The 132043-nt window shown below is 46.0% G+C and overlaps 5 protein-coding genes across 5 annotated transcripts; 3 read left to right on the top strand and 2 right to left on the bottom strand.

Moving 5' to 3' along the window:
- The first annotated feature begins 34535 nt into the window (after positions 1-34535).
- On the top strand, positions 34536-37107 carry LOC134011900 (uncharacterized). The gene is made up of 3 exons (XM_062451431.1): positions 34536-34667; positions 35556-36155; positions 36262-37107. Exons 1-3 carry the CDS (start codon positions 34544-34546, stop codon positions 36795-36797), a joined length of 1260 nt encoding a protein of 419 aa, XP_062307415.1. The 5' UTR covers positions 34536-34543; the 3' UTR covers positions 36798-37107.
- Positions 37108-38616: 1509 nt separating this feature from the next.
- On the top strand, positions 38617-57308 carry rasgef1ba (RasGEF domain family, member 1Ba). The gene is made up of 14 exons (XM_062451630.1): positions 38617-38902; positions 43420-43602; positions 43747-43869; positions 44069-44206; positions 48443-48655; positions 49074-49148; positions 50094-50189; positions 50427-50529; positions 51716-51795; positions 52727-52822; positions 54382-54477; positions 54841-54964; positions 55074-55146; positions 55846-57308. Exons 2-14 carry the CDS (start codon positions 43426-43428, stop codon positions 55868-55870), a joined length of 1419 nt encoding a protein of 472 aa, XP_062307614.1. The 5' UTR covers positions 38617-38902; positions 43420-43425; the 3' UTR covers positions 55871-57308.
- Positions 57309-58074: 766 nt separating this feature from the next.
- On the top strand, positions 58075-71769 carry prkg2 (protein kinase cGMP-dependent 2). The gene is made up of 19 exons (XM_062451345.1): positions 58075-58176; positions 59399-59910; positions 61290-61456; positions 61728-61841; positions 62752-62857; positions 63386-63449; positions 65544-65621; positions 66457-66551; positions 66657-66725; positions 67029-67127; positions 67518-67668; positions 67981-68117; positions 68660-68749; positions 68974-69115; positions 69241-69404; positions 69598-69720; positions 69827-69889; positions 70453-70519; positions 70633-71769. The coding sequence occupies exons 1-19, from the start codon at positions 58114-58116 to the stop codon at positions 70726-70728; spliced, it is 2400 nt and encodes a 799-aa protein (XP_062307329.1). The 5' UTR covers positions 58075-58113; the 3' UTR covers positions 70729-71769.
- Positions 71770-72108: 339 nt separating this feature from the next.
- bmp3 (bone morphogenetic protein 3) lies at positions 72109-78105 on the bottom strand. The gene is made up of 3 exons (XM_062451346.1): positions 77416-78105; positions 75861-76783; positions 72109-74592 (listed from the first exon to the last, which is right to left on the bottom strand). The coding sequence occupies exons 1-3, from the start codon at positions 77696-77698 to the stop codon at positions 74401-74403; spliced, it is 1398 nt and encodes a 465-aa protein (XP_062307330.1). The 5' UTR covers positions 77699-78105; the 3' UTR covers positions 72109-74400.
- A 1536-nt stretch (positions 78106-79641) lies between these two features.
- On the bottom strand, positions 79642-121509 carry cfap299 (cilia and flagella associated protein 299). The gene is made up of 4 exons (XM_062451347.1): positions 121421-121509; positions 91151-91293; positions 82069-82198; positions 79642-80815 (listed from the first exon to the last, which is right to left on the bottom strand). Exons 1-4 carry the CDS (start codon positions 121424-121426, stop codon positions 80720-80722), a joined length of 375 nt encoding a protein of 124 aa, XP_062307331.1. The 5' UTR covers positions 121427-121509; the 3' UTR covers positions 79642-80719.
- Between the last annotated feature and the right edge of the window lie 10534 nt (positions 121510-132043).

Consider the following 132043-nt stretch of genomic DNA (forward strand, 5'->3'; position numbering starts at 1 on the left):
TCAGTGCATTTTCAAACTTAATGTTCTGTAAACGTTTTAGAGTTCTGCACGCTACAAGTCTTTCTATGTTATTTACAATAAAAACCAAACGTTTTATTGTAAATAATCCTACACACACTATTCACCACTCAATCAAAACAAACCATCGGACAATCAACTCACTCATCGCACCCTCCTCTCCCTAGGAATTAACTATTTATTGGAAAGCCAGGGAGTTGGTGGAGACAATAATCTCTAAATCCCAAACCCCCCCGGAATCTGGATTACAGCCCCTTCCCCCTCCCTCTATGTAAACGGGATTAGCGATGACTATACCTTCACTAGGCGTCTCTTCTGATGGACAGACCCAGGGAGGTGGGCACTGGTTGCTGTGTGAAGTCATACAGGAAACAACCTGGGTCGGAATTGAACCGGGGACCCATGAACTGAGGCCGTAGCCCCCTGGACTGAGGCCTTAGCCCCGTGCTCATACCCAGTGAGCCACTGGGGCGATACAAAAATGACAAAATGTTTTAGACTGAAACGTTTTGTTTCATCCCCTATCCCCCCCATCATATCATGTAGCCTACAGTCTCTGTCAAAAGTACCCGTGTTTGGATTAGAATCGTGGCTGTTTAACATGGAATAACAAGAGAATACCAACTGCTATTAATGTATAACCACTGGTACATTTAAGATGTGTTTTCAAATAAAGCTAGTGGCTTGTTGGATTATAAATACTGGACTGTCATGGGCTGACTGGCACTTTGCTGACAACAGGGTTTTTTTGTGGAGACTTTGAAACAGCCCAGATTGCTCAAATGGACACAGAACAAATAAAAAGACCATTTAAAAATACAGAGGTAAAAAGACAGTGTAAAAAGAGTGCTTCATTCTCAGACATTTGCACACATTGCACTTTCTCCACGTGAATGAGAGAGAGAGAAAGAGAGAGCAGGTTTTCAAGGATGGATTTTCAGAGGTGTCAGAGGTGCCCACCCCCACCCCCAGCCACCGTCCCGCCCTCCCCAGTCCCTCCATCCACCGTGGTAACGATGGTACCTTTCAGCGCGAGAGCTTTGAAGCCTATGAGCAAGCGTGAAGCAAGCTCGTGACTGCGAAGCCTCACTTATCATAACCTGCTTGGCGCGTGGACCGGCCACGAGCTACAGCATCTCAGAGCTCCTTCATGTCTGGATGTGGAACAAACTCAACACTGCCGTCATTACTCTGACGATTATTATAATTTGTGTATGGTCAAGGAATGCTGAACAAATTGTTCAAGGCGTTAAAGAAGTTATCACAAGGATACGCCGCCGTTGACAGCAGCGGAACTTGGCGTTTGTTGGCGTGTTTTCAGTTTTAGGTGGCGGTGTATTATAATTTTTTCGTCCTATCCAGGGATAAAACCCTACTTTAACATTTTTTATGGCAAAGTTTCTCGCTGAACTGCTAGGATGCACACTTCCAGACAAGGGCACTTCGCCGATGTTCGAGGTAAGACTAAACGGTCTGTCATAAATAGCCTTTTTTTTTGCTGTTCATATTTGCGGGCAAGATAGTCTGTACTGTCTAAATGAATCATGGAATTTGTACCGAAGAACTCCCGTTAGATGGAGCAACCTGTCAGTGTCACACATCACTGGGTTCTCTATGGCAACCGGAGAAAAGTCTTTGTTCATCAATATGATTGACAGTTACTATGCTGTTGCAGTTCATACAATCATTCATAATCCTAGCTGACGCCATGATGTGAAGTTGTAGATATATATAGATATGGTAGTTCAGACTGTAAGTCTATAAGTGAAGTGAAAAAAAAATGCCGTGGCACTTTTTCTTCGTTTTATTTTTATTTGATCAGACGTTTGTTTCTTTTGCGTTTGAATCAGAATGAACCACCTCAATTCTGTGTCAGCCGTGTGCGCTGTATGTATAAAGCTTGTGATATGTGACTTTATCGCTGTAGCCTTGGCCGAGTTTTTTGTACAGTAGATTGTGCCACATGTGAGGTGCCAGCTGGCTAGCGCTGTCTTGCGAGTACTGGCTGATATGTGAAGTGCGTGTATGTGGGTCAGTGTGTCAGAAGGCACATACAGACTGCACCTGTATAAGGATAATGGACACCTAGGTTGTCAACTCCACAGGTTCTTGAGACAGACAGTCAGTGAATCTAGGCTACACCCCTGCGCGCGTGTGTGCGTGGATGTGTGTGTGCGCATTAGTTAATTTATCATGGCACAACTATGCATGTGTTCAGCAGTCTGAACTCACAATTAAAAAAATGTAAAAGCTAAAATTCATGGTATGTTCTCCTGAGTTCACCGTGGGAAAGGCAGGCTGAGCTACGGGTCTGTACAGAAGGTTAACTTTAACAGCAGTTGCTCACGAACACTTAAGACGTCAAACCTAGAGCCTGGCCGGGTCTTTCTCCTGGGAGGGAGGGGATGTCCTGGGCTGGACACAGGCCGTCACCTGTGGCCGTCACCTGTGGCCGTCACCTGTGGCCGTCACCTGTGGCCGTCACCTGTGGCCGTCACCTGTGGCCGTCACCTGTGGCCGTCACCTGGGGCCGTCACCCGTGGCCGTCACCCGTGGCCGTCACCCGTGGCCGTCACCCGTGGCCGTCACCCGTGGTCGTCACCCGTGGTCGTCACCTGTGGTCGTCACCCGTGGCCGTCACCCGTGGCCCTCACCTGTGGCCCTCACCTCTAATCCCAGCTGACACGAGCTCTCCATGGAAACGTATTAAAATCATCATCACAGAGATGTGACAGCGAAGGGTCGTAATCTGCCAGTAATGGCTGCTCCGCAGGGGTGAAATTATTTGCGGGAGCTCTGCGGCTTAAGAGGGAGAGAGAGAGGGTGAGAGAGGGTGAGAGACTGAGAGTGTGTGGTGAAAGAGAGAGGGGTGGATAGGAAAGGAGATAGAGGGAGAGGAAGTGTGTGTGTGAGAGTAGAGAGAGAAACAAAAAAGGGAGAGAGAGAGTGTGCGAGAGAGAGAGAGAAAGAGAGACAGACACAGAGAGAGAGAGAGAGAGAGAGAGAGAGAGAGAGAGAGAGAGAGAGAGAGAGAGAGAGAGAGAGAGAGGCGGGGATTAGTCGTTACATAAGAACAGAGAGCAGGCGGAGGGGTCTTTGTAAGGCCATCAGATCAGCTAGTTGGGTAATCCTGCGATGCATCACATACACACAGCGTAGTTACCTTCTGAGCCCTTGTTGATGTGTCGCTTCTCAGGTGTGTTGCCGTGGTTACTCCCCAGAGCAGACAGGAGTGCATGTGTGTCTCTACCTGGCTGCTGTGCTCATGTCCACCAGGTGGTCTTCACTTCACAGTGGGGTTGGTGTCCCAGCCTTCTCTTGATTCGCCTCACCTCTTCACTGATTGTGGATGTGGATATTCCGACATGCAGACAGACAGACAGAAAGGTAGACAGACAGACAGGCGCAGACAGACTTATTGCCAAGCCAATTAACAAATTAACTAGTGTGTGTGTGTGTGTGTGAGAGAGAAAGAGAGAGACAGCGTCTGCGAGTGTGTCTGCATGTCTGTCTGCCCCCGACACCCTCTCAGTTTTGACCCTTCACACCCCTTTTATCTTTCTATAATTCTCATCTCTCTCCATCTCTCCTTCTCTTCTCATCTCTCTTTCTGTTCATCTCTTCTCATCTCTCTCTCTCTCTCTCTCTCTCTCTATCTCTCTCTCTCTCTCTCTCTCTCTCTCTCTCTCTTCATCTCTTCTCATCTCTCTCATCTCTCTCTCTCTTTCTCTCTCTCTCCCTCTCTCTCTCTTGTCATGACTCTATCAGCTGACTGTCTGCTCCCCTGTGAACAGACTTTCTGGAAACCGGGAAATTAGTACAGGTTACAAATGGAGATGTAATCAAACAACTATAAAGGGGAGATGATGCTACTTACATCCCACAGTTTATTTCTTTTATGGTGGATGTGTGATGTGATCAAAGTTGAGAAAATTTAAGAAATTGGTGTTTGGATTCTTTGCAAGAACAGGATTTATTGAGAGGCTGTGAGGGTGTTTGCCTGTGTGTGTGTGTGTGTGTGTGTTTGACTGTGTGTGTGTGTGCCTGTGTGTGTATGTTCGGCTGTGTTTGTGTAGTTGGGGCTTGCAGTGAACATGTTGCATTAATCCTAGCCAAACCCTGATTTAACTTGGCTGTTCATTTCACACTGGACTTGGTTTAACTGTAACAGTCTGCAGATAGTAATTCTGACCACTTGCGTACTGTATAACTGCACACAAACTCTGCACTCACACACACTCCCTCAAAATATAATTTAGAGTGTGTGTCTATCATCATAAACACATCGTTAAAAATGGTTAAATCGTTAAAAACTTTTATTGTATACCAAGGATCATTAGTTGCATAACTGTTTGTCTAGGACACAAAAAAGCCTTTTTGGTTTGAAAGAATCACAGATTATGTGTCTTAAGGGGGATCAGCTAGACTGTGTCCCTGCTGAGGAAAGCGAAAGTCTTTACAGTTTTTCTCGATTGGTTACACACATTTTCTGAATGCATACCTCATACTCTCAGAACTCTACACACAAATCAAAAAAACACACACACAATGGGCAAAACCCCTCACTTCTCCTGCAAAATTAAACTTAACATTCAAAACAATGTTATTTAATCTCAAAATGGTATTTTGTTTTCAAATGACAAACACAAACCATCATATGAATAGACATTTATAAGAACCATTTGAACACTGATGTGCTCAATGTAAAACACTATGATGAATGGAAAACACTTCTTCTTCATTCATCATAGTGAGTTAGGCCTTTTTTTGTTCAGTGTTACATTTACTACAGACAGTACATACATAAGTGTGTTGTAAAATATTTGAGAATATTGTTTTTATACTCAGAACACAGAAATACACGGTAACAAATATATTTTACATATATGTACACAGTGTACATCCCAACCAACACAAAATTGCACATACAGTGGTTTACATACAAAACAACAGAATAATTTACTGTATAGTGTATACAGTTACATTATTATTTTTTTTCTTTGTATTTGCCGTAATGTTATGGCGTTATTTTCTAGGACCATGTTCGTGATTTCAGTTTCCTGTTCAGGAGACAAAAGACGTTCCCGACCACCTTGTGTTGGTAATCTTTCAGTTCTGCCAAACTTATAGTAAAATACTGTAAATACTGTGTAGGAATACAAAGTAGGAATACATTTTCCAAATACTTGAAACATACTTTATTTTTACAGTCCTACAGAACAGTCCACAGGCAATACTTTACTACTGTACTCATTGAGTACTGTATTGATATGCAGTAGGCCTACTGCAATTTTGTAGTGAGAGTAGATTTCTTACCTATTCTCATTTCGGAAAGTCCCGATGATGGATGCTACAGTGTACCTGCTCAAATTTGGCTGTACTCTTTGCCCAGCCTCCCTCATTGTTAGACCATGGTTGACTACATGGTCAACCAAAGCGGCTCGGATCTCATCAGAGATTATGGTCCTTGGCCTTCCTCATCCTCGTCCTCCCTGTCCTCCTCCTCTTACTCTCACTCCTCTGCCTCTGTTTCCAATGTTGGCATCCATTGCTCAAAAACAGAAAAGGTCACCTGTTGCCCTTTTATTCTAAAGCTCTGATTGCTAATTGTAAAACTGTGTGAAAGGTGTTTGTCCATGCGATGAGTCAGTGTGCGTATTTGAATGGCAGTGTGTTCTTTGTGAAAACCAAAGATTTTCTTCATGAAAATTGTGCCAAATGCAGAGCATTGTGTGTAGTGTTTTGAAAAAAGTGTGTGTTAGAACTGCAATTTGAGTGTAAAGCAGGAATTGTGCTTGTAGTTTAGCACAATTGGTTCATGGGGTTGGTGCATGAGTTACATGTTGTGGTCATTGTGTCTCAAGTACCAGTATTTGTGTGTAAACAATTGAGAAAAACTGTAATATTCGCAGCTTTTTTTAGAAATGTTTTGTTGACCATGAGGAATTGTCTCATTTAATGGGTTTGCATGCAAATGATAACCTTATTTTAAGTAATGGAGATACACTGAACAGTAAGATTCAGGATTTAAACTGTCAACTCTCTCGTTCTGAGCATCACAGTCCTACTGGTAGTTGTGGAGTTTAAACTTTTAATGCTCGAATCAGAAATCTTGTGTCAGGTGTTTTAAAGGTATAACGTACCCTCGTAAATTTCTTCTGGTAAATAAATCACCTGGTGAGCTTGGAATGAGGACATATCACATTTTACTGTGCAGAGGATGGGAACAGGAAGTGTTCTTAGACATGATACTACCAACTGGTCATTGGAAGTAAACTGAGTGTGTGTGTGTGAGAGAGAGAGAGAGAGAGAGAGAGAGAGAGAGAGAGAGAGAGAGAGAGAGAGAGAGAGAGAGAGAGAAGGCTGAATGCTCCATGTCTGTCTCTAGTGAGAATGCTTTTAAAACCACGCAGGGCTGTGCAGCTGTTACCATGTCTAAGAGGATTTGACAAGGTGTGCAGGGTCCGTCGCTAAGGATATCCCCTCGTGTATATGATCAGACGAGAACATGTAAAAAGAGGATCCATCCCACACACACACACATCAAAGCCCTTGTGCGTAGTGACATAGCTCTAGTCTTTCTGTCCTACTTTTTGATCTCTCTTTTAAAAAACAAGTCGTGTTTGCCGACACCGCTGCTTTGGCTAAACATGGACACATCCATGGAATTCAGAATCCCGCAACATTAAATATGGAAGCCACTGCGTTAATTAGCAAGAAACGAGTGCCCTAGTGCAACACCTCCTTTATGGAAGTGCTGTTGTAAGCTAAAAAAATTACTCGCTTTGGGTCGTCTAGTTGACCCATGAAAGAAAGCGTAAAAAAAGGATTCCGGTTTAAGAAGCTGTAACGTGTGATTTAATGTGAGGTGATTTCAAAAGCCTCACAGATGAACACGTTTGGAATGCTAAAAACTCCAGGATGAGTTAGCATAGTTAGCTTAGCACACAGAGAGGGGATAGTTTAGTATTAAGCCTATAACATACCCACAGCACCTTCATGATGATGATGACGACGATTATGAGGAAGAAGGAAGACAGGGGAGGAAGAACAAAATAAGGTGGCTCTTTTGGTGGTTTATTACATGCTTAATCACAATAAATTACAGCTACTTTTTTAAGGTTAGCATGACAAGTTTCCTGGCGGCAGAACAGTTAGTTTTCCTGCTTCTTAGCTGGAGCCTGGAGGCAGTGGACCCTGGATACCAAACTGCACAGAAGCTTGAGCTTATCACTTAGCAAGTATAATGATAGTGTGGCAACTGGCAAACCAGCCTAAAGTCAAAGAAATGATTATCACAATTGGAAAGGTTGGACCCTTCAGAAATGATTTGCCACTTTGGACTGTTCATTGTAGCACAGTTAATCTAAGAATAACCTTGAGAACTTACTCACTCGTATCAAAATCCTTCTTTCCTGACTGTGTTGACATCACACTTTGTAACTTGGCAACAGTGTTGTTCTCCATTTCCTGCCCTCATCACCATAGTGACTGGCTCATGCTGAATGGTAGGCGATTAGCCTGGCTAATCTTCTCTTTTATACTCATTAGAGTTGTTAATTGGCCTGCTCGTTTTCCTTTATCAGTTAACACTACAGGCACTGTTCCGGAGGCATGCCAAAAAGTTACTTTCTGACAAAAACTAGATTTCCGTCTGTATATGAACATTTGTTGTCTAGCCCTTCAATCAGTCAGAAAAACATTTTGATGATTTCAATATTTGTGGCCACCGTGTTTCCAAAGCCATGCACTCCAGAAGTCGTCTTGACCAAACACGAATGTGAACCATCTTGGAGAATACATTTATGATAAGTGATGTTACACACTTTGCGAGCTAGAACAGTCAACTATCATTCACAGTGATCAATTCTACTTACTCTGTTACCCTGTAAAGTTCATGGATTGGGTATGACCGACTGCAAGCTCAAAGGCACGATTACATTGAGGACAGCGCCTGTTTTCACCCATCAAATCACTGTTTGATTAGCCTAGCTCAGGAGCGGAGGATTTGGAGGAGAACAGGGGCCAATCTCGATCTCTCCTTTTACATTGTCAAGGTTACTCAAGCCCAGAACTTTCCAGAATTTATGTCTCGTCTGTCTGGACGTCACCGGATACTTCAGATTTATTATCCGGGAAATACATACATGTTTGCAGTGTGTACACAGTGTGTGTGTACATGAACATATGTGTGTATTTGCACAGTGTGTGTGTGTGTGTGTACATGCGTGTGGCTCGTTAATCAGGAACAAAGACTCTGGGCCTTGGATGCCGTGCAGAGAAGGAGATAATCAGACAATGTTCTTGCAGAGCTGGGCGGCTCCGTCTCCTAACAAGCTCATCAGAGAGAATTCTGGGTGGAGGACAAGTTAGTGGAGTTGCCCAGCAGAGGGGTTTGTTAGTGAAATTGAGGTTTTTAACACACACACACACATTCACACACTCAGAAACTTAAACTCAAGTGCATGCAAATAATCTTCACCCCTATGACACACACACACACACAGATCACGTATACCCATCCAACCATACCCATCTGTTCTGCGCTTTAACATGTAAAGTATGGCAGAGCGTCTGATAAATGACTAAATGTAATGACAGATAACCTGCACTGTCTGACCCAACACAATCACATGAATTGTATTCAATTCACTATTATCGCTTCAAATATTTAAAGCTGTTTCTAGACCGAACTGAAGACAACTGGAGTTCTTGATGAAAGAATAAGTTGGTGTATTTTGTGTCACATGGTCAGATGGCTGAGCGGTTAGGGAATCGGGCTATTAATCGGAAGGTTGCCGGTGCGATTACTGGCTGTGCAAAGTGACGTTATGTCCTTGGGCAAGGCACTTCACCCTACTTACGTCGGGGGAATGTCCCTGTACTTACTGTAAGTCGCTCTGGATAAGATTGTCTGCTAAATGACTAAATGTAAAATTTAATGTCAAATGTAATGTAAAGTGCCCTGGCTGTGATATTTATCAAGCCACTAGGGGGCGCTCTTAAACACATTACCAGTTTCTCGTCCTGGTAACATTGTATGACCCTCTACACCAGCTCTACTACATGCCCTCCTGCCCTGCATGTTGTAGATGTTTCCCAGATCCAAATGAATGGGTGGTTATCATGCTTCTGCTGACCTTGATAATGACCCATTCATTTGAATCAGGTGTGTCCAGTCTCTGTGTTTAGTTAAAGCACAGAGACTGGTGAGGAGAGATGGGGCCGCTGTTACTGGTCGCCACTGGACAGAGATTGTCCCAGCTGATATCTGTACTGGCAGGCATCCAGTGGCGGTTCTAGACAAATTTTACTGGGGGGGCCAAGGGGGGGGGGGGCAGTGTTTAATCAGAGGGGCACATTTAAAAAACTGAAACAAATGATATTTAAACATTAAATACTTTAATTTAGCTTTACATTAAAATCATACAAACGGCTCTGGCTCTCCCTCTTCCAGCTCCTCAGCTCTCTCAATACCTTGATATGTTTCTCTAACTTTTTTATTTACTGGGGCAAAAAAGTCTGCAATGTCCCTTCCTCGTTTCATGATGACTACTAGAAGAAGAAAAACGTGTAAAACAGGGGCCCCCGTGTAGAAACGCCCCTGCAGGCATCCATCTATAAAACAATGGCTGCCTTCCGTCCTAAAGAGTTACTACTGCTTCCTGGAGACAGTTTCACTTCCCACAAACCCTCCATGTTGTCCCAGAGAGAGTGTTCTGAGACAGAGCTTCTGAAGCCCTCAGCGGGACCAGCTCCTGAGCAGGTCCTGCCAGTCTGAGTTAGAGGACGGTGTGTGTGTGTTTGTAGATGTTTGTGTGTGTTTTCGTAGCTGTGTGTTTGTTCAAAGATATGCGTGTGTTTTCTTAGCTGTGTGTGTTTGAGTTTGTAGGGTGTGTGTTTCTTTGTGTGGGCGACATTAGCATTCTGACTGTCTTTGTGCAAATGAGACTCGGGGGGGATCTGTGCGTTTTGAGCCTTTTAGCATTAATTAGACTTCCTTGTTCTTCCATTCCCTCCAGTTAGCCTGCCAGCCTCATATACTCAGTCATTACCAGCACTAATAGCTCCACTGGTTTCATCTTGACACTAGGCCCAGGGGGATCTGAACCTGCTGCTTCCACCTGAAGCATCCGCTCTCTGGACTCGGTGTGTGCTACTGTACGTCAGAGAAAAAAAAAAAACCTTTCCCATTTTTTTGCAAATGTTTTCAACCTTTCAAAATTATTTTTTTGAACCTTTTCAAAATAAATAGTTTTTTCAACCTTTCCCAACTTTTACAGAACTAAAAAAATATATATAATTTTTAAACCTTTCAGAGGAAAATCTCTGCTGTACGTTTATGAATATCAGTGATGATCTCAACCATTTTCCCACTTCTCCCACTCTCTCTCTCTCTCTCTCTCTCTCTCTCTCTCTCTCTCTCTCTCTCTCTCTCTCTCTCTCTCTCTCTCTCTCTCTCTCTCTCTCTCTCTCTCTCTCTCTCTCTCTCTCTCTCTCTCTCTCTCTCTCTCTCTCCTCTCTCTCTCTCTCTCTCTCTCTCTCTCTCTCTCTCTCCTCTCTCTCTCTCTCTCTCTCTCTCTCTCTCTCTCTCTCTCTCTCTCTCTCTCTCTCTCTCTCTCTCTCTCTCTCTCTCTCTCTCTCTCTCTCTCTCTCTCTCATCCTCATCACAGTCCAGGAGCCAGAGTCATCTTGTCTTGAGGCCAGCTTGCAGACAGCAGGTGAGTTCCTCTCCTGACCTAAACTCTCTTACAGTATACATATAACAAGTAAACACAGTGATTGCTGACATCCTGTGAGTCTGTAGGAGGATAAGGCATCTCTACACACCCCAAGTGAAAAAATATAACACTTAAGGTATACTTACAAAGTATAAGAACTTAGATACATTTAATACATTTAAATTAGATTCAAGCATTCTCTTTTTCTGCTAGGGAACCTCCAGGCAAGTTAGAAAAACAAACTCCACAACAGCAGTGTGTCTCTCCTCCTCTGACAACTGGCTCCCCCTGTCCCTCTACAGGGTGCTATGGGTGGTGTTGCAGAGGTTTTTACAGTTTTTCTGAATTGCTAAAACACTAAAACCCATTGGCTGAACAAAGTTCTCAGTTGCCTGAACTCATGTAGCTCATTGTGCAGTCTGTTGTCAATACCTTAAACCATTTCACATGGTAAAACACAATTTGCTGATCTCACATAGACTCAGATAAACTCTAAACACATTCTCATTCTCAAAACATATTCTGCACTCTAATGCACATGTCATCCATACTGGTAAACACAAATGGCAACAATCAAATACAAATAGAGAAAACATGTCATTGACAAAACACAACCACTCAAAATTGATTTCACTTGTTTCAAATGATGTGACACAACCAATATAAGCCAGTTCAGAGAGCAAACAGGTTGTTGAAGGTGGGAAAATATTGCTTGTGATGTCGACAAAGTGCTCTGGCCTGACCCAGCCCAAAGACAAGAAGAAGCACATTGATCACATGTTTACTCCTTAGATTGTTGTCCCTTTTACTGTAGTATTGTATACTGTAGTACAGTGCATTGTAGGCTGTATACTGTACAATGAACAAATTGTATGGCCCTGAACATTGTGCTTTCCATTTGTTACAGTAACAGTACTGACTGCTCAATAGATTTTGACTGGTTGCAGGTTCATATCAACAAAGAACAAGAGTGAGTTGTGAGTAGTGAGATGCAGGGTACAGTACTGTATAGGGGTACAAGGAGGAGAAAGAACAAAACAATTGCAAAGAGCAAAGCAGAGTAGTAATTTCTGATCAATTTTGAGCTACTATGATAGAACATGTTTTTGTTCATCAAAAGACAATGACGGATAAATATGAAATTTGTTTTGAGGTTACGTAAAAATGATCTTCTCCTTGAGAACTATATGTTTTGAACAATTTGTTTTCAATTTTTTTGTGTATTGTTTACTGACTGCTTGATAGTGTATATCATTTTGATCACTTTGTTTATGATTTGAGAGCAGTGTTTGATTTTGAGCACAGGTAAATCTGTTTTGAGGCGAAAGCTTGATTTTGAGCACAGGTAAAACTGTTTTGAGGCGAAAGTTTCATTTTGCAAGAGGATTCAGAGGTTTTGTAAATAGTGCTTGAAGATGAGGTTTTGTGTTTACAGTTTTGAGAAAATGGGTGACTGTTTCAAGAATGTGTTTTAGCAATTGTGAAAAACTGTAATAGGGATGGTGCCTCTATGGTGGCAGCGGCCTACAAGGTTTCTGTATATCTAGAGGCATGCCTTTGATCCCTGCATACAGTATGCATGCACACACAGGCACAGACACACACACACACACATCTCTAGGCATTTGTTTAATCCTGGAACACAGTATGCACTCCCTCACACACACACCCACACACACTCACTCACCATATAGGCAGGCAGCTGTCTGCGAAAGTAGCAGAATGCTTGAACACATCTTTCATCCCTCTCTACTCCCGATTCTCTTTATCCCTCAGACAGTACTTTATACATATAAAAGAGGTCCTGTACTTAAATTATGCTCAGCTAGGGTTCAATCCTCTGTCAACTGTTCATATTTTCCTTTTGTAGTGTAAATAGCTTATTGAAGAGTTATTCACTTCTGGTTTATACCTCGCAAACCCTAAAAGATCTTTCTAGTAGAAAGTCAGTTAGTGTGAAACACCAGAGCAAATCATAAGTGTAACGAGGAAAAACTTGGCTCTCGGTGTCTGTGTTTTTTGTCCTTTAGAATGATTCTAAACTGAGAGAAAGAGAGAGAGTGAAAGAGAGAGAGAAAAAGAGAGAGAAAGAAAGAGACAGAGAGTGAGAGAGTGAGATGAGGCGTGTTACGATAAAACCGGGGCGCTCCTCACTTGTCCGAAGGGCAGCTTAGCGGCGTGAGGGCAGCTTAGCAGCGTGAGGGCAGCTGCACTCGGTCCACGCTGAGGGCGCCGCTTTGAGAAACACAACACCACGAGAGCTGCCAGCTTCGTACCGGTTCGGTCATACTTACACCGATGTTCCGTTACAAAAGTAAAAAGTGGGGATTTTTTTGTCTTTTTTCTTTTCCAGATTAGTTTGAGGCACTTTCAGGCTTTATTAGGGTGATTTTTTTCAGGGGAAGGGTGACAGGAAGGAGAGAGAGAGACGGAAGGAAAGACAGGCAGCAAAGGGCCCAGGACAGATTTGAACCCAGGTCCATGTAGAAAGTTCCATTGTAGATATACATCAAGCCTTGTTAATACTAGTGGTATAGCTAGGTAAGTACTTTATGAATCCAGAGGGGGAATTGCAGTATCATTAGTGATGATGGGCTTTGGATCTGGGACAGCTTAGACCATCGTTCTATAACAAAGTCTGGGCAGAATGAGAGGTCTTCCAGACGCCTGTCTAAAAACACAGACAGATCTCTGCTTTGTGTCTTCTTTGGACGCTACTGTGGAGGAAAAATACAGACAGTTGCATATTCTTTCCACCACATTACGCAACACCCACCCAGGAGCACTGCAGGAACTGTTTCAAAGGATCAGTTTCAAAGTTCAAGAACATTTACACTCTGGATGGCTAAATGTCGGCCCCTTGTATAATGACTGTTGTGAAACCATTGGGATGTTTTATGATGATTAATCATGTTCACAAAGGCACATGGAGTGGGGTTCCTGTCCACTTACTGATAGAGGGTGAAGGTAACCTTTTAGGTTAATCACCGTAGGTCAAGAACTGTAAACGGTGAAAGGGCAAAGGTGACCGAAAAGATTTGAGAGGTGATTCTTTTTTGAGACGTGGCAGTGTACAAATATTATAATCAGGCTAATGTTTCCTCAGTGTGAAAACACCAGACTTGACTGAAATGCCGACCATCAATGGAAACTTTTATTTTACTGCTTGTGACCCATGACCCCGGATGTCAAAGGTTACCAATAGCAGTACAAGTCTGAGGGTGAAATCCCCAAAGTAATCCTCTTATATGTGATCCTATAGTGGACATAAACCACTGAAATCTAATAATGCTGCTGGTCTTTGGACAGGGAAAATAAATCAAACTGTTTTCAAATTTTTCAAGCACACAGCATAGCTGTATGAACCTATATCCAAATTGTCATAGATGGATAGATATGTCACAATGGTTGTCCATTTCTTTCTACACTTCACAACAAACAGAGCAGTTCATGATTAATGCAGCCATAATTAAACTAACTGTTTTGGACAGTCCTCCCAGTTCGGTTTTGCTTGTCATCGAGATATAATTAGAGCAAATGAACATTGACAAACTAAAACATATTTGCGCCTCATCCATGTTAAATTAAACTTGGCCACAGTTCAGCATAGTAAAACCTAGTACAGCTAACCCTAAGTACTGCCCACTCCTCCAGTGGAGCAACTGTACTGAAGAGGGTCAGGGATGGACACAACATGGATGCCAAGAGACATGGCAGAGATATAGAGTGTATATATATATATATACGTGTGTGTGCGTGTGTGTGTGTTGACATGGGGGGGGGGGGTGTATTTGTGTGAGGGATTTCAGTGTGAGTGTGGTCATGTGAGTGTTTGCAGCTGTGAGTAAATGTGGGTCAAAAGTGAATATGATAAATATTTCTAGGTGATGGAGATGAGTGAGGTGTCCAAACTCTGCCTTGGATCTCAACCGGAAATGACCGGTCGACAAGACCAACTGTCTTAATGCACAGGCAATCCTCTTACACAACGAAAAGAGGGATTTGATCAACGAAATCCTGGAGATTGCGAACAGTGTATTGTGTATGTATTATATTATAAAGTTATATTATCTAGACAGAGGATGAAAAGATCAAGTAATATGCTACGTTGTCGATTGGGAGCGTGTTTGTCCTGATTCAGTTAGTGATTAAGCACTTTCATTTTGTGTACATGGATCATTGCATACTACAACTGGGTCTGTCTGCACTGACAGGCTGCTTGCGGTTGGTTGTCATTTTGAAATCTCTCCTCTGAGAAAAACAAGAGATTCTGGGATTGTGGCGTTAGTTAATGTCCCTCTCCTCTGTAGTTTTATATCTTTGAAAGGGGACCTTGTCCGAACCATTATCTTTTTGACCTGGTGGAGATACTGTACTGGACTGTTGGTTACTTTCTGACAACGTCTCTGCCATTTCACTCAAATGAGTTATCAATACTGTGAGCTTGGAGATCTACAAAACATGCATGAGTAGTTTATAGCTGAATCTTGACGATCCAAAAATATTCAGAATCAGAATCCGGTTCATTGCTAAGAAAGTTGTGACACAGGCTGAGACATGAGTGAGTTGACTCACTGAGCGAGGCCTACATCGAAGTCTTCACCTGCTGTTGTCAAGTAGTTGTCAGACAATAAAGGGATTTAGAGTCAGGGCTCCTGTTGGCAGGTATGCTTTACGCTGCCTGAACAGAAGGATGACAAGACAGGAATATTCTGTGAGTTCTATTGTATTGGTATGATTCACACATCCAACTAGTTGCTCTGTCGGTGTGAAACTTCCCGTTTGTGTTTGTTGAAATGTAACTTAAGGTCATGTGAACTCAGGTATCTTTCACTGAAAAGTTCTAAAATTCCCGAGCAGCAGTGCGGGAAAACACACATGTATGTCCTGTATAAGTCATGAAAACAGTGATTAAAACATTTCACTGACTCTAATCACAACAGCATTTAATACGGTAAACAAACTGTACAATAACCCGTCCTGTTCCAAAAAATAAATAAATAATTGCTTGTTGTCTATCAACTCATTGCTATTCCAGTCTCCACTAAAACAAACAGAGTTAATCATATGCTTGGTTAGGTGTGCTTGGCTTATCTAAATCCGGGTGGTTATCCACATGATGGGACTATCTGACGTGGTGGAGTAACAGCAGAAGAATCGGCTGCTGTTCGCCGGCTTTGTTTCGAATTAGTACGCCTTCGGTCTCGCAAGGGAAAGCACTTTATTCAGCTCTGTCTGCACTTTCTGTGTTTTAAACCCAGGCTTTAATGAGCCTATAAGCCTGGCATTTTCAGGTCTCCATTAAACACAGATGACAACCGAAGCTCTGGTTTGAGGCACCTGTCCTGGTGTAATTAATTTGGCTTGTTTACGAGCGCCGTTATTCCTCTGTTGGATCGGTCGGTTAAAAATCACGGTGGTTCCACCATTCAGGGCCTAGACTGCAGAGACCGCTCCTGATGCTGCCTGTAATACTGCACGCAGTCAGCAGGCAAGTGTTGCCTGTTAGTCACTGTTAATCACTGAGAACTTACCTAACTGCCAGATCCAATCAATCTTAAACATGGGTGGTTATAAATGGTTATGAAAAATGATTTTTAAAATGTCTTTAATTTCCTTTTCAGCCCACCATCTTTGGAGGCCTGGCAGACAAACCGTTGTGTGACATCAGAATGGTAAGTGACGCCATCTTGAGTTTCCTTATCTTAAGTTGTCAATAAACATTGCCTATATGAGGTGGGACTTTGTCAAATAGTGAATATTTATGGTTGTCTTCTTCCAGTTGGTGTATTTGACATATTACCTCCTGACAGGCCCATGTAAATCAATAAGATCTGTTCACCTGTCTGTTCAATAAACACTTAATGGATATCCACCAGGTAATGATTATAGTTGACATCTTTGATTGTGATGTGACTGGCACTTAACATCCATGCAGACATGTGGTTGTGTGAATCTGACAGATGGTGCATATTTGTTGGTGAGACCTCTTGTTTTTTTATCAAACAAAATGTCTGTTGCAGCCTCTCTGCATCTCAGTTGTGATAAAATGCAAACGACAACAGCAAGTGCCACACAAAAAGCCAATTAACAGCAGACAAAGGAAATAACGTAGCCAGCTGTAAGCGTGGGCAGCGTATAGAGTACAGTGGAGATAGTGGGCATCTGAGCTTGCCAACTGGCAGACGACTTATTTAATCACTTAGCCTTGAGGCCCTGGATGAAGCCGGCATTGATTTATAGACAAGGCCATTCTTCATTGATTAGAAAACAATAAAAGGCACTCTCTCTTTATGTTCCATCTGGGCATGTGGCCAATTAAGCAGCTTCTCTTTTGCTTCAGATTGCTGTGTGCTGGTTTTAAAGGGTGTGATGGACCACAGCTGGTGTCTGTGCTGAAAACTTCACAAATGTTTCATGAATTGACATGAAGACCTACAAAGAGAATGTTACTTGTTGTTTGAATATGTTTCTCTCCCTTCGAGTACATGTCCTCTAACCTTTTAAGGAGTGAGTTATTTTTCCAAAACGGAAGCTAGCTAGTTTTAGTTAGCTTCCGTTACCTAGCAACCTAGCATAATACTCGTAGCAATGCTACTACCTGCTAGTGTTACTTGTTAGCCTCCTAATTGTAAATTTTGAAGCCATACTATAGCATTTGTCATATAGTTTTTGTCTATCGGAAAATAGTCGGTTGGAATGTTCAGAATCACATATGTGTGACGGTACTCCTAAAAAAAAAACTGCAGGACAGGTTAGATTGAATAAGAACCTTCATTTGAAGAGCCAGTCATATGGGCCAGGTCTTCCTCCTGAATGCAGACAGTGCCAGCATGACAGACACTTCTGGGTCCTCACGTGAAATCTCGTCCACAATTTGTTGTGTTTTCAGAAGGGTGAAGTCACAGGTGGAACAGGGATGACGAGCTAGCCTGGGATTATGCTAACGTCTGCTCGTCAAACAATGGTGCTCTCCTTGGGACAACTTGCCAAATGGATGCCGTGATATCACGGCAGAAAGGCTTAACACCAATGAGCTGGGGCTTTGAGGGATTAATCCAGTCACAAAGAGAACCCAAATCCTAATTGATTTTCTTGGGGTGTTCCCAACAGACATTGTTCTCGTCATCGTACAGTGGGTTAATCCGCCGAACACCTGTGTCTTGTCACACGCACACGTCAATGAACTTGGACGGCAGGTTCATTTGAAGTGAAGCTCCGTTTTAATCCATTAAACACGTTTAACATATTCTCATCTGGATTATTTGAAATGGGGTGTTAATGCATTAGCAATTACATCTGCCTAGACAAAGGCAGTTGTGGGTCTTTGGCCTCCTTGGTTTGGCCTCGTCCTGTTCATGTGCTCTGCTGAATGTTGAACACTCCCCACACTGCAGGGAAGTCCACTATTTTAAGAATGCTGCGTGCGTTTTGGATGCTAAATATCTTTAAAAGCAGTCCTTGTCTTAGTATTTTCTTTGAGCCTGCATTGAGTGTCTCTCAGTGTGATTGCTGTGTCCACTTCTTAAATTCACATCAGATAATTACTGCAGTCGTTTGTCGCTAGCTGTGCGTCTCTTTTGATTCTTAATTGACTAGGAGTCTTTGTGCTTTAACAGAGAGAAGTATCACCTAGGCAACCAGAGATGTGTGTCTGCAGAGAGAGACAGGGGGGAGATTTTAATGATAGTTTATTCTTAGGAGAGAGACTGAGATCTTTCCATGTAATGCCAATTATTTAAATTAAAAAAACGTTTATTTCTCCTTCGCTGGTCTAGGTGGTGTTCTGGACTGCCACTTCAAAGAAGGATTGTCTGGTGCAGTCGTTTTGGCAAATACGTTTGAAAATGCAAATACGTGGTAGCAGCACTGTGTCATTGCAGCTGATTATGAAAGCAGAGCGAGTTCTGCGCTGCAGAAGTGTTAGTGTGCTCAGCTTTCGTGTGTGAATTTCACTTAACATGTTTGGCCCGTAAGACGGCTTAACATTCACATCCAAGTCTCATTGCTTCAGAGATAAACAACTCGGATCGCTATTTATCTTGCAATCAAAGGAATGCTGAGAATGGAATTTGTAGCATTTAGCACTTGGTTTGGTTACGCAAACTCTGCTTACCATGTTTGAAGGCACTTACAGAAGTTATTTCTTGAAGGAACTGGACACCCAGGGATGACCTCTGACTGTTCCAGCAGGGTGTCAACTTTCCAGCGCCGAGCCCCTCCGCCCTGCTCAACCGTAACCGAGGGCGGGGAGGGGAGAGGGGGGAGGCGTGAGGGGGGAGGCGTGAGGGGGGAGAGCTTTGACCCCATCTTGTTTTGTTTTGACTGTATCTAAGTGGGCTGTATGTGCTGGTTAAACCCATGAAACCTCAAGATGAACAACGATCCAGAGAGCAAACAGACCAGCCAACCACAGTGCTTCCAGACGGATACACGCAGGATGAAACCAAAACTGAATTTGAGTTCAGTTTTGTTTACATTCATGGAGTTACGGGAATTGAGTTGGATATTCGTAGCAGGAAACCTGTCCTCATAAAGAGGTTTTTCCCTTGTTCACATGCAAATATTTGTATCATCTCAGTTTGTAGTTTGCTATGCCGATGTTCATCTGTAACATTTGATGACCATTATATTACCCAACCCTTGGCCAGAGTTCGGTGACTGAAAAAGGAAAAAAAGGAAAATTACGTAATTGACTCGGTTTACAGTGCCCTAAACTGAAAAGACAAAAGACAATGTATAAAGAGAAAACATCTTCAAAACAAGGTTACAAGATGATTACTTCCTAAGAAATTAGATACTATATTTTTACGTGTTTTGTCATTCCGTATTATCTTTTCGGGAGATCTGATTTTAATAAGCACTCTTTGACATAGCCTGCCGCATGTGGCCGATTGGTCCATTTCAAACCTCAATTGGCAACGGCTGCATCTAAACCCTAAAGTGGGGCATATTTCAAATCAGCGTGGCTTTACTCAAGTTTACTGTCCAGGCTGATGTGCAAAACAAACATGGAGTCTGTGTTTGGTAATCTGACCCCAGACACAGCTATGTTAGACCATCAGTCTTTCTGGGGCAACTGTTGAGTGGTTATGCAACCAGACCCTTTTCTCCTCGCAGCTGGGAGCCCAGCCATGGTTAGAAGCTGCTGGGGCAGATCTGAGGCCCTGGTCACTGATTTAGTCTTCGCCACTGGGATTATGCAACATCCTGCTGTTGTGACTGACCAGTATCCTCTTCAAACAACCTTAAAGACACTGCAGTCGAAAGTGGTGTGTTCTGCTATACTTGTGTGTAACTTTTGTGTCTGCGTGTGGTCTTTTGTACTGTGTGAATGTTTCTGTTTTGCTGTAACAGCATGATTTAACTGTTCTGTCTCTGAGGTAATTATTGAATATTGTTCACAGAGAACTTTTGAAAACGCAGATGAAGATAAACATTCTGAACGCATGCTGAGTGTTGTCTAAGCAAGAGCTGCTGTGTGTGCAGGTGTGTGTCTGTGTGTGTAAGTGTACAGTCATGTTTCTGTGTGTATGTGTGGTGGGTGGGGGGGGGGGGTTGTTGAATGACGCAGGATTTGTCCTTGTCCGGTTCATATCTTATTAGAAACCAGGTTTGAAATTAATTGTAAGCCAGTGGTATCTGAATGGATTCTGTGCCTTTTCAGCCGTGGAACATTTCTTATCAACCTTTTTCCTTGAGCTGTTCAGACCCACTGATGTCAGAGCGGCTTCTCTGCACTCACGTAAAATACGCATGTATTTTTGTGTTAAGTGTAATGCGTATCCTAGCCTGCAAATGTATTTTTTAAATAAGTTGCCAATTTTATTGTGATGGTTATCCTTCCTGGTTCCACCCACTCAGTATCTAACTGATCGCAGACTACGCAAAACTCACACGAGACGTCATCAAAAAATATGTAACGACAGGAGCGTCAGCTTGTTGAAGGCTGCAGGAGCGGGGAGAACTAGGAGGATGGAGCCAGGAGAGAAGACAGTGAAAACACTCTTAAAACTCTGAATTTGGTTATTTTGTTCGGCTCTCCAATGAGTCTGTCAGACTGTTCTGTTAATGAGGTCATGTTAAACACATTTTTGATTAATAAAAAACAAAAAAACAATAACCGATCAAAATCAGCCATTGCCAATTTGCTCTTCAGCCAACATTACCTCAAACTCATCTGCATAGAGAATTATGGGTAGGTTATTAATGTCTGCCATCGCAAATTTGCCTCTACCTCTCTCACCACTCTCTCCTACAGTATTGACAGAGCAGCTCTGATGAAAGAGAGTTCTTCCTCGGTAGACGAACCTTTCCTCACGTTCACATCCTCAACTGGGTTGTGGCTCGTCGATTCCGTTCCTGTCACGTTGACCTTCCGCTGGTTTGCAAGTGGGTCCAAATAGCTTTTTGGTCATGTTTATTTATTTGCATATGCCATTCCTCCTTCAAAACCCTGTAATCCTGAGGAAATGAAATTGGCTTAGTGACTTAAAGACTTGTCTAAGAGGCAACACCCTAAGACGGGGAATGAACAGTTTAAGCTGATTAACCCCAACAGAGGCTGTCCTATTAAAGCAAGACTCATGTGTAGATCCGCTCTACATTTGTGGTATAGGTGGGGGTATAGAGACATTTCAGATGAAGAAACGTAGCTAGAATTGTATTATTTTGAGTTGTTTTGTGCTTACGTGAATGTGTTCTCAAACTACTTCCAGCAGTACTCAACATCACAAGTTCGAAATTGAATCTGAGAAATTACTCTTAAATCGTTGTTACCAAATTCAAATCTGCCTTTTTGAAACAACATTTAACAAGATGTGGTTTATGTGAGTTGAGAGGCACCTTTGGACTGTTGTAATATTGAGGAATCCGATTGGCAAGTCGATGGAGTTAGCGAAATTACCTTACGCAGCGAACCAGAACCTTTCAGCAAAGTCATTAGATGTGATGTGGTGTGAAGCGTCACCCCTTGTTGCAGTCGCTCGCAGTGGAAAACCAAAAACAAACCTTCAAAACAAACCTTCAGTGGGCCTGTTTGAAGACTTACCTATGTGTTCACTGTTGATCTAATTCTCTGTCTCTCCAATTGATTTCATCCAACGGGGTAAAATGCCCTCCGACACTCAAGACAACACAGCTAGAACAAGTGAAACAGCATTCTGTTGCATCCAAGACCTTCTCAAACAACAACCCACTCCAGAAACATACGATCCACACTTGGCAAACATGCTGGCTCAAAAGGACTGAAGATACCGGAGGCAGTCGATGCATATATTCATTCCGATTAAGTAGATCAGGATTCCTTTTAACGTTGTGAGATAATGCGGTTGGTATTGTTGCTGAAGCGTGTAGATTTGGTAGCCACAAGGAGTAGGGATTTGCTTTCTGCATGTTAAGAGAGCGATCACGTCGAGGTAATGTTTTATTCATGAAATAACCAGGGCTAGATTTTTTCCACCCTTAAGAAAGATTACATTTGTTAAATCCTTTGTTAAATTGTACTACAGGATAAGACTGTGTAAATTTGCATGCGTTGTCTAGTGCGAATGGTTTGCTGTTTACTCACCTCCTCTAAGGTGGAGATAAAGAAGGGATCAGGTTTGCAAATATTGAACCTTCATTGGTTTTTATCTTGGTGGAATTCTAGGACTTCCAGTAATTGGTATGCCGAAATGTCTATCAACGGTTTATTTGTGGTTGTTGGTGGAGGTGTAAGGTACTCACATATGTCAGTTTTCACATTATGTCAGGGTTTAAGGCAACTTGTTCTAGTCAAACTTGATAGATTGGCTTCTTTGCATTGCTGTGTATTAAAACCAACCATGGGACTCAGCAAGAACTTTAAACATATTAACCTCATTATTCATAGTCAATCTCTTTTTTAACCATATGTTATTTTTCTATTCGTTGCACAACATACCAAGCATATAATTTTCTAGGTCAGTTGGCGTGATTGCTGTATTTGGGTAATTGCTTCCCTGTGAGTTTACAGAGGGGGGATTTTTTCCCATCCAGGATCGTCTCTTGTTTTGGCAGCACAGCAAAATGTCATTCTGTTATTGATTCAGAAGGTCAACGTTGCGATTGTTATGGTCGCATAATCAGAGGTTTTGTTTGAATTCTTGGAATCAATGATTCAGGATTGAGGAGCTGCCGTTAAAAGAATGACCTGACGATTATTAGTTTGGGTGTTTATTTAGTTGTATTTCTTTCTCTTTTCTTGCAGAAATTACTAGACACTTTTCAGAATGGCCATGTTTATATGACACGTTTTCATTCTCACGGTATCTATATTATCAAAGGCGTAGTTTACCATTTAAAAATGATAATTGTCCTTGTTGTTAGATAAATCGTAGATTATCAGATAGACTATCAATGTCTGACAGACAGACCACGCTGTATCAGTGTGTGACTGATAATACTGCTGCTGGAAAATGTCAACACAACCCTTTGTGGTGCAAGCTAATTTTAGTGTTCCCAAACAATATCCTCCACACCAAAACTTCTGTGTCCTTGATCATTTCAAAACAAAACATGTAATAGATTTGAAATCTATTTACAGAAAATTATATCACGTCATCAGTTTAATTTCCCTAGGGTAAATGATCAAGTACTACTACTTTTTTTTTAAATGTATAATCTTCACAATATCATATTTAAAATACATGCAACAGGATACATGCTCTCTGATCTAATATGGATCATGTCTTTCTCAGACTATCGATAAATGATGATTAGACTGTATCGATAACGGATGATTAGTGATGTGTGATACAGCTTCAGATGAACGGTTCTTTGGCCTGACCACACAGTCAGTACAAACCCAGCTCCCACGACAACTTCAAAACATTCAAGGTTGAGAACTCAGGAAAAGCTCCAAGCTCCTCCACAGAACCCAGAGGTTCCGAGCCTCCCTCCCTCTCTCTCTCTGAACCCACTTCAAACAGTGAGTCAGCCCTCGTCTGTTCAGAGCAGCATTGTGTTTATGGTAATACAGAGCTGAGCTTTCCTGCTTGTGTGTCAGCGCTGATGGACACAGTCTGAAAGCCACGGTCAGGGTCTCCTTTGATCTATCCTGCCCTGAAGTGCAGCCTTGAATACTCTGACTGAGACTGATTCTTCATTATTTATAGTTTCATTTATTTACATTTAGTCATTTAGCAGACGCTCTTATTATGTATCTTTCTTTTCTCTTTATATGAATCTTCTTCTGTAATCTTCTTTATATATATCTCGTTAGACCCTCCACGAGTGGGCTTGTTGGCTTGTCCAGAAATAAAAAATTAAAAAATTCACACCAATATTTTCTTGATTTCAATTGGTTGTGGCTGGCAGGTCAGTTATTATGAGAATACATTTTAATGACAAAGCATGAAGAGGAACATGTTTACATGTATTTTTTTGTTGTCATTTAGCAGACGCTCTTATCCAGAGCAACTTACAGTAAGTACAGGGACATTTCCCAGAGACAAGTAGGGTGAAGTGCCTTTCCCAAGGACACAATATCATTTTGCACAGCCGGGAATCAAACTAGCAACCTTCTGATTAATAGTCTGATTCCCTAACCGCTCAGCCATCTGACCCCATGAATTATGAATGTATAAAGAAATGTTCCTCTATACTAGTTCTTTCACTAGAATGTATTTGCCCACATCTCTCAAAGCTCTTGGATGCATCCAGCCTGATGGTGTTCAGCCCCAGGTCTGCACCTCTCTGTGTCACCAACTGGATCTGGAGGAGGGGAGCCCTCACTGAACTGTTCCTCCCAAGATTTCTTCATTTTTTCTCAAGTTTTCCCTTGTCATTCTTGGAGGTTTAGTTTGGTTGAGGGGCCATTGTACTGGCGTATGTGAAGCCCTCTGTGACATTACTTGTAAACCGCCTAACAGCCAACCATGTAACAGCCCCAACACACGAAAGCTACAGTGCACCGTTTACATAAGGCAGTCCTATAAATAACTTTGAGTTTGCTTGTACTTGTGGCACAGGCATCTTCAAAGCCTCGAAGCATGGCAGAGTGTGTAAGAGAATCTGGAATGTTGTTGTTAAGTCTGAAATGCTTCAGACTCCAGAGCAGGCCGTCGGAGCAACTGAACAAACACGGGGCTTTATCTTCAAAGGCTAGTCCTCATCATACTCATTACAACTAAAGATACTTCTTTTCCACTTTGCTTTTTTTGGGGGGGACGTAATATCATGCTCGGCACGCCAGACGAACTTCCCTCGTTCGATTAGCTTATCCACCTCACGGAGCTGTGCAAACATGCCCACGGCTGTGTGCTACGACCCTGGATGTGGGTTACATAAACAAGAAGCGCTGTGCCGTAGTAGGCCTACGCGATGCGGTATCAAAAGGCCGGTTATGTAACAGACGTGTCAAGCCGTCCACGGTCGACTGGCGTCCGCTGGTATATGATCCTCAGGCCACAGAACATCCTTGCGTTGTCTTTGAAGCTGGAGATTTACGAAAGGATGTCACAAAAGTCAGATCGCTTTTCCCCCTCTGATAGAGAGTGATTACGCAACACAGGAAGTGTGCTGCGGTTTCTGGGAGAGCGAAGAGGGTAGGGGTGAGAAGGGCAAACAAAACATAAACGTTTCTTCTGGCCGAATAGTGATTACTGAACGACTGAACGACATCCAACGCTAACATTGAACAATACTAAAGGTGCAGTGAGTTAATGAAAAAGGAATCATTGGCACACATTCCTTCCATGGAGTCTGGATGTTTTCGCATCCTGATGGTTACAGAAAAGCTGAAATATCCGTTTGTTTGACTGTTGACAGTATCAGTTTATGACAGATAATACTGTAAAGCATCTTTCATGGAAGCATCTTTCCTACATGCATGTTTAAAGCTCTTGTCCCTCTGTCTTATTGGACGATAAAGATACACAGCTCACGTTCTGGCATCCATCTCTTTTCTGTATCCGTATTCATAAGCTATGAAGACTGCATTTGGTATTAGCGTCACACATTGTCGTATAACCAGAAAATATCATGCTCACTTTCCACGGTTCAGTATCTGCTTCCCCTCAGGCAAACGAAGCGTTTGATCTGCGAAAGGCCACGCTCCAGCCCCCGCTGTCCGAGCGCTACCGTTTGAGGGGTGCTGCTTTTGAAGACCCCCACAGCTGCTGCCGGAATAGAGATTTGTATTTTTGTAATTTTTTAGATCTAGCCTACTGTACTGTCTTTTCACTGGTGTGGTGGGCTGGGAATGGGCCCAGGAGATTTGCATCTGCTTGCATGGCTTGTTGCCAAGTGGACCATTAGAAGACCCTTGTAGTGAATAGGATTCCCCAGGAATGTAGTTGTTGTTTTGGTGAGAGGCAAGCTGCTATATAAACGAGATGTGTTACCATAGCTGCAACGTCTGCATGTACGTGTTTTATGTCGGATATACAGTGTGTATGAAATGTGGATTGCATTCAGGCTGTATGTTTTGATGGTGTGTTTTATCCGCTTCTAATATCATAAACAGACTGGACTTACACAGAATTCCCTTCAGTTACATTTCTTTCCTTTTTTCATATTTCTTTTTTGCATTTTTTCTTCTTTATTGGACAGCGTTTAAGTGAAGTGTGACAGGAGAGGAGAGGCAGAGAGAGAGAGAGAGGCATAGAGAGAGGCATAGAGAGAGAGAGAGAGAGAGAGAGAGAGAGAGAGAGAGAGAGAGAGAGAGAGAGAGAGAGAGAGAGAGAGAGAGAGAGAGAGAGAGAGAGAGAGAGAGAAGAAGACATGCAGCGAAGGGCCCAGGCCGGATTCAAACCCAGGCCGCTGAGGCCTCAGCCTACATGGTACGCACACTTATCCGTGATAAGTGAACTACCGGGGCGTTACGTTTCTGACTGAACGTCCGTTACGTATCGTAGACCCCCAACTAGGCCGCAGCAGCTGGCGAAGGAGAGCAAACTCACTTCTTGTGGGATTTTAAATATGTAAAACCAATTACAGGCAGCACCGGTTTGGGCAAACACAAATTAGGAAAACCTTTTCTGGGCTGTGAGTGGAGGGGGGGGGGGGGGGGGGGCACAGAACACCCTCCGGGCTACAGAGGAAAGTTCTCTCCCATCCGTGTGCACGCTAGCCGGCCACAGGCACTCCGAGCCGTGACGTTTCTCTGCAGAGATATTTTGGTTTTGGAGTAAACAGAAGCGCAGAAGTTTCCCATTCTGGTCCCATAACCTCATTCTGTCCATCTCGGCAGCAGAGTTACTCGTTTGACTTTTCCTACATCAGTAGTAAATGTGTTTGTGCCTCTGCAAACAAAGCAACAAAACCTGCAATTTTACACCAATGTCACAACAGCAGTTGCTTGATTTGCCGATCTCTCCAATGATGTGAACATTTCAAAAACCCGCATAACAGGAACTGACTTTGAATGAGATGTGTGTGATGTCAGTGATCAGCCCTTCTCTCCCAGGGAACAGTGTGAAGCCCCTTCATGCTTTAAGTACTTGATGAGGGAGGGTTCTTAATGTGAAGCGTTGGCTCGTCAGCCTATTCTCATGAAGCAAAGGGCGTCTGGAAGAGTGATTGCTGAGACTGGATCACATTAAAGTTCAAGTTCACCTTTTGACCTTAGCGGTATTTTCGAGGGTATAGATATTGAGGAATGCAGATGTTCCTCACAGAAACTAAAAAAATATCCATTATATCTCTGCAGCACTCGTATTACATTTACCTCCCAAAAACCATAATATCCTCCCATTTCACACTGCCATCAACCTATGTGGGTCATGGGTTCAGATCTAGATCGTGGTATGTGGAACGTTTCCTTAAGGAGTACGATTACACAAGTATCTCTACCTACCTCATAGTAGACTCTTTGTAGAAATGGTCCGCTTCCACAAAACAATTTCCTGATAGGATTTTCCCCCCACTTCCCATTCCAAACAAACTCACCTGAGGTCAATTCTATACAGCATCATAAAATAAAGATTGAGTCGACGGAAAATAACAGAAAAGCACAGAAGCAAAGAAAACCATAACTGTTTAAATGAAACAACTAGCAGCAGTTTACACCAAGTCGCTGTTTTCTTGACAGATGGATTGTTTGGGGTCCTGTTGCTGATTGGATCCAAAATGGCCGACAGCTGTGTTTACACCGGTGCCAGTCGCTCCATGCCCATCCGGTTATTTTTAGAAACCCTAAATTTAAACCAAGTGTTTACGGAAGCTTCTGAAGGAGGCTTTTAGAGGGGAAGGGCCCTGCTCATAATCCCTTTTAACAGTAGCGTGGTTGAAGCCAAAACAGAACTAACTCACAGACTGGAGCTGTTAACTAGGCACTCCAAACCCTCTTCTCTCCAGCTTCCTGTCTGCATGGCGGCCTTGTTGTTCCCCAGTGTTGTCACCAGGCAGAGCCTCTGACTGGTCCCAGCCGGTACCAGGCGGTTTACGTCTTGTCTCGTGGCTGGGGAAAGACCTAATATGTTAGTTGAAACTGATTGGAAAAGGGTTTGTGGCTGCAAGGTTGTTGTCTTTCTTTTCCCTCTCTCTCTCTCTCTCTCTCTCTCTCTCTCTCTCTCTCTCTCTCTCTCTCTCTCTCTCTCTCTCTCTCTCTCTCTCTCTCTCTCTCTCTCCCTCTCCCTCCCTCCCTCCCTCCCTCCCTCCCTCCCCCTCTCTCTCTCCGTCCCTCTCCCTCTCTCTCTCTCTCTCTCCCTCTGTCGTCTCTGGAAAGGCTGTGTTCTAGGGGCCAGAGACCCAGGTCTCTGTCCATCTGGACAGGCCTCGGCCCCCTGAACACGGCACCCTGCCACCATCTGGCCCCTCTCTGTACCAGCACCGCTGCAGGGCACCACCATGGCTGCAGGGAGGAAGAGAGAGAGACAGAGAGGGAGTGAGAGTGAGAGAGACAACTCTGTTCCTATTCAGTGACTTGGGGCCGTTACATAAAACCTCCAGATTACATAACGGGCTGCTATCTTGGACATCTTGTGCAATTGCACTTCTTTCTCTTGCATATCTCTCTTGCTCTCTCTCTCCTGCTCTCTCTCTCTCTTGCTCCATCTCTCTGTGAATGCCGGTTAGGACCAGTGGATGAAGAGGTGGAGGAGAGCGAGAGCGGTGTGGAGAGAGAGGTAGAGAGAGAGTGGTGGTGGAAGGAAAGAGAGAGTGGTTGGTGGTCTATGAAGTAACCCAGCAGATTATCAGTGCGTGATCATTCCCAGAGCAGTACTCTGAGAGCATGGCTCCTCCAATCAGCAGCTCTGTGGTAGAGAGCCAGACAGAACCTGTTACCTCAGCTGTGTTCCCTAACTGCTCGTCTGTCGTCTTACAAAAGCCCCCCCTAGGCCCAGGAGCAGCAGGACATGGTGTGGTGCTCTCAATCAAAGGGCCACCTTTTAAAAATGTTCCTCACAGTTTAAGAGTATTGAAGAGAAATGATTGCGAGCCAGCAGAATGTATCAGTGAGGTCTTTGAAGCTTGAAAACAGAATTGCCCCCGCACCTTCTGTGAGGTCACTGTGGGGTCAAATGAAACCTTTGGAGCAGAAACGCTGAAGAGAGCTTGTCTCGTCCCTTCCTTATCCTTGATCCTCTGGTGTTCCCACCCCCCTCCCCCCAACTCCTCCCCCCTCTCCCCTCTGTATTTGTTGTCACAAGGGTTGGACGTCATCCCGTCCTGTGTAGCAGTGGGGGAGGAGGGGGAGGGAAGGAAGGGGGGAGGGAGGGCTTGTCAAGAAGCTAGTCTGGTTGTTGTCCTCACATTGCTTCCTTGACTTCCCCCAGCCCTCCTCCTCTTCCTACACACACACACACACACACACACACACACAGTCATGCTTTTACCCAAGACTGATTACGTGTGATCCCAGATAAGTGACATCAGTGTTCTTGTTATTTCTCACGTGTCTCTTGTTTCTGGGCTGTAGTTAATGGTGTTTTTCTTTAGAAACACCTGTGGGCTCATTGTTCATTCTGCACCTGTGGTCGATCATATCGACGGGTTGAGATTCTCAGCCGCATCAACAGAGGTAAACACAGAACAAATAGGTGCCTAGGTGGAATGGAGAAACAGACTGATTTTCAAAGGGTCGGGTACAAGCAGAACAGATTAACTGAAAGACACGATGGATCACAACATTTGATGTATTGTAATATGATGACAAAATGTTTTCTCTGTACTGGTCGGTGTGACTCGTCCCTCTCTCCTCTCCCCTGCGTGAGTCTCTGTCGTTGTATCCTTCGATAAACAATGAGAGTCAGTGTCTAGACTGTAGAGTCACAGACAGACCTTATTAACTTAGCTGAATGCTGCTCCCACACTGTGTGTGCGTGTGTGTGTGTTTGTGTGTGTGTAGTCAGCGTGGCTAAGATAAATCTTGTTTACAGGTTAAAAGAACTGTGTAAAAGTGTTTGCCCTATCTAGACACAACCCCCTACACACCCACACACACACTCTCAAGACAAACACACACATTCATCGTTAAAAGCACTGTTTTTTCTCTCTCATGAGACATAATGTTAGTATCCCAGCATTCAACCTGATCCTGGTTGTTCTCTACAGACACCTGCTGAGAAGTTCTGCTGCTCTGGGATCAACTACTGATTCTGGTGCCTGGTCATTTTATATTCACATCAAAATAACGTACCTCTTTATGATGCAGATAAAGACTAGTTATTGCGTTGTAAAGATTATGGGATGAACCTCTGATGGATTTTCTTCAGATGTCTTTGTTTTGAAAAGGTTGTAAACGTTTTCCAGTGTTTTTATTCTTATTTCTTGTATCTCTGCAAGTTTTCTGAATGCCAAGGGACAGCTGAGTTTCTTCACTGAGGAAGTGTTGGATGGACATGAAAGGCACTTTGTTTTAACTCGTTTTTGATGTTGTTTATAGAGAAACGCAATACTCACTTGAATTCATCCTGCTGTGGGTGTTTCTGTCTGAAATACTCTGCAGATCTCTCAATTTCCAACACAATCTCTGAGGATCTAAGGGATGGGCAGGAACTGGGGAGCACAGAGGTCGAAAACATCTTCCCCCTTTTTATTTTATTCGGACAAATCAAAACGCATCACTTATTTCTCTGCATCAGGCTTCTGTGAGCAGGACTTGTCTGGTTTGTTTATGTCGGTGAATCTCTTTTTGGAATATCTGGGTTTCCTGGTCTCTTTGAATGTCACGTTCAGTTAAGGGTCAGTTATTCCTTTCCAGAGAAGAAATTCAAGTCACTATAGACATTGAGTGGATTTAGAAAAAGCCGAATAAATTCAAACTGGTCGACAGGGTTAGTAGACAAGACGAGAGCGAGAATTCTGATTCCGTTCAAATTCATGGCAAAGGATCCGCTGTGACATCACATCCTGCATCCAGCGCTTCATAAGACTCAGTAAAGCCTTAAATCCACACCAATCTACGCAGGTATACACACTGTATACTTATATAGGTCTAGAACATTCCAGAGCTTGTGAAAAGGCGTTTTTCCACATGCTTTCGATTGGTCATGTTGTTGTGATTGACGATGATTGACACATCAGGAGGGAGGGGTCTAGCCAGGGTTTCCTCCTGTGTGGTCAGGATCATCTTACCGGGAGTAACGTGAGAGCCCTTCAGAGGTCAACACACCCTCGGCACCCAGGATGGGTTGCCATGGTGAATTAGGTGGGCCGAATTCCTTCGCATTCCACAGACGCGGAGCCGAAGGCTGGGGGGGGGGGGAGAGGCGGGGTGGACGTTTGGGTTTGGGGGGGGGGGGGTACTCACAAAAGGAAATCTGGAATGATTTACAGGGGTGGGAGGTGAGGGGGGGACAGTTAAAGTGGAGCACCATTTGAAAGAGGGATGGAGAAGCAAATGGAACACAGTGTCCCATCCTAAGAAGAAGAAAAACAACTCTGTTCTCTGCTCATTCACAAAGAACCAAATGTGAAAGTCACTGACCCAGTCAGCTAGTGTCTCTGTCTCTGCAACCGCCATGGTGTTCTTTGTAAACGAAGGGCCCAGAATCAGTCAGACGTACCATTCATTCATTCCATCCATCCTGACTTTCAAGGCATGGTGTCACTGGCCTCATGATGTAACTGTCTGTTATACCTCCGGGGCTTACGAATGGCTCCATTCCTCAGCAGACCATACTGACCTGTTTTAAACCCACAGATGTAAACAATAGTTGGTGCTTATGCAGTACACCCTAGAAAATAGACTTGACTAAGGAATGTGGTGTTTGACATGTTTTTTTAACTACAAACAAATCTTTATTTGTAGCAACAAAGAGGTACAGCTAGTGTGAGGCCCTCCTGGAGTCGTCCATGCCTTTTGTTCTGGTTTTAGATTTAGTTCCTGTTGTGAGAACTACCACTCAAACAAAAGGAAAGGAATTTCAAGGTGGAAATACCCAAATACTAACATAGATCATCTGACATATGTGACTCAGATGGATTGTGTGAAAGAAATGTTGGCAATATTGGGAAGTCAGGTGGCTGAGCGGTTAGGGAGTCGGGCTAGTAATCTGAAGGTTACCGGTTTGATTCCCGGCTGTGCAAATGACGTTGTGTCCTTGGGCAAGGCACTTCACCCTACTTGCCACAGGGGGAATTTCCCTGTACTTACTGTAAGTCGCTCTGGATAAGAGCGTCTGCTAAATGACTAAATGTAAATGCAATGTGACTTACTGCATTACATATTTTTTATAAGCTTTTTGTAAAAAAGAACAAAAAAATACATTCACACCAACAGGAGTGGAGTGTAAGAGAAGAATCTTGTTTCCATTATTTCTCTGCATTTTTCAGAGGCTCAGCTGTCATCAGTGATTGAAAAGAACAGCATGTGTTCATGTGTATCAAAACTGCGTGGTTTCACAAAAACCTTGATTTATAGACAAACCGATATAGACTCATTTTGAAGTGGGTTTTTCCCAGCACATATGGCACAGGGGTTTTTGAAAATGTTTGAATGTATGGAATCGTTTTCGCACACGTGCATCTGAACTCTGAAGAAGCTGCATTATTCAGAGCGAGTGTTTCTCACTGGGTTTCTACATCGGTCCAAACGAAGAACCGCAAATGAGTGGATCGTAGCAAAGGGAGCGGGAATGAAAGGACACGACCAAGTATTCTGTAATTGGCGTTTTAAACCAGCTTTTTGAAAACGGTTCTGAAGGCCGCTCGTTCCTGGTTGATAGCCTAAAAAAGACTCGCGGGGGCAATGCTACGTGTGTTTTTATATTCTGCGGTTTGGAACCCGCCCTGATCAATAATACACATGAGGGGAAGCTGGATAACAGCTATAGGGTGAGCGATTTCGGTACAACACCGGTTCTCCTCGTCTCCTGTTCACTGACCTGGTTTCCTGCACCACACCTGCGAGAGATCTACAGCCTGTCGTTCCTCTCAGGGTAGAGGATGCACTGCCGGCTCAATCTGAGGCGGTGTAACAGATCTTGGGGGGTTATGTATTGAGGTAATATATTACAGACGGAGGCCTCCTCTTGGGAACGAATGCGTTTTTTAATGGAGGTGAACCGTTCTTCTGCTGCAACGTTTCAGAAAGGGGAAGTCTGTTTTCCGGTTTCTATGTCTATTTGAGAGTCCTGGATTATTGTTTTACAGAACTTAATATACACATAAGTCATGTGCCTGTCTGTGTGCTAGGGTTGCGTAGTTGTAAAAAAAGAGAAAAAAAAGAAGAAGAAGAAGAAAGTACCATGCAAGCCTGTGTGTGTGATGTTCAACTGTGACCCAGAACAGCCCAGAGGTGTATTCTGTCCAGTGGAGTGTGTGTGTGTGTGTGTGTGTGTGTGTGTGGGGGGGGGGGGTACCACTCCTACCCCTGTAATTACCCTCCCTGCAGTAGCCTCCTGATGCTGTGGGCTATCAGGACCGAGTGCCGAGCAGAATACCCAAGCTCTCCCACATTCAGCAGCACGCTGTGATGCAATACAGCTTCTTATTTATCAGCTGGGAGAATTGAAGCTGTCCTGGCGGGAGACAGAGATAGAGGCTGTTAGCCTTTTCGCATGATTGAACACGTTCCACTATCACACATGGTGTTTGATGTCATGTTTAGGTGACCTAAACATGAACTCATGTTTAATGTCAGTTGTAGCATTCATAACTGTTTTGTTTTTAACGAAAAAGAAAAAAGACTGTATTATTACAGTCTACTGTGATTGTGGACAATATGAACCTTTTAAGACAAATGCAAGGTAATGAAAGGGTAACGAAAAAACACCAATACTTAAGATTTTAAACTTCCAACCCAATTTCTTTACCTAACCAGAAGTCTAACGCTATTCAGACGTTAATCAGTGGCTGACTGCATATCGCTGGATTAGAGTAGCAGCTAAAACAACAAATGCGCAGCATTTAAGGCTCCTCTAATTACGGCGTTTGTGGATGAAAGGCAGGAGCGACAGTGAAATTGAGAGGCGACATCGTGTCTTAATGCTCCTACCAGCCTAGGCAGGAATGTGCAAACGACCCAGCGCCGAACTCTGCTATACTACCACTCCAGCCATGTTCCTTTCTTCAGTTTTATTTCAGAGAAAGAAAAGTATTCAAGATTCTCTAAAACGTCATTACTTCGTTAATATTTTACCTAATTTGAATATTAAGTAGGCCTAATGTCAAATTGTGCCAAATGATCTAAATCCAAATTAATTGAACATTTCGTAGACCCTGGTTGGCAGAATTTATTGTAATTCACAGTTGTTTATTGTAATGTGTATTAGAATGTCAGAGGTTATAACTAATGTGTCAGTAATACTGATAGAGAGAAACATTTTTGCAGCATGTTTTAGGGGGTAAATGTGTCCTGTCCATCCATCACGCTACCGTATACTCAGAATCCAGCTATGACGTCACGCAAAACTCCCAAACCGGAAGAAAGAGAATCGCACCGCTGTGGTTGTTTACTCAAAACAATCATGAATTTCTTGGTGATTAACTCTCCAAACTCTGTTTCAACCTCCACAAAAAGTAAGTTTATGGCATACATTCTTATTTTATACCATTACTTGTAGCATTAGCTAGTGTGCTTAATCGACCCTGCAGTAAGCAGTTAGCTAACGGTAGCAGACAGCCATAAAGTTATTCGGCTAGCTAGATAGCCGAGGTGCTACACTCAGATTGTTCATGTCTTGGCGTGACTTAAAGCTGCGTCTTTGCTGCTTGGTATGTGGATGTCACCTTGGATATGCAGCTAACTAGCTAGTTTTATCGACGTACTTGAAAGGCTAGCTAGACTGCAGAGGCTATCAATACTAGGAAGCTATTAGTTGGCTAGCAATGTTCCCAATGCCAAAATAAGTGACAGCCAGACAGCTTTGATGTCAGATGTGTATTTAAAATAGCGTGCTGGCTGCAGAAAAGTATTAGCATTTAGCACGCTTTCTTCTGCTTTCGCAAAGGCTAGCTCTTTTGCCGATAGTTTTCTACCCATTAATGACTTTTCAGTTCTTTGGAGGAATTTCAACCCATTCAAACAGTATTGGCCAAAGATTTGCATAGATTTTAAAGGGACAGCTTTGTTTAAATGTGATACCAAGTGCCTGTTGGCGTTTATTGGCGACAGTTATCTTTGAAAACATTATAAACCCAACAACCTACAGCAGAATGTTTGGTATTTGTTGGACGTTGTTGGGGCCGTGTGACTTTATCAAACTTTATTTAGATAGCACCTTTCTATGGATGCAAATCAGTGACATCATGTTTTGAATTTTAAAAGACATTGAATACTTATTATTGAAATTGAAATATCAATTTATTTAAATGTAAAAAAAAATCAAAAACAACCTGACGAATGTACACTGAGACTAATGCACACTTTAAGAAGACATCTTACCTCATGTCTGTGCGCCTGTGCAGGGAAGCGGGAAGCCGAGCGCTCCTTGAACTGGACGGTGGAAGAGACGCAAGTTCTGCTGTGCGCGTGGAGCGACGAGCGCGTGCAGAAGAGCCTGGCGGAGAACCTGAGGAACCGTCACGTGTTCAAACACCTGTCGGTCCGCATGAGCGACATGGGCTTCTCCCGGAGCCCGCACCAGTGTCGGCTACGCGTCAAAACCCTCAAGGCCAACTACGTGAGAGCCAAGCTGCTGAGGAGCGTGGACAGCTCCCAGGCCGGGGGCTTCAGGTACTACGCTGAGATGGACGCTGTTCTGGGGAGGAAGGCCCTGGCGGGGGGCGGTGGAAGCAGTTTGGACTCCGTCGCTGGATCGGGAGGGCGTCACCTGGGCTTTTTTGGCGAGAGGGAAGGGATCCAGGTCGACTCTGTGCAGGGGGGCTTGGACGGAGGCGTGGGCGCACGGCCGTTGAGGCAGTTGGTCGCAGAGGTTAAAGTGGAGGAGGACAGAGAGGTCAGCACGGATGGGTTTGAATTCCATAACGCCGGATTCACGTCTACTATGGCGCACACACAGCGTTCAGTCAACCTCCAGGAGTCTTTACTGCACTCCAGAGCCTTCAGTAAGTGCCGTGTTACAGTTACTAGCTGTCGTGAACCCATCGATGGCCATTACCTTCACCTGTCATCAGTATAACACGATTAACTATCTGTGTTTGTTTGTCACAGGCGCGCCAACAGAGGATGACCTGAGCTCCGAACCACCCTCCGAACCTCCCAACCTCCTGCCTCCCCCACCCCTCCACCACCCAGCCTCTCCCCTCCCTCCCCTCCCTCCCCTCCCGGAACCCACCCCCACACACAGCGCAGGCCCGGCCCCCACCGACCCCCGTCTCCCCCTCTCCCTGGAGCCGGCCCTCAAGCACCTGTCCGACTGCTTCCAGAGCCTGGTGTCGGAGTCTCGGGGCCTGCTGGAGCGTCTGGAGGTCCAGAGGCGCGAGCAGGGCCGCTGGCAGCAGGAACTGCTGTCCGAGTGGCTGAAGAGGGAGGACCGCAGGCAGAAGGAGGCGGCAGACAGGGAGGAGCGCAGGGAGAGGGCCCGCATGGAGCACGAGATCAGGGTGCTCCAGCTGCTCACTGGCCTGGCTCGGCAGAGGTCGCAGCCCCGTTGCAGGTGCGGCCGGGCGGACACAGGGGAGGAGGCCTCGGCCTGTAGGAGGCTCGCGGCCGAGAACGGGGATGGGACGGATACGGGTGACTTGTAGTCTAGATGTCGGTTGAGGGAGTCGATTCGTTTTTATTTATTGTATTTGCAGTTTTCAACAGACAGTTACACACTGAATTACTGGTCTTAGTTCAGTCTTCAAGAAAATATATATTTTTTTGTTGTTCTGTTTTGGTGAAGATGTTTGACTTTTGTTAGCTTAGGTCAACATGGATGGAATACCTTAATTTTTTTTTTGTTCATGATTGAGAAAAGAACAGTTGAGGCAAAGTATAATCACAGACAGCAACATATATGGCTTTTATCAGCTCCTGTTGTACCATTAAAAGGTGTTTGTATTATAATTCTTACATGACTATTGTCTTTTAATTTCAGTAGACTTGTAATCAGTCTAGCAGTTTTTTGTTTCTCCTTGTCCATCTTTTCCAAACAGGAGACTCATTCGTTAAAGGGACACAAGGTAACAAAAAGCACCACACAATTCTTGTCTTAACTTCCACAGTTTCCTCCAGCTCGAGTTTGACTGACAGTGGTTTCACAAAATAAGACAAGCAGGAAAGCAGTAGTTATTCTCACTTGGTTTGAGCATGATGTGGGAACATTGCTTCATGCCGGGGAATCAGTGGACCAGATAGGCGCATTTTTTTGAAAACATGCATTTTAGCCTGTGACTGAAACCACCGACTTTTGTGTATTTGTCTTTCGGCATAGTCTGCGGTTGAGGTACTTTGCTGCAGACATGATGTTAATGAAGCTCTCCACACTGTGGAAGCACTCAGGAAGTCTTCCCAGGGTCACCTCCTATGTCATGCTAAACTGAGACGCTGATGCCTTGCTGAATAGGCAGACTGGATAGTTCAGTTAGGTGTTCAGAAAAGGATACATGACATTTACATTTTATTCATTTAGCAAATGCTTTGTATCCTAATGGATGTACAAATAGGGCTTGGACAAAGTACAGCAGAAAATCAAGGATCAGTAGTGTGGGGTTCTAACAGTGTTTTGTTATTCAGAGTCCAGGAACGCCTGGTATTTAATAGCCACAAACATATTATCTAGTATATCAAATGGATAATCCTTGGTTCTGGATTTCTAATATTCTGTTAACCTACCAAACACAGTAAAAGTACATCGTAATACTGTTAAGATGGTTTACACTGACATTTTTTAATCCCAAGTCAGCCTCACAAAATATTCAACAACCTAAATACTTCCAAGGAGGCCATTTGCAAGCAGCAGGAAAACTGGATTATCTTATATACTGATTCTGGGGTTTGGAGGGTTTTCCAGTTCAGATGAGCAGAGGACATTTATGTAATGGTTTCCATGCATCTTGAAGTGTCCATAGATTTCAAAGTTATCTCCTGTTCTTCTCAAATTTGCTACAACAATTTGGCTAAAATGTTTTTGTGTGTACCGTGTTTACATTAAATTCCAGGACATTATGTGTTTTTTAGGCTAAAGGTATTTTACTAAACTGAAGCCAAACATATATTATGGTTACAAAAGTGTCTCCATTTCATGTGTTCATCCATTGCAATTCAGATTTTTTTTTGGATGATTGGCCAATTAAACAATTGCCACCCTGTATGAATTCGTGTACGAATTGATTTGATAGTAAGAAAAATAATAATAATACCCTTAACAGATAATTATGCGTTTTGATTGGATTTCCGTGGTTATCAGAAGCGTAAAATTGCTAAGAAGCATTTCTAAACGTCAAAGATGAACACGAAGTAGAGAACGCCCATTTGCTGATTCTCGTCTCTGATTGGCTGCCAGCTCCGCGGTAGAGTAAAGTCATAACTAGGCTTTCCCGGTTCTCGAGCTCATACTAGTCTGAACCCTCGTGTGTTACGAATCGCCGCTCGTCACAACTGTCGCTGCATATTCACGTGGATATCTCGTTCAACCAAAGTTCCAGCAAAACGAAACGGGCAACGCACGCTCCTGAGGGTGATTTACAAGTGAATGTGCTGCATTGATAGACAAGCCTTTCACTCCTGCGGCAGAATATCTGGTTTAAAACTCGGGTTTTGCTGCTCATCGCTTCACTTCGCTCACATGCAGGAGAGACCTGACAAGTGCTTGCGTCGTCTGAATTGAGGATTTAACAGAATTACTTGTGGGGTTACAAAGTTTGAGGTGAGATTATTTTCTTGTGTACATCTTTTTTTTATGTTACTTTTTTCTTTCATTGTTGACGCGAGTGCTTATCATTTGGATGTGCTTAGGAAATTATTGTATTCACCATCTTGTAAATATAATCTGACATCTTTACAGCGCGTGCATAATTGATCGTTCGATTTGTAAAATTTGTGCCTGGTTAATAAGTATCATACTGGCACAGTATCGACATGAAGGCTTCTTTCTCCCTGTTTCACGCTGATTCAAATGATGTCTACTCTCTCATAATCCTAAATAGCAAAAGAATGTACTTCTTTAATGAGATTGCAGTGTCCTGATAGACTATTTTTAACCTCTACACCCTGTGGTTAAACGGATTCTCCATCTCCACTCAAGACATTGAGGGATCAACCCATGTTAATTTAACACTCCGCCCTCCAACTCTACAGGCTAGCTCATTTACATTCAACAAGGTTAGATGCTGTTGCTGTTTTAAAGAGCCTACAGTTTTTGACGTGCTGACGGGTTAAATCCTTTTCGTTGTTGATCTGGCCGGACTTTGACCAGTAAAGACTTTCTCTAAGCTTCAATAGGCCAACACATGGTGCTTTTTGCAGTGACAGGGATAAATAAGCCCAGCTAACGCAAATGTGTGGTACTCTCCTCTTAAGACGATTCCCCTAAAGCTCTCGGTAGGGTTGAGGCGTTTCACTGTAGCTGTTGCACACAAATATGTTCCTGATGGAGTATCACTGCTGTTGAGATACGTGTAGTCAATCGCTGAGATGTATGGGTATGGCAAGAATGCTAAATAGGACAAGGGAGGTATCCTAGGTTTTCACAGCTGTTTGGTATCATCTGAACTCAGAACATGCCAACACTGCTTGTTTGTGAGAGCTAGGTAGGCCTACTAGTTCTAGCAGGTGGTTGGGTTTATACCTTAATACCAGCGGGGGTTTTGAGGTACTGTGTAGCTCCGTGATAGAGCCTTTAACTGCAGATTAAGAGGTCTCAGGTTCGAATCCCCCTTCTGGTATGCTGCTTTGGATAAAAAATGAACACATTAAAGTAGCAGTGAGAGATGATGTAGCGTTAGATGATAAACAGTCACGGTTGATCTCTAGCTTTCATGTTCTCATGCTGTGAGAGAGTGAGAATCCTCCTACAGTTTACCCAAAGAAGACAGACGGAGAGGGGGGGGGTTGTGTTTGTTTTCCTCCCTGGCTACACCCAGAAAGTGTGGGAAAGATTTCCTGTTTTAAGAGTTTTTACGGCCCTAGCAACTCCCAGGATGGGGCTCTTATGAGGCATCGTTAGCACCTTATAGGCCGAGAGTTTTTCTCTCTCTCTGTGTGTGTGTGTGTGTGAGAGAGAGCACCCTTGAGGAGTGTACTGCTCTATACTCCCTCATAGGGTGTGTTTTACATAGAAGAAGAAAATTTCCACAGTCAGTGATGGCTTTGTAGTCATTCGGTCTATTATAAGGCAAGTTTAAGCATTTTTATTGTTTTACTCCCCCTGTGAAGTTAGCTGCTTGCTAAGTACCGACCACCCATTTTTCTGTCAGAACCCTTTGAAAGCCTTTTAGGGCAATGGCTTTGTTGCCCCTTATCTAGTTGTGTTTGAGCTGTGGTGATGGGAAATGGGTTCAGCTCCCCAGGGTGTGTTAGCAGAGCCGGTCTCATGAGGGAGCGTCCTCAGCAGTCCTCGAGACGGGCACAAGACGTCGTGACAAATGAGGAACTGCTCCACGTGATCGTTCCTGGTTTAACCCAGCTCCAATACATCTACTGGCTTCAGCTCTTGTTGTGCCTTTCCCCTGAAAAGTACAGAATATTACGTGAAAGAATACGTCCTTAAAAGAGCCTAAATGATATCCTAAAGTTGATCTGAATCGTAAAACGACAGTGAAGTATTCCTGCTTCGTATCAGGAGGGTTTTGACAAACACCCAGCAGGAGACTGGTTCGCACACACACAGCCATCAAGGCTATAATTAGAACCACCCATGATAATAAAAGGACAATCCCTGCCCCCTACCCCAGTGCGGGAGTAGCAGTGACTCTGTTTATTTACCCTGCCACCCACCCACCCGGCAGTCTGAACCAGCAGACGTTAGCGGTGGGCTTTGTCGGTCTCGAGTAGCAGACGTGAGGTTGTGCACCCCACACCTGGACCCCCACCAGTACATCAGCTCCCCTCGTCTCTGATCGCCTCTCACTTTGTTTACTCTTTTATAGGATTATGTTGGTGGAGAAGGGGGGGCGGGGGGTGCAGCTGGTATCTATACAGCCAAAAAGCCAAAGAATGGATCTTGGCTTTTGGGGTGGGGTGGGGGGGGGGGGGGTGATGGTGTTAACTCCACCCTTCACTGCTTATTTGCATTCTGGGTTGCTGATACCAGAGTGAGTGACCCTAATCTTTTTTTTCTTTCCCTGCTGTGGTTTGTATGGAGACACACACACACAGATGCTCAGAGCATGCTAAATTTGTCACGGGTTAGGGGGTGGGGGTGGAGGGGGGTGGGGTGGACACGAGGGACTAAGAGACCGTGGGGAGGTCAGGAAGGAGGGCAGGAGAGTTTGAGGGGAATGTCTGAAGCCATCCCGATTTGGACATATAATCTCTTTTATAGTGCTCAAAACTCAAAATCGAGTGTGTGTGTGTGTGTGCAGGACTGCGCCGGGTCATTAGCATCAGTATTCCTCCACACCTCTATCTGGTGGTCCGTCACCGTGGTGATCTGTCACCGTGGTGATCTGTCACCATGAGCCACATGGTGCAGCAGATGCCCTGGCTGCTGGCATGACTTCACTACCCATTCTCATGGAAATAGCCGTGGTCGTACGACATAAAAGCAACAGTGTGTGTGTGTGTTTGTGTGCACATGCAAAGGCCAGTGTAATGGGGGAGAGGGAGGGAGAATGATGTAGTGTGTGTGTGGTAGGGGAGGGGGCTAGAGAGGGAGATTGTTATAGGGTGTGTGTGTTTGGGGGGGTGGATAAAGGGAGAGGAGAGTGATGTAGAAGGGCGTGTGTGTAGGGATGGGAGAGAGGGAGGTGGGGGGTAACAATCTACGGCTTTTGGCCACCCCCCCTCCCGTGACACCCCTCTCTGTCCCTGATCCCCGTGCAGTGGAACGGCCCCTGAAAGCTTCCTGAATAGGCAGGCGGCGTTGGGGCGGCCCAACGTCGGTGAGAGGAGGGGGGGGGGCTGCGCCCCGTGCCGACCCAGACAGTGAAAGACTCTATTGTGTGGACGCCCATCAGCCCAAAGGAGACGGCTGTTTGGTGAGACAGGAGTCTCCTAGTGTCTGCCTGGCCTTAGAGTCAGTGTACCAGTCTGCATTAGAGTCAGTGTACCAGTCTGCTTTAGAGTCAGTGTACCAGTCTGCATTAGAGTCATGATACCAGTCTACAGTGGAGTCAGAATGTGAGAATGAGTAAGATCTCGTTGGCATGACACTGGGTCACAGCCAGTCAGGTGGTTGTAGAACATGTGCTTTTGAATAGACACACACATTAGAATCTACAAATGAAGTGTTGTCTTTGAGTACAAGCCAAGTAGAAGGGTGTGAAGGCATTGTGTGTGTTTGGGGGGGCAGTAGGGTGAGAGCATGTGTTTGGAGGGGCAGTAGGGTGAGAGCATGTGTTTGGGGGGGCAGTAGGGTGAGAGCATGTGTTTGGGGGGGCAGTAGGGTGAGAGCATGTGTTTGGAGGGGCAGTAGGGTGAGAGCATGTGTTTGGAGGGGCAGTAGGGTGAGAGCATGTGTTTGGGGGGGCAGTAGGGTGAGAGCATGTGTTTGGGGGGGCAGTAGGGTGAGAGCATGTGTTTGGAGGGCGGCAGGATGGATAGCAGTACACAGGGACTCTGCCCTGTGGACCACAGAGGGCTCCCCTCAGACTCCCAAGGTCTGGCAGGTTTTCACCATCTGTTTCTGTGTGTGTGACAGAGAGAGGGTAGTGTGGGGAAGGGGTTAAAGTAAGGATCTCTTTTCATAAGTCCATTATTAAAATGTCATCCTGTTTGGTGATTATCTTTGATGAATGGATGTACTGTACTGTGTGTGTTTATCCGTGTAATCGAGGATGTTAAGGGCACCAAAAGAGGGCTGAGATGCAAAACTCTCAGTTCTCAGTTCAGAAGGCTTATTGTTTTGGGTCAACATGCTCCGACTAGGATCTCTTCCACGATGCAGGACCAGTGCTCTAGTCTCCTCGTGAGCCTTAAAGCTGGTTGTCAGAATGGTTGAGTTCTTAAGCCAACATACACAGGCACCTGTGTTATGGTGGAGGGGGAAGGAAGTCTAACTGTGTAATCTGTCACCAATGTCTCCTGTTGCGATTGAGTACAAGTAATTAATTATCTCCCGTTTGTGATTAAATACGAATAATTGTAGGCAGTTTGGAAGGGGAAAAAAATAATAAAGGTGCTTTAACGTTATAGGCCTCATCATGGCCAAGTGCTTGGTCAAGGCTGGTGTTCTAACCCACTTTTGTTCTGGTTCTTCTGGTTCTGTCTCTCTCCGTATTCTAGGACAACATGCCTCAAACTCCACCTTTCACGGGAATGTTCGGCAGCAATGGTTACAACAAGAACCTGTTCCAGACCAAGGAGGAGGGCTGCGGGGGGCTATATTACCATGACAACACCCTGGTGTCGGGGTCACTAGACGCCCTCATCAACCACCTGGTCCCCACCCTGGACTACTATCCGGATGTGAGTGTTCTCTTCCACTCTGCTTCCTGTCAGGGTTAGATTCATGAGGGTGCCATGTTTTGACTCCTCTCTCCCATCCCTCTCTCCTCTCCTCCCCTCTCTCCCATCCCTCTCTCCTCTCCTCCCCTCTCTCCCTCCTCACAGAGGACGTACATCTTCACCTTCCTGTTGAGCTCTCGTCTCTTCATCCACCCCTACGAGCTCATGTCCAAGGTGTGTCACCTGTGTGTGGAGCACCAGCGCCTGAGCGACCCGCAGGCAGACAAGGTAGGCATCAGGCATGCGGAGATCAGCCCTCTGGCACTCCACTTCAGGATGACCTCTTCAGAAATGGATGTTTGTGTCTTACAGCCTTCGTTCGTGTGGGTGCAGTCGTGCATGGCAGCTTGGTTTGACGGGGGGTTAGGTGGTGTTGTGGTGCTGTTGGTCTTTGCTACGTGGTCTTCATCTCCGTCTCTGCTCTCAGATGAGGACCAGGAAGATCGCCCCCAAGATCCTCCAGCTGCTAACTGAATGGACGGACACCTTCGCCTACGACTTCCGGGACGAGAGGATGATGAGGAGCCTGAAGGAGCTCACCCACCGTCTAGCCAGTGGAGACGAGGTCAGTCCCTACTCTCGCCTCCTTTCTCGTCTCTCATTTCCCTTCTTCTCACCTCCCTCTTTTCTCCGTGCCCTCCTCTCTTTTCTCTCTCCTCTCCTCCTTTCCTCTCTCTCCCTTCCTCTCTTCTACTCTTCTCTCCTCACCTTCCTTTCCTCTCCTCTATTCTTCCCATCTCTCTTCCTTCCTCTCCTGTCCCTCTCTCACCTTTTCTGTCTTCTTCCTTGTGTTGAAATAAGGCTACTGAAATGAAGCCGCCACGCTTCATTGCAGCACCCTCCCTCCAGCCCCCGTAAAGTCCACTCTTAAAAAGGAAAAACATCCTGAAAGGGTCTCATTTCCCTCGACCGACAGCAGCCGACGAGACGAGACGTGGGACGAGACGAGAGCTCAGTTTGGATTTGCTCTCGTGTTTTGTTTTTGCCTGGTCAGTGCAAAAGAACAGGCCTGTTGTCCCGGCGTGGGAGCTTTGTGTCTGCGCTGGCCATCTTCCCTAGGCAGCAATTGAATTGTTCCCCTTCTGCTGAGTTGAATGTCACTGGCTTAGTAGAGGCTTTCCCAACGTTAAAGGGGGTTGGTGGGTCGGGGGGTACGGGACATTTTGTCAAGTTCCAAGTACTTTCTTTTCTATCTGTGTAAGAACCACTTTTGATATTCACATCTTAAAGTAACAGAGGTACTCAAGATGAGTTGACCCAGAGTGTTGACAAGAGAGGGTTAGCGTTAGCAGAGTGTTGCTCTTAAGTGATCTCTAGATCTATTTTCTGCCTCGTCAGTGGTCACGGTCCTTAAGGGACTAAAGTCTTTATGACCTCCCACTGTCCAAACAGTCTCTCCTCTCCCGCAGCAATTGGGTTAATGTGGCCTGATCCTCAATGTTCTCAATTTGGTCAATGTTCCCTCAGGTAACTGATTTTTTCCCCCTTCTCCTTCCTGTTCCTACAGTTGGAACATGTAATTGTGTTAGTCGGTATGAATCAGACTCGTTCATGATCAACTGTAGCCTAGCTGGTTGTCTCACATGGTGCCGTGTGTATGCGCAGTTAGTCAGACAACGAATGAGGGCATGGTCATCCGTCGGGTGAAAATGATATTCCTCCTCCACCGCACTCCATCTTCCAACCCCAAACCTCAACAACCTTCTGTCAAGTTTTTATTATTTAGTGCCTGCACAAATACGAATCTAAGATTTTATATAGAATCTGGATATCTGACCCGGTGTTTTGACGGGGTAGGCTACAAACAAGCCCAGATTGTTCTCTAGGTCGCTAACGTCAGCTCCAAAGACCTCACACAGCTAATGCGATAGCTGTTTCCAGCAATTGTAGACTGTCGTGTTTGGTACATCATGACCCCGTTTGTCGGGATCTGAATGGGTGCTTGGCAGGGTTTTTGTACAGCAGGTTTCTGATCTACGAGCGACCGCAAAAGGGAAGGGTGGGGGCAGTCCCAGTACTCTTTGCCAGTGGGCCCCATGGACAATAACCGCCATTTATCATCGAGCATGAGACTGCTTGAGGAAAACATTGTCTGATGTGCGTGTTCTTTGCAGAAAACTAGGACAGTTCTGTGAAAGTCTCTGTGTTTGGATGACACGGTCTGGCGGTCTGTCTGATCACAGACTACACCGTAGTTTCTGATGCTGCATGCGGCATCACAGAGCCAGTTCAGCCTGGTTATTTGGTGTTGGCCTAGTACTGGGCACTAGTGCTGTTTGGTAGTTTTCATTTGATGACAGTACCAATAGCCTATAGGCCTATATAACTGACGCATAGATCGCATACTGTTCAAAACCAATTTGAAAACAACTGTGATTTCATGAAACCAGAGGCAATTGTAAACCATAAATCACTTTTTAAACATGAATGTAGAATTAGCCCAATCCACAGAGATCCTTATTCTCTAGGGTACTGACCACAATATTCCAGGAAATAGCTGCTCGTGGTGCAACTTCAAAATAGATGTTCTCCTCCTAACATCTGCTCAACATGGACTCCCAACCGCACGTCAACAGACCAGGTCCTTGATCTCCTCAGAGTATCATTATGGATCTGGTGTTGGATATATAGAGGCAGGAATCTGTCCATAAACAACAGCTCTGATCTCAACCTGACCTCCATTTGGGCTGCGTTCAAGCAAACCGACATATATAGACTATACACTATATAAACATCAGTTACCAGAGTTATGTAACCGTATGTGTGCACAAAACAAAGACAGAGTTGTGTGTGTGTGTGACACCGAGGGAGGAAACATACCCGAAGCGTAAGGCTGTAAGAAGGATGCGCCAGGGGAGAGATGTGAAGCTGATTAGTTTCCGACCCTCAGCAAACACGTTCTGAGTCGCCTCTCCCTTAGAGAAGCCTGGTTTACATAACTCACAAAGCGCCTTCTGGCGCGCGTCATGTGGTCCTGGGCATGAAATGATGCCACCCAGCCAGGAAAACGAAAAATGGAATCGCCAAAGGCATGAGGCACGATCGTACTGGGCACGCCTTGAAGGGGGGGATCCCAGGGCGAGCCCGTCTGTCACCGGGGCGAGAGCGCCTCGGACCTAGCTACGATACCGCACCATTTGTCACGACTGGCTAGCTCCACTCCTGCCGCTTGGAAATGTCAGACTTGTTATCTCCAAGAATGGGGATCTATATTTAGCGAGAGCCCCCCTCTATTTGCGGAGGCGACAGGAGCCTGAGCAGATGGCGGACTTTGAAGAGGCGACTGGGGGTGATTGTCAGTAGAGCTACTAGCGGCTCCACATCCACTCACGCTACTGACTGTAACGGTATGAGCCAGGGAGCCGTTTGAAATGCCGTCCTTGGCAACACAAGGATATTGAGGGCAAGACCTTTCTTCAATCTGATTTTACACGCAATTTCGCAGATTTATTATTACATTTCTGTCCATTTTCTCTTTTCATGACCCATAGTAGGACCATGGTAATAACACTTTTAGTGAATGTTGAGCACGATTCTAGACTATAGTAATCAAAATCACAACGTGCTGGATTAATCCTGTGGCAACCGATGTTTAATCTACTACCACAAAGGTGGGATTAAAGCGCAGAGAAGATTATTTTCTAGATTAGTAGTTTGCCCAGTACAAACAGTACTCAAACACCAGGCCATCATTAACCTTTGCTGTAACAGAAGTCTAACAGAGTCTTGTCTAGCTAACGGTTCCCACACTACTGAACTCTAGACTTGTTTGCAGAACCTAGTTTTTCGTGGTGGAAATTGGCAGCCGGTGATGGGATGTGGTCTCTGAATAAACCCAAGGCCTCTTTCTCCCTCCCAACCCTTCCCTCTCCCTCCCCCTCTCTCTCTCCTTCACCCTTTTCACCCTCTCTCTCTCTCTCGCTCTCTCTCGCTCGCTCTCTCTCTCTCGCTCTCCTTTTTTGCCCTCATACCGGCGGTATGGAAAGAGGCCATGACCGGGTCTCTGTGTACACACACACACACACACATTTTACACACGTTATGCAACCACTGCTCCAAAGTGTGTCGGCTGTCGCATCAGCAAGGGACCAGTTATCTAATAGCACCGCTGGATAGACTTAGCGAGAGGGAGGGTGTTTTCCAGCCAGAGGACGGCCTGCTTACCCCCGAGTAGCTCATCTGACACACCCCGGCTGTCAGTCCACAGGAAGAGGCTCATGGAAAACAGCGACCGAACATCTTAGAGGACACTTCAGTTGTCGGGGCAACCTTTTTGTTGTTGTTGTTGTTGTCCAGAGCGTGGTGTGAATGGAGCGTTTAGAAGGTGGAAAGGAATGGACATGTTTTCGCAACATCTGTGGAAGGGAGTTTGGAGTTTTATGTTCAGTGGGTTAGGTTTCTGCTGACCTGCATGTTGTAAATTCTGTTGCGGTGGTTGTTGCTCTCTGGGCTCTTAGGTGCCGGGAGTCGACCCGCAACCTTTTAGCTGAGCTAAACGAAAGTGTCGCACGCAAGCTGACGGGGAGAGAACCTGGCAAGGTTGAATCGTGACTCTCTCTCTCTCTCTCTCTCTCTCTCTCTCTCTCTCTCTCTCTCTCTCTCTCTCTCTCTCTCTCTCTCTCTCTCTCTCTCTGTCTCTGTCTCTGTCTCTGTCTCTGTCTCTCTCTCTGTCTCTCTCTCTCTCCAGTTCTCTCTCTCTCCCTGTCGCTCATGTAGCTGTCCCAACAATTCAAGAGAAAACAAAACTACAGCTGCGATGTGTGACCTCTAACCCTAACCTCCCATCTCCACCCTCCTCCAGCTGTACAGGAAGGCGGTGCAGCAGATGACCCAGGCTCTGATCAGGAAGCTGACGGTGCTGAGCCAGTACGAGGAGGCGCTGGGGAAGATCAGTGCCACGGCGGCGGAGCGTCTGACGGTGCTGAAGGCCAAACCCCAGGCCGTGCAGAGGGACTTGCTGGCCACGTGCAGCGACCCCTTCACTGTAGCCCAGCAACTCACTCACATAGAGCTGGTGAGACAACGTGTGATTATGTGTGATGTTGAAAGAAGCGAGGATGGAGTTCTGTGGCGTTTACACAGACACTGAATTGATTGTTTTTACTGTTACGGAACTGAGAGAGGGAGACTTCAGCTCAGCTTACGCTGTAGAAGCGTTGTGAATCAACTACTTAAACACAAACCGTCTCCGAAAGCAAGACGGTTAGCCGTAGAATAGGAGAGGTGGACTTCACCCTGCTTCTCTGATCTCTTGTGTGTGTGAGCTGGTATCAACATCAATGTTCAGCTCAGGTGTTCTCCTGCATTTCTGCTGCTATAAATGGTCAGTTGTTCGTCTGGAAGTCAGGTCGAATAGTTTCAAAGTGACACAACACTGAGCAAACATGAAGTGAACAGCCAGAGGAATTTATCGAGTTCTCTTTCCTTTTCAGGAGAGACTGAGTTACATCGGACCTGAGGAATTTGTCCAGGCCTTCGTCCAGAAAGACCCTCTGGACAACGATAAGGTAAAAAAAATCCAAATAATAGATTGGTTAAGATAACATGATTGGAAGTGAAACAGCTAAGCTTGGAGTGTAGTTACACCTTGCAGCTTATCTACTCCACTTAAATCAGACACCAAGTGGTTTGGTAGCGTCTCCCTGTGTTTAAATGACCCAGTTTCTCCATCATAGCCATCGTGGTAAACAGCAGCCTAGCCTGCGTATGACCCCGGGCTAAACAGAGCAGCATGTCAGAGCCGGTAGACAGTGAATCCCAGACACACCGTAGGAGACCCAATATCCGCTCCACCGCCAATCCCACCCCCCAACTTAAGATTTCCTCTAAAAACATGATGCTGTCTGGGCAGCATGCTTGGGCCTTATTGCTTAGCAACAACTCATCCATAAAGAGCCAGTAAGGGTTTGTTGGCTGGGGGGGGGGGGGGGGGGGCATTTTAGCTGCTAGGCAACTAAGAGGATTTTTTTAAGGTGTGGTGGTGGAGGGGGTTATAGTTTGGCGCTTTCCTTTGTGCCCCAGGCAAGCTATCCTTTAGAGGAAAATACTTGCAAGTGTGTGTGTGTGTGAGAGACTGGGTGTGTGTGTGTGTGTGTGTGTGAGAGTGAGACTGGGGATGTGTGGGTGTGAGATGACCACTTTCGGGGGTATTGTGTCGGGGAGAGTGGCGTAAGGCCTCAGGAATGTGAGGAATGAAGGCTGAGACCTTTGTCTCTCATCAAAGCCCCGCTCTGCAGAACGGGAACTGATCCTACCCCACTGGTGCTTATTCAAAGAACCTGTCCGTCTCAAAAGGGCCGAATCCACACGAATCAGCCACAGCATACTGATGTCAACTCGTGCTTTAAGTACAGTTGGAGATACGGCACCATTTAAGTTTCTCTGAAGCGGCAACAAGGCGATATACCTCAAATTGTCATTGATCTCATATGAATGCCTGTTTGTCTCCATAGAGCTGCTACAGCGATCACAAGAAGGCTAGTAACCTTGAAGCGTATGTGGAGTGGTTCAACAGACTCAGCTACCTGGTCGCCACGGAGATCTGCATGGTAAGTAGCTAGCCTGCAAGCAAGTTTCTGATTAAGCTAGCGAACCTAGCTAGCACATTGTCAGAGATGGCCATATCTCTGAGGCCATATAAATAATAATAAGACATGGCATGACATAGATACACGAGAAGTTGGCTAATGTTAGCTAACTCCCCTCTACATAGACTTATTTCATCCTCCCGTATTTCTTAAAAGTTGTTCATTTGTGTGTGTGTTTGTGTGTGTGTGGTTCTGTAGCCTGTGAAGAAGAAACACAGAGCCAGAGTGATGGAGTTCTTCATCGACGTGGCGCGGGAGTGCTTCAACATCGGAAACTTCAACTCCCTCATGGCCATCATCTGTAAGTGGCCATGTCACACTGTGTCCCTGCTATCCTCCTCCTCCCCTCTCCCCCTCTCCTCCTCTCCGTCCTCCCCTCTCCACCTCTCCTCCTCTCCACCTCTCCCCCTCTCCTCCTCCCCATCTCTCCTCAAACGACCACACAGAGTTGTATCCTTGTTTACTGGACGCTCTCTCCTGGTCATTTATGATTGCTTTTCATAAATTCTTACATGAAAAAGACACTTTAACTTCTTTCTATCAGACAGACAGTTTTGAATCATGGTGAGAAATACAATTTCATTGCAAAGAGAGGTAACCTTGATTTGAAAGCAAATCAATGAATCTCTGGGTTCATCCCAAGGGGACCCTGGGTAGGATGGCTTCCTGCCTGGGGCAGTTTATGGGGCCAGATGACAGGCTTCAGGGACCTGGGGGGGAGAGACTGAAGTCCAAGTGGCCAGGGGAGAGAGCATCTGGTCAGGCTGACAGCCTAGGGAGGGAGGGGGCAGGGTGGGTGGGAGGGGGAAGGGAGGGGGGGTTAGTGGGTAGGGGGCAGCTGTAAATGCTCTCAAAAACACCCGTCCAGGCAGATGGTCAACACTGACCAGCAAAAGGGAGAGCGAGCATGAGGATGAGGGGAGGGGAGGAGAGGGGAGGGATGCAAAGAAAGAAAGGGAGAGGGGAAAGGAAGGGATGGCCAGTGTGGGAGGGGAGGAGGGAGAGAGGATAGGAGAGGAGGGAGGTTGGGACAGGGGGGGACATGCGTCATGCCAGCTGTCCCAGCTTGTGCTTTTGTGTCTCCCCAGAGAGATGGTCACAAATCCCCTCTCCTGGGACCAGGAGGAGAGCGGAGATATTAGTCTGTACTGAGGGCAGCACCAGGCCATGGGAACACCAGAGTCCCAGCCTGGCTGCCTCATTTCTGGTCCCTGTGACCTCGACCACACGAACATTCACTCACACACACACACACAGGATTACCATATGGGAAGCAGAATGCTGTGAGGGGAAGTGAGGCGTGTGTTAACACCAGTGTTCCTGAGGCCTCTGCCTGACTGCCTCCATAGAGGAACCAGAGCACGGAAGATAGGAAGGGGGGAGAGGGGTGTTGTCTGCCCCCATGAGAAACAGACCATGTGTTGAGGAGAGCGTGTGTCTGTCTGTGTTAGTGACTGTGTTCTCTCTGTCTCTCTCTCTGTCCTCAGCTGGGATGAACATGAGTCCTGTGTCTCGACTGAAGAAAACCTGGAGCAAAGTCAAGACGGCCAAGTTTGATATTTTGGAGGTAAGCAAGAAAGTGTGTATGAACATTAGAGGGTGTAAGCGGTAAGGTGTGTTGGTGTGTGTGTAGGTGGGTAGGAAATCAGACCGCTTCTAAAAGTGTTAGAACTGGAGGCGGAGTGTGTGTGATGGCTGAACAGCTCAGCTCCACACACACGACTCCCACCACCCACTCACCAAGGACGACCCTCTCTGTCTCTCGTTACCAAGTCCAGCCGTCCGTAATGCCGTGATGGAGTCAGTACAGCTTGGCTTCTATCCACCCAAAACCATTGATTCCGTTTTGGCATCTCATACAATGCGTTCGATTTTTCTCCTTGCCCTCTGGCAGGTGTAGTCGTGTCAGAAGCCGCTGTGCGAGAGAGTAGGTAGACTTCTCAGGCTATCAGGTTAGCCCTGTGTGCCTGCGCGTATTTGAAGTGGTAATACGTATGTAAGTTAGACTCCAGAGGTGTTTGTGTGCTAGCTCCACAGAGATCTGGAGGGAGGGGGAGTTTCGGGGAGCCTCTGCCCCAGACGGTGAGCTCTACCTGGGCCTCAGATCTTCCTGTTCCCCTGTGCGGCGGGGTGGGGGCGGGGGGCGGAGACGAACAGGTGTCCAGGTGGATGCACTCGTGGCCTGGAAGTCAGGAGATCTGAGAGGAGCCGAGATGAAAGAGGATGAAGCAGGCTCAGCCTCTTGTGGGGAGCTGCTTAGTGGAGGTTTCTCTCTCTTACCCTCCTCTCTCTCTCTCTCTCTCTCTCTCTCTCTGTCTCTCTGTCTCTCTGTCTCTCTGTCTCTCTGTCTCTCTCTCTCTCTCTCTCTCTCTCTCTCTCTAAATGTGTGTAAAGGGTCACAAAGAAATCCAGTTAAACTGACTCTTACCCTCTTCTCTCTTCCTCCCTCTCTCTGTTCCTCCCTCTCTCCCTCCCTCCCCCCTCTCTGTCCCCTTCAGCATCAGATGGATCCTTCCAGCAACTTCTACAACTACAGGACGGCCCTGAGAGGAGCCACTCAGAGATCCATCACAGCCAACAGCAGCAGAGAGAAGGTGAGAAGCCAGGAACAGGACCTGCTACAGTCAGCTGCAGCGCCTACTGAAGAACCCTGTAGTCAGCAGTCAACTGAGCTGTTTGAACTTTTTCCTGTCTGTTTTTGCACAACTCGCAACTTTTTTTTGAAAGAGTTCACTGAACTCATTGCCTCTGTTTTGAAACTAGATATTAAAAATGGATCATATAGTTTGATGCTTTCATGTAAGAAAGTCAGTCAGCGGTGACACTGAGAAGCAGAACTCTGTGATGCGAGAGACCCTTCTGTCTACAGCTTGTTATCTTGTGTGTGTGTGTGTGTGTGTGTGTGTGTAGATGCCCCACCTTGTTTACTGTCAGCGACCCCACTCTGAGATATCCTGAATGGGTCTGAACATTGAGTCAAACAGGCGGGACCCACTTCCCTCCTGCGTGTAATATGTTCTGTTCTCTTTCACAACACCCAAAAAACAAAACATGGCCGCCTGCCAGCTCACATAATGTTCTCTGTCGTGATCGTCTCCTTCCTTGACCACGAGTGAACCGGTCAGCGTGTCCCAAACTCAGCCCAGCGCTGGCGTTGTCTTGCCCGTCAGCTGAGAGGAGAGTAAACAAGAGAGAGAACGAGACAGTGTGTGCTGTTGACAGAGTTGGGGGCAGGGGGTCGTGGGGGGGTAGGGGGGGTGAGTAGATGGAGATGCTGAAGAGCTCTCGACGGAGTTGGTCAGGGTTGTGTTAGACTCAGACCAGAGGTCAGGAAACGGAATGTTCTGGAATGTTCCCAGCCATTCTGGAATGTTCCGATTGCTATGGCGTCTTCTCCGTGAGGGGTGGTGGTATTTAGATATTTCCATGCAAGGCGGATGCAGGCAGCTGACTTTTGGGCGGTGCTGTGGCTGTGTTCACCCTCTCCTCCACCTCTATTCGATTTGGAGATGACTGGAAGATCACCAGCAGCATGTCACTGATCTGAGCTTATGTGTTTGTTGTCCAGCTCCTCTTGAGAAGGCCAGACGGTCTCCCCTACACCGGGTCACATGTTCCTGAAATCTTTTGTTGCCTCAACACACCCTGTTAGATAATCTACTGGAACCTTCCAACTCACAAGAAAATCTTAACTGTTTTTCACCTCTCATGCCTAGACCTAGTTTCCACACTTGACGTGTGTGTGTGTGTGTGTGTGGAGGGGGAAGGAGGGTTAGAGAGGGAGGGTAGGAGTTAATGGGAGCAGAAGGATAGCTGACACTTGGTTGTCAACATCAACTGGAGCGTAAACATGTCATCACACATCCGCTCTTTAGGGTTCATGTCAGGATCATCTGTGTTCGGGCCAGATGACAAGTTGATCTGGATCGATCTGTGGACGAAGCTGTGAAGGATTTAAAGGACTTTATTTAAAGATGTGTGTGGGTGGTAGCTTGTTTGTTTCATTTGTAAAAACCAGGGACTTTTTCCACACTTTTCTTTCTGTTTCTCTGGTAATGGTGATCGAAACCAAGCCAGCTTGTTGTAGCTGGCAGTAAATCCCCTCCCTGCTGCATGGTGTCCTGAAACTGTCCTGTCATTGTTCGTCTTCCAGATTGTCATCCCGTTCTTCAGCCTTTTCATCAAAGACATCTATTTCCTCAACGAAGGGTGTGCCAACAGGCTACAGAGCGGACATGTCAATTTCAAGGTACTTACCTCTTCCCCTCCCTTCTCCCCAACACCAGCATATCTTGTGGTCTGTCGTATAACAGCTTTTGCAGGGACTTTTCAGTTTGGATTTTCCATCATTCTTAGAAACGAATGCAGCCAGTTTTAGCCAGCTTCCTCTTTGATTGACAGAGAATGAGGAAGTGGCTGTATAAAAGGGTGAATTCCTCAAGAGTTAATCAGCCTTTGTTGTTGGCAACCAAGTAAATATGACTACATGTAAATGACTAAATGTAAATAGTATAAAATCACTTAGATGTATATTAAACTTCAATCAATGTTTAATTCAACTTTTATTTCATGGAAGAAACGTTAAGGTATTGTTTCTGTTTGGTGTAAACAGAAATTCTGGGAGCTGGCCAAGCAGGTGAGCGACTTCATGACATGGAAGAAGGTGGAGTGTCCGTTTGAGAAGGACCGCAGGGTCCTGCAGTACCTGCTGACGGCCCCCGTGTTCACAGAGGATGGTACGACCCAGAGCTGAGCATATAATACATATACATGAAGTCTGAAGTCAGATGCTCGAACCACCGAGCTGCGTCCGTCCCTGTAACGTGTTGTCTCCTCTTCCCCCAGCGCTGTACGTGGCGTCTTACGAGAGCGAGGGTCCTGAGAACACCATGGAGAAGGACCGCTGGAAGAGCCTGAGGTGCGTAGCCCTGCGGGGTCGTTCATCACCCCCGTCACCGCCGCCACGCACCCCCGGCGGGGGGACGGGTCACACCCTCGCTCTAACCCGTCCACTGATTAATAGCTCACACACAAATACCTCATCACTCAGAGCCATCGAATCACTTCATACACACGCGTGTAAAGAACCTGCATCCTTCAGGTTTGTGCCCTTACACACACACACACACACAGACACGCATACATATACACACACACACACACACACACACACGCACACACAACAATCAAACACTGCCTTGAGTGTCTATAAAACCTCAGACAAGATGGATGAGGAATCGCTTGGTTGGTTCAATTGGTTTTGTATTGTTCAAGAGCCCAGCGTAGCTGACAGAGGAATATTTACTCTGTTAGGGTGCGTGTGTGTCTGTCAGTCACAAGGTTGAACAAGAAACCTGAAACCGTTTTCTTCTAGTCAGGCTTTGTTTCACTACTCTTACACACTCATCATAAAAAAATTAAAATAAAAAAAAGATTCTCTGTTCAGAGAAGTTACCAACAGACAATCTTTCCCAGAAACGCGTTGACTGAACAATTCTGAGGTTCTCACAAATTAAATTTACAAAAACTCGTAAAATGTTGTGTCTCAGGGCTATTCTGGGGTAAAATAATTTTATTTTTTGACGTGCTAATACATGGTTTTGTTTTGTTTTGACAGATCCACTCTGCTGAGTAGAGTTTAAATTTCTGCAGGAGCCGCAAGTGCGCCCTTGTACGAACAAGCCACGCTCCCAGTGTTGGTGTCCAAATAAGAGTTTCCCGCCTTTGGGAGGGAAACGGACAATCTGTACTTCTCCAGAGAGAGGGCGTGTGTCCTCCAGAGCTGGATTTCTAAGACTCGCTCTACTTTCTTTTACTCTTTTTGCTGTACATTTCAGGATGGCAAAACAAGCGCTTTTTCATCTCTTTGTATGACTTTATAGTCTTTTTTTAAAGAGGAAAAAAAAACATTGTGACCGTCGATGTAACCGAAGAAGATGCTTCTGCTGTCAGTGTCACCGAACACCAGTTTGGCGGTTGACGCTGGTGATGCAAACGGTGTCTGACGTTTTCAAAAAACATTATGGTTTTACTGTTTAGTTTGGCTAGGAGTTTGCTGCTGGTTGGCGAACTCTTTCTTACAGGTAGAACAAACTGGTCTCTGTGACAAAAGCCAGCATTTTGTGTATCGGGAACTCTTGTTAAACCTAAACAGCTACGTTCATATCGAAATATTAAGCTAACATTATTTGTAGATTTGTTTTGTCTTTGTTTTTTTCTATGTTTATGATGCAAGTGTTTTTCCTATGTTGTCGACCACCATTTTTTTCTGAAGAGTTTTTGCAAAATATTTTGTGCAGAATGCACTAAGTGCATTCGATTAAAAAAAAGATGTAATTTCTGTTTGTCGTCTAAAGATTCGTAATTCTCTGAAAGCAGGAACACTCACTTAATGTCCCTTATCTATGGGACTCTCAACCGTGATTCCAAGTTAAGGTGTTGGGATGATGTGGCCCATTTTTCTGATAATCACTGTTAGAACACATCTTCTTGACCTGACAGTAGGACTGAAATGCAGTGTGGTCGTACTGCCCCCTTGTGGGTAATATTTGTAAGGCGTGAATGGGGAAAACGAGTAGATTGAATGTGCATATTAGTGAGTAGTGTTAGGAGTTGAGATTTTTCAATGCTGGATAAAACTACACACATTAGTCTGATGTATATTCCTATTGTTATGATTATTATTTACACCGTATTTGTTTTATTTATGATTCTCTTTGTTCTTTTTTTCCATTATGCTGATAATATTCTATTATTATGTGTTCTTATTTAAGTTTGTACTAGGTACATAACATACTTAAGTAGTCATCAGATATCAATTTAACAAATATTTTTATAAAGTTTTTATGAAACACGATTTTCAGGGTACTAGCTCACACTATGAAGTTAAACACATTGACTGATGTCTAGCTTGCCTTGTTCCAAATTTCTTTCCCCACTCAGAATGATGTTGTGGTTTACTGTGTAAATATTATTTTCCTGTTTTTGTGTTTTGATTGTTAAGATGGGCAGAGGAACCATTCATAACTGCATTATTTGTGTTAAGAGTAAGTGAAGTCAATAAAAGAATGCATAAGGTGACACTTCTGAAAGTTTATTTGTATATAGCCAGAACATAAATGTTCCAAGAAACTCATATATTTGAAAGCCCTCAACCGTCAAACCTTCTGATGGAGCCGCTGCCTGTCAAGTACATTTGAACAGCAAATAAAACCCCATCTCTTCAACACATGGGACTTGATCGCCCCCTACTGGTCAGGAAATGCTAATGCAGAAGTATATTTTTTACAACCCCTGAAGTGATTCAATATTTTTTGTATATCCGAGAGAGGGAGAACAAACCACATCTTTTTGAGGCGGAACAAGGAGCAATAGACAGACAATAGTTTCACCCGTGTAAAAATACAATGCTTAACGCTAATCAACTGCTAACTGCAGTATTGAGTTCATATACGTTAAGTAGGCTATTGAGAAAAGTGACTAGCCTATATGATGACTATAACAATAACCCTATTTTCACCCTAGTAACAGCAAAATCAATCCGTTATTGATCAGTACGTATGCTCCGACAAAGCCTTCATTTAATAGACTTTAATCAAGGAATTAACGTCACCGGCTTCTTGAACTGTTGATCTATGGTAGCTAGTGTAGCACCAGAAACTTCAGTTAGGGAAATGTGTTTTATTAGATAACTGACGTTAGATTGTTGACAATATTTGGTTTATCAATATGAAAAGTCACAGTCATATTAATGAAGACAAGTAAATTATTGTTGGCTTTTATAGGAGACACGAACCGCACGCTCTGCATCAGTCTCGAGCGAGACTGAGCTCGCGCTGCTCTTGACACAGACGCACGCCCTGTTCTGAAGGGCTCGCTCCTTTTTATGCTGCATGAGCCTTTATGTCCATCGCGTTTCTACTACTTGGGATTCAGAAAAACTACCGTCGTAAGTAACATGTCTCATATACTATTATTTATCAGCTGAATAAGACATGTTTTTTTTGTAAATAAAACTAAGTTTCATGCTATTCAAAGGTGACAAAGCAATTAAGTCGAGCAGGTGCCTGCATTGTTAACTTTCCTCTGCTTCACAGTCTAGTTACAGTCTAAAAGTAAATACTGTCTGTTGGAATGATTAGGTTTGTGCTTGAAGAATACAATGTGTTATCGTTTACCCAAAATGCCTAGGCAAAGCTATTTTAATAATTGTGAGTTGATTCGAAAGTGATGCCATGATCGTATATTCATAAAACTCGACAAAATTAATGTTGAAATAGCTATAAATAAATGAATCGGAAACAGACACAGTTGTTAAAGAATAACATTAATTCTAATTTCTCTCACATAGGCTTATATATATAGCAACTATATGATCTGGAAGCATATTTTTAGACCTACAAATCACTTTTTGCCGTGAAATAAGTCGCAGTCTCAAATGCATCAAGACTAATAAGGGGTTTAATTGATATGAATGTGTAGGCAGTTAATCATACAACAGCTACACACACATTTACTGTAATGTCATTGTCTTCAGATATTTGTACTTTTGCGGATATGAGGGTATATAGGCAAACCCAATACTTTCAGTCTCTTTCAAACAATGACTGGAGCTTAATCCTTCTGCGGTTTTACTGTAGCCTAATTCCTTTCAATGCTGCATCTTGGCTTTGACGGAGAGTGTTCATGCAACGCAATACTTCCGGCCTGCTGAATTATAAATGGAGAGGACACATTGACCATTAGTCAGTCACAGATTTTCTCTCTTTCTCTCTTTGTCTCTCCTCCCCACCACACACACACACACACACACACACACACACTTTCTCTCCCAACACATATGAACTCCTCAATCTTTGAAGGGTCAGCCTTTTTATCCTGAAACCTTACTCTGATGTTGAACCTTTGACAGTGAATCATCAGCTGTAAAACGCCCACACTTACTGAAAAGTTCCTTTGCAATACACACACCTCCTTGCTTCACGCCCACCTCCCTGTTCAAACAAAATCTACTATCTACTTATTCATTGTCTGCCTTTTCAAATTTAGCTATGGCGTTACTAAACATACTTCATGGCAGGGTTTGTTTTTAAAATGTTTAATACTTTGTTTTTATGGCATACAACTGTTCCCTGTTTCTGAATCTCGTTTTTTCTAAACCGACAAACCAGACGATGGGAAACGGGTCGATGAAATCCAAACGCTTCAAGCGAGGCGACGGTGCCCCATCCGTCGCCTCCAACGGCTGCGTCCACGGGCCGCCCCGTGGGGCGGAGGCCCTGCAGGCGAGGGTGGAGGAGCTGGAGTGGCAGGCCAGGAGGAGGGTGGAGGAGTTGAGCACCAAAGAGCAGCAGATCAGAGCTCTGCAGGAGCAGCTGGGGAGGCAGACGCGGGCCGTGGAGGAGCTGGGGGACCAGCTCCAGAGCAAGTGTCTCCAGCTGAGCCAGCTCCAGGACGTGATGAGGAACCAGGCCGGGGCGAGGGCGCCCTGCCTGGGGGCCCAGCCCTCCCCCCTGAAGGCTGGCAGGTTCGGCCCCAACATCAGCGGGATGATCAAGGACACGTTGAACAGGAGGTCGGGGGCCAAGGCTGGGGTGTCTGCTGAGCCCACCTCCAGGACCTACGACTCCACCAACCTGCCCAAGTTCTCCTTCGAGAAGGCTCGCGTACCCAAGGATGCCAGGTAGGACGCTTGATAGTCATCAGTGTCTGCGTTGGAGCTGAGTCAACACAACTGACAGTTAACTGGGGGGGGGTCAGATGGCTGAGCGGTTAGGGAATCGGGCTACCAATCAGAAGGTTGCCGGTTCGATTCTCAGACGTGCGAAATGACGTTGTGTCCCTGGGCAAGGCACTTCACCCTACTTGCCTCGGGGGAATGTCCCTGTACTTACTGTAAGTCGCTTTGGATAAGAGCGTCTGCTAAATGACTAAATGTAAATGTAAACTAATGAGCCTGGCTAATTACCCCAGTGAGCAAACAAGACCGTTAGCAAGATTTATGAAGATCAAGACTGGTTCTTGTTATTATGGAAGACATCTCCTTTGTTAGTCTGTACTGTAGGCTTCTGTATTCATGGTGTGACTGACAGATGGGCCTCTCAGATCTGATCATTGTCGAAACTAATCAATAAGACCCCAGACACAATTCAAATCAGAATCACATTGTCATGGATATGTGGTGTTTTCATCCAACTGCTGCCCATCTCAAATCACTTCTATTCAGCTTGCATCGGTCGGCTAATTAGCAACTAGCTGTGTCATTTACACCGAAAATGTGCAGCCCATTTAGCCAACCCGCTATTGAGTAAATACTTCTTCTGTGTATTGAGAGCCAGACTGCGTAGGATATCCAGCCGTTGTCTGGAGTATAAAGCATGCCCTGAGTGTCTCAGTCCTCTGTTAGCATGTTTAAAACATCTGGCCCTTAATGAGGAGAGAATTCTCCTCAGCACCAAGAGGAATGATTATCAAGTGTTTTGTAATGATCCTGTCTGGTAGCACTCATACACAAAGGCCTTTGAACAGAGTGCTCGAGCTGTGTGTGACAGTGTTCAGGGCTGGAGGACTGTACCATCACAATAAAGGCTTCTTACACAGGCTCTGTGTGGGCGGGTGGTCGTGTGTACGGTCTGGGTCGTGGAGAAGAGGGCTGGACTGTTCTCTGTGAGGCAGTATTGGGCTCTTTCATGTGACGTGACAGAGCTGACGTGGGGCTCTGACCCTTCGGGGTCTTTGACGGGTCACTGTCTGTTGATGACTTGAGAGAAACCAATGCTTATTTTTTTTTCAAATCGGTAACACCACAGTGGGTTTTTAAGGATGAGAATAAGTGGAGTAATAATTAACATCTACGTTCTTGTCTCCATAATGGACATTTAATAGTAATCAGAAGTCATCACGGCAATAGCTGAACTTTCACTCATTAGAATCACACCCAACATCCAAACAGCCATCCAATCTATTCTCATCATGTGACGACATGGATGTCCGAACAGGAGAGATACGGATTCAGACCAAATGGAGCGGATCAAGCGACTGTACGTGTGTGTGTGTTTACAGTGTGAAGAAGCTCCTGGTTGAGGCCCTGGTCCAGAACCAGTACCTGGGCTGTCTGGAGCCTCAGCAGGTCCGGGACATGGTGGAGTGCATGTACCAGAGCACCTACCAGCAGGGCCACTACGTCATCCGGCAGGGCGAGCCGGGAAACCACCTGTTCGTCCTAGCAGGTGGGGCGACACACACACACATGCACACACACACACATGCACACGCACACACACACACACACACATGCAGGATGCATGTTTTCTACCTAGACTTAACCTCTGAAAGCTGTCTTCCCCTGACAGTCACCCCTGTGTTGTCATGAGTCCACAGTAACCTGCCAGTGTGCTCGTGACTAGTCTACATCTAGTCTCATGTCTGCTGTCAGCGTCGATTCCAGTATTTTTGTGTGTCAGCTTTTGATCAGTGATGACCCTGGTTTCGTGCCCGCAGATGGGAAGCTGGACGTGTTCCAGCACAGCAAGCTGCTGTCATCTGTGGCTCTCTGGACCACGTTTGGGGAACTGGCAATCTTGTATAACTGCACCAGGACTGCATCTGTAAGAGGTGAGCTGAAGTTCCCAGCCTTCTCTCTAGCTGGCTGTGAGGTAACTGGGATAGATCATTAAGGGTTAGATTAGGGCCATTAACAGCAGAGACTGGGATATTGAACAAGCCCTGAGATTGTACCAGGCATTGTTTTCTCATTCAAACAACACAACATCCATGTTTTGAACTGCCCCCCCCTGGGTCTGGAATACCCAGTCCAGGCAGAGTCAGATGAGTCATTAGACAGTCAACAACCGTCTGCGGAGAGGTTGTTGACAAAGGACAAGCATCAGATCCCAGACCGGGTTTCCTGATTGGCCAGTGCCGTCTTGGCATTCAAGAGCACATACCATGGCTGTGTGGGTTCTTTGTCCGGGGGGTCTCCCAATGACATATTTGTGTATTTTTCCAAGTAATTGGCTTGTAGCCGTAGGTCGGCCTGACCTTTCTCCTCCACACAGACGACCATCGACAGTTTGGCAGTCAGGCTTCTTTCTCAACCGCTGTTGATGTTCCAGAGAGACGTCACAAGAAGGGATGAAAGGGAATATCAGTCCTGCTTCTTATTCTGGCTGACACGCGACACATGCTGCTTCCTCCTACTCTGCTGTTGAACCCCCCCCCCCCCCCCTGTCCTCCCCCCATACCCTCCCCCTCACCCCCCATACCCTCCATCTGTCCTCCCCCCATGCCCTCCCCCTCACCCCCCATACCCTCCATCTGTCCTCCCCCCATGCCCTCCCCCTCAACCCCCATACCCTCCCCCTGTCCTCCCCCCCTGTCCTCCCCCTCAACCCCCATGCCCTCCCCCGACGCCAGCCCACACCTGTGAGGTCGCAGGTTACACAGCCTCCATTTGGAGGGGGTCAGAGGTCAAGCCCTGGAGGGCTGGGGGTACTTCCTGTGTTTGATGTTGCTGTGGTTACAGCGGCCAGCCAGGTGAAGGTGTGGGCTCTGGACAGGGAGGTGTTCCAGAACGTCATGAGGATGACGGCGGAGAAACGACACGAACAACACCGCCACTTCCTCCGAAGGTGCGTCCGACACATTCAACTTCCTGTTTTCATTCCACTTCATTATACTGAAGTTCAACCCAGAAAAGGATCTCTGCATCTATCCATGCATCTAGTTTGATCCATGATTCGCTTGCAGACATTCGTACCTTCACTCACGTTTAATCACAAAGTTGAAAGTGAAGCTGGGTCAGATGGCTGAGCGGTTAGGGAATCGGGCTATTAATCAGAAGGTTGCCGGTTCGATTCCCAGCTGTGCAAAATGACGTTGTGTCCTTGGGCCCTACTTGCCTCGGGGGGAATGTCCCTGTACTTACTGTGTCTGCCAAATGACTAATGTAAAATGTAATGTAAAGAAGCTAATTGTAATTGATCTGAAAGGCCTTTAGCTGAGCCTAGCTTGAGCTGGGGTGTCTGTTCCAAAATCAAGTCAGAGAAACCCAAACGTAGCTCATGAAATGTTACCAAGAATTGCTGGAGGCACAGAACACCTGTGCCTGAAAAAGTTATATTTCGTAATTGCTGTCCGTGTTGCATTTCTCTTTCCAGTGTTTCACTGTTGGCCAACTTACCAGAAGACAAACTCAGTAAAATAGTGGACTGCTTAGAAGTGGTAAGTAACTGCACTGACTCATAAACAAACTTTGTAAATGATTCAAGTTCAGTCATGAGTCCCATAATGTGTCTATACAACAGGGTTTCTGTAGTACACTCTTGAAAGCGGTCCCGTTACCCGACACTCTGAATCCGCAGGACTCGTTGTGTTCCAGACAGTCGCTGTCAAAATGGCATTACCGCCAGCCCTCTCGTATTGCCGTGTGTCAGCACATTTCTTGCCCTGGAGTCTGCGAGTCCACACAGATTACCTTCTTGATGGACTGCTCCCATACTATTCCTGTCATCGCGAAGTCCCGTATATTGTTACTGTAATTATTTGACCAAGTCTCCAGGAAGTGTTTATTCAAATGGGAGATGAGTGATTTGTTAAAGATGTGAGTGTGACAGCCAGGAGAGGCCTGCGTGTGTGTGTGTTGTTGTGCTTCGACAGAGAGGGATGTGGTTCCTGTCAACTCGGGGTCAGACTCTCTCTCTCTCCATCTCCGTCTCTCTCTCTGTCTCTCTCTCTCTCCCTCCGTCTCTCTCTCTGTCTCTCTCTCTCCCTCCGTCTCTGTCTCTCTCTCTGTCTCTCTCTCTCTCTCTGTCTCTCTCTCTGTCTCTCTCCCTCTCTCTCTCTGTCTCTCTCTCCCTCCGTCTCTGTATCTCTCTGTCTCTCTCTCTCCCTCCCTCCGTCTCTGTCTCTCTCTCTGTCTCTCTCTCTCTCTGTCTCTTTCTCTCTCTCCCTCCGTCTCTCTCTCTCTCTCTCTCTCTCTCTCTCTCTCTCTCTCTCTCTCTCTCTCTCTCTCTCTCTCTCTCTCTCTCTCTCTCTCTGTCTCTCTGTCTCTCTCTCTCCCTCCGTCTCTCTCTCTCTCTCTCTCTCTCTCTCTCCCTCCGTCTCTGTCTCTCTCCCAGCGTGTTCTTACAGTGAGAACTTGAAGGGCGTTCCTCTCGGTATAATGCAGCTCTCCTGTTCCTGCGAGGTCAGGAACAGGAGAGCTGCATTATTCCCTCTTGACAGAGTTGATCACACTCCGCCTCCAGGGAGGCACGCGCGTGTGCAACCCAATCGCAGTGCAGATGTTCCTCTTGAATAAGGAAGATAATGTTAACCTCCCGCCTCCTGCTACTTGTCACTATACAGTGGGGGGAAGGGAACGGTGTGTGTAATAGGGCTGTCAAAATTGCTAAACGATGACATTCGAATATTGCCTTTAAAAAACACGTATATTCGAATTTCTGGTTGCGCTTTAGGCACGTCAATAACAGGACAAATTAATACAACGAGACATAACTACTTGTAATTTATTTAAGTTTAAACATATTTAACAACATATTACCAACACAACAATAAGTAAATGAACTAATGGCTAATGTATTTTTTTACATTTGAATATGAATTTTCACATTCGAAATTCTGTTTTTACAGAATTTTCGAATATATATTCGAATTTAGAATATTCGTTGACAGCCCTAGTGTGTAAGGTCATATAATATTGACACCAAATCAAACAAAGGTCTTTGTGTACAAGTTCAAACCCAGGGATGATTTTGCTCCGTAAATATAAAACCTGTTTCTGCAGGAAAATCCCACTGAGTGGTGACTGTAAACAGAGAGAGGAGAGGTTGTACAGCAGCATGAGGAGTCCCATGTTCTTACAAGAGTTAGGGTTTAGGGAAATACATGATTTAATAATGATCTGAGAATGAATGATTTAATAATCAGATACATTATTTAAAATCAGATAAATCATTTAAAATCAGATAAATCATTTAAAATCAGAGAATTTATGATTTAATCATCAGTGAATGGCAGCTCTGTGGTCATCCAGTCTCTTCCACAGTTACAGACTCTCCCCCCCAGCCAGTTATGACTTGCTGATCCTCAGACAGACTCTTCCCCCCAGCCAGTTATGACTTGCTGATCCTCAGACAGACTCTTCCCCCCAGCCAGTTATGACTTGCTGATCCTCAGACAGACTCTCCCCCCCAGCCAGTTATGACTAGGGATGGGGATCGTAAATTTTTACCATAAATGATCATATATTGCAGTTTAAATAATGGCAATAATACTAATATTATTGTTCTGACTGTGCTCCTTGTCTCCCGGCAGGAATACTACGACAAGGGAGAGTACGTCCTCCGCGAGGGAGAGGAGGGAAGCACCTTCTACATCATCGCCAAGGGAACGGTACCTCCCTCTCACCTCCTAACCTTTACATCTGCCTCAGATGAAACACAAGTTTCTTGCGCACGCATGTGGGCTTTGGAGCGTGCTCAGATGTGTGCTCACACGTTGTGGTTTCTCTCGCACTCAGTTTAGGCTCGACTGTCAAACTGTGTTTACTGTAGGTTGTGGGGTGTTGTAGGAGTGTGTCGGACTCGGGACTCACCCCTCCTCCCCTGGGTGTGTGTGTGCCTGAGGAGTGTGTAACAGGACACTGATGTGCGGGGGGAGATGTTCAGAGTAAGAGAGCTGCACCCTCCAGGGAATCACAGGCAGAAGAAGCCAATGAGGGTCAGGTAGCATGCCGTCAGCGCCAGGCTAACGAGAGGGAGGCAGATGTTTCTGTGTGTGTGTGTGTGTGTGTGTGTGTGTGTGTGTGTGTGTGGGTTGGGGGGTGCTAATGCAAGGAATGGCGCCATGACCCCCCCTACCACACACACACAGCCTACCAGAGGGGACTGTATAAAGGGCACACTACAAACCTTACTCCCCCACAAAAAGTGGCCAGCAGGTCAGAGGTCAACCGAAGCGTTCAGCTAAAACGTGCTGTTATTGCACATGAGGGCTGATGTCATACTGGTTGGTAAATTATGCACTGGTTTCAGTCAACCCCATGCTACTGTGTTTGTTTACCAACTAAAGCTTTTCTTAGCTACATAGCCTGGTTTGTTGAGCATTAGTCAGCTTGCTACCGAGAGCTAGCCCCCAGTAGAAGAACAAGCCTTGTTTTGATAGTGTGCCGTTGCTGATACTGTTATTTGCTGTTTTGTTGTTATGTTGTTTTTCGTCTGTTGTAAAGATCAAGGTGACTCAGAGCACAGAGCAACACAAGGAAGCCCAGACCATCAACACACTGCAGAAAGGAGATTACTTTGGAGAGAAGGCTCTCATCAGGTAACTGCACACACACACACACACACAGCACTTTAAACTGGTACCTCTAGATGTTGGTTTGTTAGGACTGATCTTATCTGTGTGTGTGTGTGTGACTGACATCAGTGATGATGTGCGGTCGGCTAACATCATTGCGGAGGAGGATGGTGTGGAGTGCCTGGTGATCGACCGAGAGTGAGTATCACCCCCAGGGGGCGCTACCGACCTGACCGGCTGAGATGAACTGGGACAGCAGGCAGTTGGAGAAGAGAGTTTACTGAACGACAATGATTTGAAGACTAAATACAGTCTAGATCATCAGTTGCATTGGAGGAGGGTTTAGGCTGTGTAGACGGGTGGTTTATAGGTGGCGAAGTTGAGGGGGAAAGAAGGGTTCTTATGTGCATTGGCTTGTCTTCTTAAATTATTTTAAACGATTTTCTTTTCAAACTCCTGTCCACAAATAATGGAGTGTTTGTTTTTAAATGTTTACCTCAGAACATTTGATCTGACAGTGGGCACTTTCAACGAGCTGCAAAAGCATCTCCATGGTTACGTGGCGACGCTCGACCGCGACGACAAGAAGAGACACGCCAAGTGAGTCTGACCAACAACCAGGGTGTTTTATGTTGTGTCTCTGGCTGCTCCGCTGTGTTCAGCGGGCTTTTGAACTCCGTCATACCTCCGTGACCCAGACCCGACACACAGGGGTCTACTACCCACCACCACAGTGCCTTCACTCGTGGGTGCAGTGGAGGGAAGGGCCCTAGAAAAAGGCTGGTGGTTTAATATGACGGCAAACAAAGCTGCCTTTCACCTGAATGATGGGTTCCTGCAGAGATATCCAGAGACTGAAACAGCAGGGAGGCTTTTGGTGCAATGTTGGCCAGTGTACTGCCTCTCACAAACATGCGCTCACTCTCTGCCTCTCTCTCTGCCTCTCTCACTCTCTGCCTCTCTCTGCCTCTCTCTCTGCCTCTCTTTCAGGAGGTCTGACTGTTCCAGCCACCCCAGTCCACCCCTGTCCCCCGGCCTGGTTCAGCTGAAGGAGAGCGCGTGCCACCCCCCCTCCATGCCCCTGGACAGCCTGGAGGTCATCGCTACGCTGGGCGTGGGAGGATTCGGCAGGGTGGAGCTGGTGAGACCATCACTCAGTTTTTATGGCTTTTTAAAAACCTATTCTTTCTTTTTATATCTGTTTGTGAGGTGAAGGTGAAAAGGTATAGTAGATATTTCTTTTTACTAACTGTGCAGGATTATCCAGCCTAACTTTTATTTTAATTTAAATCAGTCCCAAAATGTTTTCTTTTCCATATCCTGCCCACCCCAGTTAGCTAGCTTTGAGTTTGTTCTGAAAGATAAAAACACACCATGCGTTTTCAAACCGACGATTTAGTAGTGGCGTCTGCTTTGACGTGACCAGAGCTGAGGCCATGTGCGCCCCCTACAGGTGAAGGTGAAGAACAAGGATGTGACCTTTGCCCTCAAGGTGATCAAGAAGAAACACATCGTGGAGAACCGCCAGGAGGAGCACATCCACTCAGAGAGAAGCATCCTGGCCGAGGCCTCTTCACCCTTCATCGTCAAGTAAGTCCTTCAGCCAACTGCCGGATCCCCTGTCAGGCTGTTCCCAGTGTAAACACCCCTGTGAGGAGAAGGATCTGTGAGGAGAAGGATCTGTGAGGAGAAGGATCTGTGAGGAGAAGGATCTGTGAGGAGAAGGATCTGTGAGGAGAAGGATCTGGCTGAGAGAGAGAGAGAGTCCGTCTGTAAAACACCAAGCCATAACTGTGGATTTATTCAACAGAAAAACATTTAAATTATATTCCTTACTCTCATTTAAAACAGATATTAAAGCATATTGTATTACTGAAGCTCAGTGATGTGAAATGAAGATGGGCGTCATGGAGCAGTTCAGCACAGCAACTTGGTTATCTTTATATGAGCACGCAGGATGTAAATCCCCTGAGGCTGTTAATGCCGTCCCCGACTCACGCTCCCAGCCCCCCCCCTGCTCGTACACCGAGATATGAAAGCCATCCATCAATCCTTTCCACCTCCGCAATATTCTGGACCACAGAAAATCAAAACCTCTCAAATCTAAACATCCCTCTCCTTCCTCCCTCCAGGTTGTACGCCACGTTCAGGGATAACAAGTATGTGTACATGCTGCTGGAGGTCTGCCTAGGAGGGGAGATCTGGAGTCTGCTGAGAGACAGGTGAGGGGAACAACAACCTTTTCTATGAGGTATAATTATCCTCTGGCTCTTGCACCTTATGGAAATATATGCAAGACTTGATATCAACATTTGATCACATAACTGGTGCTGAGTTGTCAGTTGGTCGTTATTTTGTCGGCACATCTAAACATCTTTCTGAAAGCAAGTCATTCGTTCTAAAGCAACGTACAGAGGGGAATTTGAACCTCTGCTCTCCTCTCCAGGGGAAGCTTTGACGAGGCCACGGCCCGATTCTGCGTTGGCTGTGTCACCGAAGCCTTCGACTATCTTCACCGCAACCGAGTCCTCTACAGAGACCTGAAGCCTGAGAATCTTATGCTGGATGCTGATGGATACATCAAACTTGTACACAGCCTGTTGATCTTTTGACACAAACATGAGTTGTGATTGAATTGTGAATGAATGAATGGTGAGTGAATTAATTGTGAATGAGTGAATGAATGACACATTCATGCCCGGCCCTCTCTCAGGTGGATTTTGGCTTTGCCAAGAAGATCCGGTGTGGCCAGAAGACGTGGACGTTCTGTGGCACGCCGGAGTACGTGGCCCCGGAGATCATCCTGAACAAGGGCCACAGCTTCAGCGTGGACTTCTGGGCCCTGGGGATCCTGGTCTTTGAGCTCCTTACAGGCAGGTCTGGAACACAATTACCTTCACAGCTAACCACATTCAGGGTTTACCTTCAATACCCTATGACTATCAGCCAGCCCCTCCCCCTGACCTGTGCCCTCCCACAGCCCCTCCCCCTGACCTGTGCCCTCCCACAGCCCCTCCCCCTGACCTGTGCCCTCCCACAGCCCCTCCCCCTGACCTGTGCCCTCCCACAGCCCTCCGTTCTCCGGCAGCGACCAGATGATGACGTACACCTTCATCCTGAAAGGCATCGAAAAGATGGACTTCCCCAAGAGAGTCACCAAGAGACCTGAGGACCTCATCAGGAAGCTGTGCAGGTAAGCACACAGACGTCAGGCTGAAGTGATGACAGGAACCAGGAAGTGTTCTCTCCCTCCGTCAGGGTCTCACCTTCGTGTCTCTCTGCTCTTCCCCCTCGTTCAGACGGAACCCCTCAGAGCGTCTGGGAAACCTGAAGAACGGGATCGGCGACATCAAGAAGCACAGGCACGGAATAACAATAATGTTTTTTGAATCACATCTTCCTGGAACATCTCTACCCTCCGTCCCTCTGGGTTTGAAGGGGGCAGATGAAAGGCACAGGGAAGAGAAAAGTTCTCCGGGAAATTTAATTAGTACGGCTGAATGCCAAGTTGTTCTCTCCTCTCTCCATCACCCCTCATCTCTCTTTCTCCCTGAGAGAACAGCGACACCAGCCTGCTAACTCAGGCTTATCACTGCCGTCAGCCGGCTGCTTAATGTGATCAGTTCTGAGAGCCACACAGCCTGGTGTTCAGGTCGCCGATGACCTCAGAGACCCCCATCCTACCCGAGGGCAAATGCTGTACACTTACCTGGAAAGGCTCCATGACAATTCAATTTGAGCTCTTTAAATTATGTTAGTGGACTGCGGCTGATTTGTGGATATTGTGCTGCCGTTTGGGAGGGGCGGGGGACGGGCGAGGCCGTCCCCAGGCATAGAACACTGTGCGATCGACCAGGTCCAACAGTTATGTTGCGTGTTCAGCCTGTTGTAAGATGTGGTAAATTTAACCTCTCCCTGCTCACAGGTGGTTCAATGGCTTCAACTGGGAGGGACTGAAAAAGAGGTGTTTACAGTCTCCTCTGAGAAGAGAGGTGAGTCACTTTGACCTTAACCTGGCTGAACAACACTGACAGCTGCTGTTTAAGCAGTTAGTGATGTGAGAGTGTCTCTGCTGACAGCATGTGCATCTCCCTCTCCTCTGCAGCTGCGAGGCCCAACCGACCTCAGCTACTTTGACACCTACCCCCCTGATGACGACACCCCCCCTGACGAGCTGTCGGGATGGGATATGGACTTCTAAGAGGTCCCCCCCCTCCTCCTCCTCCCCTCCTCCCCTCCTCCTCCCCTCCCCTGTCTCCCTAGGCAGAGTAACAGTCCCAAAAACCATATTTACCTGGTGAGTCAGCATCGTCTCAGCGGTGAGGAGGTGGTCAGAGCCTCTGATTGGTCGGTGATGTCTGGGGTTTCAGAGAGAGCCAGGCATGTTGGTGTACCACAGACGTGGTAGTGTTTTCTATTGTTTTGCTGATGGTGTAAATATTGTATATTTAAAGAGAGTTGTTTACAGATGTAATGTACAGTGTATCCTGTATGCATGAGCACCAGAGGGAGAGGACGACATTCAGGGATCAGGTTTGTGTACAAACATTTTGGTTGTCTTTGGAAGTGCTTTTTCTCTAGAGGGAAATGTCCCGCCAAATTTCCATCAACCGTAAAGATCCAAATTCATCCAATGGCAAAAGGATGTGGGCCAAATCCTCAAAGTATTTATGGATTTATGACTTTGGAACTACTCCCTTCATTTGTGTGATGAAAGGTTCATACAAAACTTTACAAAAAGGTTTGAATTAAATTCTACTGTGGTATTACATGTGGTATGATTTGATGACCTGTATGGCCAAACGTATGTGGACACGTGTCCATCACACCTTTATGAGGTGGCAAATCCATGGAAGCAAATCTCACGTCAATGTTCCAACATCTATTGGAAAGACTTTACAGAAAAGTGAAGGCAGTTAAACCAAGTTGGGACCAACTCCATTTAAATGCCCGAGATTTTGGAATGAGAGGGTTAACAAACAGGTGTCCGTATATATATATATTGGCCATATAGTGCAAGTTTGTGTTAAAACTACATGATACTGCGAACTGCTTTTTAGAAGGATTTGAAATGTGTGTTTACAGTACTTACAATGACATAGGTTGACCTACATGGTCTAAAATACCAATGTACAAGTGTCTTTTAATTTACACTACTGTAGAATATTTGATCTGATCTATATTTTAGGTAAAATGTTCTGGAAGTGGTAGTAGAGACAATAAACATTGTTTTTGAATTACAACTTAATTTGCTGTATTATTTTCTTACAGTCACATGCAAGCACCTCGTTATCACCTGACTTTAAATTAAATTAGTGTAGTATTTTCCTTTATGTACCATCTTCCACACTATAGAGTTTTTTCACGAGTGATTCAGGAATTTTACTTACATAACTTTATTCATTCCTTGAATGCTTTGTAAAGAAGGATGGTGCCCCAAGTAAGGAGATGGAACCATGCTTTTAGTAGAGACCAGTGTTCTGGAGACCGACAACATCACTTCCTCCCCCCGCTCCAACACAACCATACTAACAGGAAGTCCACACCCCTCCACAACAACGCACAAGATATGCAACATACAGAAAATAAATAAATGCATTTTAAAAGGTCATTTCCATATACAAATATACTTTCTTATGAAGCTTATTGTACAAGCATATCCTTTACCTAGAGCATTACATTTACAAAATAAGATTGTACAGTGTAGTAGAGGAAACTTTATATTACAAGTGAGAGCTCTGTGAGAAGGTTTCAAATATGAGGCAATTTCCTAGAGACAGATTCCTTCCTGGATTAAACCACCAATTCGGTAAAGACACCACTGATGTTGCATTTTTGTAGTCATAAGACTTGTCTCAATGATTTCAAGATTCAATTGGTTTCCTTGATTGTGTGGATGCTTTTGAGCGAGCACATGCACACCACTATAACTGCACTGGCACTAGATGAGAAAGCAACATTGAAAGATCTATCAAAAAAGCATTACAAAATAGTTGCATATAGACAAAAACTATATATATTGTATGTAATTGCCATTGACAAATGTATGATCTAAAATATCAAAATAGAGGATAATCTGCAATACTATTGGGATTATTTTCATAAACAACCATGATTATAAAAAGAATATGCTCTTAACCGAAAACTCTTTTATATGTACTTATTTATCAAAATATATCCAGTTTAAAAAAGTAAATGTATGATAATTTGTTAGCTCTGTGATGTGACATGGTCTGCTATCCATTCAGTAATTTCTGTTTCATGAATTGTCTATGATTAAGGCCTTTAAAAACAGTTTAGAACTTTATCACAAGTTGAATTGATTTTCAAGGCACTTCTACTGCATCTTCAAGAGACAGCATTACAATATCATCAACATATAGTGCGTTATATACAAAAACAATGTACAAATCTATAAAAAAAAACTAACATGTTAACCTCTAAATTTTCTTCTAAATAAATATTTGGTTAACAGACTTCACTTACTCCATCCAAAGTGATGCACTGGCTGTTTTTTGTCTTAAATCTGTCATTTTTGGTAGAATTTTACAATACCTTACACCCACTTAGCAACATTTTGCACTCAATTATGAAAAGCTCATTGAGATGTAATCATGCATGGATTTGAAATGTTCTACCCTGGAATCTGATGGAAGAATTTTACTTTGAAAGATACTGCAAGGTTGAGAGAATTATTTTAAACTTGTATCATGTCAAGTCAGTTATAATTGAAAATGAATCTGTATTGTATTGTAACTGTATTAACATTATGATAAGGCATACTATAGGAGCATTTATAAAACAGATGATGTAAAGATATTATAAATTCTAAACATCTAATGAAGTATCTGGATGCAGACTTGATTACCTTTAGTTATCTAGACCAGATGATTTTCACTGAGTAGGTCTTGTGAATTTGAAGTATATTGAGTAAACTATTGAGCAAGCTTTTCTCCTAAAATCTACCTTCTAAAACATTTCTTACCAAGGCATTATACGAAAAGTAGCTTACTTTTCTGGCATATTAAATGATCCTCCGACGGTGTAGCAATATGTACAATTGAGCAATCATCTTAATTGAAAAGAAGTGTTTACACTCTACAGTCTACACCACAATTCTGGCTTTGGAATCAAACATATCTCTCTATAGCAGCCAAGGCAACAGTTATGCAATGATTTTCATGTATATAGTGAGTAACAAAGTACGAACATAAAACATAACTGTATTGTAACATTGTAACAAAACCATGCAAGTGGACTGGAGACTGACATTTTGGTAATAAAGACTCTGATGTTGTGACGGACAGATGGCATAAAATAACATTTAAAAAAATCTAGCTCAGGCCTTGAATATTCTCCCTTCACGGAAAAGGGATGTACAGTACTAGGAGGGCATTTCTGAGTCCCTCAAGTCTCCATTTCAGCAAAGTCTCTCTCTTATACAAAAGTGATTTCTCAAACAGCTCCAGGTTGATCAGGCAATACGCTTTGTTTTCTGACTGTGTAATAATCATGGTGGATTTGACCCAGGACCCCTCCAGGAATAAAGACCACCAAAATGATGTGGTAGAAAAGTCGGGAATTAAAAATGGTGCTGTTCCTATTTAGGGAGAGACCACAGGGGGAGACAGTTCTACCTGCATACAGTTTGTCATCTTCATTTCTAATAGCAGGAGGCAAGTTCTTTTCCAGTGCAAAAAGGGAGATCCTGGGGTGGGGTGGGGGGGGGGGGTGCTGTGGAGCAGGAAGCGATGTGTGTTGTGTGAAGCGCGGGCACTTTGAGACTATTGTGTACATGGATGAAGAAAGTGTGTGCCCACGAGGTGAGATTGTGTGTGTGTGTTTGTGTACGAACCCGAGCGGTACAAAAGCATTATCTGCAAGCGCAGGAGTCCACAGTCATGTTGGGGTACACCTTGAGCACCACATTCTTATCCTCGTCGAAGAACAGGATGCTGAGAGAGGACATCTTCTCTGGGACACAGCAGGGCTCCGGGATGCCTGGGACCACCCCCACCGCCCGCACGATGCTCTGGATAGTGGCGTGGTTGGAGGGCTTCAGGGACTGGAGGAGGAGGAGAGAGGAGGGGGGGGGGTTAAGGTCTCTTATATGTTTAAGTGTTTCTATTCTATTAATAAATGAGGTTGTGATATAAAATAAACTATATGGTTGACCTCTAACTATATACAACATCTAAACCCTCAGAGAAATCGTTTTTTTTGTTAGTTTTTTAAGTAAAAGTTTGAAAGTGTGTTATACACAGGCCAGTTCTGCTAGATCTAGCTCTCCATGAAACAGCCTTCTGTGTGTGTGTTGTGCGGCTGGTGCAGGAGGTGACTCCAGCAGGTCAACACCTGTGTGTGAAGTCACACTCTTCCAGCTGGCCCTCACTACGCCTGCACCATGACAGGGGCTCTTCTGATACCCAGGCCTCTGGGAGGAGAGACCCTTAATACCTGCTATTACCATCCTTCTGAGGCGGGGACTTCACAGAGAGGAGAAACATCACAGGCCAGCGTGACCGAGGGAGGGGAAACCCTCAGGGCGGCCCGGGGCCTTAAATCTTCTGTCTAATTGAGTTGACTACAAAGGCTGGGAACTCCCAGACAGTGAATAATCTGTTTTAACCACGTCCAGCTCGGTCTCACCTGAATTCATCCCTGTTTGAACTATCAGCTGGCATTTTGTTTTACGCTACAGAGCTCAGGTTGAATGAATTGTTGTTTGTTTTTGCAGTCAGAACATTTTCCAACATTGAGTTGTGATGCATATTTTGGTTTCAGTTTTTAGTTAAACCAAGAACTGTCTTTCATTGTTTTATGTAGGCCTACTGTTTCGTCTTTCTGTGTCACTAATATAATATTCATATTCAATATCATATTCAAATCTACAACTTTAAGAACTAATGCTGCAGTTTAAGGCATTCTAAACCTACTCAGTTTGTTTGGGGGGTCAAAGTGTGAACCATAGTACCTAGAAAACGAACCACAAGATGGTGCTAAAGATCAGCTGAACAGCGATTAAAGGTCAGCTCAACCGGACGGACGCACCAGCCATGAAGCCAAACGCTTTCCATATCAAAACAGTTCCAAATTGGTCTGTCATCAAACACTCTTAATTAACCCGTTTGTGTTCAAACTGTAGACCTACCTACCCTAATTGGAAATGTGCAACCTTTTTATGTGGTGATTAGGCCCAAATCTGGAATGGCAGCCTATGGTTTGGCATGGGCCAGGCCAGGTATGGGCCAGGCCAGGACCAAAGTAAAAACATTGATCTTAAACCCAAATGGACTAGGCTGTAAGAAGACAGGGTTGTCTGTCCATACGCACCTTGGGCATGGGGAACTGACACGAGCCTGAGCAGTAGTAGGCGTCAAAAGACTTGGGGGAGATAATCCATTCACTCCAGCCGATGTCGGCGAAGTCCACCTTCAGGTACCGCCGCGCGCAGTTCCGTGGCTCGTTCCACTGCTTCTTTCGCGCCTTTTTAATCGTCTGCTCGTCAAACTGCAAAAGAGGCATCTTATGCCGCTGGTTCTTGCGCGTCTTTTTCCGAGGCCGCCTTGCTTGTTTGTCTTCTAGTGGTTCGTAAGGGCTGGCTTCGTCCCAGCCAGTAGTCTCGTAAGGGTATTCGGGTCCCGGTAGTTCGTTGTTTTGTAAAGGGAGTAGTACGTTAACGGATCGCCTTCTCCGGTGACCAGGCTTTGGCTCAGTGTTGTTATTGCGCGCGTGCAGCCCCAGTCTGTGGAAGCCCGATGCTAATGACCCCTCTCCTATGCTATGATGCCTCTGTAATGTTGAAACGACGCTCTCGGGTTCCGATATAGCTGAATCGTTGGCATAAACCAGGATGTACGGCGAGCGGTCGGATAGAAGCCTCTTCCAGGCTCTGGGCCCTTGAGAGGAGACGTCAATTCCGATAAGCAGTTCGTCGTGGTGTTTGGCCTGGTTCACCACCCGCGTTATGTCTTTCCACTGCCAGGATATGAAGTCCCGGTACATCGTAGACACGTTGATGAGACAGTGCCCCAGAGTTCTGGTATGGTTATCCACAGAGGCAAAACTCCAGATGCCCATTTGGACATGTCCGTTCCTCCTGGCTCCGTGGCGCACGCAAGACTTCGGCCTGTTGCAGCCGTGGGTGGTATTCGCCAAGTCTCCAATGTAATAGTGGAGAGTGGCCGATAGCACGTCTTCCGACTTTGTGAGAGAAGTTAGATTGAAGATCTGCAGCTGCTTACTGTTGATGGTACCTGGGTACATAACGAACAAAACACTGTTAGAGGAAATCAGATGCAAAAGGATTCTTATATTAAAGATTCATGAAAAACTGTTGGACTCCCGTCACGTGCATTACCAATCTGGCTATAGGAGGCAGTATTCCCAAACCCTGGGCTTCCATTTCTTAAACGGTCGCTGTCGTTTCAGTGAAAAGTCCAAGTCAAAAGTAGAACCCCCCAGACGACGTGGAATCAGTCACTATCTCAACCTCCTTAAACATAATTTAACCATCTGTCTATCTGACTGTGGAGTAACATATGGCTTACATCCCACACAAAATAATTGTCCAATGTACATATTCACACTACCAGTGGACGTATGTTAACCAAATATAAAACACATCAAGAACTATTTAAGTAACCTACTATGAACCTAGACAGTTTGCTTGCGTTCCTGTGCTTGGATCAACAGGTGTATTAAAATTCACCCCCATATAAACATTAACAGATGTTCAAAAGATGTATGTGCTCGGGACTTCCCATATCATACATACAATTATAATGTATAATCACATTAAGCCGTATGAATAGGAATACTATCAAACTAAACATTGCAGACAATGTGCGGACAACATGCGTAATATACGCTGCGTTTGGAGACATACCCCAGTGCGCTTTAAAACTTCGGACTGTATTTCCATCCTTGAAAGGAAATCCTGCTTGGTTGTATTTCGTGTAAAGCATCTGCATATGTTCCGTCATTGTATCCTGTAAAATCAGGTCGTGGTTGTCTTTCATTGAGTGGTCTTTCCCCTGGATCGCCACAGAATGTCCGAATTCCACTTTTCTTTTCAAACCAGCGAAATGATCTTTCAACATCGCGCAATATCCACCGCATAGATAGCTCCATCCAACAAACAACACAAACGCCGGAGAATAGAGAGCCATGATTCGCCGTGAGCGGGGACTTTCAAACGAACTTGCTGGTAAAAAGTTGTCCCTTCGTGCGCGTGTACGAAGTGGTCCTATATTTTAAAACGAATAGCATCACCTGGCGAGTCCAGTTAAAAAATAATATAATCGGTCAAGGAAAAAGTGAATAGCGCTTCTCCAGATTCTCCCTGACACCTCAGTTGTTTTAAGATAGGACTGACCAAATCGTAGGCTACTTTATCAAATCGTTATATGCTATTCACTCCGTTTGCTGAATAGTCCTACCTCACAGTTGGTTACTCTTAAGTAGTAATTCACGAGGGCAGCTCTTGGTTTTGTATCTAAGATCTGGGCTGATCTTAGGATCTACAGCCAATCGTTCCCCTTCTCAGCTTTCATTGAAGGTGAAGCATGTTGTGCTTGGTAATATATATAGGGCTTTTGGGACCAGCTGGGTATTCCTCTCATACGGAAACACCGCCAGCAGTGAGTGATAGAGAGAGAGAGACAGAGAGAGAGAGAGAGAGAGGGGGAGTGAGAGAGAGAGAGACGGGGGATTCAGATAAACGTTAGAATGTAGGCGATTACATGTTGTACACTTAATGTGTGTAATCACACGCCCAATAAGACGAGGATAAGACTACTATTATAGTTGGCTCACGCAAGTATACACCAGCATGACAGTTTGATGTCGACAAATATATTCTGATTACGTTTTAGTGACCTATTTTAACGTAACACCCCCAACCAGTCCTCAAAACATCCCTTGATTTTTACTGACGGCAAAGCTGTGTGTCTGTACCGCGTTGTTGAATGAAGCGGCTTATTGTAGGTATTAAAGGCTCTCTCTTATTTCGCGGAGTTCAATAGCGTTAAGCACACACATCCTGTACGTCACACACTCTGATCCGGACGCCGCGCGGCGTCCCTCGCACCAGACTCATGCGAGGGCTTTAAACACCTCCGTCACTCTCGTCTTTTTCAGGGGCATTCGGGAGGAAATTATTGGGTTACCCCGCCCATGAACATCTGATGTCAATGATATTAGCATAGCACATCCTCCACGCCAGTCAACGCATGCAGAAACTGATTTAGAGTTCAAATATGCTTGAGTGTAACAGTATGTGAGATTTGCACGTGTGTTCCAATACCCGAGTAGCACAACTTTCCCCCCACAGATAACCAATGGTTTAAATGTATTACATAATCTCTATTTGAATACACCAATGTAGCAACTAACTGTGAAGCCATAGAATGCATCCCATATGTTTAGATATGTATAATGTCCAGAGATGTATAATATAAACTATATATTGACCACAGCCAAAAAGGCTAAACTGGCTGGTGTGAAAAGAGAAGAGGATTATATTTGTCTGCCAGAAGACCTTTCCCTGACCGGTGTTCACCTTTTTACCTGATGTTGTATAAGGAAACAGTCATGCCTCATAAAACAGTTGTTGGATTGAAACCCAACAGCTTAAGTGTCCAATAAAAGAAATGGAAGGTAAACAGCCATTTCATTACGAGTATTTAATTTAAACTTTATTGTGAAATCCTGACTATTCACAGGCACACAATCTGACAGAATTCCGGTGAGCTGTTTTTGGACTTCTGGTGAGGTAAAACGACTTTTAAAAGTGCATTTCCGGAGGCATACACACTTGCTGGTTTGTAAGCCCTCCCTCAAGTCTTTTTCATGAGCACATCTGCTGTTTTGATTGGTATGTGTCTGGGTGAGTAGTGCCGCTCTCTGAGAGCAAAGTGGGCAGTTTCATCACTGCCATTACACCACATGAATGACTGTGGCCTGTAAAGCTAAACAGCTCTAAATGTGGGTGAAGCGCTCATTCGCCACCCAGCGTTTGAGGTCTTCCTTGTGATTAAATGAAAAACAGGGACTGGATGGTTAGGGGCCGGTGCACTGATTGGTTATGATGTCAAAGTCCTGAGCTGCACCAGGCTGTGGAAAGCCTCAAAACCAAATAAGGCCAAACAGGAATCACCAATGCAAACCCTCTGCCAGTTTAGTGCCCACCAATCCAGATAAGATTTCAAACCCAATCAGCGTGAAATAAATGTCCAAAACCACGATGGCTTTTTCACAGAACAAAACAAAATGTACAGGATATTTAATGATGCATACAATGCTGTTGTCTTTCGGTAATGAAACATATCACCCACTTCTTGACATGCCCTTGAGTAATTTATTTGTGCATCTACAATCAAAGCAGTGGAAACAACAAATTGAAAACACATCGAGAGGGAGAGGGAGAGAGAGAGAGAGAGAGAGAGAGGGTGCCAACGAAACATCCCGACCACTCCACCACCACAGAGACAGTTATTTGTAAATGCCCTTTCTCTCCACTGAAATAATAGTCATTGAATGAGTGATATGTAAATGATAGAGTGCTTTGATGTTTCTCATGTCTGACTGCTATCTGGGAACATGAGGAATGCTTTAAGTACGTTTTCCCTTCTGTGAAGACTGGCAGGATTCCTGGCGTCCTGCCTGGACGAGGACATACAAGCTGCCCTCGTCCACAGTTCTTACGTCTTTAGTTTGTTTAGACAAACAGGGGAGCAGGCCGGGTGAAGCGGCCCGGCAGCCCCGGCAGACTCGCGGCCCAGCCCAGCCAGCCCAGCGCTCTGGGGACCACAAACAGACCGGGCCTTGCCTGCCCTGCGGGGATACTAACAGTTAAGGGACAAACACAGGGGTGGAGGGTGTGTGTGTGTGTGTGTGTGTGTGTGGGGGTGGGGGGAGGAGAATGTGAGCAGTTGGAACACTACATCCACACACATCAAACACACAACTTGGGTTAGGGTGCAAAATTATATCAATTGTGTTTAGCATTGTGCCTATCCTAGCTTATCAAAGCCTGATCACTGCAACCCTTCCCACACCCAGATGGTAAGCTTGATACGAGGAACGACACGTCCACTAACAGGGCACTAAAACAACTTTTATGTAGATGAAATTAGAGGCTTGTGGTGCTTTTCAATCCGTGTTTGACTGCAGCGTGCCACGGCAGAGCCCTAGGCCTTCCTCCTGGTGGTGTGGTCGTAGATGACCACCTGAGTGTACAGGTCTGACTGGAGAGGGATCCGGGTGGAGTTGTCCCCAGGAGACACCTGGGGGGACACAGGGACACACAGATGTGTTCATGACTAACTACAGCAGGGCAGGTCAAGATGTAGGTAGAGTTTTGTCCCCCAATCTCTCAATCTAAAAGGAAAGGTCGTAAATGCCTTATTGACATCCCATAAGACGTTTAAGCAGCATTATCACTGCATTGCTATCTCAAATCAATACAAGGAATACATATATGGTCGTGACTTTGCATGAATGACTTCATAAGAACCTCCTCTGAGATGAAACCATGCCCAGAGCAGCTTAGGCCTTTTATTAAAGACCAAGTGTGTCATAAGCGTGGGGAGGAGTGGGTACATAGCCACCCATTAAGTTCAACTGACACTTTTACCTTAAATACACTTGTGGGTGGCTTCAGTAATGCAGCCTCATTTTGCCGGTTCAAAAGAACAAGAGGGGACAAATAAAAAATGGCAGCATAGTCGCACAGATTTAATAAAAAAGGTTCAAAGGCCCCAAAAGCATGTGAACACGTAATTATTAAAACCAAACATGTAATTACTGTATCTGAGTTCTGTTTTGGGCCAAAAGTTTATTTCAGGATCGTATGAGCCACAGACTGGATCCTGGATCATGTCAATGGATCGACCACGACAAGACCAGGGCAGACTCGTGGGTCATAGCACGATTAAAGAGACTAAACAAACAAGCCACCCAGAACGACTTCTCTCTCTGAGGTGTAACCTGACTGTGGAAGTTTCCCTGGAGAGAACACATCTACAGGGACAGACAGCGGCTCATGTTGGGTTTCGGGGGCTGAGCTGTGCTGGTCGGTGCCAGGCCCAGCTGGGCATGCGGGTGGTTTGCTGTGTCTGGTTTCCTGTGCCTCCTCCTGTGTTTTTAATAGGCAGGCTGGCCGGGGTGGTGCTCCACCGCAGCTAGGACACGGACACGGCTGCCATTTTGGCTCTCGGCGGGAAAGGCCGTCACCAAAGATCCCTGCTCGCTTTCCCAACTGTTCTGCTCTAGGAACCAGTGTGGTCAGACTGTAGCTGGTAATGAAGCTGTTTCTGGCTGGGGTGGCTCCTATAGCCCCCCTGTCAGGCTGTCTGGGTACACAGAGCACCTACCTATACCCCCACCTTCTCATCCAGGTGGTAAGCAAACAGCAAAGTTTGATGGTTGTCGGCGGGAGAACCAGCTAGTCAGCTGTTGGTCGCCATGGGTATGGGAAACACAACAACCCAAAGGTTACCATGGAGAACAGCTTCCAGTCTCTAAGACGAGTACCTACCTTTGGATCGACGTTGAGGATCTTTCGGTCTCTCTTGTTCTTGAAGAGCAGGCCTGAGGAGTTCTCTGCGATCACCTGGTAGTTGGCACTTGGGTTGGAGGTGGACACTTGTGTGTCCCAGTTATAGAAGCTGTGTGAAGGGAATGCAGAAAGTCATTATAAGATGACAGAATTGAAACTCACCTTAAAAAACAAAACAAAAAAAACAACAATGTTATAAAACATACTTGTACAGTGTCGCGTGAGAGAGAGAAGTTGACATGGCAAAATATCTGCGAGTCATGCAGCCAGCGTGGGAGTCCAAGCTGTGCTGCTTGACACAGTATCTGTGCGGGACGGTTTTCATTATTGACTTGCTCTACCGGAGCTTTTAAAACAACCTGTTCATTCTACCCTGCGTGTGACACCAGCGCTTTACAGAGGTCACAACTCAGCATATTGGAAACAGAGAAGAAAAAAAAAACTGATTATAAAGTACTACTACACGCAGTCCCATTATGATATCAACGTTTAACAGCTGGTTATAAAACAAATCTTGTTCCCCCCCCCCCCCCCCCCCGGAAAAAAAATCATAAATACAAGCAACCAACCCATGATGTGATTTATCTTTTGGAGGGAGAGAAGAATGTCAAGTCTGTTTTCAATTTGACCTGAGGTGGTGTGTTGGATTTCTCCAAGGCCAGGCATTAAGGTGAAGCTGAAGATAATAAGGCACTGAAACCATATAAAGGTTTGGGTTCCAAAATAAATGGTGGATTAATTTATGGCATCCGATAGAATCCTTCTTTCCTCTACCACTTTTCTGTTGTTTACACAAGTTCAAACAGCAGCAACCATGTGTGGGAGCGGGGGCCATGTGCAGGGGCAGCAGCGTGTGGGGGGCAGCAGCGTGTGGGGGGCAGCAGCGTGTGGGGGGGCAGCAGCGTGTGGGGGGGCAGCAGTGTGTGGGGGGCAGCAGCGTGTGGGGGGCAGCAGCGTGTGGGGGGGCAGCAGCGTGTGGGGGGCAGCAGCGTGTGGGGGGGCAGCAGCGTGTGGGGGGCAGCAGCGTGTGGGGGGGCAGCAGCGTGTGGGGGGCAGCAGCGTGTGGGGGGGCAGCAGCGTGTGGGGGGCAGCAGCGTGTGGGGGGCAGCAGCGTGTGGGGGGGCAGCAGCGTGTGGGGGGCAGCAGCGTGTGGGGGGGCAGCAGCGTGTGGGGGGGCAGCAGCGTGTGGGGGGGCAGCAGCGTGTGGGGGGGCAGCAGCGTGTGGGGGGCAGCAGCGTGTGGGGGGGCAGCAGCGTGTGGGGGGGCAGCAGCGTGTGGGGGGCAGCAGCGTGTGGGGGGCAGCAGCGTGTGGGGGGGCAGCAGCGTGTGGGGGGGCAGCAGCGTGTGGGGGGCAGCAGCGTGTGGGGGGCAGCAGCGTGTGGGGGGCAGCAGCGTGGGTTACTTTCTTTGAGAAAATAGCACCCCTTAAGCAGTTAGGAAATTTGGTTTTAAGTAAAGCACCGGGGGCAAAATAAATACAAACATTTACGATTTTTTTAAAAGGAGCTGAAGAATCTTCGGTAGTCCAAACGCTCGTTTGTCGATAAGGGGCTCAGACCACCTTGTTACAGGACTCTGTACCAGCTACACTCCCAGCACTCTTGACACGTCTGCCAGTCCAACCTTCAGGAACCTCTTAAGAACAAGAAAGTGAAGAGAAAGAGTAGGAAGAGTGAACAGGACCTGCTGGTGAACCTGGTGAGACACTTCACTCGGAATATAACTCTTACCAGACAAGACTGAGATTCAAAATCAACTCACCTAACGACTAAAACCAAAATGAAACAACAGTGCTGTGTTGTTACACAGACACGTTTTCTGGATGAATCTGCCAGTTAAACTCCCAAAACATCCTGTCAGCAACTTCTCACCTTGATAAATCAGACACACCTGCAAAACCAAGCAGTAAAAACGTGGCTTAAGAACACATGATTGAGAGAGCGCATTGCGGCGCAGAGATCGGCCAGTGTAACTGTAGGATCGTAACAGCTCTGCAGAGCAGAATGAGTCATATACAGTAAGCCTTACATCGGATCGGAGGGGTGGAGGGAGGGGATGTGGTGGAGGGAGAGAGAGGGCTGGAGGAGGAGAGAGGGGTGGAGGTGGAGAGGGGTGGAGAGGGAATGAGGGGTGGCGGGGGAGAGAGGGGTGGAGGGGGAGAGAGGGGTGGAGGAGAGAAGGGTGGAGGAGAGAGGGGAGGAGGGGGAATGAGGGGTGGCGGGGGAGAGAGGGGTGGAGGGGGGAGAGAGGGGTGGAGGGGGAGAGAGGGGTGGAGGAGAGAGTCTGTCCGTCCCAGTGACACACCGGCCCTCTTTAGAGGTTCTCATCTCCCGCTCCAGCACCACGAGGACCAGCTGCCTAGCAGAAACACAACTCCAAATATCACACTTCGAGGCGGTGAAGGTTGCTCTAGCAGGGCCTCCATTATTCCCCAGCAACGGTTTGTGGTCCAAGAAGAAAGTTGGACCTCGAGGGAGGAGGTTGTGTGTAAAAATCTAGAGAGAGACACAGTATACAGGACTGCAGGAGGGGGAGCAGGACAGGAGAAACAGCACATAGCATGCGTGATCATAATAACACTACTGGAACCAGGCCAGAGCGCTGCATGCTGTATATCACTTGCTGCCCCGCTTTACAGCGTCCAATACATGATAAACAACAGATGTAAACCGTTAATGACCTGGACCATAAAAAATAAATCACAGAATGCTTACATTCACATTTTAGGCCACAGTGAACTTTGAAATATTGTCCTCGTTTGGCAGGGGTCTGGCTCCGGGCCAGTGTTTAGTGAGATTTGTTTCAGTAGCAATCTCTGGTGCATTATAAAGACTTTCTACGCATTTTCATTTTGCTCATATGAGTATCTTCTGACAACAAACACATTTTGTAAAGCTACAAATGACAAGTAAACATGTGGCTGTTACATGATCGCCCCCCCCCCCCCCTCCTCTACCTATGCAGCCCTTCCAACAAACACAGCCCCTTCATCTCAGAAGGAACTTTCTGATATAAAATTTAAAAATTGTTATTTGACGAGAAAAGAAAAAGGGCATGTGCATTTGCTGCTGGTCTCCTAGCAACGCAGGCTTCCTTGGACTGGTCCCTGGTTCAACAGCCAGGGACGGTAAATCAGCTTGACGGAGACTTCATCTCAGCAAGGCTCTGGAGGACCCACACCGCATCTTAACATCACCACGGGCTGCTGCTAGGACCAGGAGACCAGGACATGGGCCGTGTTTATCACCACGGGCTGCTGCTAGGACCAGGAGACCAGGACATGGGCCGTGTTTATCACCACGGGCTGCTGCTAGGACCAGGAGACCAGGACATGGGCCGTGTTTATCACCACGGGCTGCTGCTAGGACCAGGAGACCAGGACATGGGCCGTGTTTATCACCACGGGCTGCTGCTAGGACCAGGAGACCAGGACATGGGCCGTGTTTATCACCACGGGCTGCTGCTAGGACCAGGAGACCAGGACACAGAGACCAGGACACCAGAGGTTTAGAGAGAGCAGCCTGAACCGTCAACACAGAGGACTGGACACACCCAGATGGAGACAAGGACAGCTGGAGGGACAAGGACAGCTTGAGGGACAATGGGGCTTCAAATCACAAGGTAGGACAGAACCAGAAGCCTGCATGCTACAGTCTGAGTTAAATAGAAATTCCCCACTCGCTGAGTCACATAGGTCCAGAATTTATACCGAAATGCCATACAACAATTAACATTTTTGCTGGTAGACCACTTTTATGCCATGGTAAACCACTTGCTTTTTGGTAGTAAAATAGGACAGATGTGAGATATTTTAACACTGAACATGAAACAGCAGATGGAAAGTGTTTGAGACATTGTCTAGAGAGCTGATGTAGAGTGACAGGACATTCAGGACGCATTTTCAGCAGGCCTGTCTGAGGTGGGCGACTCCGCTGAGAGGAACATTCCAGATGGATGAAAATACGGTGACTTCCCCCCCCCAATATATCACTGTAAACATAACTAGTAAGTCATTTTAATATTAATGGTCTCGGTGGAGAGCAGGGCCTTGCAGCTGGACGGCACCACACCCTGACACACGGACTGCTCAGCATGAGGACCTGGGGCCTGGTGGAAACAACTACCGCAACCGTCGCCGTAGAAACGACTGCGCGTCCTTCCACTCGCGATGGTAACGGCAGTTACCGCCGTTGTTATCTCATCATAACGATATGTTATATCGTTATGTCAACATTGTCATGATAGTCTCGCAGGAGAGCGGAGCAAGATTGGAAGATGTAGTCTGTGCAGAGGGCCAACAGTTAGCGCAGTAAACGGTTTTTAACTACAGTACCAAACATTACAAACTTAGAACAGTTTATCCTCAATCTCGCGTTTAAAAAATCAGCCTTTTTGAGCCGTTATAACTGCGCCGAGCTAATAAGAGAAAAATATCAAGCTTGTTTTAGCTCTACATGGTCGAATCAAATCGAGCATGTTGTTGTGTGTTTGAGGTGTTGTGGCTGGCTGTCAAGTCCGGAGCTTATCTCTGCACACTGCCTGAGGCACTACACAACGCAGCCACACAACTGGGTGTTAAACTACTTTCCTCCGTATGGCTGAAGCACCAGAGACCACATCATCTTCGCTGGGGGAGGTCGACTACACAACAGGGATCCCGGGTCTTCCTCTGTTTTGAAAAGGCTTCTAGAATAACACGCCGTACAGAGAGTTGTGTGCATGAACACTCAACCTTCGCTAACTTATGGTTCATAACGAATGATAAGAGATTTACGGCTCGCGATAATAACTTCGGAGAGTTACAGTCTTACTTTCCGGTTCCAAACGAAGGCCAACGTTATATTACCATTGACCAATCAAACCATTAATTCATGATTATACATCTGTAGAAGTTCCATGGAAATTTGGCAGGAGGCCCAAAATCATTTTATCACCCCGCCCCGATAGAAATGTCCAATCTATCAAATTAATCTATCAAAATGAGAAGATCAACACGCAACGTAAGGAATGTCAGGGAATCATTTATCTGTCAGAAAACTATTGTGCTTGTAAGACTAAATGTCCGGGCCAGCCTCCCAAAACACACAAGCACGGACAATGCTTCGGGCCAACCTGGAAATACCTCTGGGTCTGGAACAATCTCTCCCTCGTATTATAAACTAATAAAGGAGGACAGCAATGCAAATATATTTTCGTAGCGGCAGAAATGAAGTCAGGCTGCCAGGTGCGCGGCAGGGCTGTGGAGCGAGGCAGGATGGGCTTGGCCAGGAGAGAGGAGACCGTTCAGGTCTAATGGACCACCTTGTCAGTAACGCGTCCACACTGAAACTGGCGCGGAGCAGAGCCGTCCGCAGTAGGAAGAGCAGGGCTGATGCTGAGATGAAGGTGTCTCTCTGATGTACCTGTTTGAGCGTGTGCAGGTGACACCCAATAGAGGCAGGGTGGAGGACAAGGCTAACAGAACACACACTGGACGACGCAGGCCACCATAGAGGAGACGGTATCTCAGAGATATCTCAGAGAGAGAGAGAGAGAGAGAGAGAGAGAGAGAGATAGAGAGAGAGAGAGAGAGAGAGAGAGACAGTAGTTTTAAACATCATGAACTGAGACGTAAATATAAACCAATTAAGACTGGGGTTTCTGAAAGAAACTGAATGAACAGAGACAGAGAGAATGTGTGCAAGAGAGAGAGATAGAGAGATAGAGTGCAAGAGACAAAGACAGTTTGAGACAGAGAGATAGATTGTGAGAGAGAGAGAGAGAGAGAGAGAGTGAGAGAAAGAGAGAGAGAGAGAGAGAGAGAGAGAGAGAGAGAGAGAGAGAGAGAGAGAGAGAGAGAGAGAGAAAGACAGAGTGAGAGAAAGACAGAGTGAGAGAAAGAGAGAGACAGAGAGAGAGAGAAAGACAGAGAGAGAAAGACAGAGAGAGAGAGAGAGAGAGAGAGAGAGAGAGAGAGAGAGAGAGAGAGAGAGAGAGCAGGGGACCTGAAGAGCCAGAGTGCATAAACAGATGGCCACTTTGCCGGGGAACATTAAATAGACATCAGAGAAGATGGAGGCGCATCTGGAGAGACAGGAAGCAGGATAGCAGAGCTGCAGATCTGTGGGGTAATTAGGAGAGGGCCGGGAGGAGGTGTGTGTGAGGCACACACACCTACCACTCAGTTAACCACACACACGCACAACCTCCGTGTGTGTGTGTGTGTTTGCATCAATGGGTGGAGCGGCTGTGTTGGAATACCTCAGACTGAACAGTAGTTGTATCGCCTTCCATGATTTATGACTCCCATTATTAATACAGTTCACTGAGATTAGTCATGGAAGATGACCTGTCAGCTTGTGTTTTCTTCTTTCTGCTGGGCGTCAGAGTAACGACAGGGCTAGCTCCTGCTAATCAGACCACACAGCATCACCTCATAAAACACACAGCACGAGGAGGTACATACACACCCTCCCTACTGTAACCTCAAGGTCAATCTGAAGACGTACACATGCAGCACGCTAAACGGCTTCTCTTTTTTCCACACACGCTGGTGAACCTATCCACCCCTGGTCAGAGGGGAGGTGGAGGGGGAGGCTGGAGAGGGAGGCTGGATGGAGAGGATGGAGGTAGAGGCTAGAGGTGGAGGCTGGAAGCTGAGGCTGGAGGTTAGAGGTGGAGGCTGGAGCTGGCGTCCCTGGGCTCTGTGGCGTGGAGCAGGGCTGGGACTGAGCCCTGCGGTTGGGAGGGCTCTGTGCATCCGTGTCCAGAGAGTGGGCAGCAGATCCAGCATCTGGTCCTTCTTAAAGGAAACCACACGCACTGTGTGTTATTGTTCCCAACAGAGAGAGAGAGGGGGGGGGGGAGGGAGGGAGAGTGGGAGGCAGGAGAGGAGGGAGGAAGAGGGGGTGACAGGGAGGGACAAAGAGAGAGGGCGCGGGGGGTGAGGAGAGGGAGGGAGATTACGGAGAGAGAGGGTTGAGAGTGGAGGGGGGTGAGGAAGAGAGAGAGAGAGAGGTGGGAGTGAGGGGGGTGATGGAGAGAGAGAGGGGGGAGGGAGTGAGTGAGGGAAATGGGAGAGAGAGAGGGGGGAGGGAGAGACAGAGCAGGACAGAATGAGGAAGGGGGAGGGAGAGAGAGAGGGAGTCAGAGAGGGAGAGAAAGATACTGAGTGAGAAGAGGACAGAAGAGGTCCATATTTGTGGCCCGTGTTTTTCAGGAGGTGAATGGTGCTCCTGGTTTGGTACTGGTATTATTGTAGTGTTCCTGGTCACAGTCTGAACTCTGTAAACTTTAGCAACTAAGCTTGACAGATGCAACTGTACTCCACACAGGGCGGTCATGGTGAGAATGACTGGTATTTACTTGCTTAAGAGATTGACAGACGTAAATACAACAAAAAGGACAGGCTTTGTGGCAGTTTTTAAGCATATTTATACTAGGTGACTGTGCAAGTGTGTGTGTGTGTGTGTGGTGTGTGTGTGTGTGTGGTGAGGACGAGGAACACATCATAACAAAGGCCTGGGCTTTAGACATGTGAGGGCAAAAGAAAAGCCCATGTGATGAGAAACTTCACATCTCCTCACGGGTAAAAGCCAAACATGGATCAACCACAGCGTTTCAGTTCCCAACACTATTTACAATGATGTATTTATGGTATTTACAAGATGAAAAGACCTGTTTGGAATGATTTCCGTGATCTTGGATGAAACAGCAGGCACAGAGTGTGTACGTCTGATTGCAGCACATGAACTTCATTGTAACTCTGCCCACGCTTCGATTTCACATTCGAACAAGAATCTCATATTTATGTTCAGTTGACTTGATGTTCTCTAGCTGTCTGGCTAAAGAACATCTGCAATACCTTAATGTTCCCCACGTTTGTTCATGGATTCATTAATAATATTCTGGATTGAAATGTTGAAATGGGAAAGACCAGGATTAAATACTCAAATACATATCCGTCATATCATTTAAAATCTGATACAAGGGACGGCAATGCGACACACTGTCCAGACCAGCCTTCTGTTTCTCAGTGAGCTGAAGGCTGTAACTTTGCAGGGTCAACTTCAGGGAACAGGCGATACAAGCCCAGGTGTTTGTAGTGAGTCAGACAGGAGCAGCTGGCCCCTGCGTGCGGTCAGCTCTGCCCAGGTGAGTTAGTGCTGCTGGGACAGGTAGCACATAGGCGATCTGAAATGTAGGGGATGTGTGACTGCGTGACTGTGTGAAAACATCTCGAATGTACAAATGGTGTTGGCGTCAGTGATTCCAACTCCGTATGTACACAATGCTCCTCTTACGAAATGACCCAGAAGATGGTATCAACTCAATTTTTTTCTTTCGCTCTACATACAATTTTGGGCGTGTTTTGTACTTTATTGGACAGTTTTTAAGTGAAGTGTGACAGGAGAGGCAAGGGAGAGAGAGAGAGAGAGAGAGAGAGAGAGGGGAAGACATGCAGCAAAGAGCCCAGGCCGGATTCAAACCCAGCCCGCTTTGCCTTGTCTTATCGTTCCAATAAAAAGCGTCTTTTAACCCTTTTGTTCCTCCAAATCCATCAACATTTGAGGACTTCCAAGTCCATTTACACGGGAGACGCTTTGCAAATGTCTCTCTCAGCACTCATCAGGATGTAGTGGTGCCTGTTTTCGAGTGGCCCAGGGCAGGCAGGATGTAGTGGTGCCTGTGTTCGAGCGGCCCAGGGCAGGCAGGATGTAGTGGTGCCTGTGTTCGAGCGGCCCAGGGCAGGCAGGATGTAGTGGTGCCTGTGTTCGAGCGGCCCAGGGTAGGCAGGATGTAGTGGTGCCTGTGTGCGAGTGGCCCGGGGCAGGGCCAGACATCAGCCCAGTCACAAGCAGGACTGCGTGTCTGTTTTGAAACCCGGTGCTGAAAGGTATGTCCAGGCCACAACGACCAACACTGTCGTGCACCACAAAGTCTGTCATTTTCACAGCCCAGGTCTAAGCCTGTTGGGTCTCTAATCCAGCAGAACAACGTTTCTGCGCCCAACTTGTCAAAATCTGTTGAGCCGCAAGCTCTCCCAACCAACATGGACGTGCTACAGTAAGAGCAGGCTCACCTTAAATCCGTTGATCTTGGCAGAAGCCTCTTCTTTCCACTGAAATATTGTTCGAATTCTTCAGTTTTCAGTCTGTGGGAGTAGTCTATATAGCCAGATATTTCCTGTCCGAGAGCATTTCGATCCCTTATAAAAATAATTGACTGTAAAAAGAGAGAGAGAAGGAAACGCTGGGTAAATAATTATGATCATCCTGCTTTGAGTACAACCAAGAGGAGGCAGACATTATTCATGGAGATACAGCTCTGATACAAAGACTCCCACTCAGACAGGAAGTGACACATGCTGCTCAGAGCAACGGCAGAACGCTTGCAAGCGATTCAACTCTGAGGCTCAAAAAACGGTCTTGAAGTCTGGCCTCAAATTCTAGCTTGGTGGCTCTTTGGCTACAGCAAGTTCAGAGCAACAATAGACTCATCCACAATGTGAATGTTGTGTAAATGTGTTGCCCCTCACCAAACGCTAAAGATGGGAATCCCAAAGCAAGCACTTTCATCCTTGTTCTTTTCTTCTAACCTATCTGTTTAGCAATCTCTGCCTGCTGCCACCATACGCTAGTCCCTTGAAGTCTAAAGGTCTAGTGTAAATTCAAACCACATCTGTAGGGAAACTTAAACAAAGCGAGTGAATCAAAAGATAAACAGATTCCTCGTCAAAACTCAAAGAAAATCAAAAGACCCGAACTGGCGTACCCCTAGGTGAGGAGACCACTTTGAAATGGTTCGTACTGATAAGGCCTTTGAATGAGGAGGGGGAAACTGGTGGCAGAACCTTCACACTCAGGTGTGGAGAGAATGTTTCTGTCTGGGCGGCGCACTGATAACAGGCTGGTAAACAAAACATGCTTTGATGAGCCAGACCTAGGGATCCTCCAGGGTGGGGCTCTCCTGTTCTCCGTGTGAATCCCGGTCGGAGGACAGGACTGCAGGGTGGGAGAGCTCTTCTTCTCTGGTGTTTAGACATGGAGGAGAGCTCTTCTTCTCTGGTGTTTAAACATGAAGGAGAGCTCTTCTTCTCTGGTGTTTAAAGATGGAGGAGAGCTCTTCTTCTCTGGTGTTAAAACATGAGAGAGAGCTCTTCTTCTGTAGTGTTTAAACAGATGCTATCTGGTTCACAGCTGGCCGGGGGCCGGGCCTGCTACTCTATATGGTGGCTTCTGTGCTCCCGCAGTCAATCTTGAAAAGACTTCACCAGATGGAAGTGAGAGAGGGAGGGAAGGAGAGAGGGAGATTGAGAGAGGGAGATTGAGAGAGGGAGAAAGAGAGAGGGAGAGAATCAGCAGGAGTAGAACCAATCATTGGAGTCACCTTTCCAATCACATTCCACTGCCCACAGAGATTAGCTAGAGCACCCAGCCCCATCTCCAGCAAAACGTCCCAAATTCTGGCAATTTCCGGTTCTAAACTGCTGTGGAACAGCCGGTGTGGACTCTTGGTGCCTGAAGGCTGACACTGGTGTCAGCAATCACTGTAGGCTAAGACCACCCCTCCCCTGTCCCCTTCTAGGAACACAGATGTGTGTAACTATACAAACCCCGGCCCCGGCAGGCGGGCAGAGGCTGACAGCATAGTGACATGCACTGGGCTGCTCTTTTGTGCTCTGACAATGTCCTACAGGTGGGGACACAATGGCAGGGCAACCTGACATCCTGTGTGTGTGTGTGTGTGTGTACAACGTGCAGCATAACGTGTGACTCCCAGAGTGAGAGTCCTACCCAGCAGGGAGAACACACAGCCTCCCTGATCCCCCAGGCGACAGGTGAACAAACACTCTCGTCCTCTCTGCACAGCCTATCTTTCCAGCAGTCAGGGAGGGAGGGTGGGAGGGAGGGAGGGAGAGGGAGGGAGGGAGGGAGGGAGGGAGGGAGAGGGAGGGAGGGAGGGAGGGAGGGAGGGGGAGGGAGGGAGGGAGGGAGGGAGGGAGGGAGAGGGAGGGAGGGAGGGAGGGAGGGAGGGAGAGGGAGGGAGGGAGGGAGGGAGGGGGGGAGGGAGGGGGGGGGAGGGAGAGAGGGAGGGGGATGGGGGGAGGGAGAGAGAGAGGGGAGGGGGGGAGGGAGAGAGGGAGGGAGGGGGATGGGGGGAGGGAGGGAGAGAGAGAAAGAGAGATGGAGGGAGGGAGAGAAAGAGAGATGGAGAGAGGGAGGGAGGGGAGAGAGAGGGAGGGAAGGGGGAGAGAGAGAGAGAGGGGGTGGGAAGGGAGAGAGAGAGAGGGAAGGGAGAGAGAGAGAGGGAAGGGAGAGAGAGAGAGGGAGGTAAGGGAGAGAGAGAGGGAAGGTAGAGAGAGAGAGGGAGGGAGAGAGAGGGAGAGAAAGAAAGAGAGATGGAGGGAGGGGAAAGAGAGAGGGATGGAGGGAAGGGGGAGGGAGAGAGAGAGAGAAAGAAAGAGAGATGGAGGGAGTGAGGGAGAGCAGGGCTGCTGGGAGGGGATGGCTGCTATCACACAGCTGCCCTGACGCACAGCGGTGGTTTCTCTATACGGCAGAGGCTTTTCCACTGACGCAAGCATCTGCAGTGGGTGTGTGTCTGTGTGGACGGGGGCCTGGGTGGAGGGGGTGTCAGCCCCCCCCCCTAACGGATAACCCTTTACCAGGAACCCCCTGGCCCCTCTTCCCTGTGAACACCCCCCCCCATCTACCCCTCACTCTTCATGCCCAACGCCCTCCCAGCCCCCCACCACCCAGCACCATCCCTCCCTGTCCTGGGAACAGTCTTGCCCTGTCAGAGAGCTGTGCAGGTGTGCTGGGGTGTCAGCAGCCCCTCCCGTTTATTATTGGTGGGCTGCACTTTAGGAGGAATCCTGGGCCATCACTAACAACTGTGTCAATTTGTTGGGGTAATGAAAACATGGCCTGTATGACAGGAATGTTTGAGGTCGGACTCTACTTTTTTGGCAGGCTCTGCCCTCGCCCCTCTTTAGATATTCCTTGAAGGGGGAAAATTGTGTGAGTGTGTGTGAGTGTGACTGAGTGTGTGTGTGTGTGTGAGTGTGAGTGAGTGAGTGTGTGTGCGTTCTGTGAAGGGGAGGGCCGGGGCGAGCTGGGAGGGGTTGCTTGACTTGGAGACTTCACACAGCGGGGCTTGAGTAGGAGATGAGAACACCGGACGTGCTGAGGTGAGCTGTTTCTGGAGAGACCTACCCAAACACACTTCCTGTTTCTGGAGAGACCTACCCAAACACACTTCCTGTTTCTGGAGAGACCTACCCAAACACACTTCCTGTTTCTGGAGAGACCTACCCAAACACACTTCCTGTTTCTGGAGAGACCTACCCAAACACACTTCCTGTTTCTGGAGAGACCTACCCAACACACTTCCTGTTTCTGGAGAGATCTACCCAAACACATTTCCTGTTTCTGGAGAGACCTACTCAAACACACGTCCTGTTTTGGTTACCTATTGACTACTAGCCATTTGGCCGGTGGACAAAAAAAGTTAGTTTTGCACCCTGGCTGCTCCTCAACAGAACGACAGGCTGGATGTGAGGCGCTGTATGAGAGCCCAGGCTGAGGATGTTTGTGTAAACGCTCCGTAGTAAGATCAGGATGAACACACAAACCAACACACACATTAACAAACACACACACATCCAGTATAAACACATACACATACAGTGCAAACACACACACACATACCTGACATAACACTACGTGCTCCAAGAGGATGTTTGTCAGATTTAAATTCACGTTCTTCAACCTTTGCCTGAAGAGAGGACTTCCTTCTTTTACAAGTTGTAACCATAACATTCTAAGTGTCAGTTAGGAATGTTCTCACATTGTTTCTTCCATACATAAAAGAGACATATTGCAATTTATATGACAGCACATTTTTTGTGGTGCCGCCGTCTAAGATTCCCAATGTAGCGGGAGATCTCTTCTCAGCTTAAAAAGGAAATCATTTTTACTCTTAAATTACTTTAGTCGGTTTAAGTGAAATGTTTTCTTGTTTATCATAATGGTCTTAACAGGCTGGATTTTGCATGCACACGCAGGCAATAATGATGAAAATAATCAAAAGAAGCTGTTTCCTCACTTATAATTACAGGGCGTGTCACTAGACAGATGTCTTGGCGAAAGAAACAAAAATGCACAACCAAACCATACCCAAAGAGTACTCGGTCTCCTCGGTGGTTAAACTTTATATCTGTATTCTTTTCTAGCATTTTAGAGCGTAGTGTCTTTGGCTGTTGATTAAAAATAGGAGAGGAATATGAGCTATTTACGGAGAGCATGCAGGCTGCAACTAATCTGTTAAACAATGTGGCCCAGCCTCACTTCAGCTCTGTTTAAACACAAAAGTAACATATCCCAAGCAAGGTATGACAAACCGACTCAAGAAAATGCATCCATCAAAATACAGATGTTAAACAGAGGACAAAAACTGAAAACGAGCTTGAACGTTGTTTGAAAAGTGGTTTAAAGAACGGGAGGGCATTTGTTTACAGCATGTGCACTCCATCTGCATGCATAAACAGTTTTGCATGGGTGTTTGTGCAGGAAACTAAATAAATAAAAACCAGGAGCAGGTGTCCTTCGGCCCAGCTCTCCCGGACAGCCGTGGGTTGGGACGCTACGCCCAGTGAGGTTAGCCCTGAGGGCAGGACAACCGTGGCCAGATACCAAAAGCGAAGCGGCTCGGTCAATCAGGCAGCTACAGCTCGACCCCTGAGGTCGCCTGGTCCACGGCCTTATTCAGAGAACTCGCCAGTAAAGACTCCACCACAAAATAAGTGGCTTGAACCCACATACTTTAAATTACAGGGCACGCCGAATCAGAAAATGCTATCCTGCTTCTCGCAATGGTGTTTTCGAAATTCTATTAAAACCTCCCTTCATTTGGTCCCACATATAGCCTAGACTTTTCTAATGTTCTCCTGATTGCTTCATAGACAGAAATCATTGATTGCCTGTGTGCAAGGTCCCAATGGCGTGGTTCCAAGCATCTTTAAAACAATTCAGCGTTGGTCGACGTACAGAAACGATCAGCCTGCACGCCTACGTGTAGCGAGCGAGGCAGACTGAATTATCTGGATGGGGTCCACACCGTGCTGCCCTGGGAGCGGGGCCTTCCCATCAGAGCGTCCAGGCTGAGCTGCCCTGGGAGCGGGGCCTTCCCATCAGAGCGTCCAGGCTGAGCTGCCCTGGGAGCGGGGCCTTCCCATCAGAGCGTCCAGGCTGAGCTGCCCTGGGAGCGGGGCCTTCCCATCAGAGCGTCCAGGCTGAGCTGCCCTGGGAGCGGGGCCTTCCCATCAGAGCGTCCAGGCTGAGCTGCCCTGGGAGCGGGGCCTTCCCATCAGAGCGTCCAGGCTGAGCTGGAGGACTCCCAGGCCCAGCCCAGCCCAGAGCGGCTCCCAGCTGCACCGTGCTGCCCTGGCGAGAAGGGTGATCTCCACAACCCCGCCGGAGGAGAATGGGCATGCAGGACTGTTCACTGAAACTGTCCAACAAGGCATTAATTATAGGCAAAAAAAATAAATAAAAAATAATTGAAGGCAAAAAAAAATAAAAAAATAAAAAGAGACAGCAACAGGTGGAAAGAGCTCGAGCAGCAGATGTCTAGTTCCTGTGCCGCAAAAGCATAGAAGAAGAAAACTAAAAAGATGAAGAAATGCCTTATCGTAAATTAGACTCATGGCTGAATTCTGAGAGGAATGACTTGGTTGAGAATAGTGAGCCAGTCTGGCACATGTGGTCAAACGCTGCCTCAGTTAAAGATTTCAGACACCAAAGTGACCAAAACGAGGCGCATCATCCCTCCCTCTCTGTTCCAACAATCATTTTCCACATTCTTCTGGCTTTCAAATTACTGGTGGGAAACTAAATTTAAGTTTAGCACAAAGTATGTGGAGCGCTGCAACAGAGCGACATGACGATTGTTTAATCTGGGAAAACCTTGCCAAAGAATGCAAAACTTGGATTATTGTCTCATTAATCCTGATGGACATTTTTAAACCTGTACCTTATCCTGTTTAGAGACAGAATCAGTTAGTTTAGTGTCAAATGTTAGATGGTTACTCAGATAAAGCTACAACATGGAAAAGTTGGAGCAAAGTCACTCTAGTAATTTATTTTAACGGAAAGTTCCATGCTGTTTGGCATTCAGTTAATTTATCCAACAATATCTACAGGTCAGCATCTCCAGCTGAATTATCTTTGTGTGTGTTGAAAGCCAGTGCACGATAACCCCATCAGTAACCAGGTCTCTCTGTTTCCCCCAGAGTCACTTCCCCGCCCTTGCACCCGCAGAAACTAAACTTAACGCTACACAGCCTTCCCAGCATGCCTCGGGGGCCAGCCCGAGAAAGTCCCACAGCTCGTTTGAACCAGAAGCATTTCTGCCAACGAATGTAAAATTCTATGTACTGCGGGCTACTGTTCAAAACAATATTGTTTGAGAAGTCTTTTCTTTGTTAAACCGAGACACCACCTGTATGAAAGCAAGCAGAGCACAAAGATTGTGGTTCACCAGACCAGACCTGACCCGACACAAGTCAGTCTCTACTAACAAGGAGTTTCAGAATCTCCGATTGTTGTAGCCTGTGTGTGTGTGTGTCCAACATGTTAATTATGCATGCAATAAAATAGCACAGCCTCTGAAATGGGCTTGTATGAAACACATTGCCATATCTCAGTTCACTGACCCGCTCATGACTTCTTATAATAGAAGTGGGGAGGGTGGGGAAGAGATTAAATTAGTTTTTTTTTGCCCGATAGCCAGATTTGACAAACAAACAAACAGTGAAAACCTGCTCATCTGCAGACAGTTGCTTGTGCAGGTGCACTAAACCAGTCGCAGCATGAACTTCATAAAGTCAGCTTTTATCAAGATGTTGTTTATGAGCTTCAAACATCTAAGTTGAGGTTTTTCTTGCCTTTGTATTTTTTTTCCTAAAAGGGGAATGGGTCAGAATATTGGTTATATGATTAGGAAACTTCTGGTAGTCTTAGCTGGGTCTGGATTATGTTGAATAATATAAAATGATGTATATTTAAACTCAACAGCAACTTAACATTGCTGCCCAATTACACAACATGGACTTGGACTTGTCATTAAACTGGATGTTTTAGAATTTAATAGATGGGACATTAAATGAATCATTTAATCAACACTTGTTGTTGGTCATTGGCGTTAATTGTAAAATTAGGAAATCAATTTTTGGCTAAGTGGTTTAACACCGCAAGTAGGGAAATCACACTGGTGGAAAATGAGTCAACTTCATCTTGGTTGGAGACAAATACTAGCGCTCTGTTTCAAATTACCATCCTTAGTTACCCACAGCCCAGCTGTACAGGAGTGACACCTTCCCATCCTCTCCAGTCCCCACACTGCTACCACCAACAACTCTATTTCCGAGGACACTCCCTTCCTGTTGTTCAAGACGGATGTTTTAACCCGTTTTTGAGTAGAAGCCAGTGAATGTAATTGGCCGGCAGTAATTGGAACTAAGACATATATATACGATGGTGGCTGCATGGTTTCTGTTCAGCGGCTTTTCACCTTCAGCGTTCCTGGGAAGTGGAAGGTGACTTCCTGTCACACACCTGTCATTACTGGCAGCCACAGGAAGTTAACCAGGCAAGCTCGGAGGTTACATTTCAAGGCTCATGTGCAGGGTGACAAAAGTGAGGCAGTTTCTCTCTGAGCAACACAGAGACTCACACCAGACACCAACACCCACAAACCAGAACAGAGACTCAGGAATGCACACACACACGTGCGTTTTCATTTCAGGGGAGCGATTACAGAGATTGCAGCCGTTTTGTGGACAACCGATTCTCAAAGACAGGGTGCAGCAGGTCACCAATGGTCTTCCCTATTGCAGCACTTCCAGAAAACACTTAACTTTGATACTAGCATAATGGTCCGCTGCAAATCAAGTTGTTACCTTCATTATCTGAGCTTTTTGCGCACATGCCGAGAGGAGTTTTCCAATACGAACGTTGGTATTTGAGTTGCATTACTCATACTTTACAGTAAACGGGATTTTGTTGTTTATTTAACTTGCCTTCAAAAGAACTAAGGAATCCTTTAATGGAGCAATTAAATACGGATCAAAACGACCCTGTTCTTAACACAGCCCTCTGCATTTGAGCGCTACTTTTCCAGCTATGGTCCAAGCGAGAAAGATCTGAAATATGGCCATGAAGGGTACAATCACCAAATTACACAGCAGCTGTCTGGACGTCAGGGAAAAAGAAGAAAACTTGAGCACAGCTGTAATTAAATGGACAGATTCAAATACACTGCACTATACACTGCACTAACATTCCTGCCAAGTGCAGTAAACAGAGTTGTGCCTGCCCCCAGTATGAATGAACCCTACCCTCCACAATGTCACCTAACCATCTGACTAACTGGCAGGTACTGGAGCCCCAAATAGAGATGTAACTAAGATAGGGCCCTCAATCACCCCCATCCAATAATGGCTCCCATCCAAATAATAAGTCTGGTTTCTCTTCACCAAACAGCTCTACGTAGGTGTCTTGGTGTGTGTCTATTTTACCTGGTACAAAGAAGTCTTTCCCAGTTTTCCCACGCGTCAGAAACCAGGTGAGTTCAGGAGGTGAAATCAGAGCCTAGTTTTGGGAGCCTCTGTCAAACACAGGCTGTCTGCACCTGTGGCCACCCGCTACCTTCAAACATGAGGTCACGAGGCCAGCGCTCCCCTTCTGAGGACAGGCCGTGTGAGCCACGGAGACCGTCTCTGTGGAAGACACGCTTCTGAGATGTCCCCTTGTCCCACGAGGCAGAGACAGAGGCAGTGTTCCTCAGGTGGGCTGTGTGTTAGCATGTGTGAGAAAGCAGAGGCAGTGTTCCTCAGGTGGGCTGTGTGTTAGCATGTGTGAGAAGGCAGAGGCAGTGTTCCTCAGGTGGGCTGTGTGTTAGCATGTGTGAGAAGGCAGAGGCAGTGTTCCTCAGGTGGGCTGTGTGTTAGCATGTGTGAGAAGGCAGAGGCAGTGTTCCTCAGGTGGGCTGTGTGTTAGCATGTGTGAGAAGGCAGAGGCAGTGTTCCTCAGGTGGGCTGTGTGTTAGCATGTGTGAGAAGGCAGAGGACACAGAGGGGAGGGAGGAGAAAGGAAGAGAGGCAAAGAAAGAAAGAAAGAAAGAGGGGAGGGCGGGGGGGGGGGTGTTGAGGGGGTTGTCCTTTGAGTTACCTCTGTGAAGCACACACCCACACACCCACACACACCCACACACACACCCACACACCCACACACCCACACCCACCAAAAAGCCCTTGAGAAGCAATTATTTTCTTTCCCTCTTTTTCTTGGACATGGTTTGGTTGTGCTTTTGTCAGAAGAAGTGAGACTAAGGGGTTTAGCGTTTTTCTCTAATTCCTGTTTTTTACTGACTACATGTCTGTGCTCGGATCCAAGGACAGCATAGATGTCCACAAGCTGTCACAGTGAGAACCTCTTTGTGGTCAGAATTGAAAGAAAGCTCTAGGGGACCCAGCCAGGCTTCCTCCTGATTACTTTGTTCAACACAAACTATAAAAGTCTTCTATGTTGAGCCTCAAATAAAGGCTTGAAAAAACATTTCTAAAAGTTAAACAAAATGTAGAACATGGCAGATAAATCTGTGTGCTTTGCCATCACAAGGGTGAAAACCATAACCAAGCACATTATAAATGTCCAAATCATTGGCCGTTTCCTCAACATCTTACCTATGACTCTACCAAGCTTTGGGGGCTGTGCACACACCATCATTTGTATATATTTATATACTATGAACCTAATAAAATTGTGTAATGTTTACCAATGTAAACAACCCGTTCACACCCGTTGCAAACGTAACGGGTGTGAACCTGTGAAACTCACTCCTCAGGTATGTAACAGGACACCCGCGTCAATGAATAGCTAGCTTTTCTTTGGCGTAGGTGGTAGTGGTCGCGCTTGGCAAGTCAGAGGTTGTGCGTTCGAGCCCAGAGAGTGGGGAACGACACCTTGTTGTGACGGAGCGTAGCTACGTCTGTTACATACCATCACACATAGGTTAGAAGAACATTTAATCCAAAATCATAAGAATTTGGACTGGTAACATCATTAATGTAGTAGTAACAAGCCCATGATAGAATACAGATTTGATGGAATACTTGGCAAATTAAACTAATAAGAGCTGTTAATCAAATCCACAGTAAACACATCATCTTCCTGTTGGTGCTGATAATGTGTTTAAGTCCTCGGTGACAAATGACCACATGGTGACAATGGACCCCCTTATCATTAATGTGTTTGTTCCGCTGCAAAAATGTGAAGAATGCCGTCTTTAGCCAAAACAACCCTTGTCATCTTCCCTTCTGGGCCTCGGGGAGATTTGTGGTAAGGGACTCAAGTCTTCACTGGGGAGTTCTTATCCAATCTAAATCAACTTGTGTATAATACACATTAAGAGCCAGCATAACATCTAATGAGAAGATATTTCAGCAATGTACAAGGCAAAAACTTTTCTCAATTATCCTTAAAGCAGTATTGATCCCTTCCACAGTATCTGAATATATTCTCTTCCTAACACAAGCCTGCACTACTGCTCTCCATCTGAGCACTTGTGGACGACTGAATCTGGCTCTCCACACAATGGTTTCTGTTAATCTTTTGCACAACTAGCAAGCATCCATCATTCTGACATAAGATTTAACTTCCAACTGGACTGTGGGAAAATGTCTTCATTTGACCCAGAGCGGACAATCCTTTGAGGGCAGGAGAGATTAAAAACCATGACTGCAACTCATTGGGTGGGGGTGTCATTTTCTCTGAGATGATTTGCACAGTCTGATGTTAACAAGTCTACCGGATCGAACTTTGAAGCGGCAAAACAATTAGCTCTCTGTTCAAAGTGTATATGTCATTATTACAAGTGCTCCACTGAGGCATTACTGCATCACAACCTACGGTATCTCCAAAAGAAAACACAGGAGACCTATTTTATATGGACCTAAAATAGATTTGCAATGTTTTGATGTTGGCTGGTGCTGTGCGGATCTCACGCCACGCTGGTCCAAGGCAGGAAGGAGTGTTGGGATTGGAAAGGGGGCGACTCTAACCATCAGCTCCTGCTATAGGACAGGAGGGAGTGTTGGGATTGGAAAGGGGGCGACTCTAACCATCAGCTCCTGCTATAGGACAGGAGGGAGTGTTGGGATTGGAAAGGGGGCAACTCTAACCACCAGCTCCCAGCGCACGTTCAGCTGGGTAGAGAAGCTGGCGACTGCTTCTACACGTCCCTGATACTGCTTTATGAGATGCACACACACACACACACAATATTGATTCCAGGCCAGGTGCTAATGAGAGCCATGCTTTTGTAACCTCTCGCTGTGTGTGACATGATTACGTTTCAGTGTACAGTATTAGGTCTGTTAACATTTAGAAATATAATTGACTCAAGCTAGGACCTTTCGGTGTGCAACTCACATGTTTTAGGGCTTGGTTCTGAGGCCGTTATGGTGTACGTTGAGCTTTGCCTCTCTCCCTCTCTGCCTGCCTGCCTGCCTTTCCTGTCACACAACTGTAACTGTCCAATAAAGCATGAAAATGCTGAAACTATCTTTCAAAAGAAGAACATCGCTGTGAATTTGCGAGTGAGTTGGGCATGTGGGTAACAAAGAGGGAGGAGGAAGCGGACCAGCAGTTTAGCGCCGTTGACTTGGCAACGGCAGGACACAGCTCTCGGAAGGAAGCCAAACACATTTAAGTTTTGATAGAGCCAGACATGACTATATAATAAGAAGCCATTTTGTGATTATTGTTTACTCTGGTTAACAGACCTCAGAAAACAGGTGCAGTGTTATTGGACGTTCATGTCCGTGGACAGATTCCAAAGCCACAGGCGTAGTGTTTACAGAGCGGCCTTATCAGAACTCAAGACTGACAGATGACTGCTTGAACGTTGGGTACAGCAGAGCTAACACAAAAGGCTGAAACAAGTGTCACTTAAGTTGTTCATGTGAGAGATAGTGTTGTTTTGTACTGGGAAGACAATTCTTAAGGGAGAACAATGATGCATACTGTTCTGATGAACCTTTCTGTGGAGGAAATTGTAAAAAAAAAAAAAAAAAAAGATTTTCTTTAACAGTCATGTTTTTGGTATCCATAGATAGGAGGGGCGAAATAACTTTCAGGCAATAAAAATCTGTACATTTTACAAGGAACTCTAGGGGATTGTGCGTGTTTATAACTTGTCAAACTTGGGATTCTAACGCTACAATCATAATCCATAGCGTGAACAAATTCAACATTTAAGTTAGAATGACCAGAATAGATCTAATTCGTAAAGCGACTCTGCAGACAACCAACTAATAGCGCATACCGTGGCAGAAAGCTCTCCAGTAGGTTCGGTTGGGAGAACAGTGGTGAGGGGGGACACCACGGCCCGCAAGCTGTCCATATGTCCACATCAACGCTCCAAATGTGGTAACATTTTATTGGAAGCTGAATGCATATAATAATTTAGGTGGTCAAAACAATTTAACAAATGAAAGACCTGTGAAAGATAGATTTTGAGTTTGGTAATTAAAGGTTGAGTGGACTAAAATAAACACAGTGAAGGAACAAGGTTATGATTAGGCCTTTGCGACGCAGATAGGCTCGAGTCTGAAGAGGACTATATTTAGGATTGAGGCAAGGAACATGACTTCATTCATAAGCAAGATCAAGAGTGAACCATTGGGCTTTTAAATAAACTTCAGGAATCAAAGGACAGTTTGTTTGATTGAATAAGATAATCTGATGCTTGTGTGTTTTTGTTTACCCCAATGAGATTAAACAAGCAGCCGCAAAGATGACCTCACCAGCACTCTACGAACTGAGAGAAATAAATAAAAACTACCACCTCAGCGATGGCAACATTTAAATAGTGTATAGTGTGAAGTTGTTCCCAATTCCAGGAAGGGTGTGCTTCATCCACCTTACGTCACTGACAAAGTAAGACCTAAAGCCAATACATGCTAAATCTATTCATTTTTTCAACGAAATAACACTGGTTACTGTATTTGCATGTGGGGTGGGAACTTCCCGTCCTACCACATTATTTTGGTATGTAAATCTTGACCCGTTTTGACTTGGGGTGAGTTATCCCTTTAACATACCACAGCTAAGCCAGCGAGGCCCATCTCTGAGCCTGCAGGCCAGCCCTGCATCCTCCGGCCCCCACCATGCCCCCAGGTGAGCCCATCTCTGAGCCTGCAGGCCAGCCCTGCATCCTCCGGCCCCCACCATGCCCCCAGGTGAGCCCATCTCTGAGCCTGCAGGCCAGCCCTGCATCCTCCGGCCCCCACCATGCCCCCAGGTGAGCCCATCTCTGAGCCTGCAGGCCAGCCCTGCATCCTCCGGCCCCCACCATGCCCCCAGGTGAGCCCATCTCTGAGCCTGCAGGCCAGCCCTGCATCCTCCGGCCCCCACCATGCCCCCAGGTGAGCCCATCTCTGAGCCTGCAGGCCAGCCCTGCATCCTCCGGCCCCCACCATGCCCCCAGGTGAGCCCATCTCTGAGCCTGCAGGCCAGCCCTGCATCCTCCGGCCCCCACCATGCCCCCAGGTGAGCCCATCTCTGAGCCTGCAGGCCAGCCCTGCATCCTCCGGCCCCCACCATGCCCCCAGGTGAGCCCATCTCTGAGCCTGCAGGCCAGCCCTGCATCCTCCGGCCCCCACCATGCCCCCAGGTCAGCCCATCTGGAAGTACGTGCCTTCTCCTTGAGTGGAAACTACCCGGGTGTGTGGCAGGGAGAGGAGGGAACCTTACACATACCAAGCAGGACACACAAAATTAACCGAAGAGGGTTTTTAAGAGTGGGAGGGCCTTAAGTAAATCTTGAAAGACCTGACGATCATGCTTCTTGTCTGATTGATCCAACTTTAGCCACGCACACCACTTAAGGTTAATTCTTTTGACCTGAAACAAACTCCCATCAAATTATCCTGTGTTTCTACTGTTGACAGAAGCTTTCAAAGCCTGTTTGTTACGGACTAAATATGCTGGAGAGAAAAGGAGAAGAATGCCAACCATTTCAGAGCTTTCGAGTCAGAAGGCTGGCTGAAGAATTAGTTTGCTGCTTCATTTGGAACAGTCCAAATGACCCGAGTTGATGTAACTTAATTATTTTATCTTTAGATTAGTGGTATTTTAGTGATGATTCATGTGAATAATTTATTCACGATTCAACTTTGTCTTACCTCATTAGAGCACTATTTTTAAAATAGTGGTCATGTCTGGCTAAGCTTAAATACCCAGAAATTCTAAGTGAGTAACAGAATTTCTTTCATTTACGTATTTTTTTCACAACCTTTTTGCAATGAGATATGTTTGTTTGAAGAACGTCTCATTACAGTTGTTTACTCCTGGCAAGGGTTAAAACGCTACACACCTTGATGGCCTTGCCTGAACACGAGTTTAGGTGCCTGTGAAAACATTTATTCAACACTGTGAGACTTTCCCTTAAACAAAACCTGTCAATGTCGTGAGGAACATCTTGTTTACTTAAAACAAACAAGATCAGACTCCACATCAAGTCTCCCTGTGTCATATACAAACTAAACTTATCACATCCCTTGCCATGGCTAATCGATTTATTCAAAAGCTTAATAAAATCAAATCAATCAATAACCATGATATGCAAATCGCTGCAGTATTTATACAGTAATATATATTATCTATAAAGAAAGCATTACATGATAAATAACGGGGGCATACAACGTTCTATCCTGGATTTCATTGAACATAAATGTAACTTTCGCAAAGGCAGAATAGTCAATAAACATCTGCTCAACGCCCCTAAAAAAACTGTTGATGGAACTTGCAGTGTTTTAGTCAGTTGGTAGCCATTACAGGTGAAATCCTTCTCAATTGGACTGACAAATTGTTCAGATCAGGGTGGCAATAAATAAATGAACCAAGGCCAAGTGCTTTGTGCTGGCACGACTAGGGTCAAGTGCAACAGGCTCTTTAGCAAACAACTCCCACCTGTTGTCATTAACGAAAGGCACCGTAATGACCACAGGACTGTGACACAAACCAGAGCACCTCTGCTCCGTCATCTGAATGTTATTTTACAACCCATTATCGTAAATTTCCCCTTTGCAAGCCCCATTTTTTCTGGGTATGCGTTTATGATCCGCCAAGCCGGTTCTAGGGGGAGAGAAGGGGGCGGCTGATTTGAGCTCTGTGTAAGTGACAGTCCTGATGTGTCACTGGAGGGGAAACATGCCCCCCGTGGCTGGCTTGTTTGAGGTAGCCCTTCAAAAAGGTGACTGTCTTGCCTGAAAGCCAACATCACAGGCTGGTCTGACTGCTGTTTGTCACTAACAGGAAGCTACAGCTAATCCTGGTCTTGTCTAATGAGACACAGAGGTTTTTTCAAAATGTCCATTGTCTTCCATCTCCCCTTTACTTGAGATGGGGGAGGGGGGGAGTTGAATACAGGCACAATCCTTTTAAGAGATCAAAACGGATGAGGTTTGCAATGCCTAAAATGATGCTAACTAAACAGGCCAAGCTAACCATTAGCTGCTTTTTGACAATCAAACGTGAGACTTTGACATACACTTTAACAGCAGATGCCCAGGATGGTTTTGTCTCTACACTGCTGCATGCAGCTTGGTCTAAACACCAGGAGAGTCAAATAAACCCTTGCAGTCCGTCGTAAGAGTCCAGCATGGTAACTATCAGCCTTATCCTCGAGCAGTCGTCCATGACACCTGCCAAGAAGCAGATACTGGGGCCTCATCACCAGGAACGTGTCCAAGGCAAACACTGCTGCCCCGGCACATCAGAGGGCATTAACCCATCACAGCTCCTCAGTCAGCAGGGAAGCCTCAGGACAGCGCTCACTAAAACAAACGGCCCTCGCATTTCCACTAAGGGCAAAGAAGAGTGTACAAACACACAATGTTACACACACACACACACACACAAGCTCAAGAGAGGAACTGTCAATGATCCCGTATTTTACTCCACTACATCACAATCTGACGTGTTATAACTTATCACCGGCTGCTCTTCTGGACAGATTTGTCCAACACCATGTTCCCCAAAGCAGGATCAAAGCGGATGACATAAGCCAGCGTACCCTTCAGATAAACGCAGAGAGCAGAGTCTTTATCAAAGGCTTGACTGTTTTAAGCTCCTGATTAAAGTGCTGGAGCCCTGTAACTCCCTCCCTTCCAGTGGAAATAGGTGTTCAAATAGGATTCTGTTTTAGTTGGCCGTCGGTACTTCAGAGGAGCTCTCGTTTGGGCCGGCCGTGAGACCCAGAAACTGTGTCTGTTGCCTCACGGCACAAGGAATTCACAGTGTTTTTACTATGTTTTCTAAACCATGAAATGCACTTGAGTTGGCGCTGTGAAAGAAGAAGAATAATAGTGACTGTGATTTCCTTTGATCCGAGCTTGCCGCGGCTCTAAAATAACTCCAAAAAGGAGGCTGTGCTCTAAGACAACACTAACTTTGTCTGGCCTTGTGAGCGGTGCTTAATGCCTCCCGAGCTAAAAAACATGTTTATCTTTTCACCCTTTCTCCTGGTTTTCAATGACTCAATATCAGTCTATGTTTTTTTTCGGCTGAGGACAAGATGAGCAGATGTTTGTCAGGCGGGAGAAGATATCCTTCCTACAACCAGACCACCGCTGTGATATCAGCTGAGCCAGATGGCTGCTGGAAATGCAAGGCTGATAAATGAAAGCCACACAGGAAGGGATGAGTAGAGAGTAGATAGGTGATGTGGAGAGAGGGAGGGATGAAGGAATGCTCTGAACAAAGTTTCTTCTCGTATGTTTACTGAAAAGCAACCGTTGATTAACAGTGGCATGGAATCGGCAGTCTGGTATTGTGCCTAAACGTTCTCTTATATTGAACTGTGTGGTATCTTGTCTGGGCTTGTTTTACTTCAGATGGTAGATCAGTAAGATTGGACTTGTTCTATTATATCGCCATGGCTTTGTGACATCATTATCTTAACAAAGCCCTAGCTAACTTAAAAAAAAATCAAATCAAATGTTTCCTTGATTTTTTTAGGTTAGCTTTTAGACGCTCTTGCGTAATTAGTTTTTATACAGTGCAAAACATGTTACAACATGGCTTTTCCAAGTCTTCTTTATCGATGTTAACTCAAAGCACATCTACAAAAAACACCGTAATACAGTGGGTTATAATCTGATACTGCGCCTTACAAAACAAATAGGCAAGACGCTTCTATGAAGAAGCCAAGCCAACACAGACGTGAGCATTCTTTATCCTGTTTGTCTATAAGTCACGGGGCTTATTACAGCAAACACGTTTGGCAGTTCCACCACCTATATTGCAAATAGACTTAATACTGATAAAAACTAAATCTCCAAAACATGGCCCTGTGATTGTTTTTTTTCACACCTTCCTCTAGGCCGTTCTTTGTCCTTGCATTACTAAGTGCTCCGGCACATTATAGTACGGCTCTGGGGTGTAGGACGCAGGTACAACAGTTTGAAAGCTACTTATCAATGAATAATTACCCAGCCAAAGAAAACTACAGTCGCTGACTGTGCACACACCATTTAAACTGTCGCTCCCTGAAGCAAGTTGTAAAAAACAGTAATCACCTACAGCACACACCTTCGTCATTCCAACTGAATCAAATAAAATAATGAGCAGATGATAAATATGCTTTACATGTAAATCTTGCGCAATACCAAGGATCAAATTCTAGGCATTAAACAAGACATCCATACTAGCATTATATATATTTCACAACATTACATTTGTTTCTTTGGCAATAGACACAAGTCTATTTCAAACTGTCTCCATGTCTGGCAACTGTTCATAGGCATTACAATGCAACAAAAATATGCAGAGAATTTGAGGAGCCCAGATTTCCAGAACTATGAACTCAATTTGTCAGCATGCGGATGGAACAGTATCTATCACGGCAGACCAGGCAGACGAGGCAGACCAGACTACGTTACTCCGTTTGAAACCCAGTTGTCGTGGGCAGCTGGTCCTTTCAAGATACGAATCACAAACACGCATTTCTGCACTTCCTCTTCAGATAAGGAGGGTGGGCCTGGGACTATGTTATTGGCTTGGAAACAGGAAGAGACCGGGTTAGAAGGCAGTGGCCTGCCTTCGCAAGACTCCGAACTGACCCAAGTGGGAGAGATGGCATGTGATATTGACTCAGGTGTAATAATACACAGCCAGGCAGGCCAGTGTGTAGTGATAAAACAAAGAAGATTCTAAAGAATGTGTTCCGTGTTGCTGGGAGACGTGAGTGTTCTGATTCCACTGATCTGAGTTCGGGCTGCTCTGACCAAAAAGGGATCGAAAAGGCTTCTTTTACTGTCACTGATTCCATCCTCTCTTTGGGAATCGTAATTCATCAAGTGCGTCAGTAACTTCGTCAGCTATTCTGACACGTGCCAGGCTACAATATAGAAAGGTATCTTGTGATTTTAATGACTCTTCCTTCGACGAATACCTAAAGGTATTCAGTGATTATGTCAGAGGAAGACTTTCAGACACATGGATCTACCTTCCAACTTTGCATATCTCAAATCGTTACCATACACAGAGCCAGACTGGTGTCAGATAACTGTTTTGATAGCAACAATCTAAACTGGAAACCTGAAATAGCCCATCAAGGAGCAGTGGCCTCACATGAATGTACCGATGCATGAGGAATGAAGTGAGTAAAGTCCAGAGATCCAAGACGCATTGAATTATCCAATAATGAGAAATTGGTAAGCCTGCCTGATCTGTTGACGTTTGAGTTATTCTGCTCCTGGTGTGGTTCCACCTGCAGCCACACATCTGCCAGACACTGCAACACGGTGGTCCATTTTCGGTTTACATTTCACAATATAAAAAGTACTTCTGCTTTTCCCCCTCGGCAACAAAAAGCTTTCTGGCAAAGCATCCCTTTCAAAAACAAGTTTAATCCAAGTCATCACTCATAGGGTTTTCTACACTTTCGTCCATCTTGAACTTTATATCTATACTAGAAATTCTTTCGGGATGTTTTCTTTGAAACTAAAACCTGTTTCTCTCCTTGATAATTAACACACAACACATCCAGACAAAGCCTAAAGGCCGCTCCTAACAATGTGGACGTTTGGTATTTTCAAGAGTGTTGATTTCCAGCCTCAACGGTCAAAAAAAACACAGCCTCCCCAAACAGGGCAGGTGTACATTCCTTGAGGGCCGACCCTGGACCTGGAGACTCTCTGTGCTTTGGAACACGGAGGTTAAATGGTTCCTGACTCTTAAGCGAGCCCATGTGCCTCATGACATCCTGATAAACGACGGCTGCGGACGGGAGGAGCAGGAATAACATTATTGCGATGTCCGCTAACGGCTGAGACGAGATTCCTGCTGCGGAAGATAAGCAGGTGCTCTGCAGCAGATATCAAGTGGCTACGGTTGAAAGGAATGCGGACGGAAAAAAAAAGAGGTAAATAGCGCGTGATAACAGCGATGCCTGATCTTCTCCCTATGGCAACAGCACAAACAAAGATGGTGCTGGTGTTTAAAAAAAATAATAAAATAAAATGTATATATATATACAGCACCAGTCAAAAGTTTGGACACATATACAGTACTGTGCATAAGTCTTGGGCACCCAAAATACACAAATAATGTCATACTGTATTTCTTCAATTAAATGCTACAGCTTGAGGATACTAATAGTGATGCATAAAGTTTTGTACCGTACCTATTTGTAGTAAAAAATAAATTAGAATTATAGTAAATCTAATTTAATGTTGCTGCATTTTTTCGTTTAAGTGTATCAGATTTGAATGCAACGTTTAATCAAAGAAATATATGTAATAAAATTTGTTTTAGTTGTGCAGCAGTATAAAAGTGCAATTTTGCTAAACTTTTTGTTAAATTTTGTAATTTCATTATTTCTTAAAGCATTATTCCTTAACCTTTTTTATTTTTATTGTGCCTAAGACTTTTGCACAGTACTGTATATATATAACTGTTGTTTGAACAATTGAAACCACTGTATACATTTAATCTACAGTACCTTTAAACTATGGTTTTGTAAAAACACCACCTGGTACACTATAAACCACCAACCTGGTACACTATAAAACCAGAAGATCGTAACCTAACCCCAACCTCTGCTCATCACCATACAGTAGCCGTATACATGAACATCATCACCTTCCAGTCAACCCATCGTAAACAGCTTCTGTTTCAAGACAACCCTTCATGTTGTCCAAGTAGTCGTGATGTCACAGGAGACAATGGGCCCCATTTATATTGAGATAAAGTCAAACCTTGACAATCCACTACTTTGTGGATTACACAATTTATCTGGTGACAAGGGTCTTAAAACGAGGCTGGGGTTATCCGGCTCCATGGGGAGGTGTGTCATGCTGTGAGACTCTGCCCACAGCAAACAGCTCAACAAGGGGCTGAGTGACAACGCCCGCTGGTCTGGGACGGAGGAGGGCCAATCACACGTCTCTACCATCACGAGAACTCGTGCTTCATCGCCGATATCCCATCCAACTGTGGGAGCTGACGTGACAAACGTTGCCTTCTTTTGGGTGTTGAAGTGTCTCTCTGTGACTTGGACAATAGAAAACAATGCATGAGAGATGACCTTATAAGCGGAAAGTACAGAATCTCTACAGTGATCTTCCCCCTCATGAATCTACAGCAGCCACAATGTGCTTTTCCTTAGAACAGCAGAACATTACGATTGTATTTCATAACCCCCCCCCCCCCCCCCCTAGACTCCCAGATGGCCTCCACATAATGGAATTGTTACTTTGATACAAACTACAAAGCTTATTACAACTCCTTATATTACCGGGAGTAAATCCAAATGATAGATGTTTTCGCCGGTGACAGTCCACAACCCAAATGTCTTCCAAATGTATTCGGGGGTAAGGAAGGCAAACAGCGACAACAGAGATAGCCCTGAGGAGTCTGGAGAGATTAGATTAGACGTATCCATTTTCATCTGCTCTGAAAACGCTACGGAGGCCACATTGCTGTGATGCTCCCAGGTTCCTGCGGCTGTTGGTTAGAAGGCGGAGCAGAGGAAACCATTAAAGAGGGGCACTTCCAGTAACGATGGCAAAATAAGGAGGCTTGGGGGGGCCACAGTGGGCTGGGAGGGCAGATTGCATGGCAGACTCGTATGGATTTCTGTTTGGGGGGGATTGAAGGATGGGGGGAGAGAAGCTTCTCATTGGACGTCAGATTACATCCTCTCACATACACGCCCTCCGGACGTCAAGTGTTTGTAAGTTCAGAAGTGGAATGATACGTTCCCCGCTCTCTCATTGGCCAAAATATTACAGCCCGCCGATAATGACGATGTTAATGATACTGCAATCGGAGCTATTATCTGGTAGATCATAGAGCAGGGAATCTGTGGAGAATATTTTCTCAGTGGCTCACTGAAAACAACAAACTTGTGGCAGGCATGGCATAGTCTGTGACGGAGCACAGCTGTGAAATATGCTCTCTGGGCCAACACAATACATAATACTTTGGCTATCTGTTTTATAGACTCTAGCCATGAAACCTGTGTCTTGTAATAAGCCAAAAATAATATTACACTGCTAAAAGTTATGGCTTTCAACTGCAAGGTTGGAGAATATATTATATATCAGGACTATTAGCTTCGTCCACATGCACACATTCACATTTTATACAAATGCTCACCCAGCTGTGTGAAGCTAACCTATTTCAGTTAGCAATTCAAATCCACTGAAACAGCACAAAAAAAAAAAAAAAAAAAAAAGACTATTCTCACTAAAAGTGCTCTTTGTCCTTGTGATTGATGGGTCGCTAACTGGCCGGGGCTTGTACTCCACCTCTTCAAAAACTCTGCGACACCATTCAAGTCAAGGTCATCCGATAGCCCTGCACCATCCACCTTGGCCTGGCGCTTTGAAATCAAACTTACTATTGTTGTTTTTACTGCCCATGACAGGGACAAAGGGCAGGGGAGTGGGGACACACACATGGCCTGTAACGCAATAGGGCTGGGAATTCCTCTTTAATTTCAATGCTATACTTGATCTCTGGGCTGCATGACTGACCTCCTTATTATCTATAGCGACGGGCTTATCAATACAGCAGTCACTGGGTCCACAGACCCAAGACAAACACTTCCTTTGTACAGGAAGTCCCCCAGGACGAGGGATACACAGCAAAAACCAACTGGCTAAAAAAACCCTGACGACAAGGGTGGGGGGCAGGAGTTGGGAAGGGGCAGGAGTTGGGAAGGGGCAGGAGTTGGGAAGGGGCAGGAGTTGGGAAGGGGGAACCAAATCTCCAGGCCTCAAATGTAAAACTTAGAACAGAAAGCGTACATACAACCACAGGTGACAAAGCTGAGCCAACTTTTACACAGTGTTAAAAAATCTATTGCTAGTGTTCCCTCGCAGGTGTTCCCTCTGTGGGACGTTGACAGTAAATCATGGAGGAACCCCCCTTTCACCGTGTTTCACAAGGACAATAAACATCTCTTTGGAGAGAGGACGTGTCGTCGAACTTCTCTTACGGCAGACGCTGGTCTGCTCCTCCGACTTGTTTCCTTGGAAGCCACACAACAAACTGCAGCAGGCTGCTACAGCGATACCTCGCTAGGCTGGAACAGGGCCAGGAGTCAACATAGTCACACACACACACACTATTGTAAGGGAGGGTTTGGTACTCTGTTTTAATGATTAATTTCTCTTTCACTGCCAATTATATCATGGCTTTAGAAATTAAGAAAAAAAACTACCCATTTCTCCATCAATCTTGTGGGACGACGCAAATATTTACTTTCAGGGTACATTATATATCTGTGGTTAATTGTAAGATCATTAGTCACAAGGGAGCATGGATTAAGTAACTTTTAATAAATATATGTTTAAAGGTATCTTTTCTCAGCTCTACCAGTATAAATAGAAGCAAAGATCATCGTTTTGCCACACAATAGTAACCCCATAGTAAAAAACGACCATATCCACCTTAGACACTGTACAATATCACCACTTTGAAGGCAAAGACCTACAGCTCTTGTAAATACATAACAAATATTACATACTAAAAAACACACCCCATAGCTCTACTGTGATTTAGGCTACCTCCACCTTCACTGTGTAACTCTGTCTCTGACGTCATCCAATCCGAGCGACACGAGAGAGGGAGCCGTGGGTGGCGGTCGTGGGACACCTTGAGTTTCAGATGCGTCCAACAATGGACCCCCCCAGGCTCTCTGTGCAGGTGTGACCTGGATGATGAAGCGAGTCAGGGTAAATAACGCCCAAGATAGCCAGGTGCACCTTTTGTTTGTGTGTGACTTTTGGCAGCTGAGTGGCTTTCGCAACAGGTCCAGGGTGAGTAGAGAGAGTAAGAAGCCCAACACAGGCCAGGCAGAGAGGTCTTTTAGAGCTCAGTGGAGGAGAGAGATAAGAGGCTCACAAGCTGCAAAACCCGGAGGACTGGTCTTTATTATTATTTGTAACAGATGAAAAGCAGAAACTGTTTAACAGGAGCGGAGATATAATTTGTGTAATCATATAATTGGGAAGGCATGTGATCTCTAGCGTGACTTATCTTACCCCCTAGTGAGATGCTGGTTCTGGACTACTAGTGACTCCTAAATAGTTACTTCTACTGTTATTTTAATCAAATGACCGAGCAACTAGACAGTGTTAACTTGAAGGGCCTGAAGGCTGAGGGAGACAGAATGTTGCTCTGCCGTTTTTAACAACACGTTTAAACATCCCTTTACTTGCAGTGTTCGTTCATTGTTTGGCTTCTTAAGTGGACTTATCAACAAACAGTGACGGATAAGCTAGGACGTTTCTTTGGGTATTGTCAGTTGGTTGAGCTGATACCAGCGACAGCAAAGGTCTAATATTTAAATATGATTAGACAAAACCTAAAGAATTAAGCCTTGAGGGCAAACAAACTAGCAAAACATGCTCCTGTTGGATCACTGTAACGTGTCAGAAACCTGGATTCCCAGAACATACTGTTGACTGTTACACTAAACTGTGAATGTGTAAACACTGTACTGTAGGTACAATATAGACATTGGCCTTGCTTCAGGCACGCTGACATGATGATGGTGCAGTTTGGGGTGGGGAGGAAGCAGGGCTGCATAAGGGGGCAACATGGACTGACCTGAATTCTCACCTGAACTTTTCAGTCCGGCCCACACCATTTGGGGAGTTTTCACGGTGGTTGGAGAAAAAGATGAATAGACAAAGATCCCAGAACTGGCATTAAAAGCTGCGTGTCGAGAAATATTGGTAATTTTAAAATAGGAATAGCCTGACAGACAAACTAACCACTCCAGCATATTCTTGTCCAGGGCTCGAAATTAACGTGTCCCGTCGTCCCCAGGACGATGAAAAAGATGTCTGGGACAGTTCAACACAGACTACATGTCTGGGACAGTTCAACACAGACTAGATGTCTGGGACAGTTCAACACAGACTAGATGTCTGGGACAGTTCAACACAGACTAGATGTCTGGGACAGTTCAACACAGACTAGATGTGTGGGACAGTTCAACACAAACTAGATGTCTGGGACAGTTCAACACAGACTAGATGTCTGGGACAGTTCAACACAAACTAGATGTCTGGGACAGTTCAACACAGACTAGATGTCTGGGACAGTTCAACACAGACTAGATGTCTGGGACAGTTCAACACAAACTAGATGTCTGGGACAGTTCAACACAGACTAGATGTCTGGGACAGTTCAACACAGACTAGATGTGTGGGACAGTTCAACACAGACTAGATGTGTGGGACAGTTCAACACAGACTAGATGTGTGGGACAGTTCAACACAGACTAGATGTGTGGGACAGTTCAACACAGACTAGATGTCTGGGACAGTTCAACACAGACTAGATGTGTGGGACAGTTCAACACAGACTAGATGTGTGGGACAGTTCAACACAGACTAGATGTGTGGGACAGTTCAACACAGACTTTGGGACGACTGCGGGACAATAGACCATAACAATATAAAATTGACGACTGTATGGATTACTTAGTGTTGCAAATAACCTAGACCCCATGTCAGAATGTCAAAATGCAAAAACACAAGAATTTACATTTTGGAACAGGTCAAGTTCAGTTTGGGACGGTTCATTTTGCCCTTCGGGACGGTACTGGGACAGTGAGCCCTGATCTTGCCATTCAAGGTGCCTTTCACTTCTCCCTTCCAAACCTTCGCAGCCACAATGCAGAATGACTGACAGAAAGGGTTAAAACTACATATCCATCAACTATTAAGTTGTTTTTGGTGTTGAGGAGGTCTGATACGTGTCGGGGGGGGGGGGGGCATGAGGACGTGTGTTCCTGAGACTCAGAGAACTGAGTCCCTACAGCCTGTCACCGTGGCGAGGAGACGGGGGCTGAGCAGGATCTCTTTCCCCTCTGGGTGGTCTTACACCCAGCCTGATCACAGACTAGGGTTTCCACCTGGGGATCCCTTCATAAGGGAGGGAGGTGGGGACCGATGGAGTGAGGCGAAAAACACTGTGTTTTGTTTTGAATGAGCTAAGGCTGGTTCAGGTTCAGGTTAGGACTGTGTGTTTTTGTTGAGTATTGTAGAGCGCATTCACATTGTAGAAGCCAAACTTGCATCCAAAAGCATGTCGTCTTCTCCTGTAAAGGCACACTGAAGTATCCAAGCCATTTAGCAATTCATATTGGTCATAATTAGGGTTCCTCTGGTAGGAGGAAACCTATTGTTTTTGTTAGTATTCTTATTCTTATTTTTCTTCTCCGCTAAATGGCTCAATAGCTCAAAAAGTCCTTGACCCGATTTTTTCCAATTTGGCCCAATGATACACCAGGTCATTCACTACTCCCAGACCGCTAATGGCCCATGTACGCCCATAGGTGGCGCTATAAGCCACGCCCAAAGTCTACGTGATTTCACACATCAGCAAGGACTCTGCGAAACGTCTACAGTGCACCATCTGTAACAAGCAGCATCCAAGTGCCTTGCACATCAAAGCAAAAGAAACAAAGGAAGCCAAAGAGACAACACTGAACCGCATGCAGGTGTCTGTCAAAACTGATGGACATACTGGGGCCGGTACTGTACAGAAATGCACTTTGCCCGTTGTACCTGTTCAAGTGAAAAGCACAAAAGGTAGTCAGGTGGCTGAACGGTTAGGGAATCGTGCTAATAATCAGAAGGTTGCCGGTTCGATTCCCGGCCTAGAAAATGATGTTGTGTCCTTGGGCAAGGCACTTCACCCTACTTGCCTTGGGGGGAATGTCCCTGTACTTACTGTAAGTTGCTCTGGATAAGAGCGTCTGCTAAATGACTAAATGTAAATGTAGTAAGACCATTAACACTTACGCCTTTCTAGATCCTGGCAGCTCTGCTACTTTTTGCACAGAAAATCTCCTGAACAAGCTTAACATCAGAGGAAAAAGGACCAACATCCTGTTAAGGACAATGAATCAACAACAATCTGTGAATGCCTACACGGTGAATGGAATAGAGAAGGGGTCACTAATTGGCGGACCGCGGTCCGGGTCCGGACCCAGGCGGTTCCCTATCCGGACCCGGACCTATAACCGATATATTATTATGGAATTAATTCATTTTGACGGAACGTTTCCATTTTAACCGGCACATCTTTTTGTCGGAACAGGAAGTGTTAGTGTTGTCGGAACAGGAAGTGTTAGTGTTTGTGTTGTGTCAGAACAGGAAGTGTTAGTGTTGTCAGAACAGGAAGTGTTAGTGTTGTTGGAACAGGAAGTGTTAGTGTTTTCGGAACAAGAAGTGTTAGTGTTTGTGTTGTGTCTGAACAGGAAGTGTTAGTGTTTGTGTTGTGTCGGAAAAGGAAGTGTTAGTGTTGTCGGAACAGGAAATGTTAGTGTTTGTGTTGTATCGGAACAACAGTTGGTGGTTATCAGTTGGTGTGTAGCAGAGAGGATAGAGAGACTGACTTGTGACCTTATGCTCATGAGTTCAAATCCCCATTCAGCCTATTGTTGTTGGCCACACATGAAGTAGTTTTGCTCTCTTGTAGTCCAACTCTCCATCTTCAACAGTGTACATGTTTATAATATTTTGCCATTTTGCGGAGGAACCCGCATTGCTGCTTGCAGCTATATTTCTTTATTATTATTACAAATAATAATAAAGAATTGTAACTCTAAAAACGTTTGTAGATGTAAACATGTATAAGTAATAAATATGAAGTAATATTATAATTACTAATAATATTAGTAATATTATTAGTAATATTATTAGTAATATAATATTACCCCCGCTGGCAAACTAATAATAATAAGGAGTGCGTCTGGGCCATAATAAAGCAACATACAGTATATATGCTATATGGCAACGCATGTAAATGTTGGCTTGAATACATTTAAGTAACGTAAACATACCACTGAGGTCCAGCCTCGTCAAAGCATATTAAGATTACCTGTTACTCAAACACTGTCCAAGAAAAGAAGTATTAAGTGCTCAAACGTGGATTCGATTTTAAACAGACATGGGGTGGGGGGGGGGGAGGAAAATAAACATTTTCCCAGCAAAAGAATTAATCAGAGGAAGCACTTTAGCAGGGGAAGAGGGGGAGGACGATCATGTCAGCATAATATTGTTGGTGATACACAACACTATTTTGTTTTGTAGCTTTACTCATCTCCCCTTTCTAAACACAGGAAGAGGTATATTAGACAGCCCTTGATTCACAGCTTTGCTGTTTTTCCAGTCGTCTCCAGAGGTTTCTGTGAAAGGAACAAGCTGGGACCAAGCCTTTCCATGAGCCTCAGTAACACAGGTCAGGAGGAAAAGCCACCAGAGGTGTTCTTCATCAGAGAAGCAGGGTTTCCTCCTGTGTCGGATGCTCCCCTGCCTGTCTCTTTGTCTGGTCTAATGCTCCCATACGGGCAGATGCAGCGTGGTCAGACAAGCCCAGCTTTCCTCTCAGCTATCTAGCTCCACCAATCCAGGAGTGATCCACCCAAGACCATCCTCATTAGCACCGCCGCCCTCCACAGTTTACCCTGCTTCCACCTTCACATTTTAGCTCTCACAAGCGCTGGTGCAATAACTGTGCCGGGCTGGGCCAGGGATTAGTTAGTGTGAAATGTAATGCTGGCAGTCATAATAAACAGTTATCCTTGACATTAGAGGTTAACCCCTTCTTCAAAAGTCCCCTTTTCATCCCAGTTTCATTACAGAGAGAAAGCCCGCCCCCACACCCCCCTCCACCCAAAAAAAACCTTAGTCCCCCCACCACTGACCCCTCCTTATCCTCAGCCACCAACCCAAATCTGAGTAATATATCTCTATATATTATTACTACTCACCACATACTCTAAAAAGGTCTGCCAGGAATGGTCCAGCAACACAATATGATTATTCCAATCTCTCAGGTCCTTGTTGACAATGTTTTGCAGAACCTGATTATCTCTGCATGGCGGCACGAGCGGAATTTCAGAAATGCCCTTTAGCTTCAGCTAGCACAGGAGACCACGGCCTCTGAGGAGACCACGGCCTACGGAACGCAGTCTGAGGATATGCGCTTCGCTGATGAATGAATCTTTTGTTTTCACTCGAGAGTTTATGTACGCAACCGCAAAAGAAAGCATGTGTGACAACCTAGGAAACCCTGAGGCGTTTGACAGTGTCTATTTGTTCAATATCTGGGCTCTTTTTTGTGTTAATGCATTACCACGCAGGATTAATGACTGAGCAGGAGGAGAGTGAGCGGTGTAAATAAACAGCGGGACAAGGTCTATGGGCGACAGAGGTGCTATGTGAACCCACTGCAGCAGATATCAATAAATCTACTGCTACAACACACGTGTACAATTCTAAGCTGTTGTGAGCCCCCCTAAGGAAGGAAACCAATGTTATAAAAACATCTCTGAAAGAGGGCAGAGTAGGCTGTATTGTGTAAGATTGACGAGGCAAGTGTCAGGGCACAAGAACACAAATATGAAGGGATGTAGCCATTAATGGATTCATACACAGGACAAATAACAGAACTATAACTATTAGTAAAACCATTAAATACACAACGTCAAGGTCTGAAATGTAAAATAGTGACGGTTTATGTTCTTCTCATGCTCTGCCTTTCCTGGGCGTCATCTAGAGGGGGGCAGGGGGCCCTATGTGGATGACTGGTGATGTACCAGAGAGCAGGGGGGGCTGGGGGCAGGGGGCCCTATGTGGCTGGCTGGTGATGTACCAGAGAGCAGGGGGGGCTGGGGGCAGGGGGCCCTATGTGGATGACTGGTGATGTACCAGAGAGCAGGGGGGGCTGGGGGCAGGGGGCCCTATGTGGATGACTGGTGATGTACCAGAGAGCAGGGGGGGCTGGGGGCAGGGGGCCCTATGTGGCTGGCTGGTGATGTACCAGAGAGCAGGGGGGGCTGGGGGCAGGGGGCCCTATGTGGATGACTGGTGATGTACCAGAGAGCAGGGGGGGCTGGGGGCAGGGGGCCCTATGTGGATGACTGGTGATGTACCAGAGAGCAGGGGGGGCTGGGGGCAGGGGGCCCTATGTGGCTGGCTGGTGATGTACCAGAGAGCAGGGGGGGCTGGGGGCAGGGGGCCCTATGTGGATGACTGGTGATGTACCAGAGAGCAGGGGGGGCTGGGGGCAGGGGGCCCTATGTGGCTGGCTGGGTGGTGCAGCAGAGCAGAGGGGGCTGGGGGCAGGGTGCCCTATGTGGCTGGCTGGGTGGTGCAGCAGAGCAGAGGGGGCTGGGGGCAGGGGGGGCAGGGTGCCCTATGTGGCTGGCTGGGTGGTGCAGCAGAGCAGAGGGGGCTGGGGGCAGGGGGGGCAGGGTGCCCTATGTGGCTGGTTGGGTGGTGCAGCAGAGCAGAGGGGGCTGGGGGCAGGGGGGGCAGGGTGCCCTATGTGGCTGGCTGGGTGGTGCAGCAGAGCAGAGGGGGCTGGGGGCAGGGGGGGCAGGGTGCCCTATGTGGCTGGTTGGGTGGTGCAGCAGAGCAGAGGGGGCTGGGGGCAGGGGGGGCAGGGTGCCCTATGTGGCTGGCTGGGTGGTGCAGCAGAGCAGAGGGGGCTGGGGGCAGGGGGGGCAGGGTGCCCTATGTGGCTGGCTGGGTGGTGCAGCAGAGCAGAGGGGGCTGGGGGCAGGGGGGGCAGGGTGCCCTATGTGGCTGGCTGGGTGGTGCAGCAGAGCAGAGGGGGCTGGGGGCAGGGGGGGCCATTTCCACTCAAGCTGACACAGAGGGCATTTTGTTCCTATCCTAATGGAATTGCAGAAATATTTGGGGGAATCCCATTATGTAGCAATTGGAGTGCTGTAATAATGTACTCACAGTCATTTGCCCACTGCGGTTAGCCTCCTCACGCTGTGCCAATGCTTTCAGGAAGTTATCTTTGAGTTCCTTTCCTGCACTTGCCAGTGTCCTGGAAAAAACAACATTGAAATAGTTTGAAATGTTTCTCTTAACCCAAAAAGGTTCATGGTGCCTTAAAGGTTCTTCACGGAGGATTTGCTACAATCATAGCCTGCTCCATTTCTCCAGCTATTTCTGATAATTAGGCTCCAACAACTTTGCATTAAGAATAACTGGCTACATTTTGTGGAAACTTTCAGGTTCACGAATTTTGTATTTTCCATATCCTGGTAGGCCTCCACACTCCCATGCAGTTAGAGCTTTACATGAATCGGTTAGCGACAAATTATTTAAACGTACAGTAGGACAACTACTGAATTAACAATCTGAATACACACCTGTAATAGGAGCATGATCCTGCAATAGCAGTGTAGATTAAGGCAGCAATAAATTGTGTTTACCAAATTCTATCTCAGCCATTATGTAATCTTTTACATAATTCAGGTTTACAATCAACAAGCGAAACAACATTTAGGAGGTAATAGTTTCTTGTTAAAAAAAACAAAAAAATTACATTCTCTCACACAAGAGGCCACCTGCATTGATATATAATCAGTTTTATGAAAAATATCTGCTTTGACATATTATTTTACAAAAGTCATTTATTTTCATTACAAAAAGAAAACTCCTTGAAACATCACAGATACTGTCAGATATGTTCCCTGCTTTTCGATAATTAATCACTTTGGTCGTTTAGAAAGGTGCCTGTGCACCTTTAATTATTTCAAGGATTAAATGATTTTGTATCTTATTATGACAGCTTTTAACACTTAAATTGTCCGGTTTCCATGGAAACATACTTTTGGCGTATTACAGGAGTCTGCACACCTGACAAAACAGCGGCTCTAACGCTTCAAACATTCACCAGTGCAGGACCAGGCCCTTGTCACTCATCCAACAGTAACTGTGCGAACCTTTAATCAGTTAGCAGACTCATCCTCTGGTAACAGGAACACCGTTTCTGCTGTAGTTTAGACAGTATGAAGGTTAAAGGTTCAAATCCCCCCACTGTCCTTCGCATTGGATAGAAGCGTCTGCTAAATGAAAACGTTTCACTACATTTATTGAACCCTCACACTTCATATTTCGTGCAATCAGGCAACATCAGGCGGGGCAGTCAGTGCTTGCAGACTGCAAGTATAGGAAACATACTTTAGAGACTAAATTCAAAGCTGAAACGGAGCCACGGGGTTGAGTGTTGCGGAGGTGGCGGCCCAAGACCTCACCGTCAGGGAGCACTTGAATTCAGCAGACTGAATTCACCCCTCCTGTGGTTTCTGTTGGCATCAGCAGACCCAGTCCTTCCCCTGTGCGTGTGGTCAGGAGCCCTGACAGTGAGGGGGGGAGAGGAGCGCAGGCAGCCCGCTTCATCTGTCCTCTGTCAGGAGGAAACAGGAGGGAAGCTCATCTCTTCAACCCATCCTCCATTCGAGCGCGGGTAGCATCACCCTTTAAAACGGCACATCAGTGGCCTCTCAGTTTGTATTACAGCACGACTTAAGTGTTTTTTGCACATTTTAAGACGTGGATTTTACTAGATGAGGAAACCGACCCCCAAACAAGCAGTTCAGAAGTGATTTCATCAGACGGCCAGAACACTGTGTTCTTCCCTAAATGACTTCTGGCGTCCAAGTTAATGACTCCTGAAATGATGTCCCTTGGAAGTAAAAGACAGCAACTAAACTGATTAGAACCAGGCCAGGGGTGAGGAAACATCTGCTTCTAAGGACAGACTTTGGTCCGGATCATCAACTGACTGCTCTAAACGATGCACGGTAAATTATTTAATTTCACTAACTTTCAATATAAAAGCAAATTAAAGTCACTTAGAGAGAAACCTGAATGCAAAGGTATGCTTTCAAGGTGAAGTATGTACATGGATCCTCATTGTCTTGGTCCTACAGACCAACCCTGTGTCCTCTATAATAATACTGATCTGACACTTTACTGGTATACACAGTCAGAAGATTTGTTACACAAGTCCATCTTATAATCTATAGATTCTATATCGTTTCTCATTTGAGGGGAGCAAATGATGAACCTTACATGGATATACGCAACAGGACTCCATGACCACAACAGACAAATCCTTGTGACCATCCATGAACCGCACATCAGTAATTAATCACACAACAGGGGGATAATCCAAAGCATATTTCATTAAATGGATTTCAGATGGACTCCAGTGTGTGATGTGCAATCCCCCAGACTCACTCTGTCAATACCACAACGGAAGATGTTTAACAGCTTCGGTTCTCACGGATTTCATACGTGTGGAATCCACAACACCATCAGACAAGCCCAAGGAAATAACAGGAACGAGGATTACCAACACAGACTTAAACTACAAGATGTACCTCGTTTACACTGGAGGAAGAGCTCTGTCTTGGTTTAAGGTCTACTGGATCTGGGTGGATGTATTCAAAAGGTTTTTTGGCACACTATATCCGATAAAAAATATCCTCTTAAAGATATTACTGGTAAATGCTTAAGACGGATATTTCAAAGTTTCAACCTGCATGCATATTCTAAATTGCTAAGATCACTAAAGAGTGGAGCTATCAGTGTTGTAAAATAAAGTGTCTGAAAGTGTTAGGTTTGAATCAACAGTGGGACACACAGGTGCTGTGTGTGGTCAGGGGACAGTCTCACAGTAAGGTAAAAACATCCTTTTGAGACTTTGAACGAAGTCTGTCAGCTTACCTTCTAAATGTGCTCCACAAAAACAATCTGGCTACACGAGAAAGCACTGCACCTTGACAAGTTCGGGGTTCAGAAATATCTCTTGCTGCTCTCGTTTTTTAATGACACACATTCCAGTGGTCCGCTGCAATCCTCTGGACTGTTATAATACGTCCCAGGTCTCCCAGCAATCATCAGTGCATAAATAATGAGTGGTGGTGGGGCCCTGTGTCGTAAACTGACCTGACCCCGTCCAGATCAACACACAGGGACACCTGAAGCAGGGGGAGCCCAGCCACACGGAGGCCGATTCCAGTTCACGGAGAACGAGGGAAAGAAAAACTATATATATATATTTATACTTTTAAAATAGTTCCTATTCTGGTTCACCGGCCACATTTCCTTGTGCTGTGCTAGTGAGGGTGTCGGGAGGGAGGGAGGGGGGCTACAGCGGTATAATGGCTCACTGAAGGGGCCTTCCACCCACAGGCCTCTACGCTCCGCCAACTCAACTCGTGCTAAGAAACGTCCTAGTTCCCGCTCCTTACTTTTCTTAAATTACAATAATAGAGAACAGGATCTGTGTTGCCCCCCCCCACCCCACCCCTTCCATGTTCAAATATACTAGAATTTGAAAAAGGAATGTAATTTATACTGGTCCTTGGCCCATGCCCCATCATGAAAGTCTTGGAGGAATCACATAGTGGTGAAAGTGCTGGGGCAGCACATATTTGGAGGCTGTAGGCTCACTCCATCTCCTGAGTGAGTGAAGGATTACTGCTGGGTGATAGGGGCCAAGGCCCCAAAGTAAACACAGGTGTTGAGGAGGGAAGAGACTGGGGTTACCCCATCCAGTAGCTAAAGCAACACACACTGTCACGCTTGGAGGGGAAATAATACCTCAGCAAATAATACTGAGAGGTGCATGTTTGAGTTTCCCTCCATGGACAAATCTCTTATCAAGCCTCATTGGAGAGGATTAACAAGCCTTCGGCCATTAGGAATTGGTTATTAGGAGTTAATGACTGGCCGACAGGCTCGCAGTGATTTCCGAGGGGTTTTTGAATTATTGCTTGTGGGTGTCTCTTGTTTGTCTTAAACCTTGCGGTTCAGATGGGCCCCAAATTTCAAGAACAAATAAATCAAAAGGAATGGCTATGGTCATCTATTGGCTTTGTGGAAGGGGAAAAAAATTCAAAGGTTAGAGCACATATGCAGTTGGCTAGCCTCTGAACTGTCAAGGTTGTTCTGCCACAGTTGGCCCTTGTCATCTTATTAGGACCATGAGGGTGTTAATATACCCAAGGCGACCTAGAGAGAAGTGGCATGACATTACTACCCTAGAGAGGGAATCTAGGGTCTGGAGACAGCACCGTACTGAAGGCTACCAGGTTACCCAGAGCAGGGCAAATCCTAGCCGGACTGAGGCCTTAGGATAGTCGAACGAGAGTGAAGTTGAAAACACCCAGAGTCACTCTCAAGCTGCCTGTGCAGGGGGTGGACAGCTGCCAGCTCTGAGGAGCTGTCCACCAAGAATGTTTACAGGAATATAAACACTGCATTAGTGTGAAGAATGCTGGGCTACAGCCTGATCCAAGGCCTTGTACGCTGGGCTCTCTGTCTTTCCGGGATCTTTCAAACTATTTATTTAGCAAACCGGTTCTGCATCTTTCATATGATACCCAACAGTCTGCAACCAAATGGCAGTTGTTTTGAATAGCACCTCCATAATGTAGTTTGGCCCAAATTGTTTCCCAGGGTGCACGTCTCTCATGAAAATAAGAAAATGTTTGAATAAAAACTTCTTGTGGAGAAGTCACCTGATAAATCAGTGTGTGACAAATTGGATGTTATTCCTTGACCCAACTCCTCTCAATGGTGTTGACCATAAAAATAAAGGACTGCGAATTCAGCAAGCTAAACTGCTTAAACAAAAGGTTTTTATTGGAAATTCTGTCTTTGAGGTTAATGGAGAGGTTAGGGGTGAATAAACATTTGGTTGCCAACGGATAAATGTGTGTCTCTTGGAGGATCTATTACTTTTACAGGGTGAAGCTGGAAGGAAGAGTGTTTCAGGTTAGAAGCTGGAAGGAAGAGTGTTTCAGGTTAGAAGCTGGAGGGAAGAGTGTTTCAGGTTAAAAGCTGAAAGGAAGAATGTTTCAGGTTAGAAGCTGGAAGGAAGAGTGTTTCAGGTTAGAAGCTGGATTGAAGAGTGTTTCAGGTTAGAAGCTGGAAGGAAGAGTGTTTCAGGTTAGAAGCTGGAGGGAAGAGTGTTTCAGGTTAGAAGCTGGAAGGAAGAGTGTTTCAGGTTAGAAGCTGGAAGAAAGAGTGTTTCCAATTCTCTTGTTTCTTGAAATTTGTATTCAAGTGGATGAGCTGTCTGACCAATGCTGGGCCAGGTCTGAAAGTTTGAAATGATTCCTTTTTAGCAACTTTATTCTCGAGACAGATCAGTGCTTCAAGCCCTCAGAGCTTTCCTGGCCTGGCAGATGGGACCTTTCAATAATACAGTGATTTTTGAAAATCAACACGTGCTGCACTAGGCATATTTTTCCTGAGAGTACATGGGGGGGAAAAGAATCTTTTGGAAAATATTATTTTGGGCTGGTGGACGTCAAGGGAAATTCCACACAGCATGACAATTTACTTTATTTTGCGCTTTTTTGAAATCCTCTGTCACCTTTGATTACAATGAGCTGAATGGATCAGTTACACATGTGGCCCACATGATTCTACCTGATCTCCCTCCCTGCTCTCTGTGGTCACACTTGCTAATAGGAGGTTATACAGTCAGGCATGAATGTGTAAGAAAGATAAGTCCGTGTTCATGTTTCTGAATGTAAATCCACTGGATGGAGCGTCCACGCTGTCAGGAGCAAACAAAGAATCTAGTAACGTGACAACTAGAAACACTGGATCTATTGTTCGAGCTGAGAGGGTGAGCTTTCTCTCACAAAGGCAACTTCAATTCCATTCAGTGTTTATACAAGTACATGTCCTGGGTTTAAAAGTGAAGTCTTGACTATTGCAATTTGCAGTCCCACCTTTCACCCCACAGAGCTATTTACCCTCACAATCTAGGCCTACCTCACAAACTACAGAACAATCGTTCGGCACCTAACTTCCACCATGTAGACCCCACATCTTATTGGACGGAGGCATCTACACGCCAAAAAGGCCAATCGTTGAGAGCTTAGAGAGTTGTTTGCGGTGTTCAGAATCCATATTCAGCAGGTCATGGGGGAGGCACTCTGCCCCGCTGCATCAGGATCCTCTCTCCATCTCCCCCTCCTACTGGATCCAGGAGGTAGGGACTGGGCCTGTGTGTTGGTGGTCCTTGGCTTGGGTCCACAGGAGTGGGGGTGTGTGGGGGGCGATGCACCAGGGGAAGAAGCTGCTCCACGTCCTACCCTACAGGTTGCTGCAGAAGCCATCACACACATCCGCCGTTTACAGGATGCCCTGACTACAAAGCGGGATGATGACAGCGCTGGTAGTAGCTTTATGGCACGGGCTGTATAATGTGAAAACCACTTCCACCCCTGCACCCTGGCGGAGAGGGAGGGAGAGGGAGGGAGGGAGAGGGAGGGAGGGAGGGAGAGGGAGGGAGAGGGAGGGAGGGAGAGGGAGAGGGAGGGGGAGGGGGAGGGAGGGGGGAGGAGGTTCGATCGCAAGTAATCAAACATCAGAGGCCAGGGAGCCCGAGGGGGGGAAGGATGTGAGGGATAAAGCTGAACACGTCCCCAACCTCTGTGACTCACTAACTGCTGTAACAGCTCGTAATAAAAACCGGGAATGCCAGTATAGGACGGGAGCCCCACTTCTCCTCCCTCCTCCCCCACCTCTCCTACCCCACCTCCCTCCTCCCCCACCTCCCTCCTCCCGCTCCTCCACCCCGCTCCTCCTCCCCCCTTCCCCTCCACCTCCCTCCTCCCCCACCTCTCCTACCCCACCTCCCTCCTCCCGCTCCTCCCCCCCGCTCCTCCTCCCCTCTTCCCCTCCACCTCCCTCACCTCTCCTACCCCACCTCCCTCCTCCCACTCCTCCCCCCCGCTCCTCCTCCCCTCTTCCCCTCCACCTCCCTCCTCCCCCACCTCTCCTACCCCACCTCCCTCCTCCCGCTCCTCCCCCACCTCCCTCCTCCCGCTCCTCCCTCCTCCACCACCTCTCCTACCCCACCTCCCTCCTCCCCCACCTCTCCTACCCCACCTCCCTCCTCCCCCCCGCTCCTCCTCCCCTCTTCCCCTCCACCTCCCCCACCTCCAACTCCCCCACTCCCCTCCACCTCCCCCACTCCCCTCCACCTCCCTCCCCTCTCCTCCCTCCCCCACTCCCCTCCCCCACTCCCCTCCACCTCCCTCCCCCCGCTCCTCCCCTCTCCTCCCTCCCCACTCCCCCCCTCCTCCCCCTCCTGGATATGCAGAGTGCTGCTTACAGGACCGAGGGCATCTGAGGAGGAAGCAGCGGCAGAGAACAACAAGCAAACAGATGTTTCCGTTAAAAGAAGAAAGCAGACACCATCCAGAGAGCCTGGTCTCGCTCGCCCTCCGAGCGCCCGCTCACCACTTTAAAGGGAAGTGGGCTACACAACTTCAACTAAGACAAATGCTCTAATTCGCCATGTTGTTCTTAACATTAGATAGCGTAATGAGTGACAGGAGAAGAGTAAACACTTGACTTGATTTCTGTCCCTTCTCTGTCCATTACCAGCCCACCACAGGCTCATTAGGCTGGTAAAAGCCATCGCAAGAGAGATGCGGACATTTAAATAATTGCAATTTAAGAAACCAAACTAGGATTTGGTAGCACCACAAGCACGTGTGTCCCTTTGAATCAAAAGCGTGATTCATTTGGCTCCCTGAACAAGTCCTTTTACAAGAAATCAATTATAGGATAAGCAAACCCATCCAAATGACTGACTTGATGAAACTGCTAAATACTTCAAGATGTGGGTTTTTTTCCGCGAACAATGGTGCAGCTACTGTAGAAAGATGTGGGTACAGTAGGCCTATACTAGTTGTACCATAAAAAAACAATGGGTCACAAAAACAAAATGGGTCACATCCATTGATAAAATAAAATCTTTAAGAATAGCTACAGTAACAAGTAATTTATTCTTAAAAACCTAGAGAAGTTGAAGTAGACCAATTATTACAAACAGGCTATAGCCTACAGGACTGTTCACATACTCAGTTAACTTGTTCTAAGGCTTGAGGAAGGCAGAAGTGTTCTCCTCTGCATTGAGAAAGCAGTGCATGGTGAATGTCATTAGTGTGTGGGTTTTTATTACCCATCTTTGCTTCCACATAATCGCTCACATCCGAATGCTGTGGATGTTTTCACAGGGAGGTCCTATTCTCTTCATGCTGGCTGGAGACACAGAGATCACAGTCATGCTTGGCTTGATGCAACCATGAATAAAAGGGCAAGAAAAAGATGTCTATCTTCAAAGGATTTTGTTTTGTCAGCGAGTAGGACCCCTCTCTGGCCCTCAGAACTGCAGCAGGCTGTTACAGGGCTTCCTCCACACACCAGCCCTGTAGCAGGTAGAACCTCCACACACCAGCCCTGTAGCAGGTAGAACCTCCACACACCAGCCCTGTAGCAGGTAGGACCTCCACACACCAGCCCTGTAGCAGGTAGAACCTCCACACACCAGCCCTGTAGCAGGTAAACCTCCACAACCACAAAAGGAACACACTAGTACAGTATGTTGGTAAAGAACATAAGGCCCAGCTTAAGCTGATCCAAAGGAAATCTCTATCAAGGAAATTGAAAGAGGAGGGTCTTACGGCTGTCCAGTCAAAACCCTGTCCAGCGCAAACCATTCTAACATGGAGCTCAGGGCTCCCAATCCCCATGTTTACTCAGCTGATTTCAGTACGGCCCATTTCCATGCTGAAACACAATACTTCTAAGTAGCAGATGAATACCCTCCAACACATGCTGCAAACTGATGTCTGGTGGCAGTACACACCCAAAATGAAAAGCATACTGTAGACCCATATAACGCTGGCTTCATTTAGGGAAATGGCCATCAGATGTTGGCATGTCAACTTATGGTGCCAATTGGAGCTTGGGTTAGCCAGGAAGGCAAGTATTTTTGTGTGTTATGATTGTTTTAAAGAAACCAAAATTCTACTGTAAAAAAATCTCTGTTTACATTAGGGGTAGGCTTCAGTGTTTTCTTTTGTCAGCTTGCGTGATCAAAAGACACAAACATTTGGGGATGGGTTTACAAAGACATGGTAAACCAGAACAGAGTCCAAACAAAGGCAAGAAACAACAACAAAAAATGTCCCTACTTACCACACTTATCTTCTTCAAAACCCTTGTGCTGCCTTCGGGTCATTGTGACCCACCGTCGTGGTGAAAAAGGTGGGTCACAATGACCCCATGGCAGCACAAGGGATAAAAAAAAGAATTAGCGAAATATGGGATGTCTTGTGAGAGAGCTGCAGTCTGTCAGTCACTGCCTGTGAGCACTTCCTCCCTGCTTAGTTTAAAAGTGGCGCGGCCCGTTCCCAGAGCTGTGTGGGTACGATGTGGAGGTTGGCTCGGTCCTTGCGGCATGTGTGTCGACCGTGGACAGCGCCGGCAGGCTGGCTTTGCCAGGCGCACACCGTGTCCAACATCGCAAACCCAGGTGAGGCAATTTGGCGTGACAGCACATGTAACCGAGCCTGCCAACCCTTGCAGCACGAAGCCAGCAGGGGCTGGAGGCCAGCAGGGGCTGGAGGCCAGCAGGGGCTGGAGGCCAGCAGGGGCTGGAGGCCAGCGTGGGGCTGGAGGCCAGTACGGGTCTGGGGCTGGAGCTTGGCTCGTCGAAGAACCAGGCTTCTCATATCAGAAACATCCCCAATCTTATTTTAGCCAGGCGACTTGGGGTTGGACTAGCAACGCTGTGCATTCCCCGTCCATGTGCATGTTCACTGCTCTGGTTGTTCTTGGCACAGTGAGAAATGTCTCTCTTTTAACAGATGAGAGAGAGTGAGAGAGTGAGAGAGAGAGAAAGAGTGAGAGAGAGAGAGAGTGGAGTATTCTGGATGGAGGGAGAAAAAAAGCACAAAGGACAAAGAGCTTGTGGGTTGGACACCGAGTCAGAGTGGAGGACTGGCAGAGGCCTTGCGAAGGCCTGGCAGAGGCCTGGCGAAGGACTGGCCAAGGACTGGCCAAGGACTGGGGAAGGACTGGCGAAGGACTGGCGAAGCACTGGCGAAGCACTGGCAGAGGCCTGGAGATCAGGATGTTAGCTGGACTGCTGGGTCTGGATCTGGGCTAAAGCCTGGATGCCTGGTGTCTACAGCAGCCCTCTTCCCTCTTTGTTTCTGATCCAGGGAAAAGGAGATAAGGTGAAATAAAACCTGCCAATGGCCGACTGTAGAGCGCACAGAAGAAGCTTCTGATTTGAGGTTTCACAGATCTTTACAGAAAGTGTTGGCCTAGATTACAGAGGCCTGTTCCACATAAGCTGCAGGAGGGGTTTCAGAGCTCATCTTCTCCACAAGTGGCAGTTTGTTTACGCATGTCCAGAAGTCTCCTCATGTGACAAGTCTAACATTAGGTCTCCTATTTAACATTAAGCTAAAGGGATTAGAAAAATCAAATAAAAATCAAAGCAAGACAGTTATATCCAGTTTAAATTAAAGAAAACAAGTAGTCTACTTTCATTGCTTCTCCGAGGTATTTTGATATGAAACAGACTTAAGTCAAACAAGCGTATAAAGCTAACTTTGTATTCTGCTATGGCATGAATGGAACAAAAGTGTCGTTTTTTTTTTTCCCTATCCGAGTAGGAGGTTGTTGATGTTTGACTCAAGCTTGGCATAGATTTCACCCAAACCCAACAACCACACAACT

This window comes from Osmerus eperlanus, chromosome 25, assembly GCF_963692335.1.
Source record: "Osmerus eperlanus chromosome 25, fOsmEpe2.1, whole genome shotgun sequence".
NCBI classification, from domain to species: Eukaryota; Metazoa; Chordata; class Actinopteri; order Osmeriformes; family Osmeridae; genus Osmerus; species Osmerus eperlanus.

Bases quoted from the DNA above. Each gene is read 5' to 3' on its own strand.
- LOC134011900 (XM_062451431.1), top strand. From the start codon at position 34,544: ATGACGTCACGCAAAACTCCCAAACCGGAAGAAAGAGAATCGCACCGC. The intron at 34,668-35,555 runs GTAAGTTTATGG...GCGCCTGTGCAG, and splicing joins TGTTTCAACCTCCACAAAAA to GGAAGCGGGAAGCCGAGCGC. The intron at 36,156-36,261 runs GTAAGTGCCGTG...TGTTTGTCACAG, and splicing joins ACTGCACTCCAGAGCCTTCA to GCGCGCCAACAGAGGATGAC.
- rasgef1ba (XM_062451630.1), top strand. From the start codon at position 43,426: ATGCCTCAAACTCCACCTTTCACGGGAATGTTCGGCAGCAATGGTTAC. The intron at 48,656-49,073 runs GTGAGACAACGT...TTTCCTTTTCAG, and splicing joins AACTCACTCACATAGAGCTG to GAGAGACTGAGTTACATCGG. The intron at 52,823-54,381 runs GTGAGAAGCCAG...TTCGTCTTCCAG, and splicing joins CCAACAGCAGCAGAGAGAAG to ATTGTCATCCCGTTCTTCAG.
- prkg2 (XM_062451345.1), top strand. From the start codon at position 58,114: ATGCTGCATGAGCCTTTATGTCCATCGCGTTTCTACTACTTGGGATTC. The intron at 61,457-61,727 runs GTGGGGCGACAC...TCGTGCCCGCAG, and splicing joins CCACCTGTTCGTCCTAGCAG to ATGGGAAGCTGGACGTGTTC. The intron at 70,520-70,632 runs GTGAGTCACTTT...TCTCCTCTGCAG, and splicing joins AGTCTCCTCTGAGAAGAGAG to CTGCGAGGCCCAACCGACCT.
- bmp3 (XM_062451346.1), bottom strand. From the start codon at position 77,698: ATGGCTCTCTATTCTCCGGCGTTTGTGTTGTTTGTTGGATGGAGCTAT. The intron at 76,784-77,415 runs GTATGTCTCCAA...TTATGTACCCAG, and splicing joins AAGTTTTAAAGCGCACTGGG to GTACCATCAACAGTAAGCAG. The intron at 74,593-75,860 runs GTGCGTATGGAC...CTCCTCCTCCAG, and splicing joins GTCAGTTCCCCATGCCCAAG to TCCCTGAAGCCCTCCAACCA.
- cfap299 (XM_062451347.1), bottom strand. The intron at 82,199-91,150 runs GTGAGCCTGCTC...CCCTTCACACAG, and splicing joins CCAAGATCAACGGATTTAAG to CTTCTATAACTGGGACACAC. The intron at 80,816-82,068 runs GTAGGTACTCGT...GTGTCCCCCCAG, and splicing joins TCCTCAACGTCGATCCAAAG to GTGTCTCCTGGGGACAACTC.